This window comes from Anomaloglossus baeobatrachus, chromosome 11 (assembly GCF_048569485.1).
Source record: "Anomaloglossus baeobatrachus isolate aAnoBae1 chromosome 11, aAnoBae1.hap1, whole genome shotgun sequence".
NCBI classification, from domain to species: Eukaryota; Metazoa; Chordata; class Amphibia; order Anura; family Aromobatidae; genus Anomaloglossus; species Anomaloglossus baeobatrachus.
Window position 1 is genome coordinate 37,177,893 of NC_134363.1, and position 128,437 is coordinate 37,306,329.

At 46.4% G+C, this 128,437-nt stretch overlaps 1 protein-coding gene across 3 annotated transcripts; it reads right to left on the reverse strand.

Moving 5' to 3' along the window:
- Positions 1-50,306: 50,306 nt before the first annotated feature.
- LOC142257132 (cell adhesion molecule CEACAM16-like) lies at positions 50,307-114,686 on the reverse strand. 3 transcript variants are annotated; one of them, XM_075329231.1, is made up of 5 exons: positions 114,584-114,686; positions 69,176-69,246; positions 66,087-66,425; positions 63,029-63,122; positions 50,307-51,825 (listed from the first exon to the last, which is right to left on the reverse strand). In XM_075329231.1, exons 2-4 carry the CDS (start codon positions 69,219-69,221, stop codon positions 63,046-63,048), a joined length of 462 nt encoding a protein of 153 aa, XP_075185346.1. In that variant the 5' UTR covers positions 69,222-69,246; positions 114,584-114,686; the 3' UTR covers positions 50,307-51,825; positions 63,029-63,045. The 3 variants fall into 3 exon arrangements, with proteins under 3 accessions (XP_075185346.1, XP_075185345.1, XP_075185347.1); XM_075329230.1 differs by having other exon boundaries at positions 114,570-114,589; XM_075329232.1 differs by lacking the exon at positions 114,584-114,686 and adding an exon at positions 85,960-86,063.
- Between the last annotated feature and the right edge of the window lie 13,751 nt (positions 114,687-128,437).

Consider the following 128,437-nt stretch of genomic DNA (forward strand, 5'->3'; position numbering starts at 1 on the left):
GGGGGGAAAGGGGGAGAGAGGGGGGGGAAAGGGGGGAGAGAGGGGGGAAAGGGGGAGAGAGGGGGGGAAAGGGGGAGAGAGGGGGGGAAAGGGGGAGAGAGGGGGGAGAGAGGGGGGAGGGGAGAGAGGGGGGGAGGGGGGAAAGGGGGAGGGAGGAGGAGGAGGAGGGGGGAGAGGAGGGAGAGGGGGAAAGGGGGAGGGAGGAGGGAGAGGGGGAAAGAGGAGGGAGGAGGAGGAGGGGGAGGAGGAGGGGGAGGAGGAGGGGGAGGAGGAGGGGGAGAGAGGGGAGAGGGGGGAGGGGAGAGGGGGGGAGGTGGAGGGAGAGGGGGAAAGGGGGAGGGAGGAGGGAGAGGGGGAGAGGAGGAGGGAGAGGGGGAGAGGGGGAGGGAGGAGGGAGAGGGGGAGAGGGGGAAAGAGGAGGGGGAAAGAGGAGGGGGGAAGAGGAGGGGGGGGGGAAGAGGAGGGGGGGAGAGGAGGAGAAGGAGGGGGAGGAGGAGGGGGAGGAGGGGAGAAGGGGTGACTATTTTGGATAAGTGTACTGCAGCTGCCAAGCAAACAAAAAAAATGTATTCAGTGGACTCAAAAAATATGCTATTCGGAAGGAAGGATTCCTAAAGTCGAAAACTAGCCAGCTAACCTGTACCTGGGACATGTTGTTCTTATCATCATGTTTTTAATGAACAAATGAAGAATAAGGCTATGTGCACATGTAGCAGATTTTTTTCTGCACCAAAAAAGTATGTTTTGGCAGGAAAAAAGCTGCTGAACAAAAGGTGCAGTTTTATGATTCTTTTTATCTATTTAGTTAGGGAAAACACCGGAAAATAGCAGAAACAATTGACATGCTGCTTCTTTTTTCAGCAACAAAATCTGCAAGGAAAAAAGAAGCAGCGTGTGCACAGCAAGTCTCGATTCTCATAGACTTTGATAGAATGCTTTTTTTTTGCAGTAATGATTAAAATCTGCATGAGAAAAAAGCAACGTGTGCACATAGACTAAGACTTTGTACACACGTTGCTTTTTTCATGCTTTCTTTCTTGCAGATTTTAATTAATACTGCAAGGAAAAAAAAAAAGCATGTCCGCAAAGTCTGAGAATTCTGAAGTCCTGTGCACACGTTGCTTCTTTTCGACTTGAAGATTTTATTGCAGAAAAAAGAAGCAGCATATTAATGCTTTCTGGGGTTTTTTTCTGCGTGTTCCCTATCTCACTAGATAAAAAACCATGAAGAGAAGCATGAATAAAAGGATTAAAACGTGCTTTTTCTCAGCAGCTTTTTTTCCTGCCAAAACATGCTCTTTTTTTATGCAGAAAAAAAATCTGCTAAGTGTACACATAGCCTAAGGCTCGAACCCCTGCAATTGGCATGAAAAAAAAGCATGTGAAAAAACATGAAATAAGCATGAAAAAACATTTTTTAGTAGTTTTTTTTTCCTGCTAAAAAATGCTTTTTTTTAAATACAAAATCTGCTACATTTGCACATAGCCTAAGGCCTTAACCCACGCGATTATCATGACAAAAAAGGACAAAAAAATGCTAGATAAAAGCATATGGAAAAGCATGCAAGAAAAAAGCACATCTTTTCAGCAGCTTTTTTCCTGCAAAAACAGGCTTTTTTGTGCAGAAAAAAAATCTGTTACGTATGCAAATAGCCTTACAGTTGAATTTTAGGCTGTGTGCGCACAGTGCATTTTTAATGCTTTTTGATGCAGATTTTAGCACAAATCTACATGACTATCCATATGCTGAGAATTCTGTACACACGTTGCTTATTTTTTTCTTTACAGATATGGGACACCCTGGACCCCAGGGGTCACAGGTAATTACATCTACCACATTACCCCCCCCCCCTATCCCCTGTGAGGTCCCACACATGTCACCTGAAAGGGAGACCTGATGCCTCCCTCAGGGCCAGTAGAGCACACCAGGTGGGCGGAGTCAGGCAGAAAGACACGCCCACTGAGGAGACTACTGTCCTGGGGGCAGGAAGTTCAAACAGACAAGTTTGGAGTTGACAGTGAGTGGTAGTGGCGCAGCCGTCAGGGACCCGGGTAGGAGCCTGGGCCCCTTGTAAACGTCAGACAGGCAGACGGTGGTGGCCGCCATCTGCAGGAGTACCGGTACAGCCTGGGTTGGAGCCCGCCGGTCCCGAACTGCGGAGTCAACCGTGTACCGGAGCACCAGAAACCGGGTAGTTAGACCCCGTCCTAGCTTTAGAAGCCACTGAGTATAAGCGAATTGACTGATTGCAGTCTGGACCTCACGGGTTCATCCACACCCAAAGTCCCGAAAGAAGGCAAAAGCCCACTGAAACCGGGTAAGCGCCACCGCCAAGGGCCAAACACTCGACGGGCCAGCGCCTGCGGGCAACCGAGGGCTCCTCCGGCAGCGCAACGCCGGGGAGCAGGCTACCACTGCCCAGGCAGGGGAGCCAAAACACAACTACCAGAGGTGCACGGGAAAGGGGCCACCATCAACCCCACAGGGGACATCAGCCGGCCGCGGGAACCGACCATACCCGAACTTTGATTTACCAGTGACTGAGTGTGAATCAATTGGGAGTACACCAGTGCCATCCGAGTACGACCCTACACCGCGGCACGGCACCCTGCACCCAGACAAAAACATCAGCGCTTCTGCCCCCCACCCAACCGGGGCCCCGGGACACGCTGCCCGTACCCACGGAGGGGCTAACATCTAGTCTGCGGCCGCAACACCGATCCCGGACGAGCCCGCCTTCACTCCAGCCGCAGCGGTGGTGCATCTCGTCACCATGACCCGTGGGTGGCGTCACGACCCGTAGGACGGCGCCGCGGCCCTCCCCGGCTGCGTGCCTCGTCCCGCACCACCACCCCGCTACCTCTCCCCTCTAACAGAGCGACGTGGCCCCCGGTCCGGAGGCACTCGTGCCACCAACAACCCAAGCCCGGACCTCGAGCGGCTCGGCCCGAGCAAGCGGCCGGGCCTCTCTCAGGGCGGTCCAGATATGGTGCACAAAATAATCTGAAGCATGTCAATTGTTGGTGTGTTTTTTTTTTTTATCCCTTCCACCCATTAACTTCAGTTTATGCATGGCACAAAAAAAAGGAACCAAAAACCACATGTATTTTTTGGGCATTTTTCTGCCAGAAAGTGCAGATTTAGTGCAGAAAATAATCTGCAGCATGTCAATTGTTGGTGCATTTTTATCCCTTCCACCCATTGACTTAATCAGGAAAAACGTATGCATTTTGATGCTTTTTTTTCTGCCAAATCTGCAATGTGCGCACTCCGCCTTATACTATTCTCTGCACGTGCTGCTGGATTTTTTGATTTATTTTTTTTTTTCATTTTTTCTTATACATTCATCAAGATTTGCTACATACCTCCAAATCTTCACCTGCCATGTCTGCCATGCGATCGTGAGCTCACCAGATGGAAGACTTGTCATGCACAACCATATACAGTAATATCACAAAAGTGAGTACACCCATCACATTTTTTGTAAATAGTGAGGATCCATCTCCAGTATGAGAGTGTGCGCGCGAGATAACACCAAATGTAACATCCCTGCTCCCCCCCCCCCCTTCACACCTGATACCTTGTAACACTAATGAGTCAAATGACACCTAGGCTAAATGGGCGAAAATTGGCCAGTTTCACTCAAGGGGTGTACTCACTTTTGCTAACATTAGGGCACCATATTGACACTGTTATACAAGCTGCACACTGACACTGTACATTGTATCACAGGGTCAGATCTGCAGTGTTGTCCCATGAAAACGTATAATGAACAAAAATGTGAGGGGTGTACTCACTTTTGTGATACTACTGTATGTGAATGTGAACTATCTCTGAATAAAAAGAGTGAAACTTCCTTATTTTCTATGGGAACATTGTATAAATGGTTTCACATCACATTCACCCTCCATAAATGAGATCAAATGATAAAGTGTCGATACAAAGGTCAATGTATCTTTCTATTTTGTCAATATTTATGTAAACAACACCACATTCTAATATCAGAACCTTATCATACAGAGATAAGGGGTGGCGTGTGGACACTGCTCAACCCTCCTTAAAGCAGCTGAGGTGTATTATGATATTCTGCAGCAGCTGAGGTGTACTATGATATTCTGCAGCAGCTGAGGTGTACTATGATGTTCTGCAGCAGCTGAAGTGTACTATGATATTCTGCAGCAGCTGAGGTGTACTATGAGATTCTGCAGCAGCTGAGGTGTATTATGATATTCTGCAGCAGCTGAGGTGTACTATATTCTGCAGCAGCTGAGGTGTACTATGATGTTCTGCAGCAGCTGAGGTGTATTATGATATTCTGCAGCAGCTGAGGTGTACTATGATATTCTGCAGCAGCTGAGGTGTACTATGATATTCTGCAGCAGCTGAGGTGTACTATGATATTCTGCAGCAGCTGAGGTGTACTATGATATTCTGCAGCAGCTGAGGTGTACTATGATGTTCTGCAGCAGCTGAGGTGTACTATGATGTTCTGCAGCAGCTGAGGTGTACTATGATGTTCTGCAGCAGCTGAGGTGTACTATGATGTTCTGCAGCAGCTGAGGTGTACTATGATATTCTGCAGCAGCTGAGGTGTACTATATTCTGCAGCAGCTGAGGTGTATTATGATATTCTGCAGCAGCTGAGGTGTATTATGATATTCTGCAGCAGCTGAGGTGTACTATGATGTTCTGCAGCAGCTGAGGTGTATTATGATGTTCTGCAGCAGCTGAGGTGTATTATGATATTCTGCAGCAGCTGAGGTGTATTATGATGTTCTGCAGCAGCTGAGGTGTATTATGATATTCTGCAGCAGCTGAGGTGTACTATGATATTCTGCAGCAGCTGAGGTGTACTATGATATTCTGCAGCAGCTGAGGTGTATTATGATATTCTGCAGCAGCTGAGGTGTACTATGATATTCTGCAGCAGCTGAGGTGTACTATGATATTCTGCAGCAGCTGAGGTATATTATGATATTCTGCAGCAGCTGAGGTGTACTATGATATTCTGCAGAAGCTGAGGTGTACTATGATATTCTGCAGCAGCTGAGGTGTACTATGATATTCTGCAGAAGCTGAGGTGTATTATGATATTCTGCAGCAGCTGAGGTGTATTATGATATTCTGCAGCAGCTGAGGTGTACTATGATATTCTGCAGCAGCTGAGGTGTACTATGATATTCTGCAGAAGCTGAGGTGTATTATGATATTCTGCAGCAGCTGAGGTGTATTATGATATTCTGCAGCAGCTGAGGTGTATTATGATATTCTGCAGCAGCTGAGGTGTATTATGATATTCTGCAGCAGCTGAGGTGTATTATGATATTCTGCAGCAGCTGAGGTGTATTATGATATTCTGCAGCAGCTGAGGTGTATTATAATATTCTGCAGCAGCTGAGGTGTATTATGATATTCTGCAGCAGCTGAGGTGTACTATGAGATTCTGCAGCAGCTGAGGTGTACTATAATGTTCTGCAGCAGCTGAGGTGTACTATGATATTCTGCAGCAGCTGAGGTGTACTATGATATTCTGCAGCAGCTGAGGTGTACTATGATATTCTGCAGCAGCTGAGGTGTACTATGATATTTTTCAGCAGCTGAGGTGTATTATAATATTCTGTAGAAGCTGAGGTGTATTATATTTTGCAGCAGCTGAGGTGTATTATATTATTCTGCAGAAGCTGAGGTGTATTTTGATATTTTGGAGTAGCTGAGGTGTATTATGATATTCTGCAGCAGCTGAGGTGTATTATATTATTCTGCAGAAGCTGAGGTGTATTATGATATTCTGCAGCAGCTGAGGTGTATTATGATATTCTTCAGCAGCTGAAGTGTATTATGATATTCTGCAGCAGCTGAGGTGTATTATAATATTCTTCAGCAGCTGAGGTGTATTATGATATTCTGCAGCAGCTGAGGTGTATTATAATATTCTTCAGCAGCTGAAGTGTATTATGATATTCTGCAGAAGCTGAGGTGTATTATGATATTCTTCAGCAGCTGAGGTGTATTATGATATTTTGCAGCAGCTGAGGTGTATTATAATATTCTGCAGCAGCTGAGGTGTGTTATAATATTCTGCAGCAGCTGAGGTGTATTATGATGTTCTGCAGCAGCTGAGGTGTATTATGATATTCTGCAGCAGCTGAGGTGTATTATGATATTCTGCAGCAGCTGAGGTGTATTATATTATTCTGCAGAAGCTGAGGTGTATTATGATATTCTGCAGCAGCTGAGGTGTATTATGATATTCTGCAGCAGCTGAGGTGTATTATGATATTCTGCAGCAGCTGAGGTGTATTATGATATTTTGCAGCAGCTGAGGTGTATTATAATATTCTGCAGCAGCTGAGGTGTGTTATAATATTCTGCAGCAGCTGAGGTGTACTATGATATTCTGCAGCAGCTGAGGTGTATTATAATATTCTGCAGCAGCTGAGGTGTATTATGATGTTCTGCAGCAGCTGAGGTGTATTATGATATTCTGCAGCAGCTGAGGTGTATTATGATATTCTGCAGCAGCTGAGGTGTATTATATTATTCTGCAGAAGCTGAGGTGTATTATGATATTCTGCAGCAGCTGAGGTGTATTATGATATTCTGCAGCAGCTGAAGTGTATTATGATATTCTGCAGCAGCTGAGGTGTATTATGATATTTTGCAGCAGCTGAGGTGTATTATAATATTCTGCAGCAGCTGAGGTGTGTTATAATATTCTGCAGCAGCTGAGGTGTATTATGATATTCTGCAGCAGCTGAGGTGTGTTATAATATTCTGCAGCAGCTGAGGTGTGTTATAATATTCTGCAGCAGCTGAGGTGTGTTATAATATTCTGCAGCAGCTGAGGTGTATTATAATATTCTGCAGCAGCTGAAGTGTATTATGATATTCTGCAGCAGCTGAGGTGTATTATGATATTTTGCAGCAGCTGAGGTGTATTATAATATTCTGCAGCAGCTGAGGTGTGTTATAATATTCTGCAGCAGCTGAGGTGTATTATGATATTCTGCAGCAGCTGAGGTGTGTTATAATATTCTGCAGCAGCTGAGGTGTATTATAATATTCTGCAGCAGCTGAGGTGTGTTATAATATTCTGCAGCAGCTGAGGTGTATTATGATATTCTGCAGCAGCTGAGGTGTACTATGATATTCTGCAGCAGCTGAGGTGTATTATAATATTCTGCAGCAGCTGAGGTGTATTATGATGTTCTGCAGCAGCTGAGGTGTACTATGATATTCTGCAGCAGCTGAGGTGTATTATGATATTCTGCAGCAGCTGAGGTGTACTATGAGATTCTGCAGCAGCTGAGGTGTATTATGATGTTCTGCAGCAGCTGAGGTGTGTTATAATATTCTGCAGCAGCTGAGGTGTACTATGATATTCTGCAGCAGCTGAGGTGTATTATGAGATTCTGCAGCAGCTGAAGTGTATTATGATGTTCTGCAGCAGCTGAGGTGTATTATAATATTCTGCAGCAGCTGAGGTGTACTATGATATTCTGCAGGAGCTGAAGTGTATTATGATATTCTGCAGAAGCTGAGGTGTATTATGATATTCTGCAGCAGCTGAGGTGTATTATAATATTCTGCAGCAGCTGAGGTGTACTATGATATTCTGCAGCAGCTGAGGTGTATTATGATGTTCTGCAGCAGCTGAGGTGTATTATGATATTCTGCAGCAGCTGAGGTGTACTATGATGTTCTGCAGCAGCTGAGGTGTACTATGATATTCTGCAGCAGCTGAGGTGTATTATGATATTCTGCAGCAGCTGAGGTGTATTATGATGTTCTGCAGCAGCTGAGGTGTACTATGATATTCTGCAGAAGCTGAGGTGTATTATGAGATTCTGCAGCAGCTGAGGTGTATTATAATATTCTGCAGCAACCGAGGTGTATTATGATATTCTGCAGCAGCTGAGGTGTATTATGATATTCTGCAGCAACCGAGGTGTATTATGATATTTTGCAGCAGCTGAGGTGTATTATAATATTCTGTAGAAGCTGAGGTGTATTATAATATTCTGTAGAAGCTGAGGTGTATTATAATATTCTGTAGAAGCTGAGGTGTATTATATTTTGCAGCAGCTGAGGTGTATTATAATATTCTGCAGAAGCTGAGGTGTATTATGATATTCTGCAGCAGCTGAGGTGTACTATAATATTCTGCAGCAGCTGAGGTGTATTATGAGGTTCTGCAGCAGCTGAGGTGTATTATAATATTCTGCAGCAGCTGAGGTGTATTATAATATTCTGCAGCAGCTGAGGTGTATTATGAGATTCTGCAGCAGCTGAGGTGTATTATAATATTCTGCAGCAGCTCAGGTGTATTATAATATTCGGTAGCAGCTGAGGTGTATTATAATATTCTGCAGCAGCTGAGGTGTATTATGATAGTAGCAGCAGCTGAGGTGTGTGATATGAGATTGTGCAGCAGCTGAGTTCTGTTATGAGGTTCTGCAGCAGCTGAGGTGTGTGAAATGAGGTTCTATAACAGCTGAGGTGTGTATTATGCAGTAGCATTCACACATTACTGTATAATATATACTGCTGCATATGCTGCATAATACACACCTAAGCTGTTACAGAACCTCATTTTACACACCTCAGCTGCTGCACAACATCATAACAGACCTCAGCTGCTACATAAGCTCATTGTCACGATTCTTCTGTGCAGAGCATCTTGCACTAGGAGATGCTCTGCTGTTTTCTCCTGAGCTATTGAGCTGTCAGGTTGATTGACAGCGCAGGATTCCATGCAGGTTCTGGGAGGTGCCGATTACTCAGGTGTTCCATCTTCCTGTTGCTCTGCTTCATTACTAAGCATGCCCTCTCAGAACCCCGCCAGTCGTACATTCTGGTTCTGTAGTTGTGCTGTTGGTCTGTCTTTCTGCAAGTATTCTGATCTTTGTTTTCTGACCCTGGTCTGTTGTTTGACTCCTCTCTGCCCTCTCCTTGCTCCTGTTGTGACCTCCTGGCTTTTACCTCAGATCGTTACCTGACCACGTCTCAGTTTACTCCCTGAATCTATTACGTGTTTTCCTGGAATTCTGACCCTCGGATTGTGACCTGACTACGCTTCTGTGTACTCCATGTATCTATACATGTCCTCCTGTTATCAGACCCCGGCTTTCCTGACTACTCTTCCATCTGTACTACCCATAAGAAGTGACTGCATTACACTCATATTAAACATGTCAGCTTCTGCAGATTATCAAACTAGACCTCAGCTGCTGCAGAACCTCATACTACACCTCAGCTGCTCCAGAACATCAAAACAGACCTCAGCTGCTGCAGAACCTCATACTACACCTCAGCTGCTCCAGAACATCAAAACAGACCTCAGCTGCTGCAGAACCTCATACTACACCTCAGCTGCTCCAGAACATCAAAACAGACCTCAGCTGGTGCAGAACCTCATACTACACACTTCAGCTGCTACATATCATCATAATAAACATGTCAGCTGCTTCAGAACATCATAACACACCTCAGGTGCTGCAGAACATCATAATACACAACTCAGCTGCTCCAGAACATTATAGCACACCTCAGCTCCTGCAAAATATTATCACAGACCTCAGTTGCTGCAGAATACCATATTACACACCTCAGCTGCTGCAGAACCTCAGAATACACATCAGCTGCTGCAGAACATCATGATATATTCCTTAGCTGCTGGAGGTCCTCATAATACACATCAGCTTCTCCAGATCATCATAATAGACATGAACTGCTCCAGAGCCTCATAATACCTCAGCTGCTGCAGAACATCATAACACACTTAAGTTGCTTTAGGGAATCATAACATATTTCAGGTGCTGAAGAACCTCACAGTGCACACCTCAGCTGCTGCAGAACCTCACAGTGCACACCTCAGCTGCTGCAGAACCTCACAGTGCACACCTCAGCTGCTGCAGAACCTCACAATGCACACCTCAGCTGCTGCAGAACCTCACAGTGCAAACTTCAGCTGCTGCAGAACCTCACAGTGCACACCTCAGCTGCTGCAGAACATCATAATACACATCTCAGCTGCTGCAGAACATCATAACGCACATAAGCTGCTATAGGACATCGTAACATATTTCAGCTGCTGCAGAACCTCACATTGCACACTTCAGCTGCTGCAAAACCTCACAGTACACACCTCAGCTGCTGCAGAACCTCACAGTGCACACCTCAGCTGCTGCAGAACCTCACAGTGCACACCTCAGCTGCTGCAGAACCTCACAGTGCACACCTCAGCTGCTGCAGAACCTCACAGTGCACACCTCAGCTGCTGCAGAACCTCATAGTGCACACCTCAGCTGCTGCAGAACCTCACAGTGCGCACCTCAGCTGCTGCAGAACCTCATAGTGCACACCTCAGCTGCTGCAGAACCTCACAGTGCACACCTTAGCTGCTGCAGAACCTCACAGTGCACACCTCAGCTGCTGCAGAACCTCACAGTGCACACCTCAGCTGCTGCAGAACTTCGCAGTGCGCACCTCAGCTGCTTCTGAACCTCACAGTGCGCACCTCAGCTGCTGCAGAACCTCACAGTGCACACCTCAGCTGCTGCAGAACCTCACAGTGCGCACCTCAGCTGCTTCTGAACCTCACAGTGCGCACCTCAGCTGCTGCAGAACCTCACAGTGCACACTTCAGCTGCTGCAGAACCTCACAGTGCGCACTTCAGCAGCACAGACCTCCTTTCTAAAAGTATTGGAGGAGTTTTAAAGCAATCATTAGGGCCAATATGTGCATCATCTTAAGAAAACCAAAGTTTCCTTCATTCGGTGTGAAAAAAGGAAGAATTTAATGTATCGAGATGCTTGCGCATGAAGAAGAGAACATTAGACGACTTGATTTTTTCTCTAATTTCCTAAGCGGTAATTGAGTAATATAGTGACATTATCGGGAAACCTGACTTTATAAGCAGAAGTAACGCAACAATGACCAGCTGCGCTGTTGTAAGTTTCTAAAAACCTGCCCATCGTCTGGTGAAACTATCACCATGAGACGGGCTATATATTCAATGGTCTTTATTTTATGCACTGCGCATTGGAGACAGGAGGATAGGGCACAAGTCTGCTAATTGCTCGTCAAGGGTTCTGCCCTCTAATCTTCCCAAAATCCCTTTATACCCTGTATTATGTCAATCAAGACGCTCAATTCTAGCTCAGTCTATTAAAATAAAACAATTTTGAAATCATGAGCTCTGGAAATACAACAACGGGTTAACATTTACTGCATCTTACTGTTCAGCTTTGCTGCGTAGATTGGGTCATGTTCAGCAGGGTGTCACGGTGAGTGGGGAGAAAGCAGGGGACTAGCTCTCAGGCTAGATGGACTCTCGATATCCCTGATCTCAGAGTTACCTCTGAAGGTGAGGATGTCTGAGCCACTTTCCTGGCACTGCTCCTGACCGGCTCTGATCTTATACCCCCTCCCCAAAACAGTCCTAATACATTTCAGCTTTGCTGTATAGATTGGGTAAAGTTCAGCAGAGTGTCCCAGTGAGTGGGGATAAAGCAGGGGACTGGCCCTCAGGCTAGGGAGACCTTAGCTGTCCTTGATTTCAGAGTTACTTCTCAAGGTGAGGATGTCTGAGCCGCCTTCCTGGCCCTGTTCCTGACCAGCCTTGATCTGATACCCCCTCCTCAAAACCCTATGTGTGCTCTGTGAGATAGAGTTTTGGTTTCCCCTGTTTGTCTATTTCTGTTGGCTTTATCTCTCCTTCCTTCTCCAGAATGAGTTTTGGGGAGGGTATATAAGATCAGGGCTGGTCAGGAGCAGGGCCATGAAGGTGACTCAGACATCTTCACCTTCAGAGGTAACTGTGAGATTAGGGATAGCGAGGGTCCGTCTAGCCTGAGAGCTTGTCCCCTGCTTTATCCCCACTCACTGGGACACTCTGCTGAACTTGACCCAATATATACAGCAAAGTTGAAATATATTAGGACTGTTTTGGGGAGGGGGTATAAGATCAGGGCTCGTCAGGAGCAGGGCCACGAAGGCAATTCAGACATCTTCACCTTCAGAGGTAACTCTGAGATCAGGGATAGCGAGGGTCCATCTAGCCTGAGAGCTAGTCCCTTGCTTTATCCCCACTCACTGGGACACTCTGCTGAACTTGACCCGATCTATACAGCAAAGCTGAAACCTATTAGGACTGTTTTAGGGAGGGGGGTATAAGATCAGGGCTAGTTAGGAGTAAGGCCAGGAAGGCGGCTCCGACATCCTCGCCATCAGAGGTAATTTTGAGATCACAGATAGCTAGGGTCCATCTAGCCTGATGGCTAGTCCCCTGACTCAAGACATGATAGTTGCTCCCCTCCACTCTAGCATATGTCTGTCTTCAGTAGTTTCCTTCTTATAAAGGTAATCAATTATGTCCATTTCTTGAACTGTAGTATTCCTCAAGGATTTAAACTCCCAACCTATACCATGGCAACCTAAAAATCTAAATAGCATTCTTCTTTACAGGCATATTGCACTGGTAAATAAAGATGTGTTTCTATATGCCAGTACATCTGCACTGCTAGGTATAGGAGAATGTTCTCTGCCTAAAAATCTAAATAGCTGTCACGGTACGCCTCCCCGTCCACATGGCTAGGGGACGGAGCCTTCTCCCGAGCCTCACTTCCGGAGCTTGGATGCTTTAAAAACTGACATCACCAGTGAACCAGCGCCGGCTATAAGCTTAGCGCTGCTTTGCCTGTGATGCTGGTCCTGTAAGTGTTATCCTGATCCGTCTGCGCCTGTGCCCCCGTGCCCTCTCTGTGTTCCGTCCCCTAGTTGACCCTCCATTCCTCTGTCCCCTCTCCTACCTCCCCACTCGGTTGCTTCCTCTGGTTCTGACCTCGGCCTGACCTCGACTCCACTTCTGCTCATTCCCCCGGTCCTCCTTCTGCCTGTACTGTGTTTGACACAGCCTGCCTGACCATTCGTCGCACGCCCCGCAGCTCTGCTCCTCAGCTGTGCTGTGAGGCAGTGTACAAGCACACGCTGTGTATCTACTTCCTGGTTCTTGTTGCTCTGTATAGTGTCTTCTGCTGCAGAGCTCCAGCTCCCCCTGGTGGCAGCTTGACAACAGCATTCTTCATAGGAGAATGTTTTCTGCCTAAAAAGCTAAATAGCATTCTTCTTTACAGGCATATTGTAGTGGTAAATACTGATAATTCTATATGCCAGTAGATCTGCACTGCTAAGTATAGGAGAATGTTTTCTGCCTAACAATATTAATAGCATTCTTCTTTACAGGTATATTGTACTGGTAAATAGAGATGTGTTTCTATATATCCCAGTACATCTCATATACCTATATATTAGAGCTTAAATAAATGTCAGGATTTGTTTTTCCCTATGAAATTACTAAGACAATTAGAATATTAACATTTTTAAAACACTTTTTTCAAAATAAATGTCATATAGTATACAGGTCAGACCAAAAGTTTGGACACATCTTCTCATCTCTAGAACAACTGTTAAGAGGAGACTTTGTGCAGCAGGCCTTCATGGTAAAATAACTGCTAGGAAACCACTGCTAAGGACAAGCAACAAGCAGAAGAGACTTGTTTGGGCTAAAGAACACAAGGAATGGACATTAGACCAGTGGAAATCTGTGCTTTGGTCTGATGAGTCCAAATTTGAGATCTTTGGATCCAACCACCGTGTCTTTGTAGAAAAGGTGAACGGATGGACTCTACATGGCTGGTTCCCACCGTGAAGCATGGAGGAGGAGGTGTGATGGTGTGGGGGTGCTTTTCTGGTGACACTGTTGGGGATTTATTCAAAATTGGAGGCATACAGAACCAGCATGGCTACCACAGCATCTTGCAGCAGCGTGCTATTCCATCCGGTTTGCGTTTAGTAGGACCATCATTTATTTTTCAACAGGACAATGACCCCAAACACACCTCCAGGTTGTGTAAGGGCTATTTGACTAAGAAGGAGAGTGATGGGGAGCTACTCCAGATGACCTGGTCTCCACAGTCACCAGACCTGAACCCAATCGAGATGGTTTGGGGTGAGCAGGACCGCAGAGTGAAGGCAAAAGGGCCAACAAGTGCTAAGCATCTCTGGGAACTCCTTCAAGACTGTTGGAAAACCATTTCCGGTGACTTCCTCTTGAAGCTCATCAAGAGAATGCCAAGAGTGTGCAAAGTAGTAATCAAAGGAAAAGGCGGCTACTTTGAAGAACCTAGAATATAAGACATATTATCAGTTGTTTCACACTTTAAGTATTTCATTCCACATGTTTTAATTCATAGTTTTGATGCCTTCAATGTGACTCTACAATTTTCAGAGTCCTGAAAATAAAGAAAACTCTTTGAATGAGAAGGTGTGTCCACACTTTTGGTCTGTACTGTATATACATATAGAATTAGGCACTCGGTAGTTAAATTGAGGTGATATTTATTTGTGATCCAATATATGTTTCCGTCAATAATTTAGACCTTCTTCAGATACACAGACAAGAGAGTTGTGTATGATGGGGAAGTGCTAGTGATAAGGTGGTGTGACCGCAGTGGGGAGGTGACTCTGGTTAGGACCCTACTAGTTTACCACTGACTCGGAGTGCTATGATCGACACCCAAATTAGTTTATAACATACATATATTCACTGTCCACCCCTGCTGAGATGTATCTGCACAATCTAATACACTGTCCCTAAAAAGATCATAAAAAGAGGAACTTCGAGCTGCACCGCAACTTCTCTCTTTGTTGAAACGTATGTACTCTGAACACAGAAACCATTTTTGCCTCTATTGAATGTATAATTTCATTTTTTTTTTTGCCTAGAAAGAAAACAAAAGAAGTTTTGTGATGTGGTTACATGAAGACCAGTCACTACAATCACAAGTTAGGTGACAGTGAATTTTTATTAGTGGTTAAGAGCTGACTAATATAAGAGATGGTTATAAATAGGCTCGGACTGGCCCACAGGAGGACCGGAGAATCCTCTGGTGGGCCCCTTTTTCATGTCATTAATCCTCCAAACATGATGAGTAGTTGTCACAATACACTTATTTCCCTATGTACTGTAACGCCTGCCTGGATCCACAGACTCAGATGGGCTGTAAAGGGGAGGTTAGAGGGAAGCCACTCACCAAGCAGGACCCCCAGAACCCTGAAACCCTTTAACCCCTATACAGGGATTTGGAATTACACAGGGCCCTGGAGATCACTACCTGTGGAAGGCTGCAGTCCGATGAGAGTAGTCGGCAGGCAGGGTCAAACCAGGAATTGCGGAACAGGGACAGAATCGGCAGACAAGGACGTAATCAGAAAATGAAGCAGAGGTCAAATCCGGATCGGGCAGCGAGGTACAAAAACAGTAGGCAGGAGGGTAGTCAAAAAACACGCAGAAGTCAGCACACAGGAATCACCAAACAGAATAGGACGTAGCAGGAGCCAGGAAAATCAGAACTATATCTGGCAGTGGTCATGTGACAGGAGGGGGAATAAGAAGGGTGTGGTGTCTTCCCATTGGCTGTAGCTGAACGCTGGCAACTTCAGCTGGAAGACACATGCCACCCACAGTCAGCCAGCGGTACTGCAGATCCCAAGCTAACCCAGCCCAGTGGATGATCGGAGCCTGCGCCCACCGCTGGCATCGACTCCTCTCCCATCACCAGCACCATCCACGGCAGGAACACGGCGTCGCCTGGCGATCGGAGCAGAAGTCGCTGGAGCAGACTCCGGTGGGGACGTAACATGTACAGACAAAGGAAGCATCTCATCATTCATTTTACAAATTACCCTATAATTCTATAAGAAGCATAGGTAAATTGTGACTATAATATTTGAATGTAGTTGATCAGTGGCTCCCCAAAGTCAACGTTACTGGTGGATCCCTGCTGTCCCAGTCAACCACTAGCTATAAAGATTAGCGGGGACATCATCAACAATCCCTCCTAATCCAAGTATGTAAACCCGTATAAGAATGAAGGCCTATATAGAAAATCCTTGGTCCATGGTGATTTTTCCTATAGTAGACCAGTAAGGTATGAATCAATGTCCTGTGGACACTAGTCCTAAACCGAATGGTCTACTACACGATAAACCACAGTGGACCAAGAATTGCCAACGTTCTACATTCTTATTATAATGCCTGATGAAGGGTCTATACCTGAAACGTTGCCATGTGCTACGTGTGCTCCTTGTGTATGGAGTGCTGTCCCCCAGTGAGACTCTACTGTCAATCTAGTTCATGGACCCAGGTTGAGCTGCTACGGAAAAACCCCAAAGTTCCAATAAATAGCAAAAACACATAATTACGTAGTGTTTCAACTCTTCAAGGAAGGAAAATGTTCAATGCTAATGGAGCCAGATTCTGAAAATTCCTCTTCCAAATTCATCCAGAAGGGTGATGTCACACAATCCAAGTGTTAGTATCCTGCGCCATCGTACTATGTATGGTTGATAAGGTACATCAGATGAAAACAATGGACAATATACATAGTGTAACGCCAATGCCAGAGTCCCCAACGTGGACGTTGGTTCTCTCACCTGCCCGGCCGTTCTGCGGTGGCTGCCCCATCCCCGTTCCATGCTGCTATCTCCCTGAGCCTGTGTACACCTCACAGGCTGCCTGATTCTTCCCGAAGAGAGTGCATGCAGCCACGCCCCTTTTCTTCAAGGGCCAGCATACCTTGACCCGGAAGTGCCTCTTAGGCTGGTTTCACATCTCCAGTATTTTGCTGGAAGCCGGATCTGGCACAAATGCAGTACAGTTACATTAATTTATAATGGAAACGCAACACCATGCGGACACATGCGGTTGTATATGAAGCATGTGTTCGCATGGTGTCGCGCTTCCATTGTAAATGAATGTAACTGTACTGCATTTGTGCCGGATCCGGCTTCCGGTAAAATACCGAAGATGTGAAACCAGCCTTAGGTCAGCTGAGAGGTTGCAGGTATTTAAGGCACTTTTCCCTTAAGGGAGGTGCCTGGAAAATGAGCTAGATACATTGCGAGTTCTCAGGTCCCATTGTGCTGAGTATTGGTGCTGATTTGTGACTCTGTTTCAGTGCACTCCTCTTCTGCTGCTGCAGCTATTACCTACGTCAGCTGTCTGCTGCAATACCTGGTATGGTCGCTGCTGCCATAACCATCTATTCAGGGGCGTAACCACCGCGGTCGCAGAGGTCGCGAATGCGACCGGGCCCGGCAGCTAGGGGCCCGCTTTGAAGATCAGCAAGCAGCTCCTTTCTGTGAGAGGAGCTGCGCTGATCTGGCACAGACCACGCGGCCGCTATATGACCCCTCCCGCGTCATCACGCACAGTAACAATAAAGAAGCGTGGAGCGGCTTGTGCAGCTCCACGCTCTATCATTCTCCCTCTGTGCCTGCGCGGTGACGTCACTCCTGTGCGTCCGCTGTGCTCAGACTCAGAGAACAGAGTGCAGGGCGGGAGAACGCCGACCGCAGCTGCAGGGGAACGGAGGAGAGCTGAGGACGGAGCAGCGGGGGAACAAGCACACGTGAGGACAGCAGCGTGGGAATGAGGAGAGAGGTAAAAACTTGTTTTTGTTTTTTTTTTTAAATCAGTGCATACCCGGGGGCCGGGGGCTGGGGGGGGAAGCATGGGGGGCTGCCAGCAGTATACATGGAGCATGGTGCGGGCTGCCAGCAGTATACATGGAGCATGGGGGGGCTGCCAGCAGTATACATGGAGCAAGGGGTGCTTCCAGCAGTATACATGGAGCATGGGGGGCTGCCAGCAGTATACATGGAGCATGGGGGGGCTGCCAGCATTATACATGGAGCATGAGGGGGCTGCCAGCATTATACATGGAGCATGGGGGGGCTGCCAGCAGTATACATGGAGCAACATGGAGCATGGGGGGCTGCCAGCAGTATACATGTAGCACGGGGGGGGGCTGCCAGCAGTATACATGGAGCATGGGGGGGCTGCCAGCACTCTACATGGAGCATGGTGGGGGCTGCCAGCAGTATACATGGCGCATAGGGGGCTGCCAGCAGTATACATGGAGCATGGGGGGCTGCCAGCAGTTTACATGGAGCATGGGGGGGCTGCCAGCATTATACATGGAGCATGGGGGGGCTGCCAGCATTATACATGGAGCATGGGCGACTTGCTGCATTATACATGGAACATGGGGGGCTGGCTGCATTATACATGAAGGCCTGAGGGGCTGGCTGCATTATACATGGGGGGCTGGCTGCATCATACATGGAGGCCTGGGGTGAATTATAATATATGGAGGACAATGGGGTGCAGTATAATACATGGAGAACTATGGGAAATGCATTATAATACATGGAGGACTATGTAGCTGCCTTCTAATATATGAAGGTTTATGTGAGACCCTTTATACTATATGGAAGGCTATGTGAGGGCCATTATAGTATTTGGAGAACTATATACGAGGGGGGACAAAGATACAAGCAGGGGATGGTAACGTTTTGTGCTGAGGGAAAAGGGTTCTTGTCCTCAGCACCCAGCTTTCCCATGCTCTGCTGTACATCTCTCAGCACCCAGCTTTCCCATGCTCTGCTGTACATCTCTCAGCACCCAGCTTTCCCATGCTCTGCTATACATCTTCTCTCAGCACCCAGCTTTCCCATGCTCTGCTATACATCTCTCAGCACCCAGCTTTCCCATGCTCTGCTATACATCTTCTCTCAGCACCTAGCTTTCCCATGCTCTGCTATACATCTCTCAGCACCCAGCTTTCCCATGCTCTGCTATACATCTTCTCTCAGCACCTAGCTTTCCCATGCTCTGCTATACATCTCTCAGCACCCAGCTTTCCCATGCTCTGCTGTACATCTCTCAGCACCCAGCTTTCCCATGCTCTGCTATACATCTTCTCTCAGCACCTAGCTTTCCCATGCTCTGCTATACATCTTCTCTCAGCACCCAGCTTTCCCATGCTCTGCTATACATCTCTCAGCACCTAGCTTTCCCATGCTCTGCTATACATCATTTCTCAGCACCCAGCTTTTCCATGCTCTGATATGGGAAAGCTGGGTGCTGAGGGAAAGATGTATAGCAGAGCATGGCGAAGCTGGGAGCCGAGGACAAGATGGATATCAGAACATAGGGAAGCTGGGTGCTGAGGGAAAGAGCCAAGCATCAGCGTCATTATCCCATACCCCAAGTGTCGGTGTACGTAGAGGGGAGGCCAAGGTCCGAACTTTGCACCGGGGCCCATCAAACTCTAGTTACGCCACTGCATCTATTCATCCCGGATGGATCCTCGACTCTGTCTGTTTCTGCCATCACTGTTGCCAGAGACTGTACTGTGTCTGTGGCTGTTGGGTCACTGCAGATCCCCTGGGGCTGCTCTCTGCTGGCTGCTTACTAGCGTGTGTACCTGCGGCCACCTCCAGATTTGGCGGCTGATCCAGTTCATTACCCCAGGCAAGTGAATGGTACCTTCGGTCCAGTGGACTCACTGCTTGCCCCAAGAGTATAACACATAGCTAATCGCCTCATTGCAATGCATGACACAGGGTTTTGCCTATTCCCCAGAAGAAGCCAATATTGTGGGCGAAACCCTGTTTTATATATTTCTACTGTCAATTCAAAAGATGATGGACGTTACCCCCTGAGAATGTGTCTTGGGGAAACACTACAGCAAATTCCAGATCCCTGGGGTCCATTAGCCTCTATTTCTCAGTTTAGCTCCAGACGAACACTTTGGGTGGCAACAGATTTACATTTCCCAAGTAGGCCTCAAATTAGCAGCTATCTTACAACCAAACTGACATCGGAGGGGGGGGGGGGGAATGGGGATACGCCGCTGCATGTTGCCAAGGCAACTGTCTGGTATCCAGCAGACGCCCTATAATCAGCAGCAGCGTCTCTCCACGCCTGACCTGATGTTAGATCCGGCGGAAGAGAAAAAAAATCAACCAGGCCTTTGCTTTTTCATGATGTATACAATGAATATGATATATAATAGTGGAACAACCCTTTAAGGAAAACATTGTTTTGTTTTATTCATTTTATTGTGCTATATTTTACATTAAAAATAAAAAAGGCCTAATTCTTGACAGAAAAAGACCAAAATGAAAGGGGGGGAAGGGGGGGGGATTTTGACGATTAATTGTGAGGACAACAGAACAACAAGTTATTCCCTGGCAGCGAAAGGGACAACGGGCTCCGTGCCTGGCAACAACTGCTCCGACAAAAGATGTCAGCTCTGCCCATAGCAACCAATCAGATCGCTGCTCTGTGAAAATGAAAGCCGGAATGGGATTGGTTGCCATGGGCAACACTGACATTTCTCAGAACATTTGTTATGAGGCCGAATATGCCCTGTGGTATAGAATGTGATCGCTCCATAATGCAGACATCACCGAGGCCACAACTGCCCCTGCCAAAGCCACAGCGCGCCTCTTCTGTCATCATATCTGAGTCTACGGGGGTCTTATCACTTATAATGCGGCCATGATTCTAATAAAAAAGACAAGATCTGGAGAAAAACACAGAAACCGAACAATTACAGAGAGATAAGGCCATAAACATCAGCAGCGGGGTGATACGAGGCTATGTAGCAAACGTGTATATACAGTATATATACAGTGTGTATATATATATTTTATATATATATATAGACAGCTAGAAAGATATAGACATATAAACACACATAATTTTATATATATATATATATATATATATGTATATATATTTTTATGTACAGAATGTGTATATATATATATATATATGTACAATATATATATATATAATTATGTGTGTTTATATGTTTATATCTTTCTAGCTGTCATATATATATATATATGTATATATATATATATATAATTTATTTATGTGTATATCCAGATAAACATATGTGTATATTCATATTCAAACATTGCACACATACTGTATATACATACACAAACGCACACGTAATTATATATATATTCATTATATATATATATATATATATATATATATATACACACACACCACACACCACACACACACACACACACACCACACACACACCACACACACCACAAACACACACACACACACCACACACACACACACACACCACACACACCACACACACCACACACACCACAAACACACACACACACACACACACACACACCACACACACCACACACCACACACACCACACACACCACACACACCACACACACCACACACACACACACACACACACACATACTTTAACCCTAGAACGCGCAAGCAATTCAATCTACCATAGAAAACAAATGACCTAGCAGGCCTGCGAGGCCCCAGGTATGCGTTCTAGGGTTAAGCAAACAAAACATAAAAAGTATATGTATAAACACACGCACCTATACTGTGTATATATATACAGTACAGAACAAAAGTTTGGACGCACCTTCTCATCTCTAGAACAACTGTTAAGAGGAGACTTTGTGCAGCAGCCTTCATGGTAAAATAGCTGCTAGGAAACCACTGAAAAGGACGGGCAACAAGCGGAAGAGACTTGTTTGGGCTAAAGAACACAAGGAATGGACATTAGACCAGTGGAAATCTGTGCTTTGGTCTGATGACTCCAAATTTGAGATCTTTGGATCCAACCACCGTGTCTTTGTAGAAAAGGTGAACGGATGGACTCTACATGCCTGGTTCCCACCGTGAAGCATGGAGGAGGAGGTGTGATGGTGTGGGGGGGGCTTTGCTGGTGACACTGTTGGGGATTTATTCAAAATTGAAGGCATACTGAACCAGCATGGCTACCACAGCATCTTGCAGCGGCGTGCTATTCCATCCGGTTTGCGTTTACTTAGACCATCATTTATTTTTCAACAGGACAATGACCCCAAACACACCTCCAGGCTGTGTAAGGGCTATTTGACTAAGAAGGAGAGTGATGGGTGCTACGCCAGATGAAATGGCCTCCACAGTCACCAGACCTGAACCCAATCGAGATGGTTTGGGGTGAGCTGGACCGCAGAGTGAAGGCAAAAGGGCCAACAAGTGCTAAGCATCTCTGCGAACTCCTTCAAGACTGTTGGAAAACCATTTCCGGTGACTACCTCTTGAAGCTCATCAAGAGAATGCCAAGAGTGTGCAAAGCAGTAATCAAAGCAAAAGGTGGCTACTTTGAAGAACCTAGAACATAAGACATATTTTCAGATGTTTCACACTTTTTTAAGTATTTCATTCCACATGTGTTAATTCATAGTTTTGATGCCTTCAATGTGAATCTAGAATTTTCAGAGTCATGAAAATAAAGAAAACTCTTTGAAGAGAAGCTTTTGGTCTGTACTGTGTATGTATATGTCGCGGGCGGAGGAGGGGACGCCGCGCTCTCCCACTGCTCTGGTCCGGCCGCTGCGGCCTGCCGCTGCCGCTGCTCGGTGGCTCGAGCGATGGGCCGGATCCCGGGGACTCAAGCGGCGCTCCTCGCCCGTGAGTGAAAGGGGGTTTTTGGGTGTGGGGATTGTTTATTGTCCGTGACGCCACCCACGGTTGTGGTGATTTGTTGACACCACCGCTGCTCTGTATGGGGATCCCGGGAGGGATGGTATGGAGCAGCCAGTTGTTGTGTTGCCCCTCCGTGGGTAGGGGTTGGTGATCCCGGGGCCCAGTGATGAGGTGGGAGATGTAGGGCCTGGTGGGCGCAGGGACGCGGGGGCAGCGCTGTGCCTTGCGGCACTGTGGTACTCACTCAGCCTGAGACGATGACACAGTTCTCGGTAAAACACACGGCTGGAAAGACGGTTCCCACGGACGGCTGCACTTGCTTTCCCCAGTAGGTGACGGTGACGGTCCCTCTGTCCTGCACCTAAGTTGATAATGGTTGCGATGGGTTCCCACCGGTAACCCGCTCCCCGGCTTGGATATGGGTCGGAGGAGCCCTACTTTGCCCGCAGGCGCTGGCCCTGAGAAACTGGTGCCCTGGCGGTGGCGGTGTATCTCTGTTACGGTTGGACTGTTGCCTTTAATCGGGACTTGGTTGTTAGGAGACAGACGTCCCCTTCACTGACGGATTTGGCAAATTATGGCGACTCCTAGCCTTGCCGGGATCCGAAAGGCCCCTGCCCTCGTGCTGACTGTTCTTCGTATACTGCTCCAGACCGCCGGGTCACCACCCGTCCGCGGTCCTTCCAGCAACCTCCGAGCAGTCCCCCTGCAGACTATCACCACCGTCTGCTGACCTTGCTGTCACTGTCCGGGGCACACACCCGGACTAACTTCAGGCTTTACTACTCTCACTTTTTCTGTCTCTACTCTTACTATTTACTCCTTCACTTCCCTAGCTGTTCTGCCTAGTTCTTCCCGCCTCCAGGGCTGTGAACTCTTCGGTGGGCGGAGCCAACCGCCTGGCCCACCCCCTGGTGTGAACATCAGCCCCTGGAGGAAGGCAACAAGGATTTTGGTAGCCTTGGTGTTCCTAACTGGGGTGTAGGGTGTGGTGGTGTGATGACCTGTGACCCCTGGCTTGCCCAGGGCGTCATATATATATATATATATATATATGAATAATATATATATATATATATATAAAAACATACATGAGCACGTGTATATACAGTGGGTGAAATAAGTATTGAACATGTCACCAATTTTCTAAGTAAATATAGTTATAAAGGTGCCATTAACATGAATTTCTTTTCAGATGCTGGTAACAACCCATCCAGTATTCAGTGATGTATACTATATATATATATATATATATATATATATATATATATATATATATATATATATATATTGTATATCACAGAAAGAGTACGCCCCTCACACTTTTGTAGCTATTTTATTATATCTTTTCCTGGGACAACACTGCATATCTGACCTTGTGATACGATGTGCAGTGTCAGTGTGTGTGACGCCCTGGACTAGCCAGGTCGTCACAGACATACCAACACACCCACCTCCACCCTAGGCAGTTACAGCAGCCAAACACAAAACCCTTGTTGCCTCCCTCCAGGGTCTGATGTCCACACCGGGTGGGGCGAAGCCAGGCGGTTGGCCACACCCACCAAGGAGTTCACAGGCCTGGAGGCGGGAAAAGTGTCAGATGAGTTTTGGAGGTGAAAGTGAGAGGAGTGAACACATGGGTGTCTGGGTAGGAGCCCAGACACTGACAGCAAGGTTGGCAGACGGTGGTGGCCATCTTCAGGAGTTGGTGGAACTCCGCAGAGCCATAAGGACCGGGGTTGGGCGTCGGCCTGCCGGTACCGGACCGGGGAACGGAGTGAAGCTAAGCACACAGGCAGGGCCATCGGACCCCGACCAGGCTTCGAGCCGCCGTCAATACTCAAATCCGAATGTGACAGGAACCTCAGGGGTTTCCCAACTACCACGTCCCGATTGAAGGCAACCGTCCACCCAGAGAGGATATACAGCCACCGCCACAGGCTAGAGATCCAAGGGCCAGCGCCTGCGGGCAAAACAGGCTCCTACGGCACCTATACGCCGGGGAGCGGACTACTGGTGGGCAACCACAGGAGTCAAGAACTTTCTACAAGGTGCAGGGAAAGACAGCCACCATCAGCCATCCGGGGAGAGCACAACAACAACACTGCAGCCGGCTGCGGGACCCGTCCATCCGGCCGTTTTGGTTTACCTACGACTCTGTCAGTGATTGTCTGAGTGAGTACACCAGTGCCGTCCGGCACAGCGCTGCGCAGTCCCTGCAACCCTGCACCCCAGCCATCCAGCCTCCCCGTCACACCACCGGGCCCCGGGATCACCAACCCCCCTACCCACGGAGGGGACAACATCTCAGCTGCACCCTGCCATCTTTCCCGGGATCCCCCGTTACCAACAGCGGTGGTGCCATCATCACCACGTCCCGTGGGTGGCGTCACGAACAATCTCCCTAAACAAACTACCCCTTTTTCACTCACGGGTGAGGAGCGCTGCTAGAGTCCCCGGGTCCGGTCCACCGCTCGAGCCACCGAGCAGCAGCAGCAGAAGCCCCGGACCCGAGCATGGCGAGCGCGTCCCCTCCGCCCGCGACAACTTGGCGTCTGCGAACAGGATAGAACCAATCTACTCACCAGTAGAAGTGTGCCTTGCAGTCTCCGCTGGCGGCGTCCGGCCGAAAAATTGAAAGCGCCGCCATCTTTGGAGCGAAAATCTCCCGCTCGAGCGTCTTCCCCGAGCAGGGAAGGCGTGAAAGCGAAGCCCCGCCCCTAACAAGCGTAAGTGCTAGAAAGAACCAAGGTGGGGGCGGGTGAAAGCCTGCCTAATGTAGCCGAGGGCATAAAAAGCGGGGACGCCAGGACTCTGCAACATATCCGGTTCCTGGAAGTCTGCCAGCAAGCATGTTCGTCCCGTCCGGTGATGCCGAGATTCCCGAGCCCACGCCAGGAACGGCGGCATGGGTGGAAGCCCGGACCGCACAAATGTGCTGCCGCCTTCAAACCAGGTCCGGTTCTTGATGGAGCGCTGGGTGGCCGAGATGGAGGAAGTGGCGGCGGCCGTGTAGAGACGTGATGTGGAGGCAGTGTTGGAGGAGCGGGTAAGCGATCCACACCCCTGTGTCCGAGATGGACCGCCTGCTGCGACTGAGGGACCCGGCCTGCGCCCGCTCACCCTCCTGCCTCCCCCGCCATGCGTACCGGTTGCTGTTGCCCCTCCGCTCGGACCGCTACCCCCAACACCGGTAGTGGAATAAAACCCATCCGCCCTAGAGGACCGACCTGGGGGCGTTGTCTGTGAACGGCCCGCATCCCTCCTGCTGCCGTGGAAGATCCCGCGGGAGGTGCCTGTCCGCGACAAGAAGCAGTCGGCCCCGGAAGTGGTCGCACCCGAGACCGTCCCGGCTCCGGCAGTCCGCCCGGCCGTTGAAGAACCGGCCGCTGCGGGCCCGAAGGCCCCACCGGTGAGGCCAGCTGTCCCTGAGTCCCACGCCTCGGCTGAGGCTGCGCCGGGCCGCCAATGCAAAGCAGCAGTTCAGGCCAAGTCACCGCAGGACCCCCACAAGAGAGTACCGGTCGTGGCCGGTGTGGGTGCGGTCCAGCGGGGCCCGACCCGAGCGCAGGGGTCTGCCAACGCCCCTTATTGGGACAGGGAACCAAGCCAGTTGGACCGACAGATTGCCGCCAGGGAGCAGCAGAGGGCCGAAGTGATGGCGCGAGTGATTAAGGAGAAGGATGCACTCCGCCATGCCACCTTCCGGGTGCGGGGCCCGGTGTATGAGGGCCAAGTCCGGCAGTTTGACACGCAAAGGGGGTTCGGTTTCATCTACGAGCCGGGTCTGGAGGCCGAAGTGTTCGTGGCCCGCCGCGATGTAAACTCACACCTCCCCACGGGCCACCCAGGTCGCGATCTGTTGCCAGGCGACCTGGTAACCTACACCCGACACTGCGGGGAGAGGGGCTGGTTCGCCCTAGATGTTAAACAAAGGGAGAGCCGCGGTGTGCAGATGCGGCCCCAGCCCCCTCCTCCACTGAGCCGTCCGGATATCGAGCTGGAAGAGGTCCTGGATGAGTGCGACCTCAAATAGTGGCAGCGGCCCTCTGTTGCAACCAAGTTGTCCCCGTTGGGACCCTCAGCAGTTTGAATGAATGAAAAATAATCCAACCAAAGCTTCATCTGATTATCTACGTGATTATTCCGACCATTGCCGGCAAGTTGTCCCCGGAGGGACCCTATGTGTTTACTGTATGAATGAGAGACTGCTCATGGACATGGCCGAGAACTGGCAGCCACCCACGAACTTGTGGGCCTGTAAATAGTTTTGTGGGCTGGTTTCCGTCCGTGCCGCCTCCGGAGAGGCAGATTGGAGGAAGGGCCTTCAGCAGAGCAGGCTGGGGCCCGGCCACCACCAGGACCGGTGGCCATCCTCCGGGGGTCAGGGGTCCCCCCTGGACGTGGGGTCCCCTGAAGTGACAGCCGGGTGCGAGACACCGTACCCGTTCCCGCTCGGGCAGCCTGAACCTGGACTGGGGTAAAGGGGTGCTGCCCACTTCTTAGGGTCAGCATCAGGGCTAGGTTGCTTGGGTGGGAGAGCGGAAGACACCCGTCTGTCCGTTTAATAAAGATGTTTTGAAACGTTAAAGTAATGCACCTCCCGTAAGGGAAGACTTGAAAAATATGCATATGTTGAAAGTTTTAATATGTTATTTATCTTTTACAGTTTGAAAAATAAAACCGGTGATGGACAGGCAGCCCGCGGACGGTCTGCGTTTTACCAAGGGGGAGTGTGACGCCCTGGACTAGCCAGGTAGTCACATATATACCAACACACCCACCCCCACCCTAGGCAGTTACAGCAGCCAAACACAAAACCCTTGTTGCCTCCCTCCAGGGTCTGATGTCCATACCGGGTGGGGCGGAGCCAGGCGGTTGGCCCCACCCACCGAGGAGTTCACAGGCCTGGAGTCGGGAAAAGTGTCAGATCAGTCTTGGAGGTGAACGTGAGAGGAGTGAACAATTGAGGTGTCTGGGTTGGAGCCCAGACACTGACAGCAAGGTTGGCAGATGGTGGTGGCCGTCTGCAGGAGTTGGTGGAACTCCGCAGAGCCGTAAGGACCGGGGTCGGGCGTCGGGCCGCCGGTACCGTACCGGGGAACGGAGTGAAGCTAAGCACACAGGCAGGGCCATCGGACCCTGACCAGGCTCGCAGCCGCCGTCAATGGTCAAATCCGAATGTGACAGGAACCCCAGGGGTTTCCCAACTACCAAGTCCCGATTGAAGGCAACCGTCCACCCAGAGAGGATATACAGCCACCGCCACAGGCTAGAGATCCAAGGGCCAGCGCCTGCGGGCAAAACGGACTCCTACGGCACCTATACGCCAGGGAGCGGACTACCGGTGGGCAACCACAGGAGTCAAGAACTTTCTACAAGGTGCAGGGAAAGACAGCCACCATCAGCCGTCCAGGAAGAGCACGACAACAACACTGCAGCCGGCTGCGGGACCCGTCCATTCGGCCATTTTGGTTTACCTACGACTCTGTCAGTGATTGTCTGAGTGAGTACACCAGTGCCGTCTGGCACCGCGCCGCGCAGTCCCTACAACCCTGCACCCCAGCCATCCAGCCTCCCCGTCACACCACCGGGCCCCGGGATCACCAACCACCCTACCCACGGAGGGGACAACATCTCAGCTGCACCCTCCCATCTCTCCCGGGATTCCCCGTTACCAGCAGCGGTGGTGCCATCATCACCACGTCCCGTGGGTGGCGTCACGAACAATCTCCCTAAACAAACTACCCCTTTTTCACTCACGGGTGAGGAGCGCTGCTCGAGTCCCCGGGTCCGGTCCACCGCTCGAGCCACCGAGCAGCAGCAGAAGCCCCGGACCCGAGCATGGCGAGCGCGTCCCCTCCGCCCGCGACATGTGCAGCTTGTATAACAGTGTAAATTTGGTGCCCGCTAAATAACTCAACACATAGCCATTAATGTCAACAAAAGTGAGTACACCCCTAAGTGAAAATGGGCAAATCGTGCCCAATTAACCATTATTCCTCCCCGGTGTCATGGTGTCATGTGACTCATTAGTGTTTGGTCTCATGTGTGAATGGGGGGGGGTGTTACATTTGGTGTTATCTCTCACACACTCTCTCATACTGGTCATGGAAGTTCAGCATGGCTCCTCATGGCAAAGAATTCTCTGAGGAGCTGAAAAAAAGAATTGTTGCTCTACATAAAGATGGCCGAGGCTATAAGAAGATAAGATCACCCTAAGCGTGAGCTGCAGCACGGTGGTCAAGACCATACAGCAAGGCAGAAATCACTCAGAACAGGCCTCACCATGGCCGACCAAAGAAGCTAAGTGCAAGTGCTCAGCATCATATCCAGAGGTCGTCTTTTCAGAATGGACGTATGAGTACTGCCAGCATTGCTGCAGAGGTTACAGAGGTGGGGGGGGTCCGCCGGTCAATGCTCAGACCACATGCCACATACTGCATCACATTGCTCTGCATGGCTGTCATCTCTGAAGGACGCCTGTTCTAAACATGATACAGAAGAAAGCCCAAAACAGTTTACTGAAGACAAGCAGACTATGGACATGGATCACAGGAACTGTCCTGTGGTCTGATGAGACCAAGATAAACCTATTGGTTCAGATGGTGTCAAATGTGTGTGCTGGCAACCAGATGAGGAGGACAAAGACAAGTGTGTCATGCCTACAGTCAGGCATGGTGGTGGGAGTGTCATGGTTTGGGGTTGCATGATTGCTGCCGGCTGTGGGGAGCTACAGTTCATTCAGGGATCCATGAATGCCAACATGTTCTGTGACATACTGAAGCAGAGCATGATCATGATAATGACCCCAAACACCTTCAAGATCACCAATGCCTTGATAAAGAACCGGAGCATAAAGGTGCTGGACCCGCCAAGAACTAAACCCTATGGAGCATCTGTGGGGGATCCTCAAACGGAAGGTGGAGGAGCGCTAGGTCTCTTAAATCCACCAACTCCGTGATGTCGTCATGGAGGATGGAAGAGGATCCAGCGGCTCCTGTGAAGCTCTAGTAACCCCCATGCCCCAAAAATATTGGTGGGCCACACAAAATATTTAAACTTTGGACACAATTTGTCCATTTTCACTTAGGGGTGTACTCACTTTTCTTGACATTAATGGCTGTGTGCTGAGTTATTTAGAGGACCCCAAATTTACCCTGTTATACAAGCTGCACACTGACACTGCACATGGTATCACAGGGTCAGATCTTCAGTGTGGTCCCGTGAAAAGATGTAAAGAAATATTTCCAAAAATTGAGGGGTGTACTTACTTTTCTGATAGACTCTATATACTCTTATCTTAAAACATAAAAAAACCCTGAGCCATTTAGATATTTTTCGGCACCTCTCGCTCCCCGTCAGACTCAGAAATGATTTAATTTCATTACCAAATCCTCTTAGGAGTGATTTCCCTCCCTCCCCTTCGTTCCATGATGTTATGGACTTGCTGTCAGCCCTGCACCAGATCCGCTCTCATCCTATCTGCCTTATTTGATTTATTGAACCCGACATTATTTCCCTCTCAGCTACAATTAAGGATTCCGTGAGCATTAATGATGAATCAGCCTTATGTACAGTAAAGCTCATCTATAGTCCTGATTCGCCTATATGTAGGCCAGACGCATATAAAATAGCCAGACTACTTTCTACTACTGTAATATGCCTTCCCCTGTCACAGTTTACATGAATGAACCTGGAGATTTCCCATCTATGAATTAAAACAAATAGAAAATAATAAAAATAGGTGAAAGGAAACAATATACATACCTAGAAACTAACATATCGATTCACAAGAAATCAAAGTCATTGTTAATTTCCGCGGAATTCGGACTGTAACGAGTTTGAATATTCTTTGTTTCAAATTGCTTGGAAAATATCAACAAAAAAAGACAGCTGCACTCTGAAATGCTAAAACATGCAAACAATGAATGCAAGAATATAGACATGCAAATTGAGATATTTAGCATACAAAAATGGCCATTTTTATATTGGCCCAGTAACCACGTCAAGGCATATCTGTCACGCTCCCTGGGTCCCGTCGCCGCATGTCACTCACTCTGGGTCCCATCGCCGCGTGTCACTCACCGCTCCGGTCCCCTGTTCTCCTGCCCGCGCTGGTCTCTCTCACTCCCCCTCCTGTGCGTCTCCTGTGCCGTCCGTTCGCCGGTCTCCGCGTCATCCTGCGCCTCCGGATCCTCTGCCTGGCTCCCCTGCACCTCCTGCATCTTCTCCGCCGCTTCCTGCCTTGACCTCCAGCACTCGGGCCTCGCTCATGCGCATTAGGGCGCGCGCGCTCGCTCACTTCCTCTCAAAGGGCCAGCGTCCCAGGAACAGGATATGGCTGATACAGGTACAGGGTATATAAGACTTCCCCTTCCAGGTGCGCATTGCCTGTTCAACTTGTTCCAATAGCTAGGTGTTCAGGTCCCTTTGTGCTTTGTCTCCCTTTTAACACTGTCTCGTCTGCAGAGTCCGTTTGCTGGTCCTGACTATTGGTTCTTCAGGAGGTGTCCCAGTGACCATCTGCTGAGGATCCCGCCATCTTCCGTCAGCCTGTACCCTTCACCGATCCCCGAGTTTACCTGGTACATCAGCCTGCACGTCTTGCTGGACCCGGGCCCCCATCTGCTGTTCCTACCCGGTACCTGAACCCGGTCCCAGTCATCCGTCCTGCCTACGGTGCTCTTGGACTCAGAGACATTCCCTGCAGATCTCTGGAAGGACTCGTATCCCTAGTGTTCCAGCTACCGTGCATCAAGGCCCTCTGGCGGCGTGTCCGGACAGTCCCTGTATAGGGTTTAGCTCCGGGTTGCCTCTCTGGGGGAGTCCGGTGCACGGCCCAGTGAATCCACATCCAGGACGTTACAATATCTCGTATACTGGGAACCTACAATGGGCAAGTATGAACATGCTACTAGAGAATAAAATCACCTGTGGCTACTATATGCATTACTGCTAAGCGAATCTAGGAAAAATGGAGATATTTGGAATATAAAAATGGCCATTTCTATATCGGCCTAGTAGCCACGTCAAGGCATATCTCATATACTGGGAACCTACAATGGGCAAGTAGGAACATGCTACTAGAGAATAAAATCACCTGTGGCTACTATATGCATTACTGCTAAGCGAAGCTAGGAAAAATTGAGATATTTAGCATAGAAAAATGGCCATTTCTATATCGGCCCAGTAGCCACGCCAAGGCATATCTCATATACTGGGAAGCTACAATGGGCAAGTAGGAACATGCTACTAGAGAATAAAATCACTTGTGCCTATTGGGAAAGGGTGAACAGTCAGAGTGCATGACTCTATTATCTAGACAAAGTAACGGACAGCACTCTCAAAATGCAGTCTGAAGAGATGCAAAACTGAACATGACAAATAATAACAAAAAAAGACAGCTGCACTCTGAAATGCTAAAACATGCAATCAATGAATGCAAGTATATAGATATGTATTACTGCTTAAGGAAATCTAGGAAAAACTGAGATATTTACCATAGAAAAATGGCCATTTCTATATCTGCCCAGTAGCCACGTCAAGGCATATTTTGTATACTGGGAACCTACAGTGAACTGAAGTATCTCTCTGGGTTACAACCCTCCACGTGTATGCCCGAGTAAGAACCTTCTAGAGAATAAAATCACCTGTGGCTAATGGGGGAGGGATGCACAATCAAAGGGCATGATCTAGACAAACAAAATTGATGGCACTTTCAAAATTATAGAGTCATGCCATCTGACTGTTAACCCCTTCCCTCCCCATTAGCCCCAGGTGATTTTATTCTCTAGTAGCAGGTTCCTACTTGCCCACACACATGGAGGTTTGCAACCCAGAGAGAGGCTTAAGTTCAGTGTAGGTTCCCAGTATATAAGATATGCCTTGACGTGGCTACTGGGCAGATAAAGAAATGGCCATTTTTGTATGCTAAATATCTCAATTTTTCCTCGATAAATTATGAAAACACAAAAAGGTATATGTTTCTGTATTGTCTGAACAATCATGCTACGGGGTCATTTTTGCTACAAACAAAATCCCCTAAAAATGTTTTTTTAAAGAAACATCAGAGCACTTGGAATTTTTTTTCCTTACACAACATGGTGAAATGAATGACGTCATCCAAAATAACAATTTGCTTCATGCAAAACATGAAAGGGAATGTTGACGGAAATATTAAAACGTTACGGTTCTTGGAAGAAGGGGATGAATAAGAATCGAAAGGGCAAAAATGAAAAATTACTTGGCCCTTGGGGGGTTATAGACTTTGTCTATGATAAGAGAGTCAATTTATGTCGCACACATGACGGCGTCGGGTCACTGCTGTAGTTGTACACATGTTCTGTGTTTTTTTGCATGAAATTCTAAACAGATTTTTGTCATTCTGTGCCGCAAACTTTCATGCTATAGTTCCTAATTTGAGATGATGGAATCAGAATCTATTCTACCATGTTTAATATATCAGAAGACCTGGTTTGTATCCTCTTTTCCCATTGCAGAATGTCCCAGATGTCTCCGATGTACAAACTCCTTTTTCATGTAATACATATTTCATCAAGGCATTCAGCCATTCTTCCACTCTTGGGAGGTCTTCTCTTTCCCATTTACGAAGCGTCTGTTTTCTGGAAATGTACATGGTCCTCAAAACAGCAAATTTCAATTTACACCCCAGGATATATTTTAGTTTTGACCTTTCTGTCTTCAGAAATTCCGTGTCTCCTTTAAAAAACAAATCATTCTTTACGCACCCTTCAGGGAGTATAGCACTGTCTCCTCCGCTGCTCCCGGTGACTGTTATTGTCTGCAGTGCTTAAGTTCCGTTGACAATGCTGCAGCTAATCAGCAGCTCATGCCATCAATACTGAGCTCACTGATTGGCTGCAGCGCTGACTAGGTGACATCAACACCGCAGACGCCTAGTCAGCATTGCAGCCAATCAGTGAGCTCAGTATTGATGGCACGAGCTTCTGAGCTCAGTGATTTTGGATTCAACGCTGTCAATGGAAGCACTGCAGATGGGAGCAGTGGAGGAGACAATGCTATACCCCCTGAAGGCTGAAGGGTGCGTAAAGCACTGCAGACTATAACAGAGATTGCAAGTAACGCGCCCACAGGGTCTGAGGTGGACACTCGTTACCGGGCCGTGTCAATTCGGATTGTCACAGCGGCCTGGCTCGGTTCCGTGACCCCATCGGTGTCAATAAAGATGGGGATGGGGATGATGGGAGTAGTTATTAGTGACGCCACCTGAGGTATGCAGCCAGTTATTAGCCGCCGCTGCAGGAAGACTCTTTTCTGGGGCAGATGGTGACGCAGCTTGGGTGTTGCAGCTCTCCAAAGGTACAGCTAGGCCCCAGGGAGGATGGCTGGAGTTGTAGTTTCCTATGGGACAAAGGCGTGATGACAGGAGCGCCGGCAATGATGGGACAACACAGAGGGTGCAGTTCAAGTTCTTTACTCACTGAAATCACACCACCTTTGGAGTGCCATGTCCTGCTGTGATGGGCTCCAGTCGATCCCGGATAGTTCAGAGGTCAAGGCTTGTGTTTCCCTCTGTGTGTCCTTTCCAGTTGTCTTCCCTCCACCCCAGCTCCTGGGCCATGGAATTGGTCACGGGTGCCTGCTGCACTCCCCGTGAGCCCTGGGATCCCTCTTCTTCCTAAGAACAAGGGTCGAGCCTCCAGCTCCGGACCATGGGCCCCTTTCTGTTTAGTGTCTTGCAACGTCTCTTCCTGAGTCTGACCTGGCGCTTGCTGTGCCTGGAGCTAACTGAATGTGTGAGATGGCTCCTCACTTTCCCTGCAGGTGCCCCACCTCCCAGGTTGCTGAACTAGTGGGCAAGACGTCCCATACCTCATAATGGCTACCTCTGGCACTTACCCTAACCCAGTCCCAGTGGAAGAGCTCCCGTGTTATGTGTTGAATGTGTTGTGGTGGTTGTTTACTGACGATCACCTCCTCCATATCCGAGATGAATACTGCACCTCGAGTGAGGCACAGTACCCTGTGACACCTGAAGCCACAGGAGCACCACACGAGCGTCGGAGGAGACTCAACGATGGACCAGGGACAGGGGAGTAAAGTACAGTTTGTTTTCTTAAAGAGGGATTTTCAGAAACCAGAAAACAAATTAGGGCTGCATTCACATTGTGGGTTCAGTGTGGTTCTTTTTTTTCTGACAGTAAGGCTTTATTTTCTGAAACCAGAAAACAAAGTAAGGGTATGTGCCCATGTTGCAGATTTGTATGCAGATTGTCTGCACCTAAAACTGCATATCTTGGCAGGAACAACGATGTACAAAAAATGCTCGTTTTTTATTGCATTCTCATGTTTTTTTCATGTTTTTATAATGCATTGGATAGGAAAAATGCTGGTAAAAAAAACACAAAGAATTCTGATTTTTTCCTGCACAGACAAAATCTGCAATGTTGGCACAGCAATTCAGGATTCTCATATACTTTGCTGGGATGGGGTTTCCATTAAGATTAATTAAAATAATCTGCAAGAAAAAAAAGCGATAAAAATTGCAGCATGTGCACACAGCCTAAAGGCTGCATTCATGTTCTGCACTTGGTGTTTTTTTCTTCTTCTGACAGTAAAGCTGCGTGCAAACAGTGCGTTTCTTATCGCATTTTTTTAGTGCAGTTTTGTCACAAATCTGCAAGCAAATCCTTATGCCAGCAAAGTCAATGAGAATCCTGAAGTTTTGGGCACATGTTGAGTTTTTTTTCCTTGCAGATTTGGTGCAGAAAATAATCTGCAACATGTCAATTGCTTCAGTGTTTTTGCCTTCGTTTTTCAACATTGAAAGCAATTAAAAACACATGCAAAAAAAATGCATAAAAAAAGCATAAAAATGTGACAAACGCATAAAAAAAGATTAAAAAAAGCATAAAAAATACAGCAAAAATGCACCAAAAAAGCATAAAAAATACGGCGAAAATGCATCAAAAAAGGATACAAAATGTGCCAAACTTATAAAAAAGCATGAAAAATAAGGGGAAAAAAAAGCATAAAAAATGCACCCCACATACCCTAAAGAGTAAAATTCTATAGTTTTCGCCCTGATTCTTGAAAACAGATGCAAAACGTCACAAGAAAGTGTGAACAAAGCTTTACCGAAGATATTTCTAGGATTTTTAGATCCTTTTTCACTTTTTTTTACATGAATATCTGATATTCATAACCCCATTCTCTTCATTTTCTGGGCGAATAGCAAGCTCAACAGATAAAGTTGTGAAATGCTCTGGGAAATAAACGTTGACTTTACAATATCTTTCCCATTATCTCAGGTTAAATGTGATTTAGTCATAGCGCCACCTTGTGTTCACTGTAATACTGCAGGCTTTTAGCACCATCTAGTGTAACTTACTGATATTGTCCTGAACTTAAAATATACCAACATTGGTAATAAGGATGTCATAGATTCTCAGGTCAATTTAATGGGGGGGGGGGGGGGGTTACGGGGAACAAGCAAAAGTAAGGCTGGGTCAACACTTGTCCATCAGAATTTTTTTCACCATTAATAAAGTGGTTACCAGCCATCATCAGACTGTGGACCATACAGGGACCATAGTACCGATGAGACACAGGCAATATCACAAGTAATCATTTACATCCAGGTAGTTTGTAGAGGACATCTTCTCTGATTATTGTTGTTCCCATCCCTTTTGCCTCCATGTAGTACAAACACCATGATGAGCTCGTCTTCAGCAGCATTCCCGACATGGTGCCCTTAAAATAACAATGTCATTATAATACCCCATAAATAAAAAAAACATTTCCCATGCTGTGCCCTTGAATAAATAATTGCCCCTTACTTGCTTCCTGTTCAAAATATCACCACACACTGCCCATCTCCATAATATTCCCCCCACACTATCCCTCTCCATAATATTCCCCCCACACTATCCCTCTCCATAATATTCCCCCCACACTATCCCTCTCCATAATATTCCCCCCACATTGCCCTTCTCCATTATATTCCCCCCACATTGTCCTTTTTCATCATATTCCGCCAAACTGCCCTTCTCCATAATATCCTCCCATGCTGCCCCTATGTATTTTTCCCCCACATTGCCCCTCTTCAAAAATATCCCCCACACTACCCCTCTCCATAATATCCCTCGCACTGCCCCTCTGTATAATATCCCCTGACTAAATAATTGCCCCTTACTTGCTTCCTGCGCAAAATATCCCGCCACACACTGCCCATCTCCATAATATTCCCGCGACACAACCCTCTCTGTAAAATTAACCCCTCACTGCCCTTTTCCATAATATTTCCCCCACACTGCCCCTCTCCATAAAATCCCACACACTGCCTTTCTGTATAATATCCACTCACATTGCCCTTCTCCATTATATGCCCCCACAGTTCACTCCTCCATTATATTCCCCCACACTGCCATTCTCCATAATATACCCCAACAGTACCATTCTCTATATTATTCCATTAAACTGCCCCTCTCCAAAATATCCCCCACACTGCCCCTCTCCATAATATCCCCCACACTGTCCCTCTGTATAATATCTGCCCACATTGCCCTTCTCCATTATATTCCCACCACACTGCCCTCCTCCATTTTATTCCCCACACACTGCCCTTCCCTATAATATTCCCCCACAGTACCACTCTCTATTTTATTCTTTTAAACTGTCCCACTCCATAATATCCCCCACACTGCTCCTGTCCAAAATATCCCCTCACACTGCCCCGTGGCATAAAGTCCCTCCCCTCAAACTGCCACTCTCCATAAAATCCCGCACACAGCTCCTCTACATATGTCCTCACACCGCTCTTCTGCATAATATTCTCCCCGCACACTACCCCTTGCCATAAAATCCTTCCACACTGCCCATATTCATAATATTCCCACCACACTGCCTTTCTCCATTATATTCCACCCACACTGCCCTTTTCCATTATAATCCCCCCACACGTCCCCTGTGTATAAAATACACTCATGCTGTCCTTCTGCATAAAATACTTTCCCTCACATTGCCCCTCTCTATAACATCCTCCTATGGCGCCTCTTTGCTTTAAGTCCCCTTCCCCACTGCGCCTCATTATACTGTGACTCCATTCACAATTTTCCCCCATTGCCCAATAATCTGCCCTCACAGTAACACCTTACTCCTTTGCCCCTCTCCCATCTAAAATAATTGGACATGTAATCTTCGGCTCCTCCATAATGCGCTTGCTATTCCTTGCCATCTCCACTGCCTCTGCGAGACTTTTGGTGAGAGCAGCAGTGTGATGAAGTCACTTATGTCATCACACCACTGCACTTTGGGCCGTGGGCTGAACTCTTCACTGCCCCATCCTGGCATTCACATGTTCACTTTTCAAATGTAGAAAGAAGGGAGCCTGCTTCTTTTGGTTCTCTGTGGGCCACAAAAAAATCCATTGGTCCGTATGGTGTGCAGGCCTGCTATAAAGGAAAAGAAAATTGTAACTTTGAATGATAGACATGTTAATTCTAAGAAGCAATGAAGCATGGAAACAAAATGTTCCAAGCATCTACATTTTTCAATATGGAGTATGAGCATCAGTTATTGCCTCAGCTGTTATCAATGAGGTTATTAATGGTCGTCTGGGGAATCCTGTACCGCACTGAGTGCACAAATCATCAAGATCCTCTGCTGGCAGCTTCTGTGTAATCATCGACCAATGACATCCCAGATGTGCTTCACTGGAGACAAGTCCAGAGATGCTGCAGGCCATGGGAGACAAGTCCAGAGATGCTGCAGGCCATGGGAGACAAGTCCAGAGATGCTGCAGGCCATGGGAGACAAGTCCAGAGATGCTGCAGGCCATGGGAGACAAGTCCAGAGATGCTGCAGGCCATGGGAGAGAAGTCCAGAGATGCTGCAGGCCATGGGAGACAAGTCCAGAGATGCTGCAGGCCATGGGAGACAAGTCCAGAGATGCTGCAGGCCATGGGAGACAAGTCCAGAGATGCTGCAGGCCATGGGAGACAAGTCCAGAGATGCTGCAGGCCATGGGAGACAAGTCCAGAGATGCTGCAGGCCATGGGAGACAAGTCCAGAGATGCTGCAGGCCATGGGAGACAAGTCCAGAGATGCTGCAGGCCATGGGAGACAAGTCCAGAGATGCTGCAGGCCATGGGAGACAAGTCCAGAGGTGCTGCAGGCCATGGGAGACAAGTCCAGAGATGCTGCAGGCCATGGGAGACAAGTCCAGAGATGCTGCAGGCAGTGGTTACACCTTCAGGCTGCTCAAATTAGAAATGAGACATCACATCCTGAGCCTAAAACATCAGAATCTACGTAAACCATTATATGCCACTGTGGGGGCATATAATGGAGTTTGCACGACACTGGGCTACGAGCCAGACATCAAGTTATAGGCGTCCACTGATGTTAAAGTCACCTTTCTCAAAGCTTATAATGGAGCAGAGGAAGACAACAAGGAGGCTGGAGTGGAGTTTTATCCTCTTCAGCTATGAGTCCTGCTTTTGTCTTGGAAGGAATGAATGATAGCCGGACAATAGTGTTGAGACCATCTGGGCAACACCATGAAGAGGCCTCCACAAGTGAACATTGCTGGTCCTACTCCTGGGATTATGGTGGGAGGTGACATAATGTACGGTAGCCGGACCTCTCTAGTGTGAATTTCAGGTGACCTTACTGCTCAACATTACATTGATTTGGTCATGGAGCCAGTGGTACAGTTCTCCAAAGTGGCCCGTAAGCCATTCTTTAACATAACAACATCAAGCCACATTTTGCTCACATTGCTTTGAGTATCCTGGATGATCTAAACGTGCTACCATGGCTTCAACCTCTCCAGACTTGTCTCTCATCGAGCACATCTGAGAAGTCATCAGTTGGTGATTATACAAGAGTCTTGGCTGCTTTCACTGAGGTTGCAAATGCTCATCTGAGGAAGGGTCTATCACGCTGAATGTAAATGGGCAAATCATCAAGCTCCAGTGCTAGCAGCTCCTGTATAATCACTGACCGATGATGTCCCAGATGTACTCATCACTGAAGATGATTAAACTCCACTCCAGCCTCCCTTGTCATCATCCTCTGCCCCATTATAGGCTTTAAGGTTAATGTACAATACCTGTACTGTCCAGTGGTAACATTTCTCAAAATTGTCATGCCTTAGACTTGATCTGGCAGCCTTCTGTGCTGTGGTCTATCTCCCTCTTTGCTGATCCACAGTCTGGTTCGGCTACTGTCCTGGTTCTGAACTCTTTGTCTCTGTGAGGACACTTTGTGTGTTCATTGCCTTTCTGCCAAAATGTGTTTCCTATGCTGTAATTTAGCCTTCCCTATCACCCGGTGGGTGTAACTATACGAAGCCTCCCCGGGCTTCCATTTCCCATTGGTGATATTTCTGAAGTGGACCCTGCTTGAGATTACAGCCAGTTTTTCTCCTAGCAGATTATTACTTTGGTTTACCATATTATATTCTGCACCTTCTCCTGGATTCTTAAGGCGATATGTTGAACCCTTGATGGCGAAGGTCTGAATGGTCATCTGAGTCATCCAGTTAGGGTTCTTTCAGTCTGCGCAGGGACCTTTAGGAACTGCGCAGTTGGGACCTCCTAGTCCAGTGATGGCGAACCTATGGCACGCGTGCCAGACAGGGCACACAGAGCCCTTTGTGCTGACACGCGCGCTGTCGCCACTTTGAACTGTCAGTGTGATCGTGCCGGCAGTTCAAAGTGGTGTTTAGCAGAGGAGACTTTTTTTTTATTTTTAAGCTGTGTGCGGCTGTGCCAAGGTGTGGGGGGACAGAGCCAGCACGGGGCATACAAACAGAGCACGGGGCATACAAACAGAGCACGGGGCCTACAAACACAGCACGGGGCATACAAACAGAGCACGGGGCATACGTGAAAAGAGGGAGAGAAACATGACTGCAAGGATGGGGGGAAACATGCCAGGATGGGGTACATTTACCAGTATGGGGGATACATTTACCAGAATGGGGGGAAACATGAAAGGAAGGGGGAAACATGAAAGGAAGGGGGAAACATGAAAGGAAGGGGGAAACATGCCTGGTTGGGGGTACATGAATATGCCAGGATGAGGAAAAATGCCAGGATGGGATACGTTTACCAGGAAAGGGGACATTTACCAGGATAAGGGAACATGCCTGGATGAGGTACATTTACCAGGATGGGGTCATTTAATTTAACAGCATGGGGGAACATGCCAGGATGGGATACATTTACAATGATGGGGTACATTTACCAGGATGGGATACATTTACCAGGATGGGGAATATGCTGGAATGGGGTACATTTACCAGGATGGGGCCATGGTGGGGACAAATATACCAGAATGTAGGAAATATATATCAGGATGGGGGACATATTTACCAGGAAGTGGCCAGGAAGGGGGACATAGCTACACAATGAAAGGGGAGGGGAGCAACTCGTACGTCTTTATGGGATTTCAAGATGTTCAGACTTTGAAATGTAGATGTGGATTATAGGGTGACATCTGATTGCATTCCAAGCTAAAATCTCTGTCTAATATGCTGCAATTTTTTCCAGAAAGATCAATCCAACTGCTGTGTCTGGAAAGGGCAGGGGCTCAGCTTCAATGTGTGGTAATCATGCATGAGCGTGATGCCCCCTGCTGAAGAGAAGACGGCAAAGGTAAGGTTAAAATCAATTATTTACATAATAGGATTGGTTGGCACTTCGGAAAAAAAAGATGGGTTTAGGGCTACAGTTCGGGCACTCGGCCTGTAAAAGGTTCGCCATGACTGTCCTAGTCTGTACAAGAACCGACCACATCAGGTGTAGTCGTTGTAAGTAAGACCTTGTTTTACGTTATTTACCATGTGTGTACTTTAGTGCGCAATACAAAAATCTGGTAAGACCCTCAAGATATAGAACCAAGTTGCGGTCAAAGTGTGGAAAAACAATGAAGCCAAATTTGCGGTTGGGAGTTTTACTTATCGTTTCCTCAATCCTACGATAAGCTCTTACTAATTGTAATTGGCCAGAAAAAACCTGAATTTTATTATCATTTTTATTACGTTTTACTACTAATTGTCAAATTAATTGTCTATTAATTCACTAGATGGTGCTAAAACCTTGCAGTACAACCAATGAACACTAGATGGAGCTATAATAAAATCGCTGGGTGGAATCAGTACTTACATAACAGATCCTGGTATTTTAAGATCTTGTCACACATTCACCTAATCTTGCTTCTGCAATGACTGCCTCCTCGGCCAGACGGCACCCCTCTGATTTGGAGCCGGCGTCATTGCTGGGCAGCACGCTCAGTGCATAGAAAGTGTGTTCTTCTCTTAGGGTCGTGTACACACTGCCCGGTCAAATCTCTATTTGCTCTTCTGGCTGCCCAGCTATCAAGCCTTGCAGACTGGTCAATGGTTGGGGCTGGTCAGTAGGTTGAGTTTGGCAATCTATGACAGGGCACAGCTAACAATTTAAGTTCTCCATCAACATTGTGTTTTTTGCTGCGCTCGATGCACTAATATCTGTCCTAATATTGTGCCTGTCAGGTCACTGTTGTACAGATTAGTGACAGGTGCTGGGCCAGAGTCTCTTTTGTTTTGGCTAGGAGAGGGTTAATATCTGCATTCCTTTCCTCAAGCATGTCATCACCTCCTCTGGTATTTCCATTTTGGGACCACTCCCAGTCCCTATATACGCCCTATGCTCCCAGCAGAGGGTGATGGTTATTCTCGATCAGTTGGAATCTTGGCCTGGAGGTGGAAGGAGCTGGTGGAGCCCTTTCTGGGACTTGCTGTGCTGGCTGCAGCATTGGTGCTAACTGTAGCCATCCATGGTGTGCGGATTGTACGGTTTGGAAGTTTCCCAGTTGTCCATTTACTCCCCCACTTTTTATGTTGTCTACCCCTGTGTCTATTTAGTCACTCCTTTGTGTGTGATTGCCGTGTGTACAAGTTGTTGTTTTCTGCTGTCCATGTTTAGTTGTGGGGTTTGTATTTATGGTCCTGGCTCTTACCTCGGGTGGAGGTAGGGGATGGGAGTTACATAAGCACTTGGTCAGGAGTTAGGGTCATGCTGGTGACTCAGACCTCACTACCATCTAACGTACCTCTGAGCTGAGGAACAGCGCAAGGTTCCCCAGTCTGAGGGTCAGTCTATGTGCCCCAGTCCTGTCATCCGGGCCCCGTGACAGTACCTGACCAAACTCATTAACTACCATGCTGGTGGTTTACCTTTGCATTGAGGACCTCACCCTGCACGTATAACCCTTCCATTGATTTGCCTATTGGTACATTTCTCTGGTTTTGATGTGGCTTGTCCACCAATAGCATTGCCAAATCTCTCAATGAGGGCAGCAGATACTCCTTGAACTCAATCCAAGGACACTTGCTGTGAACCCAAGATCCCTGTGGAGTAAGCTAGAAGTAATGGAGTAGCTAGTGCTAATAGTCTATGGCAGAATTTACCAGAACCAGAATCCCTTTGGCTTCCTTCCATGCTTTAACATGGAGAAAAGTGGACAATCATCTTTAACTGGAGTAAGATTCTTGTCAAAGCGCATTATAGGGGTTGTCCAGGCTTAGGACTCAAGTCTGTAGTAAATCTATGTGACTGATGACTTTTGGATCCACAAAGGGCTCACAGTGCTCATTCTCATGATTCTCCAGTGCAAGGCACATGGCCGCCATCTTGGCATGACAACCATGACTGGCGTATGGGGTCTGGTGAAGAGGGGGTCCGGCCAGGACCCAGGGTAATTACTCAGCTTTGTTAAGCCCCGGGCCCAGGACAGTTCCCCTCTTCACCGGGCCCGAGTCATAGCCACAGCAGAGGGGCCCGGCCATATAGCATCGGCTACTACACACGGCTAGTTTGCATGTAAAGTGCTTCAAGGGCATTGCATGCAAATTAGCCTTGTGATGGAGGAAAGGTCAGTAGAGCAGTCAGCCGGCGCCTCATCTCAGTGTACAGCAGCATGATGAGGTCATGTTTATCACACTGCTGCAAACAACACAGAGCCGCCTAGGTGGCGAGAACGTGGCAGCCAGTGGAGAAAGGTAAGCACTGTAGACAGAAGCGGGAGATTACCAGAAGTGGTGGGGGGGACTCGCTGACCCCAGCTCTTGCCTTTCTTCAGCTGGATGTGCATCGGAGGGCTAAGAGAGTACGCAGTGTGACGTGGGAGCTGGGCAGGGTGAGTAAAATGTTTTTGGTTTTTTTTTTATTTTGCGACTGACAAATATACCATGAGGGGCCCAGAAGGAGGACATATATACCAGGAAGGTCACATAAAACTAGGATAGATGTGTAAAGGTATTGCTGGACGTGTCTTTCAAAGCGCTACATAAGAGCTGCTAAATCCCATAGACTAAAAGAGCTAATTGGGAATTTAGACTGTGAGCCCCAATGGGGACAGCGATAACATCTGAAAAGTGGTGCAGAATATCATGGAACTATGTAAGTGAGGAAATAATAAACTAAAAAGAGGTAAATCAGACCCAATGTATGTGGACTTCTCTGGTGTACCAGTGCTGTGTATCAGCAGAGCTGTAGATGATCGGCAAAACCTACTTGGTTGTAAACAAAGTGGCCATGATTCATCAAAACTGATGCTTTTTTTCTGGTTGAGTCGCAGAGTGCGGCTGTATATTAGGAGTATATTTCATATTCAGTTTGCTCCTGTTCACATTTGTCTGTTAGGAAGTGGTGTCTGTTTTCTCATTTATATTATAGGGTCATGCCTTCTGACTCCTTCCCACCAGCTTAAGGCGATTTTTCATTTTTTTAAAAAAAATTGTAGGCTTTTTAGCCTGGGAAGAAGCATTTACACAAGAACCCTGCATACGAGATACACCTTGACTCTGACTGCTGGGCTCACATAAAACTGGCCTTTCTTATGCGCTAAGTGTTTCAATTTATTTCCTTAGCAGTGATGAATGTCCAAATTCCTGAATTCAATGTTTGCATACCGTAGCGTCTCAGAGTGCAGCAGTATATTTGTTAGAGTATGCACATACTACCCAGTGACAGCTGTCGTACAGCCCTACGGACCAGGTACAGCTCTTATATAGTCACTAGAAGGTGGCACGATTCTACGCATCGGGTATTCTAGAATTTACGTATTGTGTAGTTCATGTATGATTTTTGTTATATATATATATATATATATATATATATATATATAGATGTTGTTGTGTGTAGTTACCAAGTGTTTGTGTAGGGTGCTGTACATGTTCTGGGTGTTGTCTGGGTGTGACGGGGGGTGAGAGCGGTGTTGTATGTGTGTTGCGTGTGTTGCGTTGTTTGTGGAGCGCTGTGTGTCTGTAGCGTTGTGTGTGTGTTGCACGGTTTGTGTGTGTGGTGTGTTTTGGGGGGAGGTATGTTTTGTGCAATGTGTGTGTTGTGCGGTATGTGCGTATATTTGTGTGTGCCGCGGTGTTTGTGTGTTGGGTGTTGTGTGTGTGCAGCGTTGTCTGTGTGTGTGGGTGTCTGTGTAGGGCAGTTGTTTGTGGTTCCCAGTGTGTGTGTGTGTGTGTGTGGTGTGTTGTGCAGTGCGCGCGCGTGTGTGTGTGTGTGTGTGTGTGTGTGCATCAGCCTCTCTTCTCTCAGCCTACCTCTCCCAGCCTCCCTCCTCCCAGCCTCCCTCAGCATCAGCTTCCCTCTCCCAGCCTCCCTAAGCATCAGCCTCCACCAGCATCAGCCTCTCTCCTTCCAGCCTCCCCCAGCATCAGCCTCCGCCAGCATCAGCCTCTCTCCTTCTAGCCTCCTCCAGCATCAGCCTCCCTCTCCCAGCCTTCCCCAGGATCAGCGTCTCTCCTCCCAGCCTCCATCCTCCCAGCCTTCCCCAGCATCAGCTTTCCCCTCCCAGCCTCCCTAAGCATCAGCCTCCACCAGCATCAGCCTCTCTCCTTCCAGCCTCCACCAGCATCAGCCTCCGCCAGCATCAGCCTCTCTCCTTCTAGCCTCCTCCAGCATCAGCCTCCCTCTCCCAGCCTTCCCCAGGATCAGCGTCTCTCCTCCCAGCCTCCATCCTCCCAGCCTTCCCCAGCATCAGCTTTCCCCTCCCAGCCTCCCTCAGCATCAGCCTTCCCCAGCATCAGCCTCTCTCCTTCCAGCCTCTCCCAGCATCAGCCTCTCTCCTTCCAGCCTCCCTCAGCATCAGCCTCCTCTTCCCAGCCTTCCTCAGGATCAGCCTCTCTCCTCCCAGCCTCCTTCTTCCCAGCCTCATCCTCAGCCTTCCGCTCCCAGTCTCCCCCAGCATCAGCCTCCCCAAGCATCAGCCTCCACCAGCATCAGCCTCTCTCCTTCCAGCCTCCCCCAGCATCAGCCTCTCTCCTTCCAGCCTCCCTCAGCATCAGCCTCCCGTTCCCAGCCTTCCCCAGGATCAGCCTCTCTCCTCCCAGCCTCCTTCCTCCCAGCCTCCCTCAGCATCAGCCTTCCCCTCCCAGTCTCCCCCAGCATCAGCCTCCCCAAGCATCAGCCTCCACCAGCATTAGCCTCTCTCCTTCCAGCCTCCTTCTTCCCAGCCTCATCCTCCCAGCCTCCCTCAGCATCAGCCTTCCGCTCCCAGTCTCCCCCAGCATCAGCCTCCCCAAGCATCAGCCTCCACCAGCATCAGCCTCTCTCCTTCCAGCCTCCCCCAGCATCAGCCTCTCTCCTTCCAGCCTCCCTCAGCATCAGCCTCCCGTTCCCAGCCTTCCCCAGGATCAGCCTCTCTCCTCCCAGCCTCCTTCCTTCCAGCCTCCCTCAGCATCAGCCTTCCCCTCCCAGTCTCCCCCCAGCATCAGCCTCCCCAAGCATCAGCCTCCACCAGCATTAGCCTCTCTCCTTCCAGCCTCCCCCAGCATCAGCCTCCCCAAGCATCAGCCTCCACCAGCATCAGCCTCCCTCGTCCCAGCCTCCCCCTCCCCCTCCCAGCCTCCCCCAGCATCAGCCTCTCTCCTCCCAGCCTTCCCCATGATCAGCCTCTCTGCTCCCAGCCTCCTCCAGCACGCCGTGCTCCTCTGCCGACACTCACACACCCGATCGCATCCACTCACACACACCCGATCGCATCCACTCACACACACCCGATCGCATCCACTCACACACACCCGATCGCATCCACTCACACACACCCGATCGCATACACTCACACACACCCGATCGCATACACTCACACACAAAGACACACACACTGACGATATTGCACATACGCGCTGATACTCACAACATCCGGGGATATCACATGCTTCTGGCCATGTGATCCCCCGGCAGGTCCTGGAAGCTCACAACAGCACAGTATCGCCGCCGAGAAGCAAGCGATATCCCAGGATGTTGTGAGTATGTGGATGCGATGTGATGTGTGAGGTGTGTGTGAGTGTGATCTGATTTGTGTGTGTGTGTGTGTGTGTGTGTGTGCTGTTATGTGTGTGTATGTTCCGCAGCTGCAGGACCTTGATGTGTGGATGCGATGTGATGTGTGTGTGAGGTGTGTGTGAGAGTGAGTGTGAGCCGGTGTACACTGGTAACTATGATACACATCGGGTAACTAAGGGACCTTAGTTACCCGATGTGTATAATGGTTACCAGCTTTCACGGCCTCCGTCAAGATCCCAGCATCGCAAGGTTATGTCTGGCGCTGCCGGGATCCTGACGGAGCCGGTGTAGAAGCAAGCGATATCCCAGCATGTTGTGATGTGTGAGGTGTGTGTGAGAGTGAGTGTGAGAGTGAGTGTGATCTGATGTGTGTGTGTACTCACCTGGGAATCGGAGCTCCGTGTCAGTTGGGCCAGAGCGAGCGTGCATTGCGTGAGGGGGGCGGGGCCTGCAGAGAGCCGGGGCGAGAGGCCAATCCGTGTGGGGGGGCGGGGCCATGGCGAGCCCAGCGGCCAATCAGCTTTGTGTCACCGTAAGGACATGTCACGGTGACACAATTTTGGAGCATGACAGACAGACAGACAGAATAAGGCAATTATATATATAGATATTAGGCTGCTTTCACACTACGTTTTCTTAACATGCGTCATGAAGGTTTTTTTGCTGTAAAAGTGGATCCTGTTTTTACAAAGGAAAACGCACGCAAACAAATGTGTTATTTTGCAGGATCCGGCCACTTGAAGTTCATGAGTGGGCATTGAAGTCATGTGAGGGGAACTGAACGTGATAGACTGGGAGCCAGCATCTGACAGCTGAAGACGCTGGTAACCAAGGTAAACATCAGGTAACTAAGCGAAGTGCTTTGCTTGGATACCCGATATTTACCTTGGTTACGAGCGTCTGTAGCTGCTAGGAACCGGGCTGCCTGCTCCCTGCACACGTAACCAAGGTAAACATCGGGTAACTAAGCGAAGCGCTATGCTTGGTTACCTGATATTTACCGGAGAGAGAGGAGAAAGGGAGGGGGAGAGAGGGAGGGGGAGAGAGAGACTGATCATGCCAGGCTGGTTTCTGGGCATGCTCAATAGAGCAAGTAGAATCCTGTCTATCAGCATGCCAGCGTTCACATGCGTTTGTGTGCAGTATAGTCAGGATCCAGTGAAAAACAGTATTTGGACGCAGCTCAAAAACGCTACAAGTAGCGTTTTTGAAAAAAGTTAAAAAATTGCAAGTCGCTGGACTATAACGCACACAAACGCAGGTGAACGCATGTTGACGCGAGTCCATTGCAAATGCATTGAAATGAAAACGCATTTGCACTGGATCTGTTTTTGCGTTAAAAAACCGTTCATGACGCATGTTAAAAAAACGTAGTGTGAATGCAGCCTTACCCAGGGACACCTGTCGTACAGCCCTACTACCCAGGGACAGCTCTTGTACAGCCCTGCTACCCAGAGACAGCTGTCGTATAGCCCCACTACTCAGGGACAACTGTCCTATACCCCTACTACCCAGGGACAGCTGTTGTATAGCCCTACTACCCAGGGACAGTTGTCGTATAGCCCTACTACCCAGAGACAGCTGATGAACAGCCCTACTACCCAGGAACAGCTTTCGTATACCCCCACTACCCAGGAACAGCTTTCGTATACCCCCACTACCCAGGAACAAATCTCGTACAGTTCTTCAACCCAGGGACAGTTCTGGTACAGCCCTTCTACCGAGTGACAACTCTCATACAGCCTTTCTACCCAGGGACAGGTCTCGTACAGCCCTTCTACCAAGGGACAGCTCTCGTATAGCCCTTCTACCAATGGACAGCTCTCGTACAACCCTTCTACCCAGGGACAGCTCTCGTACAACCATTCTACCCAGGGACAGCTCTCAAAGACCTACTACCCAGGGTCAGCTCTTTTATACCCCTACTACCCAGTGTCAGCTCTCATAAAGACCTACTACCCAGGGGTGGCTCTTATATACCCCTACTACCCATAAACAGCTCTTGTATAGCTCTTGGACCCAGGGACAGTTCTCGTAAACCTCTTCTACCCAGGGACAGGGCTTGTATACCCCTACTAACCAGGTAGAGCTCTTGTATGCCTCTACCACCCAGGACAGCTGTCGTATACCTCTACTATACAGGGACAGCCCTCGTATAGCCCTACTACCCGGGTACAGCTCACGTACAGCCCTAGGACCCAGGGACAGCTCTAGTATAGCCCTACTACCCAGGTACAGCTTTCGTACAGCCCTACTAGCCAGGACAGCTCCTGTATAGCCCTGCTACCCAGGGACAGCTCTCATATAGCCCTGCTACCCAGGGACAGCTATCGTATAGCCCTACTACCCAAGGACAGCCCTCGTACAACCCTACTACCCAGGGATAGCTCTCGTATAGCCCTACTACTCAGGGACAGTTCTCATACAGCCCTACTACCCAGTGACAGCGCTCGTGTAGCCCTACTACCCAGGGACAGATCTCATTTACCCCTACTACCCAGGGACAGCTCTCGTACAGCCCTTCTACCCAGGGACAGCTCTGATACAGCCCTTCTAACCAAGGAACAGGGCTTGTATACCCCTACTACCCAGGGAGAGCTCTTGTATACATCTACTACCCTGGACAGCTGTCGTATACCCCTACTACACAAGGACAGCCCTTGTATACCCCTACTACCCAGGTGCAGCTCATGTATAGCCCTAGGACCCAGGGACAGCTCTCGTATAGGCCTACTACCCAGGGACAGCTCTTGTATAGCCCTACTACCCAGGGACAGCTCTCGTATTGCCCTACTACCCAGGGACAGCTCTTGTATAGCCCTACTACCCAGGGACAGCTATCGTACAGCCCTACTACCCAGGGACAGCTATCGTAGAGCCCTACTACCCAGGGACAGCTATCGTACAGCCCTACTACCCAGGGACAGCTATCGTACAGCCCTACTACCCAAGGGAGAGCTCTTGTATAGCCCTACTACGCAGGGACAGCTCTTGTATAGTCCTACTACCCAGACAGCTCTCGTACAGCCCTTCTACCCAGGGACAGCTGTTGTATACCCCTACTACCTAGGGACAGCTCTCGTACAGCCCTAATACCCAAGGACAGCTCTCGTATAGCTCTACTAGCCAGGACAGCTCTTGTATAGCCCTTCTACCCAGGGACAGCTCTCATATAGCCCTACTACCCAGGGACAGCTATCGTATAGCCCTACTACCCAGGGATAGCCCTCGTACAACCCTACTACCCAGGGACAGCTCTCGTATAGCCATACTACTCAGGGATAGTTTTCGTATAGCCCTACTACACAGGGACAGCGCTCATGTAGCTCTACTACCCAGGCACAGCTCTCGTTTACCCCTACTACCCAGGGACAGCCCTCCTATAGCCCTACTACTACCCAGGGACAGCGCTCGTGTAGCCCTACTACCCAGGGACAGATCTCATTTACCCCTACTACCCAGGAACAGATCTCGTATACCTTACTACCCAGGACAGCTGTCGTATAGCCCCTGACCAGTTTGATGATAGTTAGGAAAGTTCCTCTCCTTTAGCCTTTGACTTAGGAACACATCTTTCCTTGTTTCATTTTTTTTTATTTTCAAATATATAATTCATTCTTTTTCAGCAGTGTACAATAATGAACAAATTATTAAATTATGCATAAAACGCAGCAAACACAAAAAAACAATAATGGCGGTTAAGGCGAAAGTATGGAATAAATAAGAACCAATGTCAGTAGATACACTGCACAGTAAGATGATGTTTAGTGAAATTTTTATACAGTACTGATGGGATATGGGGGGGTGTCAATGAAAAAAAATCAAACATTGCAACTAGATAACAGCAGTAGATAAGAGGGAGGTTCACAATACAGGTATTTACAAGCTGCTGCATGGTGTGAATACTTCATCTTGTGGTTCCACCTCGGGGATGTAATACGTGTCCATAGCGGTTCCATTAGATCCCAATCAAGACAATTCAGGAAATGGTCAGTTTGTGATTACCAAAGTCTTTACTTTTTTCCTTCATTCATTGACTCCTTGAATAGTCACCGAAAAATCAGACCTCAAGAGTTGGCTCCGATATGGGTTTAGGTATAGGACTCCATAGCAAAATCTGGAGTGGGGCTCCATTAGATCCCAATCAAGACAATTTAAGAAATGGTCAGATTGTGATCATCAAAGTCTTTACTTCTTTCCTTCATTCATTATTGACTACTTGAGTAGCCACCGAAAAATCAGACCTTGAGAGTTTGTTCCGATATGGGTTTAGGTCTAAGTATAGGACTTCATAGCAAAATCTGGAGATGGGCTCCATTAGATCCCAATCAAGACAATCCAGGAAATGGTCAGATTGTGATCATCAAAGTCTTTACTTCTTTCCTTTATTCATTGACTCCTTGAGTAGTCACTGAAAAATCAGACCTCGAGAATTGGCTCCGATATGGGTCAAGGTAGAGGTCCATCCCATAGTATTTTAATAGTGTTGCTATTAGAATTGACAAGATTAGAGCGAACAGTTTTTACTAAAGGTGCTACGACGTTGACCCGCGGCTTTTTGGGGCATGCTTGAGTTGCGGTATTTCGATCGTTGGAGAGCCGCGGGTTGCAGAACATTGTGCTACGATAACAAACAGGTTCACGAAGGTCAATGGAGAAAAACCAAAAAAGTACCGAAGATAGGTAATCATGTTCCTCTGGATACAATGTATTAATGATGATCATATCGTCAATCGTGCAGTACCTTTTAATAGTCGTCACGTCAGTATTAAATAAATTAATCTAGAAAATGTCAGAGAGTAGCAGCCTAGATGCATCAAGTATGAGAAAATGCGAAGATCGTGGAGGTTAATGGAATGGTTCGGTAAATAATATATCTTGAGATATGTAACCAATTGGAATTTTGTGCTCTTCTTCCTTCCTTTCCTTGGAGATGACTATATTCTTCTTTTATTTTCCACTTGATAGATTCCAGTGGCGGCTTAATATTGTAAATCACAGGCTATCTCTGCACATCTGTCACTTTGCCTTTTTTTTGATCTATTCATGGGCATATGATCTTGGGAACTTAAGAAGAAAATCTCTTAAACATCTGTTGAAAATAAAAAAAAAAAAACATTTTGTATTACTTCGAATCACACACAAAGGCAGTTTTGGGCTTTTAGAACGATCTGGATGAAAAAGTAGAACGTTTCGAAATGTTATTAGGATTTCTGAATGGAAATAATTCTAGGAAGTCACCGATTCTATGTGATGAAGGAATCTACGACCTTCCGAGGAGGTAAACTAAAAGGATTACTATGGAGACTACGGTGAGAGGGAAACCTGCCGCTGACCTATTTCTGAAAATATATAGTAGAGCTAAATGCATACAGTTTAGACAGTTTTTAAAGGGACCCTGTCAGCAGATTTGGGGCCTATAAGCTGCGGCCACCACCAGTAGTCTCTTATATAAAGCATTCTAACATGCTGTATATAAGAGCCCAGGCCGCTGTGTAGAACGTAAAAATCACCTCATAATACTTACCTAAACAGTCACTGCGGTGGAGTTGGGTCATATGGGCGTCTCCGTTCTCCCGTGCCGTCGCCTCCTGTTTCGGCCATCTTTGTCATCCTTCTTCTGAAGCCGGTGTGCATGACACATCCCATGTCATCCACACTCGCCAGCATTGAGGTCCTGCGCAGGCGAACTTTGATCTAGCTTGAGCAGGGCAGATCAAAGTATTGTAGTGCGCCTGCGCGGGACCGTCGAGTGTGTATGACGTAGGATGCGTCATACACACAGGCTTCAGAAGGAGGACGAAGATGGCCGAAAGAGGAGGCGCCGGCATCGGAGAACGGAGATGTCGCGGGCGGAGGAGGGGACGCTGCGCTCACCCACTGCTCGGGTCTGGTTGCTGCTGCTCGGTGGTGGCTCGAGCGGTGGGCCGGATCCCGGGGACTCGAGCGGCGTTCCTCGCTCGTGAGTGAAAGGGGGGTTGGTGTGTGGTTTGGGGGGGATATTGTCCGTGACGCCACCCACGGTTGTGGTGAAGTTGTGACACCACCGCTGCTCTGGACAGGGATCCCGGGAGCGATGACAGGGAGCAGCTTGGATGTTGGTTCTCCCCTCCGTGGGTAGGGGGGTTGGTTGTCCCGGGGCCCCAGTGAGGGTTTAGGAATGACAGGCGGTTTACGGGGCCTGGTGAGGTGCAGGGTCGCGGGGGCAGCGCTGTGCCGCACGGCACGGTGGTACTCACTCAGCCAGTAATTCACACAGAGTCTCTGGTCAAACAAACGGCTGGATGGACGGGTCCCACAAGCGGCTGCGGTTGTTCTCCTCCTGGTAGGTTGATGGTGACTGCCTTTCCCTGCACCTGTGTTGTGTTTACGGTTCCAATGGCTTCCCACCGGTAACCCGCTCCCCAGCTTAGATGGATGCTGAGGGAGCCCCTTTTGCCCGCAGGCTCTGGCCCTGGGAACTGTAGCCTTGGCGGTGACTGTGTTTCCCTCTACGGTGTGAGCTGTTGCCTTCAATCGGGTCTTGGCTGCTGGGAAACCCCGGAGGTTCCCTTCGCTAACGGATTTGACCGGTTTTACGGCGACTCCTAGCCTGGTCGCGGTCCGTAGGCCCTGCCGAATGGTGCTGCCTTCTCTTCCCTCCCCGCCCGTCCCCGGTCCTTACGGTTCACTTCAATCAGCCTCTCCTGCAGACGGTCACCACCGTCTGCCAACCTTGCTGAGTGCCCGGGCCACACACCCGGACACGGTCAGTCTCCTCTATTGCTCCTTTCCTCTCCAAAACTGGACTCCAAACTCTTCCCGCCTCCAGGACTGTGAACTCCTCGGTGGGCGGGACCAACCGCCTGGCCCACCCCCTGGTGTGGACATCAGCCCCTGGAGGAAGGCAACAAGGATTTGTGTTTGACTTAGGTGTGCCTATCCAGGGTGTGGGGTGTGTTGGTGTAGTACCTGTGACGACCTGGCTTGTCCAGGGCGCCACATTCTCCCTTAGTAAAATGCAGACCGTCCGCGGGCTGCCCGTCCATCACCGGTTTTATTTTCACAACTGAAAAAGAGTAAAAACGGTAAAACATGTAAAAACATCATAAACAGTTTCAACGGTACGGCTTCCGCTCTTCTCCCTCCCAAACAACCTGGCCCTGATGCTGCCCCTAAGAAGTGGGCAGCACCCCTTGACCCCAGTCCAGCACCAAGTTGCCCGAGCGGGTTCTGTCTCTTTCAGGGGACCCACGTCCAAGGTGACCCCTGAACCCCCGGAGGATTGCCACCGGCTACGGTAGTGGCGGGCCTGGGCCATCTCTTTCCTCCAGGCCCATCCTCCCAAATCAGCCTCTCCGGAGGCGGTAACTGTGTCAAGCCAGAAACATTTTTATTTCCATTCCACTAAGTTTGTGGTTGCCCTGCAAGTTCTCGGGCTTGTCCGTAAGCAGTTCCTTACGCAACGGTTTGCAGACAGTCCCTACAGGGACAACAGTTGCCGGCAACGGCCGGTTCAATCACGGTACAATCAGGTAAACTTCTTCGGTTGATCATCTTTACTTATCATTCAAAACTTAACTTGTACAGGTGGTCCCAACGGGGACAACTTGCAGCGGAGCTCCACTGCCATCACTCTGACTCTTCCCCTGAGGTGGCCCCATCCTCTGCCACCAACATTTCGAACATACAGTGGCAGGCCTGCTGGGAGAGGGGCGCCCGGTATCCATTCCCACCGGTGCGCGGACTATAGAAAACCACCGGCTCTCCTTCATAGCGGAGGCGCTCACTCGCCTCCTCAAACTCAGAGGTGGGCCCGGCGCCGAGGCCGGAGTCATCATCAACTGTCCCGGCACCTGGCGGGTGGCCGCCATCAGCCGCAGTCTCCAGGTTTCCGGCATTCAGCACGTCAGGCTCTACTGTGGTAGCACGGGGAAGCAGGTCAGGTTGGTCAATGCTGAGGCGTCCCATAGGTAATGGCAGGGACGATACGAGGGCCGAGACTGGACCGGGCCCCCCAGCCGCAGTGGCCGGTCCTGGTAGGACATGGGGGCGTGGGTCACCCGTCGGCTCCATCACATCTGCTCCCATCGCATACATCGGGGCAGTCGCAACTAGCATTTCTACCTCATTGGTCCACTGCTCCATCATGAGGTATATCTGATTCTGCTGGCGTTGGTTGAATTCAATTACTCTGGCCTTCATCCACGCCACGGTCCCGGGCTCGGGCACAGTGCCTGGTGTTATCCTTGCCGGGGCCTCTGATATACCTTCGTTAAGGGACCGCAGTCTCGGCGGCTCCCACAGGGACGGTTCAGGGCGGCCCCGAGAGTCTGCAGCCGGTCGGTCCGCTCGGGCGGACGGGCAGGGTACCGCTACCGGTTGGGCAGGTAGCGGGCCTAGTGGCGGGGCGGCAGTGACTAACGCGGGTAGCGGGGGAGGCGAAAGGGTGAGCGGGTACAGGCCGGGCCCCTCAGCCGCAGTGGCCGATCCCTCGGGAATACAGGGGCATGGGTCTCTTACCCGCTCCTTCAGATCTTCCTCCACCTCGCGTTTCCGCATAGCAGCCACCACGTCCGCCATGTCGGCCTCCCACTCCTCCAGGAGGAGCTGCATGCGGTCCTGCAGACGGTTACTCAGCGGGGCGGTCCGGTCTTTCACCCATGCCGCGGTGCCTGGCGCGGGGACTATGGGGTTGTTGGTCGGACTGTGCATCTCGGCCATAGTGCCTTCCAGGAACCCAGTATCGCTGCAGAGTGCTGGCGTCCCTGCTTTTATAGCCACGGGCTACATGCGGCCAGACGCCATCCGTCCCCCTTAGTCTTTTTTCGGCTCCTCCTCTATAGGGGCGGGGTTTCAGCTTTCGCGCCTCCACTACTCGGGAAGACGCTAGAGCGGGGACTTTTCGCGCCTAAAATGGCGGCTTCTCAAGATTTTCGGCCGGACACCTCCGGCGGTCACAAGGCGCACCTCTCCCAGACGGCAGAGTGGTAAGATCCTGTTCGTGACGCCATGTTGTCGCAGGCAGAGGAGGGGACGCTGCGCTCACCCACTGCTCGGGTCCGGCTGCTGCTGCTGCTCGGTGGTGGCTCAAGCGGTGGGCTGAATCCCGAGGACTCGAGCGGCGTTCCTCGCCCGTGAGTGAAAGGGGGGTTGGTGTGTGGTTTGGGGGGATATTGTTCGTGATGCCACCCACGGTTGTGGTGAAGTTGTGACACCACCGCTGCTCTGGACGGGGATCCCGGGAGCGATGACAGGGAGCAGCTTGGATGTTGGTTCTCCACTCCGTGGGTAGGGGGGTTGGTTGTCCCGGGGCCCCGGTGAGGGTTTGGGAATGACAGGCGGGTTACGGGGCCTGGTGAGGTGCAGGGTCACGGGGGCAGCGCTGTGCCACACGGCACGGTGGTACTCACTCAGCCAGTAATTCACACAGAGTCTCTGGTCAAACAAATGGCTGGATGGACGGGTCCCACAGGCGGCTGCGGTTGTTCTCCTCCTGGTAGGTTGATGGTGACTGCCTTTCCCTGCACCTGTGTTGTGTTTACGGTTCCAATGGCTTCCCACCGGTAACCCACTCCCCAGCTTAGATGGATGCTGAGGGAGCCCCTTTTGCCCGCAGGCTCTGGCCCTGGGAACTGTAGCCTTGGCGGCGACTGTGTTTCCCTCTACGGTGTGAGCTGTTGCCTTCAATCGGGTCTTGGCTGCTGGGAACCCCCGGAGGTTCCCTTCGCTAATGGATTTGACCGGTTTTACGGCGACTCCTAGACTGGTCGGGGTCCGTAGGCCCTGCCGAATGGTGCTGCCTTCTCTTCACTCCCCGATCCGGTACCGGCGGGCCACCGCCCGTCCCCGGTCCTTACGGTTCACTTCAATCAGCCTCTCCTGCAGACGGTCACCACCATCTGCCAACCTTGCTGAGTGCCCGGGCCACACACCCGGACACGGTCAGTCTCCTCTACTGCTCCTTTCCTCTCCAAAACTGAACTCCAAACTCTTCCCGCCTCCAGGACTGTGAACTCCTCGGTGGGCGGGAACAACTGCCTGGCCCACCCCCTGGTGTGGATATCAGCCCCTGGAGGAAGGCAACAAGGATTTGTGTTTGACTTAGGTGTGCCTATCCGGGGTGTGGGGTGTGGGGTGTGTTGGTGTAGTACCTGTGACGACCTGGCTTGTCCAGGGCGCCACAGAGACACCCATATGACCCAACTCCACAGCAGCGACTGTTTAGGTAAGTGATGTAAAGTCATTTTTACATTCTACACAGCGGCCTGGGCTGTTATATACAGTGTGTTAGAATGTGTATATAAGAGCCCACTGGTGGTGGCCAAAGGTTATAGGCCCCAAATCTGCTGACAGGTTTCCTTTAACTCGGAACCTGTCACTAGATTCGTGGTGTCCAAAATATTTTTCACTTTTTAATTTTTTTTATTTAACAGCCTTTTGTTTGGTCCCAAGCCATATCAACTTGATAGATGAACAATCTGTAGGAAGATCGATGTTGTGCAGCCTAGAAAGGTTCACCAGGGTCTTCTCCACCCAGATAAGTCCACCAGGTCTTCTCCATCTAGATAGATCTACCAGGGTCTTCTCCATCTAGATAGGTCCAGCAGAGCCTTCTCCACCTATATGGGTCCACAAGGGCCTTCTTCTCCTAGATGGGTCCATCAGGGCTTTCTCCACCTAGATAGGTCCACCAGTTCCATCTTCACCTAGATGGGTCCACCAGGGTCTTCTCCACCTAGATAGGTCCACCAGAGTCTTCTCTGCCTAGATAGGTCCACCAGGGTCTTCTCCACCTGGATAAGTCCACCAGGATGTTCTCCACCTACATAGGTCCACTAGGGTTTTCTCTATCTAGATAAGTCTACAAGGGTCTTCTTCAGCTAGATAGGTCCACCAGGGTCTTCTCCACCTAGATAGGTCCACCAGGGTCTTCTTCACCTAGTGATCGGGTTGTTGGTCTTCGTCTTTTCCTTGTTCCTTCCTTTTTTCCTACCATGTTGTCCTTCTCCAGTGATTGCTCATTTTATTTGATAAAATATGGGCAACATAAATTAGAGTTTGACTTTGCGAATGCAACCAGGTATGTTTTTTTATTGAAAAGCCATGGGGTATCAGAAAAAACATAGTTTGAAAAGTCAGCTGACCCGACTGCCGGCCTCTCCCCACCCAGCCCCAGTTGATTGATAGGTCCCTCCCATGTGTGCACATAGGGAGAGACCTGTCAATCAACTGGGGAAATCGAGGGAGGAGCCAGTTGGGCACCAAACTGGTCAAGACACTTTTCTCCCCATGAATTCCCAGTCGGCTTTTCAAACCCTTTTGGCACTTCAGAACAAAATGTACCTGGCTACAATCGCGGAGCTCTGATTAATGTTACCTGTAGTTTCGGACAGCATAAATCTAGTGGCAGATTCCCTTTCCATTAGATCTGTCACCGGATTTCCCAATACAGACTGCATTCATTAACAAATAGATCTATTAGACCTGACAAGGCTGGTGTATTTACTTTGAAATGCCATGTCAGATTGGCTTTAAAATTCTAAAAATGAACATTTTAGGAGTCCTACTGGAGCAGGACTCCTAAAATATTAGGAATTATTATACAGCTATACTTACCTGGTTTTCAAAGTAACTAAACCGGCCTCATCAGGTCTTAGAGATCTATGTAATATGTGTGCAGTGTGTATTGTGATATCTGGTGTCAGGACAGCTTTGAATAGATAATTTGTAGCTGTAAAAGGCCTGTTATTTTGATGTTTCTTCTTATATTGCAGCTTACAAGGAGCATTTCAGTATTCTTCAAGATGTTGTCTGCCTCTATTTTGTATGGCTCCCTAAATGGTTTCTTGAAGAGCTTCTCATGAACCACTCCCCTCACACTTAGGGCTCGGCAGACAATGGTATTTTTGGTCTGAGCGCGATCCGACAAAACATGGGATCACATTCAGACCAATGTTATTCTATGGGGCGTACACAAGTCAAATTTATTTTCATCTGACCCAGTTTGGCAAAGGAAAAAAAATTGTTCAGCTGCCTCGGCAATACAAGTCAATGGGTGCATGGAAAAAAATCAGACCGCACTCGGATCACATCTGAGTACAGTCCAATTTTCATGGGCAGACAAAATGGAGAAGATGGACACTTTTTTTTTTATCTTCTCCTCATCTGAGAAAATTGGATCACACTCTGCTCACACACTGATCAGAGAGTGATCAGAGTGGGATCAGAGAGTGATCGGAGAGTGATCGCTCTCCAATCATGCTTCAATCACTCTCCGATCACACTGATTACTCTCTGATCAATCTCCGATCACGCTCCGATCACACACTGATCATGCTCCGATCACACTGATCACACTCTAATCACACTCTAATCACACTCTGGTCGCACTGCGATCACGCTCCGATCTCACACTGATCACACTCCTATCACGCTCTGATCACACACTGATCATGCTCCGATCACACTTCGATCACACTCCGATCACACTGATTACTCTCTGATCACACTCTAATCCCACTCTGATCGCACTGCGATCCTGCTCCGATCACGCTCCGATCACGCTCCGATCACGCTCCGATCACGCTCCTATCATGCTCCGATCACGCTCCTATCACGCTCCTATCATGCTCTGATCACACTCGGATCACACACTGATTGGAGAGTGATCATAGTGGGATCGGAGAGTGATCAGAGCGTGATCGCTCTCCAATCATGCTTCGATCACTCTCCGATCACACTGATTACTCTCTGATCAATCTCCGATCACACTCAGATCATGCTCCGATCACGTTCCAATCACACACTGATCACGCTCCGATCACTCTTCGATCACACTCCGATCACACACTGATCATGCTCCGATCACATTGATTACTCTCTGATCACACTCTAATCACACTCTGGTCGCACTGCGATCACGCTCCGATCACACACTGATCACGCTCCGATCATGCTCCGATCACGCTCAGATCACACTGATTACTCTCTGATTATGTTCCTATCATGCTCCGATCACTCTCCAATCACGCTCTGATCACACTGATCATGCTCCGATCACGCTCCAATCAGAGTGTGATTAGCAAAATTGGCCCGATTTTCTCAAAAAAAAACCCAAAAAACCGTGGTCTGCACCTAGCCTAAGCATTATATATAACAAAGAGTTGTTGACACTTTTCCCTATATCTAACCACATGCACCAAGTCCAAAATGTCCCATGTAAACCAGCCTAAACATGTATGCTACATTCAAACCTGGCAAAAAGATATATTTTGCTTCTGTACAAAATATTTTCTTTTGTTCTTTTCTCTGGTTTTGCATATGTGTAGCACAGCTGCTATGCGTTGGTGGCAAGTCATCAATATTCTCCTCCACTGCTAGTGCAGATGGTAAGGTGTCAATTGCAGTTGCACAGAAATAGGGTTGATCCAGTGTTGTCACCCTCTTCACGCAGATTTTGAGACTTGGCAACTGTTAGCTAAGTAGGGGGATCAGATTATTTAGCTCAGAAAGGCTTAAAACCAGGTAATCAACTCCAAAATCTGCTGTCTGCTCGCCCCCAACCTGCCATCATACATGATCCCAGAAGGTCTTCATTCAAGGAAGATGATAATTGCTAGCACATGCATTTGCATTTTGGGCAGGCTCGGGAGCAAGTGAAGGTGATAATGCCTTGTTAATGGCAATCTATATTATACGGATAGATTGTGCAACCCAGGGGTGGACATACCAATGGGGCAACAAGTGCAGCCGCACAGGGGCCCAAGAGGTAAGGGGGCCCATTTCTACCTCCAAAGCAGGCGGAATTGTGCATTTTTGTGAGTTCTTGGGCTGCAAATGGCCCCTATGTTGGTGTTGCACAGGGGCTCTCCTCTGTCTGTGTCCGGCAGTGGTGCAACCTATATGTCGTTGTGCCGGCCTGACCTCTCTAACCGGCTTATGGAGCTCAGCTCAATATTTGAGAACTTGGTCTCCTTCTCCTTCTGTCTATGCCCTAATGATTCCATCTTATAACATGTGTGCCCACATCTTCATACATCTGCCGGTAATCCGGTGATTGTCAACGTACCTGCAAGATGGCACCTTCCCTGAACCCCTTTAGAAGTCACTGTCTTTGCTGGTCTGGTATCTGATTAATTTTAGGGGTCTGGTCTAGGGTCCGAATTTGAGTTTAGGAGTCTACTCTGGGATTTGGTTAAGTTTATTGGTTTGGGGTGAGGAATAATTTTGGACCTAGCATAAATTAATCCAGTGGGTTCATCTGTGGTCTGAATTAATTTTTGGGAGGTGGATACATAAAACTATATATATTTGTACCATGTTACACAGCAGATAGAGATTACTGCTGCAGTCACTGTCCCCACCCTGAAATGAAGCGTCATCAGTAACGTTCTTTTAATGGGCTGGGCTAGTCCTTACTCTACTGAGCATGCGACGATTGTCAATTCCAATGTGTGTTCAATCGGATCTTGTCACTGTGCAATATTCTTCTGAGTGCACAGTGACAGTGCACTTCCTCACAGGCTCTTATTAGAAGTGATGAGCCAGCAAGAGAGTGAAGTGTCAGTGAGCATTGTAAGAAGGGAGAGAAAGGAGCAACCCTGCCCCGAAAGTGATTTCACTTTCTCCTTACAATGCATAATGACAGTGCATTCTGTTGCCGACTCTCACTTCTAATTAGAGCTGGCGAGGGAGTGCACTGTCACTGTGTACCAAGAAGAATATTGCACAGTGACAAAATCCTAAAGGCCAAGTCACACACAACGACTTACCAGCGATCCCGAAAACGATGCTAGGGATCGCTGGTAAGTCTGATAGGGAGGTCGCTGGTGAGATGTCACACAGTCAGACCTTACCACGAAGCAGGAACGATACAGGTCGCAGTAGCGACCTGTATAATGATTTCAGCAGTCACTGTGACCCTGTCACAGTGTCAAACACAGAGATGTGTCCTACCCAGCACGACATCGCCATTGAAGAAAATGGCCTGGACCATTCTGCAACGACTAGCGACCTCACAGCAGGGGCCTGATCGCTGGTAGGTGTCACACATAACAAGATCGCTAACGGGATCACTACTACAGAAACCGTGACTCAGCAGCGATCTCGCTAGCGATCTTGTTATGTGTGACGGTACCTTAAGAGCATATGTTGGGACTGACAACTGACACATATTCAATTGAGCAGGGACCAGCCCAGCTCCTGAAACAGGTTTCACTTATGACGCTTCATTTTGGGGTGGGGACAAAACAAAAATACCACAACTATTTTCTAATGTCATAGAACTAAAATAATAAAACATCATTGTTCAAATAATGTTGTCCTGATTAAAGGAGTTGGCCGGTGAAATCAAGTTATTAGTTACCTTCAAAATAGGTGATGACTTGATTGGTTTAGATGTGACTGCTGGGAGCCACAGAATGGGGCACTTTTATCCCCATTAGCATAGAGAAGCACTGCGTTCCATTCATTCCCTAAATGAATGGAGTGGCGTTGGGACATCCAACATGGCAATCCAGTTTTTGGCCGGGATAAAAATTCCATGTCCCGCTCTTTGGTTTGGACCCTCACCGAACAGTAAAGGCCCCGTTACACGCTACGATTTATCTGACGATCTCTTAAACGATGTGACACGCCCAGATCGTAGTTACGATTTGCCGAGATCGCACATAGGTCCTTTAGTAGCGGTCACACATACACATCTCACAAACGACTCTACATCGTTCAACGATATATCGTTTGCCGAAGGCAGTCGTGTGGATGTTGTTCATCGTTGGCAGGGTGTCAAACGTAGCAATATGTCTGCTGTGTTCCAAACGACAAACAATATTTTGAAACTGAACAACGTGTCAACCATCAACGATTTTCATCCTATTTTCGATCGTTCAGAGTTGCTCGTAGGTGTCACACGCAACGACGTCGTTAACGATGCCGGAAGTGCGTCACGGAAACAGTGACCCCGTCGACATATCGTCAGATAAATCGTAGCGTGTAACGGGGCCTTTAGTTATCACCTATCCTTGATTTCTTGGGACAACCCCTTTTAAGATACGAAGATCAAGACACCCAATAAAATTATACAACACAATTATACACCTTTTTATGGCTTGATAAGGGCCCTGTGTTGGCCGAACCATTGCGGTTTTCATCCCCTAACGTCAATTGGGACCAATAAAGATTTTTCTAATTGATGAAGGAGTCTTCGATGTCTTGAACATTACAAAATTGGATAAACTATTCTAACCTTTGCCTAAAAAAAGTTTTTTTATAAAAAAAAAAATGTACACTTTGACTCAGAAAATAGAATTGCTTACCTTTACATAACTTGGTATCATAGATAGCTGACAGAAGAGAATAATAGTAACCCTAATAGAATAGTCAAAGGGGAGAGCACCACGGTGGCGACACCTAAAAAAAGAAACAAAGGTCATTAGTCAATTACTTCATATGTTCCAAATCCGGAGCATTTTCTTGTTTCCTAAGTATAACCAAATAATGTGTATTCTACATGCCGTCATGCAGTGCCTAAATAATACCAATCCACTAAGGTTGAGTAACAGTCGAAATTATACAGGAAACACTTCGTTGAGGAAGCCACGTGTGCGAAACCATGAGAGGCGTTAGCTTCAGTAGTAATGGTCTTCGGTAGAGTTTGCGTAAATTGTTTCGTTGGCCCATTGGCTATGTTACTGGATGAAAGCGCTGGGGCTGGCCTTTTTCTTGAAGACATCCTTGGCTCCTCTTTGAATTAGTTGGCCGGCGTCATCGCTCCAGTGTGATATCAAGCCAGAATGGCTAATCTAAAGAAGAGCCGAGGATGACAACAGGTAAGAGGCGGTTTTCATGGCTCCTGTCCAGTAGATTCGGATTTCCGCCATAGTGGATGGACCGGGTCCTGTGGATCGATTTGCACAAGCTCAAGTTTTGGGGTCACTAATCAACAAAAAGGAGGCAGTACTAAGATATGTGTATCAATGATTATGGGAATATAGGCATGCATTACTGCTATGAAAAACATGTAAAAATTGAGATACTTAGCACACAAAAATGGCCAGTTTTATGTGAGCCCAACAGCCAATGGCAAGGTGACCTCTTTATATAGGGTCCCTATCAAACTAATACCTCTTTTTGGGTTAAAAAATCTCCAATTTATGGGTGGACAGGAACCTGCAAATGGAGAATTAAAATAGCCTGAGGCTGAAGAGCAGGAGTGCTCAATAAGAAGGCATAGCCCTGTAATCTAAGAAAAAAGACTACCTATTTTAATCTCGACATTCCCTCGAGTATTCAGTTTTTTATTTTTTTCAAATCCACCACACGGGTCCAAAGATATGGGTCTTTTTAGTTGGTAAAAAAAAGACTGATGGCACTTCCTACCTTTCTAATGTGAACAGGTGCAAACTGAACATGAAACATAGTAACAAAAAGGAGACACTCCTGCTCTTCAGCCTTATGCGATTTTAATTCTTCATTTGCAGTCCCTCTCATAAATTAGAGGGGTTTTTTTAACCCAAAGAGAAGCATTAGAGAAGGCAGGGATCCAACAAAAAGAGGTCACCTTGCCATTGGCTGTTGGGCTCATATAAAACTGGCCATTTTTATGTGCTAAGTATCTCAATTTTTCCATGTTTTTCATAGCAGTAATTCATGTCTATATTCCCACATTCATTGTTACACATATCTTAGCACTACAGAGTGCAGCTGTCTCCTTTTTGTTAATATGTTTCTTGTTCAGTTTGCACCTGTTCACATTAGAAAGGAAGGAGGTGCCATCAGTCTTTTTCTTAGATTACAGCATTATGCCTTCTGATTGAGCACTCCTGCTCTTAGCCTCAGGCGATTTTAATTCTTCATCTGCAGGTTCCTGTCTGCCCATAAATTGGAGGCTTTTTTAACCCAAAGAGAGGCATTAGAGAAGGCAGGAACCAAACAAAAAGAGGTCACCTTGCCATTAGCTGTTGGGCTCACATAAAACTGGCCATTTTTGTGTGCTAAGTATCTCAATTTTCACATGTTTTTCATAGCAGCAATGCATGTTTACATTCCCATATTCATTGTTACACATATCTTAGCACTACAGAGTGCAGCTGTCTCCTTTTTGTTACTATTTTTCATGTTCAGTTTGTACCTGTTCACATTAGAAAGGTAGGACGTGCCATCAGTCTTTTTCTTAGATTACAGGGTCTTGCCTTTTGATTGAGCACTCCTGCTCGTCAGCCTTAGGTGATATTAATTCTTCATTTGCAGGTTCCTGTCCGCCCATAAATTGGAAGAGTTTCTTTAACCTATACAGAATCATTAGAGTAGGCAGTGATCCAACAAAAAGAGGTCGCCTTGTCATTGGTTGTTGGGCTCACATAAAACTGGCCATTTTTATGTGCTAAGTATCTCAATTATTGCATGTTTTTCATAGCAGTAATGCAGGTCTATATTCCCATATTCATTGTTACACATATTTTAGCACTGTTTGTTGCTTCTTTCATGTTCAGTTTGCACTTGTTCACATTAGAAAGGTAGGATGCGCCATCAGTCTTTATCATTCTTTTCTTTTCTGGGGTCACCAATCAGCATGGGCCTAATGGAAAAATAAGGCTATTCCCTTTACCAAGACTTTACAACTAGTTATGGGCGAGCGTGCACTGTTCGGTACTCAATCAAGCAACAGGGTGCTCGGGTATTCGCGGTGCTCGGCCGAGTATTGCGGGTGTTCACATGTGTTGTTCGTGAATCATTGAACAGAAAGCATGGGAGCCGTCACCCCAGTGAGAGCCACTTGCAGTCTCTAAATAGCTTGTTTTCAGATGTAAAGTGTCAAAACCCCCCCCCAAAAAACGCCACCCTCCTCACCCAGAAATGCTTTCTTTATGGCTGGTTGTATGTGGGTTGGAGAGCAAAACTGCCCAATCAGCCACAAAAAACAACTCAAAAATTCCCCTAATCAACGTAGGGTTAAATTAACAATACGCACGATTTGCCCAAAGGTAATTAGAGGTACCCTAACCCAAAGGTCAATAAAATATCACTTTTATTTACCAAGTTAAATGACTATCATTAAAATGACAGAAAGGGATAGGATATAAGAGTATCACTTCCTCATGTAGTGCAGGGTATCAGCTGGTCACGGACCAACTGTTTATTATATTCCTATATCTTCCATATAATATCCCTTCCCATCCCTCTACCTGCTAGTTAAAATTCTCAGCTATTAGCCTGCCCGACATGTTTCGCCATAACTGGCTTCATCAGGGGCTTAAGACCCTGACGAAGCCAGTTATGGCGAAACATGTCGAACTGACATTATATGGAAGTGACATTGTACTGCTCACCCATCACTATTTATAACCTGAACCGGATATTTATTTTTTTACTCACCATTTACCGTCACTTGTCCATCTTGTAGATTTAAGTTTGTCTGTATCTGAACTGTGTATTCACCATTAAATGAAGTCTGAAAATTCTGGATCACCAATGAGCCGTTTGGGCTACAACTGGCATCTGAAAAGTATTTTTCTCCTTTTATGTCTTTGCCATTGACGTGCGTCAATATCTGATCCGTTGCGCTGGTGCTCAGTCCTCTATACCAAGATGTAAAAAGAATTGTCCCCTCGACTCCAATCACATTGAGAGTAACGGTGCTTCCGGCTTTTGGATTCGAAGGAATAACATCAATTTTGAGTTTAGTACTTGCACCTAAACAGGTATGGAGGAAAACTGGAGGAGAAGCAGAAGAAAATACAACAAAATATCAATATATACAGAACTGAATGTTGGACTGCAAAGGAATATATGTCGGAGAACAATTTTTAGGGACATATTGCGAAAAGACCATGACTTGAAGACCGTTCCTGATCTAGATCAGCTTTAATCATGGTGGATTTTCAATTCCTTAATAACCTAAGATTATTGGCCTCTCCTTTGGGAGGACCACTCCTCTACAGGAGCAAAGGGAAGGTTTGCATCCATAGGTTTGCACTTTTCGTAGTTTAGTTAAGACTGTATACATTAAGACATTACGTGTGACATTAGTATCGGTGCCTACCCTTCTGGTCTCTGCTTCTGTCGCCGGATGCCGCCGCACTCTCATTGCAGGTGACAACACTATTTCTGTTGACCTATTTAGGTGGAGAAGACCCTGGTGGACCTACCTAGGTAGACAAGACCCTGGTGGACGTATCTAGGTGGAGAAGACCCTGGTGGACTTATCAAGGCGTTGAAGAACCTGGTTCACCTATCGAGTCGGAGAAGACCCTGGTGAACCTATCTAGTTGGAGAAGACCCTGGTAGACTTATCAAGATGGAGAAGAACCTGGTGAACCTATCAAGTCGGAGAAGACCCTGGTGAACATATCTAGGTGGAGGAGAAGACCCTGGTGGACTTATCAAGGCGTTGAAGAACCTGGTGCACCTATCTAGTTGGAGAAGACCCTGGTAGACTTATCAAGATGGAGAAGAACCTGGTGAACCTATCAAGTCGGAGAAGACCCTGGTGAACATATCTAGGTGGAGGAGAAGACCCTGGTGGACTTATCAAGGCGGAGAAGAACCTGGTGCACCTATCGAGCCGGAGAAGACCCTGGTGGACCTATCTAGGTGGAGAAGACCCTGGGGGACCTATCTTAGCTTCATTAGGACTGTATACATTAAGACATTACATGTGACATTCGTGTTGGTGCCTATCGTTCCAGTCTGCTTCTGTCGTTGGACGACGACATACTCTCATTGGAGGTGACAACTCTATTTCTTTGTCCTCTAGGACTTGTAGCTCCATCCGGGCTTGGAGATAAAGAGCTAACTCCAGTCAGTGTTTGCTTCTTGCTAGGTGGCCGAATGGGGCTGCAATCTATTTAAGCTCCTAAAATCCTGCTGTCCACTGCCAGTAATAACTTGACCAGCTTCAGTAACCTTCTGTGTATCTTGTGGACACTGCTGATTGTAACCTCGGCTCGTTTTTTTACCTACTCTTTGGCTTATATTTTTTCCCTGATTCTGAACCACTACCAGACCATTCTTTCTGCCAAATTGCACCACTGGCCAGCAGCTTACTCTGTGGCCCCAACTCAGGGTCCCCTGTATAACTCCAGATTCCTATACAGATGGTTAAAGTGAGAAGACCAAAGAAATCCATGGGATTTGGTAACCATAGTGGCTGGCACCAAGGCTGATCGTTGTAGCCATTTCAGTGCTGCCAGGTGACCACTTACAGACCCACTTTACAACACATTGATTGATGGCCATGTTTTATTGGGAAATCTGAATAGACACATTGTATCTCTGATATTTCTTATCTCTAGGTATAAAAAAAATAAGAAAATGGCCTAATAAATCCAACATGGACATATATAGTCCTTCTTCTAATAGACACCACCCATGAACGGTAAGATCTAAAAGCCAGTCTTTCATACTGATTTTGGGTGACCTTATGCCACTCCTGGAACAGAAATGTAAGCAGTTCTTCTTTGTTTGATGGCTTGTGACTATCCATCTTACTCTTGGTTACATTCCAGAGGTTTTCAATGGGGTTCAGGTCTGGAGATTGGGCTGAACTTGGCAGGATTTTAATGTGGTGGTCCTCCATCCACACATTAATTGACCTAGCTGTGTGGCATGGTGCATTGTCCTTCTGGAAAAAACAGTCCTAACACTTGGGGAACATTGCCTGAGCAGAAGGAAGCAACTGTTTTTCCAGGATAACTTTCTGTGCGGCTTGATTCATACGTCCTTCGCAAAGATTAACCTGCCCAATTCTAGCCTTACTGAAGCATCCCCAGATCATCACCGATCCTCTGCCAAATTTCCCAGTGGGTGCAAAACACTGTGGCTTGTACGCCTCTCCAGGTCTCCGTCTAACCATCAGACGACCAGGTGTTGGGCAAAGCTGAAAATTAGGTAAAGAAAGTTCAACAAACATCTTTGCGAAGCACGTATGAATCAAGCCCCTACAAGGTTATCCTGGAAAAACAGTGGCTTCCTTTTGCTCAGGCAATGTTCCCCAACTCTGAGGACTGGTTTGTCCAGCAGGACAATGTGCCATGCCACACAGCTAGGTCAATCAATGTGTGGATGAAGGACTACCACATCAAAACCCTGTCATGGCCAGCCCAATCTCCAGACCTGAACCCCATTGAAAACCTCTGGAATGTAATCAAGAGGAAAATGGATAGTCACAAGCCATCAAACAAAGATGAACTGCTTACATTTTTGCACCAGGAGTGGCATCAGGTCACCCAAAAGCAGTGTGACAGACTGGTGGAAAAAGAACCTGGGAAGAATCCTGGGTCCTTCAAGGTTCTCCCCCATAAGCAGAAATGTAGTATTACATGGTTACATTATTTCCCTCCTCATTTATACTGCAATATATGTATTTTTTTCTAATATGAAATATTTAAATTATGCTTTACATCCATTTTTTCAGTTCGTTCTTACTGATTTGATATTACATAGGGGATTCGTATTTTTATTACCTGACAGAACAAATCCTCCAAGAATTGTAGAATGACTTCCAGACATGTCTAAGACCTCTTTAATTGAAAACCTAAGGAAGAAAAGAGAAAAAGCATCGGTCATAATTATGTTTGTGACGTGATTCTCAAGCTAACATTTTTGTTTCACAATATTACATTTTGTTTTATTTAACCCCTTCAGCCCCAGGGCGTTTTCCGTTTTTGCGTTGTTTTTATTTTTTGCTCCCCTTCTTCCGAGAGCCGTAACTTTTTTATTTTTCCATCAATCTTGCCATATGAGGGCTTGTTTTTTTGCGTGACGAGTTGTACTTTTAAATGAAACCATAAGTTTTACCATGTAGAGTACTGGAAAACAGCAAAAAAATTCCAAGTGTGGAAAAACTGCAAAAAATATTGTGTGCGCACAATAGTTTTTGGGATATTTTATTCACCCTGTTCACTATATGGTAAAAGTTATGTGTGGGTATGATGCCTGAGGTCGGTGCGAGTTTGCAGACACCAAAAATGTATAGGTTTACTTGTATCTAAGGAGGTTAAAAAAATTCCCAAGTTTGTCCAATAAAAGTGGCGCACGTTTTGCGCCATTTTCCGAAACCCGTAGCGGTCTCATTTTTTGGATATATGGCTCAGTGATGGCTTATTTTTTGCTTCTCGAGCTGACATTTCTAATGGTACCGTTTTTGCACATATGATATGTTTTGATCGCCTGTTATTGCATTTTGCGCAAACCTTGCGGCAACCAAAAAACAAAATTTTGGCGGTTGGAATTTTTTTGCCACCAAGCCGTTTACTGATCAGATTAATTGATTTTACCGTTTGATAGATCGGGCATTTCTGAACGCGGCAATACCAAATATGTGTATATTTTTTATTTTTTTAACCCTTTAATTTTAAATGGGGCGAAAGGGGGGTGATTTGAACTTTTATTTTTTTTATTTTTTAAAACTTTGTTTTTACTTTTTTATTTTACTAGTCCCCCCTAGGGGGCTATAGCGATCAGCAATCCGGTCGCTCTGCCCTATCTGCTGATCACAGCTATACAGCTGTAAACCGCAGATATGCTCACTTTCTGCTTCACTTGGCTCCGGGCCGAGTGAAACAGAAAGTGACTCATGTTACCTACAGGCATCATCACATGACCCTGTGCTACCATGGCAACCACCGAAAGTCACGTGATCACGCACGTAACTTCCGGTGGGGGCGGAAATTAATGGCCGCGTGCATATACATCTCGCTGCAAGACGTTGGCAGCGAGATGTAAGGGGTTAATGTTATGGGTGGAATGCGATTCCACTCGTAACATGCAGGCACACATGTCAGCTGTTGAAAACAGCTGATATGTGCACAGATCGCCGCGACCTGCCCTCGGCAGGGGGCAGGGATTAACCTCACACAATCCATGACGGATAGATCCGTCCTTGGTCGTGAAGGGGTTAAATACTTATTTTTGACAAGAAATATCTGAATACTGATACAGGAAAATGTTTCGCAATTTTCCAGGCTTGGAAGGAGCACAATAGTCCAATTCAGGCTAGCAAGAGTTAACTTCTGCTAGCCTGCTGGTTACCTCTGAGATCATATGTTCTTGGAACCCTATCACAGTTATTCTCCGCCTTTTTAAGATGGTGGAATCTGTCTTCCCATGCAGACTATAGTTTATTGCTGTGTTGGTCTGTGTGCTGTTGTAGCCCAGTCTTGGTGCTTATTATATTGTGTGGTGCTTGGAGTTGTTGTGGAGTTTTCCCGTTGTCTTGTTGTTTCCTCCCTGCTCTTATTTTGCTCCTTACCTCTTATTGTCTTATACCTTTGTGTGAGCGTGCTGTGAGATAGAGTTGTGGTTTCCCCTGCTTGTCTATCTCTGTTGGTTTTATCACACTCCTGTCCTGACCCTCACCTGGGATATAAGATCAGAGCTGGTCAGTAGCAGGGCCAGGAAGGCGGCTCAAACATCCTCACCTTCAGAGGTATCTCTGAGCTAGGGTTCCCCTAGTCTGAGGGCCAGTCTAGGAGCCCTTATCCCCTGCTCCCCGAATTATTGTGAAAAATACTTTGTGAAAGCTCACAGAACATAATTCTGCTGTTGGGCTTTCTTCACTGCTATGTGAGATAATCTTTCAGATCATATCAAATCTGTTTGACGCCAGAAACGTCTACTATCTCTAGAGATTGATTTCCAGAATTGAATCCCAGAATCCCCTGTTTGTCTATCTCTGTTGGTTTTATCACACTCCTGTCCAGGCCCTTTCATGGGGTAGAGTGTATAAGATCAGGAGCAGGGTTATAAAGGCGGCTCAGACTTCCTCACCTTCAAAGGTATCTCTGAGAAAAAGAATAGCTATGGTCCCCCTAGTCAGAGAGCCAGTCCAGGAGCAGGGTCAGGAAGGCGGCTCAGACATTCTCACCTTCAAAGGTATCTCTGAGATAAGGGATGGCCAGAGCCCCCCTAGTCTGAGAGCCAGTCCAGGAGCAGGGTCAAGAAGGCAGCTCAGACATCCTCACCTTCAAAGGTATCTCTGAGATAAGGGATGGCCAGGGCCCCCCCTAGTCTGAGAGCCAGTCCAGGAGAAGGGTCAAGAAGGCAGCTCAGACATCCTCACCTTCAAAAGTATCTCTGAGATAAGGGATAGCTAGGGTCCTCCTAGTCCGAGGGTCAGTCAAGGAGCTTCTATCCCCTTCTCTCCTCGATCATCATGACAAATACTTTTTAAAACTCAAAAAATCATTCTGCTGTTGGGCTTTCTTCACTGCTATGTGAGATATATCATAAGAGATAAATCTTTCAGATCATATAAAATCTGTGAGACTCCAGAAACTTTTACTATCTCTAGAGATTGATTCCCGGGCCTGTCATATTAATATGCAGACGTTATTGCCCCAGTTTCCTGAAATCAATGATCATTTTCTTTCTCTTTTCCACTGACAAAACCAGATTATTCTCTTAGGACCGTCTCTCCAGACTCTGAATCCCAGACCGATAAGCTATCTCGTCCCCCTCTGCAATCAAACCGATCAGCGTCATGTCATCTACATTCTCGTATCCTCATGATATGTAAAAGCGGTCTTGTCGCACCCCTGGGTTATTCTCCGTCAGAGAAGATATCAAATCTCCTGATCTTACCACTTGACATCTGTCAGGAATTTCAGCAACCATCTACATAATTTCCACGACAGATCACAATTCCCGAGCTTGAGTGAAATTTCGAAGCATCATATGTTGAAAATATTGGTCTGCTAGGGGGTCAATTTTTTAAGAAACTGTTCTGGTTGGTCTTCAGAGTGTGTATTTGATTGAGCAGCAAGCTCCCAATAGATGCTGATTGCGTTTTTGATAGAGCCCCTTATTTAGAGCTTTAAAGGTGTTGTCCATTTTTGGTGCCAATTTCTTTTTGTAAACTTAAATGCACGTATTTGGGGCTAAAAGTAATTTTGATTGAAAATGTTGGACTGTTTGGCTTTTACAGGGTCTTTGTTTCCGAACGCTTTCATCTTTGATGTGGTCATGAAGTGGTGCGGGATGGTAATTATGGGTGAAGAATTGTGTATAGATTTTTCGACACACTACATGAAATACCTGGTCTTGGCCAAGTGTGTGGACCTTCGCTGCACAAGCTGGAAACCCATGTAGGCCACATACTCCCACTAACGTCGGGTAGCCAGGACCAAATGACGAATTACATGCACAAGGAGACCAACTGTTCACTTTGAATCACAACGCTTTAATGTACGGTGTATTCTCGTTCACAACTTTACGTTGCTGTAGCAGCACATATCCTCCAGCATGTTACAGTTTTACTCATCATTATCTATCCAGTTCATCTTCCCTCTGGGTTGCATCCAACCTAACTGGGTCGGTGAGCCCCAGTGCTACCTAGTTCAGCACCAGAGTACACCATGATGGTCACCTTCCCTTCCTGCAGTCTCACAATCAGTCTCCTTGAGGTCCCATTTGACCGGAGTAAAGCTCTGCACATCCGGATGGCTAGTGGGACACTGATTGGTTTTCTGACTATGTATACAGGCCAGTTGAGTTTAACCCGATACCTTGAAGGTTAAGGGGCTTAGCCACTGAAGTCTTGCACCAGTAGAAGTCACACGGTACCTTGAAGGTTAAGGGGCATGGCGACTAGAGTCCTGCACCAGTAGAAGTCAACCCGTACATTGAAGGTTAAGGGGTTTGGCCACTACAGTCTGGCACCAGTAAAAGTCATCCGGCTCCTTTGAATGTTAAGGGGCCTGGCCACTAAAGTCTTGCACCAGTAGAAGTCACCCGGCTCCTTTGAAGGTTAAGGGCCTGGCCACTACAGTCTTACACCAGTAGAAGTCAGCCAGTACCTTGACATTTAAGGGGTCTGGCTGCTAGGATTCAGTCCTATTATCTGGGGTCACTCCATTTGAGGACCGCTCTAGTTACAATGATGTTCACACCCTGTGTCTAAGGCTACACTCGAGTTCCACACTATCTTTCCTGCTATCTCCTTTACTCCATTGCCACAAACCACACACTCCATGTGACCTTCAAGACCGACCGGCTATATGTCTGTCATGTTTGCTCACTAGACCTTCAATAACTCCTTCTAGAGTGAACCGTCACTTTCCCTGCCAGCTGAACCCTCCCAGTGTGGGCTAGTCCCAACACTTAAGTGTTTCTGTTCCTGCGGTCTGTTGTTGGGCAAACTAAACCTTTCACACAGTCCTAATGCAAACATTGTATAATTACCAGCACTTAAAGCCTGCTTTACACGCTGCAATGTATCTTACATTGTGTCGGTGGGGTCACGTCGTAAGTGACGCACATCCGGCATCGTAAGGTACATTGTAGTGTGTGACAGGTACGTGCGATTGAACGGTAAAACGTTCATCGCATACACATCGTACCTTTCTCTAGAATTACACGTCAGATTGTTCATCGTACCCGGGGTAGCACACATTGCAGTGTGTGACACCCCGGGAACGATGAACAGATCTTACCTGCGTCCTGCGGCTCCCGGCCCACAATGCGGAAGCAAGGAGGTGGGCAGGATGTTTACATCCTGCTCATCTCCGCCCCTCCGCTTCTATTGACCGGCGGCTGTTTGACGTCGATGTGACGCCGAACGTCCCTCCCACTCCAGGAAGTGGACGTTCGCCGCCCACATCGAGGTCGTATGGAAGGTAAGTACGTGTGACGAGGGTTAATCGTTTGTGCAGCACGTTCAACAAATTGAACGTGCCACACATACGATGGGGGCGTTGCAAATCGCATACGATATCGTATGCGAAATTGCAACGTGTAAAGCAGGCTTAACCCAATCTTATCCTACAATCTGGCAACTTCCCGAATAAGTGCCATATAACACATTACAATTCACATAACACAAGATTTACAAATGATGCAAGACATAATTCACATTACACTACAACACAATACAATGACGCGATGGGTGTCTTCAGGGGTAAGAACACGATAGCCGCAGTCCACCACTCTTACAGTCATAAGTCGGCATAGGTCAAAAAAGACAATCAAAAAAGCTACAAACTCTACAATGACGCAGATTCTTAGAATTCATTCGGTAGCCATCAATACATAGTACGATGGAGACTTAGCCTGTTTCTTTTCATAAGGGGCTAAGCAAGTAGTTGCTATCTAGACCTTCTTATTCTGCCCGTCGTTGACCTCTGCCGGAAATTCTCCTTCTTCCGGTGACATCACGTCGACAGGGCAGCTTCTTCTCTTCCTTTCTACTCAGTCGTTGGGGCATCACTGCCGATGTCATGCTGATTATCAGCCTGCTCCCCCTGCCGGCTGTCAACCAGCATGACGCCCCATTAATAGAGAAGAATGGAAGTGAAAGAGCTGCTTTGATCACGTGATATCAAAGAAAGCAGTAGAGCCGCCGCCTGAGCCTGGCGAGATCATCGTAGAAGAAAAGAAAGGTATAAAATGTCTGCGAAAACAATTTAGTCAATTGTTAGTGCTTTCCTGCTCCGGTACCGGGATAAAACATCCAATTTAATTAAAGTGCATAAAATCGAAGGCGCACAAAGACAGAAGAGGTGGGCCAGATATCGCTCCGCTCGTAATCATAGCAATTAGCCTAGCACAGGTGGGGGGTGAAATACAATGATGTTAAAGGATCACATTTGCATGACATATTATTTAAAAAAAATCTAAAAAGCTGCTTAAGGTGCTAGTATTAGTTTAGAAGACCAAAATCTGGTGACAGGTTCCCTTAATGAATATGTTCGGATCGGGGATTCCTGGAGAGTATTACTGAACCGTGAGACGTTCGTGGATTTCGGTCGATCTCGGACCATAATGCACAGACTGGCCGCGGTTCTCCAGACCTGAATGTAGAAACTTCATAGAAATATAGAAAACTATCGTATTGAGGTCAAGAGAGGTGCAGCCAGTCCATGCTTTACCGGGCCGTGCTCGGCATCGGGATGAGCCCTGAGCCCTTCTGGATGTTCCATTTAAAAACTATTGTACTATTGTGCTTGAATTTAAAAAAAGGAAATTTTATATTACTATTAAGCAATCATTTTTTCAGTTTAATGCCATCTGGTTATACATTTATTATTATGAGTTTTGGGCGGCATTGATTAGGTAATTTCATCTTGAGTGTATTTTAACCTTAGCAAATTACTATGATTGAGATTGGAGTTAAGGCCGCTTTACACGCAACGTATCGCTAACGAGATGTCGTTGAGGTCACAGAATTCGTGACGCACATCTGGCCTCGTTAGCGGCATCGTTGCGTGTGAAATGCACGAATGACCATTAACGATCAAAATTACTCACCAAATCGTTGATCGTTGACGCGTCGTTCTAATCCCAAATGTCGTTGCTGTTGCAGGACGCAGGTTGTTTGTCGTTCCTGCGGCAGCACACATCGCTACGTGTGACACCGCAGGAACGAGGAAAATCTCCGTCCCTGCGGCCGCCCCCGCAATGAGGAAGGAAGAAGGTGGGCGGGATGTTCGGCCCGCTCATCTCCGCCCCTCTATTGGACGCCTGCCGTGTGACGCCGCTCGAACCGCCCCCTTATAAAGGAGGCGGTTCGCCGGCCACAGCGAGGCACACATCGCTAGGCAGGTAAGTCCATGAGACTGGTCCTAGCGATGTTGTGCGCCACGGGCAGCGATTTGCCGGTGACGCACAACCGACGGGGGCGGGTGCTTTATGTATGTATGTATGTTCAGGTGGTTGGTACTCGTAATTAGTGATGAGCGGGCTCTACCATGGTCGGGTGCTCAGTACTCGTAACTAGTGATGAGTGAGCACTACCATGCTCAGGTGCTCAGTACTCGTAACTAGTGATGAGCTGGCACTACCATGCTCAGGTGCTCTGTACTTGTAACTAGTGATGAGCGGGCACTACCATGCTCGGGTGCTCAGTACTGGTAACTAGTGATGAGTGAGCACTACCATGCTCGGGTGCTCAGTACTCGTAACTAGTGATGAGCGGGCACTACCATGCTCGGGTGCTCTGTACTGGTAACTAGTGATGAGCGGGCACTACCATGCTCAGGTGCTCAGTACTCGTAACTAGTGATGAGCGGGCACTACCATGCTCAGGTGCTCTGTACTCGTAACTAGTGATGAGCGGGCACTACCATGCTCGGGTGCTCAGTACTCGTAACTAGTGATGAGCGGGCACTACAATGCTCAGGTGCTCTGTACTCGTAACTAGTGATGAGCGGGCACTACCATGCTCGGGTGCTCAGTACTGGTAACTAGTGATGAGTGAGCACTACCATGCTCGGGTGCTCAGTACTCGTAACTAGTGATGAGCGGGCACTACCATGCTCGGGTGCTCAGTACTGGTAACTAGTGATGAGTGAGCACTACCATGCTCGGGTGCTCAGTACTCGTAACTAGTGATGAGCGGGCACTACCATGCTCGGGTGCTCTGTACTGGTAACTAGTGATGAGTGGGCACTACCATGCTCGGGTGCTCTGTACTCGTAACTAGTGATGAGCGGGCATTACCATGCTCGGGTGCTCAGTACTCGTAACTAGTGATGAGCGGGCACTACCATGCTCAGGTGCTCAGAACTCGTAACTAGTGATGAGCGGGCACTACCATGCTCGGGTGCTCAGTACTGGTAACTAGTGATGAGCGGGCACTACCATGCTCGGGTGCTCAGTACTGGTAACTAGTGATGAGCGGGCACTACCATGCTCGGGTGCTCGGTACTCGTAACTAGTGATGAGCGGGCACTACCATGCTCGGGTGCTCAGTACTCGTTAGGAGCAATTGGATGCTTAGATGGGCATGACTCAAAGCACCCAAGTATAATGGAATTCAATGGGAGACACAAGCATTTTTCCAGCAGAAAAATGTTCATCCCCCATTGACCTTAATTATATTCGGGTATTCGACTAATGCTCATCCGAGCAGCCAACTGCTCTTAACGAGGACCGAGCACCCGAGCATGGTAGTGCCCGCTCATCACTAGTTATGAGTATCAAGCACCTAAACATGGTAGTGCCCGCTCATCACTAGTTATGAGTACCAAGCACCTAAACATGGTAGTGCCCGCTCATCACTAGTTACGAGTACCGTGCACCCGAGCATGGTAGTGCCCGCTCATCACTAATTAGTACCAAATGATTATAGTCTATGGTTGGACTATTATGGTGGTCTGATCCACCTGTAGGCACAAGACATGGTCAAAAAGCAGAGCAACTGTGACTGAGGTATCACAATTTTATAGGAGGAAGATACTTAATTGAAACATTTTAAGTAGTTTAGTGCCAAATGGTCTGAATGAGACACTAGAGGATTTCACTTAGATTGCAGCTTATGAGGTTTATTTTTGGTTCGGACAGTAATAGGAAATCTAGAAAATCTCCTTGACATGTAGGTTCTGTAAATTTGCATAATGTTTTCACGAGAGAGGATGTGAGATTGAGGTCATTGCTGAATCACGGGATGAGAATGTAGAGGGATCTCGGTGGGATACGTCACTCCTCGTTAGCTCAGGTGTGGCATGGAGCCTGACGGAAATGTCTACTTTGGTGTGCATTGTCAGCTTGATAAAGAAACATGATGAAGGTCGATGTATATATATTTAATAAGTATATATGTATTGCAATATTTAATAAATCTACATTTTGCACAAAGTGGATTATGCTTGCAATCTGGGTTCGGATCTAAGGGTAATGTCTCTCATTGTGGAAAGTGACATGATGATGTGAGGGGACTTGTAGGCCGTGGGGAGACTTGTAGGCCCGGGAGGAGACTTGTAGGCCCGGGAGGAGACTTGTAGGCCGGGAGGAGACTTGTAGGCCCGGGAGGAGACTTGTAGGCCCGGGAGGAGACTTGTAGGCCCGGGAGGAGACTTGTAGGCCCGGGAGGAGACTTGTAGGCCCGGGAGGAGACTTGTAGGCCCGGGAGGAGACTTGTAGGCCCGGGAGGAGACTTGTAGGCCCGGGAGGAGACTTGTAGGCCCGGGAGGAGACTTGTAGGCCCGGGAGGAGACTTGTAGGCCCGGGAGGAGACTTGTAGGCCCGGGAGGAGACTTGTAGGCCCGGGAGGAGACTTGTAGGCCCGGGAGAAGACTTATAGGACGTGAGGAGACTTATAGGACGGGAGGAGACTTGTAGGCCCGGGAGGAGACTTGTAGGCCCGGGAGGAGACTTGTAGGCCCGGGAGGAGACTTGTAGGCCCGGGAGGAGACTTGTAGGCCCGGGAGGAGACTTGTAGGCCCGGGAGGAGACTTGTAGGCCCGGGAGAAGACTTATAGGACGTGAGGAGACTTATTGGACGTGAGGAGACTTATAGGACGTGAGGAATCTTATAGGCCGTGAGGAATCTTATAGGCCGTGAGGAATCTTATAGGCCGTGAGGAGACTTATAGGCCATGAGGAGACTTATAGGCCATGAGGAGACTTATAGGCCGTGTGGAGACTTATAGGCCATGCAAAGCTGCTCTGGGAAATTAAAGATTCAAATTGCCTCTTCAGAGAGGGAGAGTACTTGAACCCTAGTGCCTCCTATTGGATTTAGCAATCCTAAATTAAAATATTGACTCTTTAATGAGTTTTGCCAAAAATTAGGGTAAGGCCTCATGCACACATTCGAGTTGTCCATACGATGCTCTCTGAATATTTCATGGATAACACATGTACCTGTGATCTATGGGGTCAGTCACATGTCCATGATTTTTTGCAAACCAAAAGGGCCACAGAAAATGGTGGAGACACGTCTGATTTTGATCTGAGAGGTTGGATCAAATTCGGCAGTGGTCGATAAAAAAAAAAATCAGTCCCCTATATCGGTCATGTTTTTTATGTCTGTGGCATCCAGCCAGGGCCGGCTCTAGGTTTTCATGGACCTTGTGCACACACAGTTCCGCGCATACACAGAAAACAGATACATACACATACAGGCATACATACATATACATATTTGAAGACAAATTCACAAGATTACATATAAACAGACATAAATGTATACACAGTCATATACACTGACATTCATAGATAAAAATCATACACACAGACACATTAGAGGTATTATTATTATGGGGAAGCCGGCAGCAGCCTCACTCACCTCCCCCACTTGTCTCCCGTCCAGCTCCTCCAGGGCATGTGGTTGTGCCATGCTGCATGATCATCATCACTTTAACAGACATGGCTGCACACAATGCACACTGAGACTGCTGTATATACTCCACAGGAGACACAGAGGATACAGTATATACATCACTGGAGGGACTGGGGGGTATAGACATCTCTGGGTGTGTAGACACTCCTGGAGGCATAGACACTTCTGGGGGCATAGACATTCCTGGGGCATAGACTTCACTGAGGGGCATAGACAGCACTGGGGGGTACAGAGATCACTGGGGGCATAGACAGCACTGGTGATACTGCGGGCTTAAACATTCATGGAGGCATAGACATTTCTTGATGCATAGACAGCACTGGAGGGCATAGACAGCACTGGAGGGCATAGACAGCACTGCGGGGCATAGACAACACTAGGGCGCACAGACAGCACTAGGGGTTATAGACATCACTGGGAGCCCGGGGGGCATAAACAACACCACTGGCTGAAACTGCGGGCATAAACATTACTAGGTCATAGACATCACTGGGGGCCTAGGCATTCCTGGATTCATAGACAGCATTGGAGGGCATAGACAGCACTGGGGGTCATAGACAGCACCGGGGGGTATAGACAGCACTGGGGGTATACACAGTACTATTGGAGCATATACATTACTGGGAGGGCATAAACCATGAGTGGGGCAGCATACACATGAGTGGGGGGCATACACATTAGTAGGAGGGGCTTACAGCACTAGGGGGCATACACGTTACTGGGGGAATACAGCAATGGGGCACCTACACTTTACTGGGGTGGGGGTATACAACACTTGGGGGTTACACACATTGCTGGGGGCATAGAGCATTGATTGGGGTGCATATGTTACTGGGGGGAATACGGCACTGGGGGCATACACTTTACTGGGGTGGGGGGCATACAACACTAGCGGATATACAGCAATGGGGGATGCTGGCACTGCTGCTCCTCTTCATCTGTGGCACAGGAGTGCACCGCACGCTAACCCCACTCAGACATGAACTTCAATGCATGTGCGCGCAGCATTCAGTGGTGAATGCTGAGTGCGCGTGCTTGCACTGTAAGTGCAGGTTTAAAGGGCAGGCAGCCAGCAAACTGCAGCTGCTGGCCTGAACACTGCGGTCCTCAGACCACAAAAAAGAAAACCACTCCTGCCGATGGCGAGTGGGCCCTTTGTTAGTCCAGGGCCCTGACACTTGCCTGGGTGCGCCGGTTCTGCATCCAGCAACCGGCTAAAGTGAAAAGTTTAGAATCACCCTTCTTTTGCCCAGTTAAAAAAATAAAGAAATATATAAAAATAAATACATATATGACATCACCACATTCGTAATAGTCCCACCTATCAAAATATGAAATGAATTAACCTTATGAGTAAATACTGTAAAGAGGAAAATAGTTTTGGGTGGAAAAAAATGAAAATGCAAAAATGAGAATTGACTAAATACCGTATTTAAAAAGGTTAAAAGTGTTTATAAAAATGTTAAAAAAACATGGATGACTTCTCCAAGGAGCGGCGCCCCTCTTATCCAAGGGCTGTGTCTGATATTGCAACCTAACCCCAGCAAAATAAGATGCAGTACCAGACACGGACCATACAAAGAGTGGCGCTGTTCCTCAAAGTATCCATACGTTTTGGTGATTTTCTTATCTACTACAAATACTTTAAATATTTTCAAGTGAATAACTTCTCTCCAAAAAAAGCAGAACTAAGCACTTATCGGAGATTTTTCCTCGAAGAACACTCAATTCCTTTGTATGGGTTTCGAATAGACCGTCTCATACCGCCATGAGTCAAGTGCTGTGCTGAAATCCACATTCACATAACAGAGGGGCACTTTTTTTTTGTTAAAGAGGGCACTTGAAAATTTTGCAATCTTCAATTTAGCAAAATTCCTCCTTGCATATCTGTACGAGAAGAGATTGTGCCCGGTTAGATAAAGCAGAATGTAGCACTCTCGGATTCTGCATTACTGAGCCCGGCCAAGAGATTAGTAAATGTTTTATCATGCTGTCATTTCAGCACATATTATGCTGAACAGATTCATTAAATGTGTCGGGAATGGAGGATGTCAGCGCCCAGGGCAATGTCTATTAACTAGAGATGGACGGAATCGATTTGCAGGACCCTGGTCAGTATTTTGTGGCTGTCAGATCGGGACCAGACTATGGTCTACTAGCTCTGAACATCCGCGGATCTTCTTTTGATTAGCTGGCCTTGCTTGGTGTCACATGTACACTGTAGTGTCAGGCCGGCTAATCGATAAAAGAGCGGTAGGAGATGATCTCTGAGCTCCTGTCCAGCGAGGTTTTGCCAGTTCTACTGTTAATTACATGAGGACTAGAGATGAGCGAACCCATCAAAATTCCATTTGGTGGGTTCAGCCGGACATTAGATAATGTTCAGTTCTGGACCCGATCTTGACCTCAACGCCATTGGAAGTCACTGATTGGGCAATGAGAGGAAACAACTGTTTTTCTGTAGGGTGGGCGCCGGGCCCCCAACCCTGCCGGGCCTGGTCACGGTTACGACTTGTGCAACCATAGGCGTTACGCCCCTGGCTATATCCCATAATACTGTTGTTACCCTCAGTGTGGCCCATTCAAACACTGCAAGCACCAAGCGTACCCGAGCACAATGATACTCAATTAAGTGGTCAGCATACGTAAAGCACCCAAACTTCGATTATAAACACTGATTTCTTTGTGGTAAAGTCCATGTTCAGTGCGAACACCAAACTTTATTGTTCGGGTTCGATCATCTCTAGTGGGGACAAGAGTATGTATAATTTCCCCCATAGTCTTCTCTGTCCCCATAGTCTTCCTCTCCCCTCAAAGCTTACCAAAGTTTAGAGTATGTCATGTTTCTTTAAGGGTGATTTTAGGGCTGTGTGCCATTGCCTCCTCAAACACCTGATCAAGGATGTGATTGGGTCAATTTTGTGACCCAGGGAAAACCCCTGTATGAGTCTTTTGCTGAGTTTTTGGAGCAGAAAATTAGACAAATTTCCAAGTTTTTGAGAAGTTTTGAGTTTTTCTTCCAAGGGTTTGGGCAGTTTCTGCTCCAAAAACTCTTAAAAAGCTCAGTGTGGACATACTGTGAGACCAGTGGTGGACACAGACCAAGAAGAGCCCATTGGGACCCTTGCAGTCCAATAGTTCTGTCTTTGACAAAGGCAGTTTGCGGATTTGGAGGTGGTAGTGAGCACATACTATGAGACCAGTGGCAGACACGGATAGAAAAGGGTCCCTTGGGCCCTTGCAGTCTAATAGTTCTGTCTTTGACAGAAACAGCTTGCAAATTAGGAGGTGGTAGTGGGCACATACTAGGAGACCAGCGGCGGAAAAAGTCAGAGTAGGGACCCTTGCAGTCCAATAGTTCTATCTTTGACAGAAGCAACCTGCAAATTTGGAGGTGATAGTGAACTCCCTTACCTCTTGGGCCTCTGTGTGGCTTCACAGGTTGCCCCAATGATATTACCACCCCTGTATCAGACACACTATCCTATCGTTTTGCGTCCCCAACTCCTATGCAGACCTATGCTATGCTATGGTTTCAGGCTACAAAGCAAACCCTATGTATGATCCTGCAGTCATGTTTTACTTTCTTCTACCTAGCATTAAGAGACATGTGCAAATGAAGAATAAAGAAAGAAACAAACAATATATAACCTGTGCAAATGAACAATAAAGAAACAATATATGACTTGTGCAAACGAAGACTAAAGAAAGAAACAATATTGACATGTGCAAACGAAGACTAAAGAAAGAAACAATATACAGTCATATGAAAAAGTTTGGGCACCCCTATTAATGTTAACCTTTTTTCTTTATAACAATTTGGGTTTTTGCTATTTCAGTTTCCTATATCTAATAACTGATGGACTGAGTAATATTTCTGGATTGAAATGAGGTTTATTGTACGAACAGAAAATGTGCAATCTGCATTTAAACAAAATTTGACCGGTGCAAAAGTATGGGCACCTCAACATAAAAGTGACATTAATATTTTGTAGATCCTCCTTTTGCAAAAATCACAGCCTCTAGTCGCTTCCTGTAGTTTTTAATGAGTTCCTGGATCCTGGATGAAGGTATTTTTGACCATTCATGTTTACAAAACAATTCCAGTTCAGTTAAGTTTGATGGTCGCCGAGCATGGACAGCACCCTTCAAATCATCCCACAGATTTTCAATGATATTCAGGTCTGGGGACTGGGATGGCCATTCCAGAACATTGTAATTGTTCCTCTGCATGAATGCCTGAGTAGATTTGGAGCAGTGTTTTGGATCATTGTCTTGCTGAAATATCCATCCCCTGTGTAACTTCAACTTCGTCACTGATTCTTGCACATTATTGTCAAGAATCTGCTGATACTGAGTTGAATCCATGCGACCCTCAACTTTAACAAGATTCCCGGTGCCGGCATTGGCCACACAGCCCAAAAGCATGATGGAACCTCCACCAAATTTTACTGTGGGTAGATAGTGCTTTTCTTGGAATGCCGTGTTTATTTGGCTCCATGCATTACGCCTTTTTGTATGACCAAACAACTCAATCTTTGTTTCATCAGTCCACAGGACCTTCGTCCAAAATGTAACTGGCTTGTCTAAATGTGCTTTTGCATACCTCAGGCGACTCTGTTTGTGGCGTGTTTGCAGAAACGGCTTCTTTCGCATCACTCACCCATACAGCTTCTCCTTGTGCAACGTGCGCTGTATTGTTGACCGATGCACAGTGACACCATCTGCAGCAAGATGATGCTGCAGGTCTTTGGAGGTGGTCTGTGGATTGTCCTTGAGTGTTCTCACCATTCTTCTTCTCTGCCTTTCTGATATTTTTCTTGGCCTGCCACTTCTGGGCTTAACAAGAACTGTACCTGTGTTCTTCCATTTCCTTACTATGTTCCTCACAGTGGAAACTGACAGTTTAAATCTCTGAGACAACTTTTTGTACCTTCCCCTGAACAACTATGTTGAATAATCTTTGTTTTCAGATCATTTGAGAGTTGTTTTGAGGAGCCCATGATGCCACTCTTCATAGGAGATTCAAATAGGAGAACAACTTGCAAGTGGCCACCTTAAATACCTTTTCTCATGATTGGATACACCTGCCTATGAAGTTCAAAGCTCAATGAGGTTACAAAACCAATTTAGTGCTTCAGTAAGTCAGTAAAAAGTAGTTAGAAGGGTTCAAATCAAGAAATTAATAAGGGTGCCCATACTTATGCACCTGTCAAATTTAGTTTAATGCAGATTGCACATTTTCTGTTAGTACAATAAACCTCGATTTCAATCCAGAAATATTACTCAGTCCATCAGTTATTAGATATATGAAACTTAAATAGCTGCTGCAAAAACCCAAATTGTTATAAAGAAAAAAGGTTAACATTAATAGGGGTGCCCAAACTTTTTCATATGACTGTATGACCTGTGCAAACGAAGAATAAAGAAAAAATATATGACATGTGCAAATGAATAATAAAGAAACAATATATGATATGTGCAAACAAGGAATAAATAAACAATATATTATGTGTGCAAACGAAGAATAAAGAAATAATATATGACATGTGCAAACGAAGAATAAAGAAACAATATATGATATGTGCAAACAAGGAATAAATAAACAATATATAATATGTGCAAACGAAGAATTAAGAAATAATATATGACATGTGCAAACGAAGAATAAAGAAACAATATATGATATGTGCAAACAAGGAATAAATAAACAATATATAATATGTGCAAACGAAGAATAAAGAAATAATATATGACATGTGCAAACGAAGAATAAAGAAACACTATATGATATGTGCAAACAAGGAATAAATAAACAATATATAATATGTGCAAACGAAGAATAAAGAAAAAACAATATATGACCTGGGCAAATGAAGAATAAAGAAACAATATATGACCTGTGCTAATGGAGAATAAAGAAAGAAACAATAGATGACCTGTGCAAACAAAGAATAAAGAAAGAAACACTATATGACCTGTGCAAACGAAGAATAAAGAAACAATACATGGTGTGCAAACGAAGAATAAAGAAACTATATGACCTGTGCAAACGAAGAAGAAAGAAAGAAACAATATACAGAAAAGAAACAATATATGACCTGTGCAAACGAATAATAAAATGACTTAACTGCATCAATATCATGAACATTTTGAGTAAATAGTATTAGAATCCCTATTAAATCCTACCTCTTATGTCCACGCAGATCACTGAGAGTCCTGATCCTCGGAAACAATAATCCGAAATGATTGATATACTAATAATCTGCATAGGAGCTGAGCTCCTGAAATATCCTGTACATTAAACCGGAGCACGGCGTAGTACAGCTATCCCGTCCCCTAGTCATTCACTCCTTCTATTCATTCCACCCTGTTTCCATAGAAACCTGGGGAGAGGATAGAATTTTCTGTGCTGACTGGCTGCATTGCAACAAAAACACATGTTGCAAAAACACGCTGCAAAAAAAAAGAAAAGAACATCCAAAATCCACTACGTTTGCAAACCCTGCTTTAATCTGCCCTTATGCAAAATAAAAAAAAAACTTATATATAGAGAAAAATTATAATTAATGATAATTGCCTATTATCTGGTATGTAGCTAAAGGGGGTGCCGAGGTGCCAGATACGGCGGCTGTGGAGTCTGAGGGGGGGACAAAGGCTCCTCTTCCAACAGTATTGGGAGAAATTGGCGCCCAAGAATTTCTAATGCAGTCTCCGTCTGTCTTTAAAACCCTTCATCGTACTTTGGATAATTGTAAATCTGGGTATTGAGGTCCTCTAATTGCTAAACTGCACCATGCCCCCCATTTCTGCTCAACTCTGATCTACAGACTTTCTACGAATCCAATTATGACTCTCCGAGAAGAGCCGAAAAGAAGCAAAGTGGTGCCGTACTGGGCTGTGCTCCTAACCCATCGATTAAGAAAATGGTTAAAGTCTAAGAAATTGGAATCTTTTAACATTATAGCATACGGTATGTCACCAATGTCTCTCTCATGATTCATGCATGGCCCTGCCGTCCCTGAGCCGGTGCATGTATCCTGCCTCCAGGGTTTAGGTCTCTTGGGAGGGGCCTGATCGTTCTGGCCATGTTCTGAGGGTCACACCGCTATATCTTGGTGCTGTTACCTCCGGGACGCTGCCAGTAATATTTCCAAACCTGTTGCGTGCACTGTTCCTGTGAGAAGTTATCTGTTTCTTGTCCTGCTACCCATTACTGTTCGTCTTGACCTCCATCCCTCTTGCCCGACCTAACCTCCATCTCTCTTGTCCGACCTAACCTTCATGTCTCCTGTCCGACTTGACCTGACCTTGTTCCCACGACCTGAGCTGACCTCTGTTTCCATGACTTGTCTTGACCTCCATACCTCCTTCCCGACCTGTCCTCCATACCTCCTGGTCCTCCGCACTCCAATCCTGCTCCGTGTCCTCCCCTTCCTCCCCTTTGTTTACTTGCTGTCTTGGTATACAACCTCAGCTCTGATCTTTGATATTGGCTTGTTTTCCCCTCGGTACAGACGCAACATCCAGGCATTGACCCTGACTGATCACTATCCCTGCTCTTGTGTTAGCAACCTCTAGTGGGCTTCTGTCTAACTGCACTCAGGAACTCTTTTCCTACCTGATTCGCTGCAACCCCTAGTGGTAGCTTGACATTCTCATACTCGAAAGCATAGAGGGGTTAATAATGTGGTGCCCATTTACTGCCATAGGTCCTTTGTCCATTCTCTCCAAGTAGATTTGCATTGTATCCAGCACTGTGATAATCTTCTAAAAAGACTTCTTTACGAATGATCATAAAATTACGCAGTATCCCCCTGACCCCCGGATCCGATCGCGATTACGACCCCTGCGACCGCGAACATTCTGGCTAAACCTTTAGTCATTGCATATCATCTCACTGCGATTTAGGATTAGGCCTAGGGTGTAGAAATCTGTAAATCCCTCTATGCATGTAGGAGTTTCATCTAAATCCTCCCCACAAAAAGAGCTGTGATCGAAGACTCGATGAAGTCATAGACTGCAGTTCTAATGGACTCGCTTTGAGCTTTTGTCCAGTGGGGTCTGTATTTTCAGACAAGCACAGAAACATTGAAGACTACTATGCTTTTGTGCCTGGCTAAAAGTACGGACATGTTCGGGGGGGGAAAGACACAAATGAGAACATTTGAACTCCTACGAGTGATTGTATGGATCCCCCAGGATCCCTTTTTTAGGGGATACAAACGGAACTGTAGTGCCGGTATCCCTGTACAGATGCTGAGTTATTCACCGATCCGGCTGGGTTGCTTCTTCCCACTCATTCCCCCGGCCATCCACATGTGCTGCTGCCTCCTTCCCCTCCTGGGGCCTGTGAACACAGCCAAGGTCTACCGGGAGTGTGCATAGGGTGTGCGCATACACACCGGCCCTCCTCTTAAAAGGTCGGAGCGCCATTTCCCGGAAATGCCTCTCAGCCATAGGCTGTGTATTTAAGACACCCTCCCATTAGAGGAGGTGCCTGCGCAATGCCATTAGTTAGTCAGTGAGTCTTCAGTCTGCTACCTTTCTAGTTGTCAGGTCCTGAGCCCCTGTTCTGTTTTTCCCTGTGTCCCATACCTGGCTGACCGTACCGTGTCCACCACTCCTGTCCGTACCTGCCTGTCCAGCTTGCCTCAGGTCATTCTGCCTGTAACTGTCTATTCCTGAGTCCATCATCTTCCCTGGGGGTCTGTTGTCACAGTCTCGGCCACTGCCTGGGAGTGGTACCTGGCGTCCACCTCACGGTAGGTGCTTAGTTAAGCCCCCCACACTAAAGGGTAACACAGGTCTCCCCTGAGGTCAGTGGGTCCACTAACCCTACACTGGCCGCCATCATTACAGGAACTCTTGGACCCACTTTATAAAGATAGCGTGAAATGGGCCTAATTGTGCCTCCATCCCGGCAGCTGAACCTCAAGATCTCAGCTCAAGGACCACAGGATCTTACAAAGCTTCGGCTCTAACCAAAATTTCCTGAAGAACCCTATTGTAGATTGTAATATTCAAATGTGCAAGACGAATTCAAGATAATAGAAGAAATACCCGGAGGAATGTTCAGCTGGAACAATAGGAATGTCTGAACTAGGGGCCAAGTAGAGAGCAGCTGTTTTTTCGAGCACAATGATCCTATGGTTTCTGCATGCCATTGCAAATGAGTAAAGGATAGTAAGAGGAACACAGCAGGAGATGACCCGGCAGAGGCGAGCGCAGGCTCCGTGTGTGTTATGTAACATGATTCTACATACGGTTTGCATTGTGAAACAGGCAGCCTGAAATTAATTGGTGGTTGAGGGATTGTCCCAGAGGTGCAAGTAACTGGAAACAGATTGCCGCAGCTAAGATGGTGTTGAACACGTGATTGCAGCTGCAGAGGGAAGACAGACAGTGAGTGATAGGAATATCTACACTTATTGATTGCGTCGTAGAAAGGTTTTTTATTATTTACACCTAACGCGTTGTAGACACATCGGAGCATATCGGGTCAATGGCAGACAATCATATCTGGTGCTCATCAGACATTACAGGTCCCAGTGGCGTAACTAGACTTCGATGGGCCCTGGTGCAAAATTTGGACCTGCCCCCCCCCATTCCTGCATGTTGGACAGATGTATTTATATGTATGTATGCATTTAGTGTTCTAAATTCTATAAAGACATAAGAGTTGCCCTCCCATGTAGTAATGTTGCCCATCGTGTTCTATTGTACCCCATCCTGGCCTCCTTCCCGGTAAATGTCCCCTATCCTGGGCTACTTTCTGACAAATATGTCCCCCATCCAGGTAAATGTCCTCCATCCTGTTCTAATGTACCCCATCCTGGCTTACTTCCTGGTAAATATGCCACCCATCCTGATATATATGATCCCCATCCTGGTATATATGCCCCACATTCTGGCATGTCCACCATCCTACTAAATATGTCCCCATTCAGTATATTCTGCTCCTCTCCTGGTATATAATGTCCCCTCATGGTAAATATGTTCCTCTCCTAGGCCCCTCCTGGTATATTCTGTCCCTCTCCTGGTATATACATTATCTCGATCCTAGTAAATATGTTCCTGTCCTGAGCCCCTCCTGGTATATACTGTCCTTCTCCTGGTATATTCTGTCCCTCTCCTGATATATACTGTCCCCCTCCTGGTAAATATGTTCCTCTCCTGGGCCCCTGCTGGTATATACTGTCCCCCTCATGGAATATTCTGTCACCTCTCCTGGTATATACTGCCACCCTCCTAATAAATATGTTCCTCTCCTGGGCCCCTCCTGGTATATAGTGTCCCCCTCCTGGTATATACTGTGCTCACCCTCCCCAGCTCCTACTTCGCACAACGTTCTCCTCTATAGGTGGCAAGCAGTGGCCGGCAGCTTTCATCGGCATCTGAGCTATTGCAACGCATGATGTCAGTACCATGCTCTGCCCTCAGTCACGGGGGCGCCGCTGAAAGCTGGAAACTTTAGTTTGGCCGGCAGCGTATAATGAAGTGCAGGAACCCAACGGGTCTGTGCACTGCAATGAATTTCACCTGGATGTGCATCCAAGACCGCACACTCAGCTAAAGCAGGGGCTGGGGTCGGCAGGACCCCTGCACCTCCGGGTCCGGTCACGATCCCTGCAACCACAATCTTTCCACTCCTGCCAGGACCCTAATCATAGGAACATGTTTTGCAGAAAAAATTTAAGGTGTAATACAAAAAATGAACTTTAAGCCCCCAGATATTATACTGTAGGTTGTTGGCCCTTTACTAAGCACTATAACGCTCAGGATTAACACTGCAACGCCACAAAGGAAAAAGGAAAAGTAGTGGAATGATTGAAATCGCACCATAAATAGACATGTAACTGATCTGCAAATCTCGATTTATTCAGGGGCAAGAGCACAAGTGCAGAAATTCTCGCACCAGCCTTGACTGCTATAGATTATTATGCATCGTCTGAGGAATGTTCTGCCATGCTGAAATTATTTGGGCAAAGCATCAAGATCCACTGCTGGCAGCTCCTGTGTAGTCACCGAACAATGATGTCCCAGATGTGCTCTATGGAATACAAGTCCAGAGACAATGCAGCAATGGGAGCACATTTAGGCGATGCTGGCTGCATACAGTACTATGACCCACCAATGGTCTGGAAATTATGAGTTGAAAAATGGCTCCTGGCACACTTTGGTGAAATGTCAATGCTACTTGTTCCACGACTAAATTACTAGTGCCATCGAGCTGTGCATCTCGCTACCATACATAATGCCACCCCACTCTATAAACCCTGGAGTAGGATTGTTGTAATATTAGTTTACCATAAAGTCTCCAAACCAATATCTGGCTATTATTGTGTCCTACACAAAAGTGAGACTCAGCTCAAAAGGGTAGACCTCCATTCCAGCCTTTGCTGCCATCCTGCTGTTCACCATGAAGGTGGCATGAGGTCAATGAAGAGTTAAGGGGGAACATCCTACTGGTCCTCCTCACAGTATTATAGTGTTGAGGTATGCATATGTATACTGTAGACCAGGGGTCCCAAACCTGTGGCTGGAAAGCCACATGTAGCTGTCTGCCAGCTAGATGCAAGGTCTTAGAAACAGCTATGAGGAGCAGGTCTCCAGATGGAGACATCTGTGAGTAGCGCCACACAGGAGAGCAGATCTGAATGGACGCAAAAACTCCTGGATATTTATATTCTACTTTGGTGTGGTGATTTCTGTAGAACAGCTTTGGCTGTCATGATATTGGTAATGGGAGCTCTGGGTATCACTACTGTGAGGGGCAGGAGCTGAATGTGGATCGTGACTTTCTCTCAGAGCTGAATGTTGCTCCTGGCCCTCTCTCAGAGCTGAATGTAGCTCACGACCCTCTCTCAGAGCTGAATAGGCCTCACGACTCTCTCTCAGAGCTGAATGTGGCTTACGACCCTCTCTCAGAGCTGAATGAGGCTCGTGACCTTTTCTCAGAGCTAAATGTAGCTTGTAACCCTCTCTCAGAGCTGGATGTGGCTTGTGACCTTCTCTCAGAGCTGATTGTGGCTCCTGACCCTCTCTCAGAGCTGATTGTAGCTCGTAACCCTCTCTCAAAGCTGAATGTGGTTCGCGACCCTCTCTCAGAGCTGATTGTGGCTTGCGACCCTCTCTCAGAGCTGAATGTGGTTCGTGACCTTTTCTCAGAGCTGAATTTGGCTCGCAACCTTCTCTTAGAGCTGAATATAGCTTGTGATCTTCTCTCAGAGCTGGATGTGGCTCGCGACCCTCTCTCAGAATTCAATGTGGCTTGTGACCCTCTCTCAGAGCTGAATGTGGCTCGTGAGCCTCTCTCTGAGCTGAATGTGGCTCGCGACACTCTCTCAGAGCTGGATCTAGCTCGTGACCCTTTCTCAGAGTTCAATGTGACTTGTGACTCTCTCGCAGAGCTGAATGTGGCTCGTGACCCTCTCTCCGAGCTGAATGTGGCTCGTGACCCTCTCTCCGAACTGAATGTGGCTCGCGACCCTCTCTCAAAGCTGAATTTGGCTAACGACCTTCTCTCAGAGCCCAATGTGGCTCGCAACCCTCTCTCAGAGCTGAATGTGGCTCTCAAAGTCAGTAAGGTTGGGGACTACTGTGGCGACACATGGGTTGATAATATTTGGTATAGGTATAAAACACAAGGTGTGCCAATTGCTTGCTCACCTGTGTTGATTGTGCAACTGTAGGCACAAGTCTTTTAACAGCATAATTACAGAGAATTGACTGCCTTTTGATGGGAGGCACCCAACAGGACGCATTTGTAGGACACAGTGGAACAGAAGTACATACTGGGCTCTGGATGCGGTACCAAAATGCAGAATTAGGTTACAGTCCAAAAATTAACTCTGGTCCTGGGGTTGGTGGATTAGAAGCCCTAAAAGCGGTTGCAATCTTCAAGTGGCTCCTTAGGTATATTTTGCCATGAAAGAATTTTTAGAATTCAGCCCAATGCGTCTATATCCTAGGTCCATAGGCAAACTATACCCAATGGGTCTACATCCTTAGGTCCATAGTCAACTATACCCAATGGGTCTATATCCTTAGGTTCATAGGCAAACTATACCCAATGGGTCTACATCCTTAGGTCCATAGGCAAACTATACCCAATGGGTCTATATCCTTAAGTCAACAGATAAACTATAGATTACCATTTCTTTTTATTCAGGAGGCTTGATGTTCACAGGCAGGTAATGTGACTCCCTTTCGGTGGCCCAACTCTGGGTTTCTCTCTTGGAAACATGAAGAAAACGATAAAAATGTGTTTGTAAAGTGACAACATTCCTATTGAATGATATATACAGGCATGCGGCATTACAATATGCCATATCCGGAGATAAAGAACAGTAAAAACCTTGAAACTAACTTAGTATCAGCCATCGTACTCCAGAAGACAAAACCTGCGGAATCAAGCTATGTAAGCACTCTCGTAAACATGAATCAGATATTGACCGAAGATATGGATAATAAAATTATGCCTCAGTTCTGAGCTTCTATGGAGGGACTCGTGGATCTTCCATGTTCTGCATGGTAATTATTGAGGGCTGGGCTGGTCAACAAAAGTACCAAGGGATTCTTTGTTGGGTATGTGCTCTAACACAACGAGGGTGCAGAAAGCCTAATTGGAGCCATTGAAGTGTACTTTTTATTTTAGGTTTTTACACTAAGCATTTCCAGATCTTAATGACATTTCTTGGAGGATTAAAAAGTGTACATGCACATGCTGTCACAGGTGTGTCACGGAAGACAGACAGTCATGTGGTTTCTGGTTGTAGAAGGTCACAGTGTTTGGCTGAGCAGAATGCTCCTTGACTTTCCATTGTTCCGGCTGTCAGTATTCATTAGTATAGATCGCTTTCCTGCTGGATTTATCTCTCCTCTTTTGGACCCAGCAGGAGATCGCCTTCCACCCAACTGCTGATCATCAGAATTATCTTGTTGGCTTAAATACCCCTTCCTTTCTTGGACTTGTGCTGGTGATATTTTCAGTTCTGATATATTGAGTATTTATGTGGTTCCAGTTCCTGTTTAAACACAAAAATTCCCTGTGTGTTTTTCTATATATGCCCTTTGTTTGGTGCATGGAACTGTTCATTTATAATTAGCCTACTACAATTATATTGCAGTAGTGCAGATCCATATTCCTTGGTTTTTCTAAGATTTTCAGTTCATTCAAGCCTTGGCTGCAAGCAGGTGGCTTGTACTCCTTTGTGGTATCATTGCTGAAAACCTTGCTGAGCCTCTATCTGAGTCATTTGTAAATAAGTAGTTCAGGCACTTTTCCCCTGTGTGTCCTCCTTGTGTCTTCTATAGTTGTTTAGTGGAAGACGAAGAGCTCATCCCATCCATTCACTATTTAGGGCCCAGCATTAGGAATACTTAGGGTCAGGTATCCTGTTTGGCGCTGAGCCAATCTAGGGTGGTGAGGGACGCCAGGGACCAACAGTAGGTTCAATCAGGGGTCACCATCTTCCCAGCAGATAGCTTTCCTGCTGGATTCATCTCTCCCCTTTTGGACCCAGCAAGAGCTCTCCTTCCACCCAGCTGCTGACCATCAGCATTATTTTGGTGCTTAAATACCCTTTCCTTCCTTGGACTGGTGCTGGTGATATTTTCAGTTCATTCAAGCCTTGGTTAAAAGCAGGTGGCTTGTACTCTATGGTATTGTTGCGGAACATTTTGCTGAACTTCTACTAGAGTCATCTGTAGATAATTACTTCATGCACTTTGCCCCGTGTGTCCTCCTTGTGTCTTCTAGAGTGTTTAGTTGGGTTGATGAAGAGTTCATCCCATCCTTTCTCGATTTAGGCCCAGCACTAGGAATACCTAGGGTCAGGTATCCGGCTTGGCGAAGTAACTATCTAGGGTGGTGAGTGACCCCACGGACAAGTGGTAGGTTTAGTCAGGGATCATCATCTTCCCTTTCCCTAGACACAGGGTTTCCTTCCCTTTCGCCGGCGTTGGGTACTTCCCCATACCTAGCGTGGCACATGCTCTGTACGCACGGAGAAAGGGCCTTCATAATCATAATTCTGATGGGCCCAAGGGGCTCACGTCCAACGTAGCTGATCATCAATAGCTGCGGGTGGAGTAGAAAGCAACTACTGTCTACAAGGAATGGAAGGAAGGTCTATGACGATGACGTACCCTTGGACACTGCTCGATTGTCCTATCTGTGGCCTAGTTTATCTCCAAGTCTTATCACACCCTTTGAATATTTTCAGCTGAGTGTTAACACTTGTGTAGAGAGAGTGGTATGAAAATGAAAAAGCAAACATGCTTTAATCTAAGGTCACTTCATCATAACTCTTGTTATTCAATTTACCAGGTCCAAAAAGAGATATTTATTGCTCATTAAATTTCCACCGCCCTAAAAAAGTTAATATTAAACTGTAACGACCTAATTTCCTAAGGTGTTTTTGCCAGTAATCTGCATAAAACATCTTAAAATGTCATAAAATTTTTACGCAACCCAAACTTTAGAAAATCGGGTGGATTAAGCACGCCTGACCAGTTCATCGTGATTTTTTTTGTCCTATTTTGCCTTAAGAAAATGTCATTGCTAATCAGGTCATCACTTTTTTTGAGGGCAACGTTAAAATATAAAAATGGGGAATATTTTTGAGACATTTTTATTCATAGCTAATGACCAGAAATTGATGGTTGAGTTTACGGGACATAGGGAAGACCAAACTGGTTACGGGTGTGTCATGTGTTGCAGACAGTCATGTGGTTTTGGGCCATAGAAGGTCACAGCGTTTAGCTGAGCAGAATGATCTATGACTTCCATTGTGCCTGCTGTCAGTATTCATTGGTTTAGGTAGGTTTCCTACTGGATTTATCTCTACCCTTTGGACCCAGCAGGAGCTCACCTTCTATCAAGCTGTTGATTATCAGTATTCCCTTGGTGTTTAAATACCCCTTCCTTCCTTGCTATGGACTGGTGCTGGTGATATTTTCAGTTCATTCAAGCCGAAGTGGCAAGCAGGTGTTTTGTACTTCTCTGTGGTATCATTGCTTAAAGTTCTGCTGAACTCCTTCTTGATTAATCTAATGATAAGTAGTTCATTCTTTTACCTGTGTGTCCCCTTGATATTTTCTATAATTGTTTAGTTGGGTTGATGAAGATCTCATCCTGTCCAATCCCTATTTGGAGCCCAGCACTAGGGATACCTAGGGTATCCAACTTGGCGCATAGGTGCAGAACCTTGCTATGGTGGTGAGGGACCCCAGGGCCAAGCACTAGGGCTACCTAGAGTCAGGTATCCGGCTCGGCACATAGGTGCGGAACCTAGCTATGGTGGTGAGGGACCCCAGGGCCAAGCACTAGGGATACCTAGAGTTGGGTGTCCGGCTCGGCGCATAGGTGCGGATCCTATATAGGGTGGTGAGGGACCTCAGGGACCAGCAGTATTTTTGGTCAGGAGTCACCATCTTCCCTATCCCTAGATACAGCGTTTCCCTTCTCTTCCATTTCACCGAGCGCTTGGTACTTTCCCGTACTAGCATGATAGAACCTTTGTTTTGTCATTCCTGGAACGTACGTTAGTCCAAGTACAGGCTCCATATAGTTTTTAAGTCTTCTTATCTTATTATTGAAAAACATATCCAGATGAGTGTTAATACTTGTGTAAATAGGCCAATATGAAGAAAGAAATAGGCAAATAATTATTTGCAATCTGAAGTCACGTTGAAACATTTCGTAACTCTCAATATTCCACTTGATGGTCAAAAGTCACACTTAGGAAATTACAAAACAGTATATGTAATAATACGGTTACGACTGAGCTCTTCCACTCACTAGGGTATGAATAACCCAGGGAAGATGTTAACCACAGGTTCCTATAAAGATTAGGGGTTCCCTAAACTTGGCCCTGTTTTATTCCTACCTGACTGCGGAGTTTGGCACCCTAAAGCTTCACAATGGCACTAACAATCAACGTCGGGTGACCATGAGTGCCCTTAACTGCGCCCTAAACTATAAACCAAAACACCAACATAAAAAAGTGCTCACAGGCAGAGGGTGAGACACAGGGCTAAAGACGTGTTCACACTGTTGTTCCAGGAAGATGGAGGAAGTGGAAAGAAACCCACCAAGACCTACGGAATAAGTTGAACCCTCCAAATCATAAATCAAACAGAATGTGAGAATGCTTGAAAGAGAAACACACGAACCACAAGGAAAAGCAAAAGTGATTACTCAATATTATCCTAAACTGATAAGCTGGGACTCCAAACATCCATCAACCTTGGAATATAGCCAGCATTGAAGGCATATGTATGGTGAGAATAAATAGCCCTTCCCAAGATGTGATAGGGAAAACAAAATGAGAAACTGCTAAAAAGGGAAATATGCAAGCAAACCACAAGGAAAAAAAATTGATAACTCAGTATTATCCTAAACTGAGGAGTTGGGACTCCAAACATCCATCAACCTCAGAATATCCATTGAAGGCATGTGCATGGTGAGAATAAAAAACCCCTTCAAAGATGTGATAGGAAAAACAAAATTAGAGAATGCTGGAAAGGGAAATAAACAAACCACAAGAAAAAAGCAAAAAGTGATAACTGAATATTATCCTCAGAAGCTGGGACTCCAAACATCTATCAACATCGGAATATCCATTGAAGGCATGTGCATGGTGAGAATAAATAGCCCCTCCCAAGATGTGATAGAGTAAACAAAATGAGAGAGAATGCTGGAAAGGGATATACACAAGCAAACCACAGGGAAAAGCAAAAGTGATAACTCAATATTATACTAAACTGAGGAGCTGAGACTACAAACATCCATCAACCTTGGAATATAGCCAGCATTGAAGGTATGTGCATAGCCGGTATAAATAGCTTCTCCCAAGATGTGATAGGGCAAACAAAAGGAGGAAGTTAATACACATGAATAGAAAAAAAAAAAGCAAGGCAAAGGAAAGACAATAGAACTAGCAGCAGTTGTATCAAGACAAAAAAGGCTGTGATCCAACAGAGAGGGAAACTTATCACACAACCAGAGGTCATGGGATCGAGTCCCACAGCTATAAGCTAGGAAAACCGTATTGGCAGAACTTCATAATTTCAAATGTTGATGGATAGCTTAGGGTTAACTATGGTGTCAGATCACTGAGACTCTCAACCATAGCAAGGTTGGGGTTCTGGAACCCTGAAAATGAGTCTGTGCATCTCCATCTTCAATGAAGCAGAGGTGGTCTTGCGTCTCATCCTCTCTCCATTTGTTATCTATGGGATTGATGGAGAAACCCAAGTGCTGCACTCGGCTATTTTCTGTAAGTCCATTGATAGTGAAGGGAACATATATGAAGCCAAGCATGCGCACCCCTGCTTCATGTATATACTCGTTCTCGGAGTTCTAGAGTCCCGATGTCTAGGAGCTGATTGGTCAAACCCTAAGCAATCAGCAAGTTATAGAAGAACTTATGATTGGAGAGTTCACACTTTAAGAACACAAATTTATGAAATCCTAAATAAAGTCATGTCCGGAACCAAAAAGTGAAAAGAATTTGGTCAAAATCAAACACAGTTTCCTATGACTTTGAATTGTGATGTTCTTTTTGTCTTCTGTCCTGATTCAATCTTCGAGTCACTTTAGTTCATGTTTTATTTTGGATAAAGCCTGATTAAGTTTCTGGATTTTCGCTTGACTCTTCTATCTTCAGTGTTAGAATCACAGTTATATTTTTTGACTGCAGCCTCACTGTCTATCAGTTTGGGCCAAACACCTCTCGTTACTTTGTCAATGGTCCTTCTGGTTTTTAAGAATGCTATCCACCTTTATCACGTATAGACGAATTTGGAGATCAAGACATGAGGATACAAAGTAGAAAGTCTTTGGAGATCATCATACGTTGTCGGAAAATGTAAGGTCTTAAAAAGAAGACCAAGCCATGGGTGGTCCCTTGGCCTACTGGGTTTAGAGAACTTGTGTAGTTCCTTCTCTGGGGACTTCAAACATCCAAGATATTCAATATTCTTTAGAAAAAAAAAATAAAATCACAATTATTGACTTTCCTATTTAAGTTCCAAAGAAATGGAAAATTAGGGCAGTGCATGCATGAATATTGAAATGGAATCATGATGGGAAGCTCCTTTACCTTTTGGGGTAGGTCGAGCAAATATAGGATGTTATAGAGGTCAATGTCTGGAATTGTCTATTAAGATGATTGTAATAATAGACCAAGGCTATGATGTAGAAATGCCATGTTGTTGCCCTACCAATGTCAACACTGCCCTTATCAGACCTTCCTCATAAAAAGAATGATAGTAAAGGAAAACAGGAAGCTTTAATTTCCCTATGAAGTGCTGCACATACCTTGACATTTTACCTTAATTTCTCTATAGTATGGTTTCAAAATCCCATTATAATATGCTCTATAGGGCATTTTTTAAAGGGTTACTCCCTAAAAATTAAGTTATCCCCTAAGCATAGGATAAGAAATAAATTGCTGATCACTGGAGATCCAACCACTGGGACCTCCAGTGATCCCAAGATCAGGGCTCTGGAACCCCGAGAACAGTAGTAGGGCAGAAATAAACCAGTGCTGTACTCATCAGTCCCATAGACATAGAATAGAGCAGAGGCCATGCATGTGTACCTCTACTCCATTCATGATGGACTTGCACAACCCTGTTTTTGAGGTTGCAAAGTCACTATCTTCGGATTGCTCGAGGACCTACCATTGAGGCTCGAAGAGATCAGCAAATTACTCCCTGTTGTAAGGAGAGTGGATAACTGTATTTATTAAGTAACCACTTACCATTCCTGGAAGACCAATGTATGAAAGTCCAGTGATGTCATTTGGCATCATGTATGGTCTCATTTTCTGTGATTGACTGCTGTGAGTGGGAGTTTTAGTTCCTCCCAGTCTGTCTATTTGTGTGGGGATTTATCACTCCAGTCTTGGCCACCTCCCGGAGTGGGAGTGAAGGGGTATAAAATCAGGACTTCTCAGGAGTTAGGGTTATGCTGGGGGAGCAGACCTCGCCACCATCAGGCATACCTCTGGGATGAGCGACAGTTAGAGGTTCCGCTAGCCTGAGGGTCAGCTTAGAAGTCCCGATTCCCAGTCATTCCATTATTATTGTGACAACCACTTGCTGTGCTCAGATACATTGGGTGCTCAACCTAGTGTGAGCCATTTGCAATGTTTGATCAGCTCACACTGGAGGTAACAACAGCGTGATCGGATGTAGTATGCACCAAAAAAATTGAAAACCACCGTAGACTTGCTCCCGGAAACGATCTGTTTATGGCTGGCTGCATGTGGATGGAGACCTGAATTGCCCAATTAGTGACTACCAATGGGGTTTAGGTCAAGTCCGGCTCCCACACTAAACTTTCCAAAATTCTGGTTGCACCTGCCGAACCGAATTTCCACTGGTCCGTTCAACACTAGTAACAACTAATATTTCCGTAAGACCCTTCAAACCAAAAATATTTTTGCATCTTCAACAACCACATGAAGTGGAACCTACCTTTAAAATCAAGAGATCGAGTATAGCGTAGACTAAAATATATAGTCCACAGTAATTCAAATTTTTTTTATAAGTTACTAATTAGGTTGATGTCACAGGAGACTTTCACTAGGTACAGTTGGTTGGAAGATAAGACTTGGCAATGACAAAGGATATGCTAAGGGCTAATTGATCTGTTTTGTCAATGTAGCAGAATTAATTTGCAGACTAATCAAATAGATCAGTACAGGTGCAAATTAACTCGTAGAATGAGGTTATCTATAATCGTTCACTGCTTTGCACGGCTGCGGCAGAATTCCAGGGTATATGAGGTTTTAAGGAACCTAGACACAATAGCTGTTGGTCGAAAGAGCATTCGGACGATTGTTTGGTTCCTCAACTTCCTTCGATACACCATGGGTGCGCGCTCTTCTGAGCAATATTCTGTACTCAATGTAAAGGAAGTGTAATGCGGATTATGTCCATACCTTTAGGTCTACAAAAAATAAATCCCACCAAAATGGACATTTTTACTCCCAAAATGTTCCTCCTTTTTACATACGTCTCTATGGGTTTACCACTATGTCCTGCACCTTACACAGGAGGAGCATTCACAAGGACATCAGGCATTTTTTCTTTACAAAGCATAAGCTACCTATTCCGTTCTCTTCCAAGAGCTCTATGCCAGGGTACAGAAGATGCTGCAATATGTCTGGACACATGCTGCGCTGATTATGCATAACTCCTGGAAGGTGACATTCTGTCCTGCAATGGCATTACTTACAGTACATAGCCAAGCTGAGCCTGGCAGGAAATGTAGTCGTCTACGTATTGGCCGCTTTATCCCCTGCCGGCACTGGGTTGATCGGAAGAGCAAATCTAAAAATAGCTGATAAAATCAGGTAAGTTGACATGTCTGAAAATCCTATCTGTCTCCTTTCTATAATTCCAGGTAGCCTATGTCACTCCGACGCCTAATATTCAGCTACCATCACTGAATCACATAGGAATAACCATCCAAGAACTACATTTTCATAAAATGATTCTGTTATGGTAGGTACGGGGAAGTACCAAGTGAACATTAAAAGGAAAGGGAAGGGAAACCCTGTGTCTAGGAAGAAGGAAGCTGGTGACCCCTGACCAAACCTACTGCTGGTCCCTGGGATCCCTCACCACCCTAGATAGGTTGCGCACCTATGCACCGAGCCGGATACCTGACCCTAAGTATCCCTAGTGCAGGGCCCTGGGGTCCCTCACCACCCTAGATAGGTTGCACACCTATGCACCGAGCTCGGTACCCGACCCTAGGTATTCCTACTGCTGGTCCCCGAGGTCCCTCACCACCCTAGATAGGTTCCGCACCTATGCACCAGGCCGGATACCTGACCCTAGGTATTCCTAAACCTGGGCCATCAACAGGGAATGGATTGAATGAGCTCTTTATCAACCCCACTAAACAACTATAGAAGACACAAGGGGGACACACAGGGCGAAAAGTATGAACTACTTATCATTAGATGACTCAGGTAGAAGTTCAGCAAAGTTTTCAGCAACGATACCACAAGCCACCTGCTTGTAACCTAGTCTTGAGGGAGCTGAAAATATCACCAGCACCAGTCAAAGGGAAGGAAAAGGTATTTAAGCACCAAGGGAATACTGATGATCAGCAGCTGGGTGGAAGGCGAGCTCCTGCTGGGTCCAAAAGGGAGAGAGATGAATCCAGAAGGAAAGCTACCTATACCAATGAATACTGACAGGAGGAACAGTGGAAAGTCAGGGAGCATTCTGCGCAGCTAAAGGCTGTGACTTTCTATGGCCAGAAACCACATGACTGTCTGTTACCCATGACACACCTGTGACAGATTCCTTCTAATATTTCTTTTTGCTTCATTTTCCCCAATCGCTGTGCCATTCATCCCTCTTTTCTAATGAGTTGGGCATGACACATTTATTATCCGCGTGTGCAAAAAATTTCCTCCAACACCAAAGGATTTAGAATATTTTGCCACGAAGAGTATTAAAGCAACTACAGAAACTGAAGATACTATACTAAAAAAAAAAATGCTCTTCTTCAATTCACATTCCTCAGCATTGTATCCATCTGGATTTCCTCCGGGCCTCCTGAGAGGGACCACCACTGGACAAGAAACAGAAAGGGAGGTCTACTGCTCGAGAGGAGTCATGTGTTACTCCAAGAATCCTGGGCTCTCATAGTCTACACATTGCAACACTGAGTTAAGGAAAATAGTGACGCATTTGTACAAACCATTTCTAGCTATTTTCTACCGTCTCAAAAATGGCAACAACCATACAGGACAGATTTTGGTGCAAAAGTCTTAGGCAGGTGTAGAATTACTGCTGTAAAGTACGAACACTTTCAAAAATAGAAGTGTTAAAAGTTTATTTTTATCAATGAACAAAATGCACAGTAAATCATCAGAAGAGGAAGAGAAATCTAAATCCTATCAATATTTGGTGACGCACTTCGCCTTCTAAATAACATCAATTTTGCTACGTATACTTGCACAAATTCAGGGTTTTTGAGAGATTTTGGCCAGGTGACTAAGTAAGCAATTATACCTGGCAGGTGATAATGATTATTATTTTCATAATTAATAGAAAACACGGTCATTGACTGAAACAGAAACAGTGTAAGAGGTTTAGAGCTGGGTGAGGAACAGACAAACTCTACTACAAAAGGTGAGGTTTTGGAAGAAAGTTTTGCATCACAAGTCACATATATCATCGCAAGACTGAGCAAGGCAACAAGAGACCAGGTAGTTATACTGCATCAGCAAGGTCTCTCCCAAGTAAGGATTTCAAAACAGACTGGGGTCTCCAAATGTGTTGTTCAAGAAGCACCAAGAAGTCTAGCCAAAAAGCCATAACTCCGACATAAAAACAAGGCTAAGGGAATCAAATTTGCATGAAAATGTAGCAATTAGGGTTCATACAAATTACATCAGGTGCTCTGGACTGATGGAATAGAAGACAGATTGTTTGACGAAGGGCTGGAGAATGGTACAATAAAGAATACCTGCAACAACAGTGAAGCATGGTGGAAGGTCCTGCAAGGTTGGGGTTGCATTTCAGCAAATAGAGTTAGGAATTTGGAAAGGATTAGAGGGAATCTGTCATGTTCCCAAATTCTATTATCTATCAGATATAGAGTTAATTTGTAGGTTACTAGCATTGCAGTGCTGTCCACCTGCTTTAAAGGGGTTGTCCACTACTAGGACAAGCCCTTCAGATTCCACATTTCCCCCAGGTAAAATAATGAAGCCTACACTCACGTCTGGTACTGGCGGCATTCCAGGGCTGTTGCGGTTCGCGAACCCAGGGCTCACGATATTGTGACGTCATGCGAGCCCCAAGTCCAATCAGCGGCGGCTTCTGACTCCCCGCCTTCTGACCAAACAAGCAATCAACAGGAAGTGAGCACTCACTTCCTATTGATTGCTCATTTGGTCTGAAGGCGGGGAGACAGAAGCTGGTGCTGATTGGATGCGGGGCTCACGTCACAACACAAACAGCGGCACCATGTCACACTCCCAGTCCGACCGCGCCACCCACCACCCGTCGCTCCTACCCCTGGGGTCCCCATTCTCCGCTGAGCCCGCTCTCCTGCTACCGCGTTTTCCCGTCGGTCCCGGCGCCGCGCTGCACATTCACTGCAGCCACCTGCGCTCCAGCATCCTGCCTCTCCTCCTGTGGTCTCAGCTCTGACTTCCGGGTTGCGGTCCTCACACATGCACACTAGAGGGGGCACGTGTACACTCACCTAGACTTAAAGGGCAAGCACAGCTGTCCGGGATATGACTACTAATTAACCTTGGGTATTTAAGACTTCCTATTCCCCATGGCCAGTGCTTGTTCAACGTGTCCCTGTAGCTTGTCTCTTGTACTAGTTGTTCAGGTCCTTCTATGCCTGTGCTTGGTGTAACTCTGTCTCTGCTTGCAGATCCTGAGTACCATTCTGAGCACACACTCCAGCCTGATTCCAGTAACCTGCACCAGTCTTCGGTTCTGGCCTTCAGCTTAATCCCTGTGACCTGCACCAGTCTTCGGTTCTGGACTTCAGCCTAATCCCTATGACCTGCACTAGTCTTCGGTTCTGGACTTCAGCTTAATCCCTGTGACCTGCACCAGTCTTCGGTTCTGGACTTCAGCCTAATCCCTGTGACCTGCACCAGTCTTCGGTCCTGGACTTCAGCCTAATCCCTGTGACCTGCACCAGTCTTCGGTTCTGGACTTCAGCTTAATCCCTGTGACCTGCACCAGTCTTCGGTTCTGGACTTCAGCCTAATCCCTGTGACCTGCACCAGTCTTCGGTTCTGGACTTCAGCCTAATCCCTGTGACCTGCACCAGTCTTCGGCTCTGGACTTCAGCCTGATCCTATTAACCTGTATCTCATTCAGATCAGATCCTGTATCCATAAGACTCTATCCGGTGACTCTTGCTAATCCCGGCTTCCGTTCGCTCGAGGCGTCCTCACAGGGGAGTCCGGTGCACGGTTCAGTAGGTCCACTCCCAGGACTATCGTTACACACCACTGGAAGGTCATCAGTAGGGGAGGTGAGTAGAGGCTCCATTATTTTACCTGGAGGAAAAGTGGAATCAGAAGGGGTTGGTTGTCCTAGTACTGGACAACCCCTTTTATGAAAGTTTGGCTACTGGGAAAAAGTTAATTTTATTCTTCCCAGGAGCTGACGACTTTCAGTTATAGAGGCTTACCCAAATCTGATACAGTCTTCACTTAAAAGCATTGTAAGTGATGAATATAAGCCCGTACACTTTAACATTTCACTCTGTACAAATGTGGTGGGAAGCAAGCTGTCAATCAAAGTCCAGGGCGCTTACAGCCATGGCTCGCAGTATAATGAGCAGCGCTGTGAGCGGTGACTGTAGCCATTCTGTGCACACCTCTATCAATGAAAACTAGTGGCTCCCGGGATGAATAAATTTAATTTTCTCCTGATAGTCAGACTTTCAGTAAGGTAGCCGGGCAGCATTTTAATTCTATATGCAGGTTAATAACGTTTGGGGTCCCCTTTAATGGTGCCCTTAGTGCAGAGTAATACAGGTAGATACTTATCCATTATGCAATTCCATTAGGGTAGATCTGATTGGCTCCAAATTTACTCTCCAGTTGGAAAACGACCCCAAACATCCAGCCAATGTCATTTTGGATCTTCAGTGTAAAGGGGAATAAGGAGCCCTAGAAGTGATATCAGGCCCCCACAGAGACCTGGAGGTAAAGATCTGGCCCCTACAGAGCCCTGGAGGTGATTATCCGGCCTCCATAAGGTCTTGGAGGTGATGATCCAGCCCCCACAGAACCTTGGAGGTGATGATCCAGCCCCCACAGAACCTTGGAGGTGATGATCCGGCCCCCACAGAACCTTGGAGGTGATGATTCAGCCCCCACAGAACCTTGGAGGTGATGATTCAGCCCCCACAGAACCTTGGAGGTGATGATTCAGCCCCCACAGAACCTTGGAGGTGATGATCCAGCCCCCACAGAACCTTGGAGGTGATAATTCAGCCCCCACAGAACCTTGGAGGTGACGATTCAGCCCCCACAGAACCTTGGAGGTGACGATCCAGCCCCCACAGAGCCCTGGAAGTGATGATTTGGCCACTACAGAGCCCTCGAAGTGATGATCCGGCCCACACACAACCCTGGAAGTGATGATCCAGTCCCCTTCAGAGCCCTGGAAATGATGATACGCCCCCCAGAGACCTGGAAGTTATGATTCAGCCCCCATAGAGTCTTATCCTGGAAGTAATAATTCAGACCCTATGAAGCCCTGGGGGTGATGATCGTACCCCCCCAGAGCCCTGGAAGTTATGATTCAGCCCCCATAGAGTCTTATCCTGGAAGTAATGATTCGGACCCTATGAAGCCCTGGGGGTGATGATCGTACCCCCCCAGAGCCCTGGAAGTGATGATTTGGCCACCACACAGCCCAGGAAGTGATAATTCAGTCCCCACAGAGTCTTATCCTGGAAGTGATGATTTGGGCCCCACGAAGCCCTGAAGGTGATGATCCAACCCCCACAGGGCCCTGGAGATGATGATCTGGCCCCCACAGAGCCCTGGAAGTGATGATTCGACACACACAGAGCCTTGGAAGTAATTATCCGGCCCCCACAGACCCCTCTAAGTGATGAACCGGCCCCCACAGAGCCCTGGAGCTGATGATCCAGCCCCCACAGAACCTGGATCTCAAATCATCCAGTCTATCTGGGAAAACATGAAGGATCTGCCCAAACCTCATACACAGAAGATCTGTGGTTAGTCCTCTAAGATGTTTGAAATAACCTCCTTAAGAGTTCTTTTAAAAACTGTGTGCAAGTGTATTTTGAAGAGTAGATGTTCTGAAGGCAAAAGACGGTCACACCAAATATTGATATGGTTTAGATTTCTTTTGCATTGAATTTTGATACTGGAACGTCCAAACCAAATAGAACAGTAAAATGACAATTATACAGCTCCACACTTGTGATATGGCATATTTATGTATAGATATTACGTCCTTCCTGATCTTCAGTGTGAATAGGAGCCTACGGAAATTTACGTTCTCAACATGATAATGATACAAATAAGACTGCAGTGACTTAGAAAAAGAAAACTGCGGCAGAGATGTCAGCACGACAAAAGACTGAATACTGTACGGAGATATAAAGGAGCCTTTCATAGACGGAATCAGATGACTGTACAGCACCCAGGCACTGCCACATGATTTCATATTACATTAATGAGTGCAAGGTATCAGAATCAATGGCGTATTTACAGAGAGATATGACATGCAGATGTATGATAGATTAGATAGACAATGTGGAGAAAAATATTGGGCTATACTCATCCCCAGTATATAACATCTGGCCCCTCACCCCCCAGTGTATAACATCCAGCCCCTCACCCCCAGTGTATAACATCCGGCCCCTCACCCCCAGTGTATAACATCCAGCCCCTCACCCCCCCAGTGTATAACATCCAGCCCCTCACCCCCAGTGTATAACATCCAGCCCCTCACCCCCAGTATATAACATCCGGCCCCTCACCCCCCAGTGTATAACATCCAGCCCCTCACCCCCAGTATATAACATCCGGCCCCTCACCCCCAGTGTATAACATCCAGCCCCTCACCCCCAGTGTATAACATCCGGCCCCTCACCCCCCAGTGTATAACATCCGGCCCCTCACCCCCAGTGTATAACATCCGGCCCCTCACCCCCAGTGTATAACATCCAGCCCCTCACCCCCGGTGTATAACATCCGGCCCCTCACCCCCGGTGTATAACATCCAGCTCCTCACCCCCAGTGTATAACATCCAGCCCCTCACCCCCAGTGTATAACATCCAGCCCCTCACCCCCCAGTGTATAACATCCGGCTCCTCACCCCCAGTGTATAACATCCAGCCCCTCACCCCCCAGTGTATAACATCCGGCCCCTCACCCCCAGTGTATAACATCCGACCCCTCACCCCCCGGTCTATAACATCCGGCCCCTCACCCCCAGTGTATAACATCCGGCCCCTCACCCCCCAGTGTATAACATCCTGCCCCTCACCCCCAGTGTATAACATCCGGCCCCTCACCCCCCAGTGTATAACATCCGGCCCCTCACCCCCCAGTGTATAACATCCGGCCCCTCACCCCCAGTGTATAACATCCGGCCCCTCACCCCCAGTGTATAACATCCAGCCCCTCACCCCCAGTGTATAACATCCAGCTCCTCACCCCCCAGTGTATAACATCCAGCCCCTCACCCCCCAGTGTATAACATCCAGCCCCTCACCCCCCAGTGTATAACATCCGGCCCCTCACCCCCCAGTGTATAACATCCGGCCCCTCACCCCCCAGTGTATAACATCCGGCCCCTCACCCCCAGTATATAACATCTGGCCCCTCACCCCCCAGTGTATAACATCCAGCCCCTCACCCCCCAGTGTATAACATCCGGCCCCTCACCCCCCAGTGTATAACATCCGGCCCCTCACCCCCCAGTGTATAACATCCAGCCCCTCACCCCCAGTGTATAACATCCAGCCCCTCACCCCCAGTGTATAAGATCCGGCCTCTCACCCCCCAGTGTATAACATCCAGCCCCTCACCCCCAGTGTATAACATCCGGCCCCTCACCCCCCAGTGTATAACATCCGGCCCCTCACCCCCAGTGTATAACATCCGGCCCCTCACCCCCAGTGTATAACATCCGGCCCCTCACCCCCAGTGTATAACATCCGGCCCCTCACCCCCAGTGTATAACATCCAGCCCCTCACCCCCAGTGTATAACATCCGGCCCCTCACCCCCAGTGTATAACATCCGGCCCCTCACCTCCAGTGTATAACATCCGGCCCCTCACCCCCAGTGTATAACATCCAGCCCCTCACCCCCAGTGTATAACATCCGGCCCCTCACCCCCAGTGTATAACATCCAGCCCCTCACCTCCCAGTGTATAACATCCGGCCCCTCACCTCCAGTGTATAACATCCGGCCCCTCACCCCCAGTGTATAACATCCGGCCCCTCACCTCCAGTGTATAACATCCGGCCCCTCACCCCCAGTGTATAACATCCGGCCCCTCACCCCCAGTGTATAACATCCGGCCCCTCACCCCCAGTGTATAACATCCAGCCCCTCACCCCCAGTGTATAACATCCAGCCCCTCACCCCCAGTGTATAAGATCCGGCCTCTCACCCCCCAGTGTATAACATCCGGCCCCTCACCCCCAGTGTATAACATCCAGCCCCTCACCCCCAGTGTATAAAATCCAACCCCTCACCCCCAGTGTATAACATCCGGCCCCTCACCCCCAGTGTATAACATCCAGCCCCTCACCCCCAGTGTATAACATCCAACCCCTCACCCCCAGTGTATAAGATCCGGCCTCTCACCCCCCAGTGTATAACATCCGGCCCCTCACCCCCAGTGTATAACATCCAGCCCCTCACCCCCAGTGTATAAAATCCAACCCCTCACCCCCAGTGTATAACATCCGGCCCCTCACCCCCAGTGTATAACATCCAGCCCCTCACCCCCAGTGTATAACATCCAACCCCTCACCCCCAGTGTATAACATCTGGCCCCTCACCCCCCCCCGGTCTATAACATCCGGCCCCTCACCCCTCGGTCTATTTCATCCGGCCCCTCACCTTCCGGTCTATAACATCCGGCCCCTCACCCCCAGGTCTATTTCATCCGGCCCCTCACCTTCCGGTCTATAACATCCTGCCCCTCACCCCCCGGTCTATAACATCCTGCCCCTCACCCCCCGGTCTATAACATCTGGCCCCTCACCCCCCGGTCTATAACATCTGGCCCCTCACCCCCCGGAGTATAGCCTCTTTCCTCATCCATGCTATCTGCCTTTACTAACATGTGACAGACTATCTGGTGGCCCAGAATGCACTGATACCCCGGTGACTCCTATTACAGAATGCTCTGTCAACAAGTCCATTCATGACATTTCTTCCTCCTAAATATTCCCCCATCACCTGTGAGTGATATTATTGAGAAGTGGAAGGAATCGCAGCCATGAAGTGGAGATCCCGGAAAGTTACAGAGCAGGGGGCCGAGTGCTGAGGAGCAGAGGACAGAAAAGTCTCCACAGCTCCAACCCCATACCTGCAGAGTCCAGACCTTCTCTGGTAACATCAGCACAAACACTGCACCCGCCGGGGGCTTCATGGCCGAGCAGCTGCAGCCATATATCACCAAGCACAATGCTGAGCCGTACATCACCAAGCACAATGCCGAGCCGTACATCACCAAGCACAATGCTGAGCCGTACATCACCAAGCACAATGCCGAGCCATACATCACCAAGCACAATGCTGAGCCATACATCACCAACACAATGCCGAGCCGTACATCACCAAGCACAATGCCGAGCCATATATCACCAAGCACAATGCCGAGCCGTACATCACCAAGCACAATGCTGAGCCATACATCACCAAGCACAATGCAGAGCCGTACATCACCAAGCACAATGCCGAGCCCTACATCACCAAGCACAATACCGAGCCGTACATCACCAAGCACAATGCCGAACCGTACATCACCAAGCACAATGCCGAGCCATACATCACCAAGCACAATGCCGAACCGTACATCACCAAGCACAATGCTGAGCTGTACATCACCAAGCACAATGCTGAGCCATACATCACCAAGCACAATGCTGAGCCGTACATCACCAAGCACAATGCCGAGCCATACATCACCAAGCACAATGCCGAGCCGTACATCACCAAGCACAATGCCGAGTGTTGGATGGAGCAGTGTAAAGACGCCACCATTGGACTCTGGAGGAGACGTGTTCTGTGCAGTGACGATTCACACTGCTCTGTGTCTGATGGAGGAGTTTGGGTTTGGTGAATGGAGAACATCACCCCCTGACTGCATTGTGCCCGCTGTACAGGTTGGTAGAGGAGAATAATGCTCTGGGCTGTTATCAGGGGCCAACCGCGACTCTTAGTTCCCGTGATGGGATATCTTAATGCTTCAGCACAAAACATTGTGTTTCCAGCTTTGGGGGAACAAAATCCATATTGACATAGTTGGGGGGAGTTTGGTGGAAGAATATGTATAGATAGGGATGGATGGATAGATAGATAGATAGATAGATAGAGGGATAGAGGGATAGATAGATAGATAGATAGAGGGATAGATAGATAGAGGGATAGATAGATAGATAGATAGATAGATAGATAGATAGATAGAGGGATAGAGGGATAGATAGATAGATAGATAGAGGGATAGATAGATAGAGGGATAGATAGAGGGATAGATAGATAGATAGATAGATAGAGGGATATATAGATAGAGGGATGGATAGATAGATAGATAGAGGGATAGATAGATAGATAGATAGATAGATAGATAGAGGGATAGATAGAGGGATAGATAGATAGAGGGATAGATAGATAGAGGGATGGATAGATAGATAGAGGGATAGATAGATAGATAGATAGAGGGATAGATAGATAGAGGGATAGATAGATAGAGGGATGGATAGATAGATAGATAGAGGGATAGATAGATAGAGGGATAGATAGATAGAGGGATAGATAGATAGATAGAGGGATAGATAGATAGATAGATAGATAGAGGGATAGATAGATAGAGGGATAGATAGATAGAGGGATAGATAGATAGATAGACGGATGGATAGATAGATAGAGGGATAGATAGATAGAGGGATAGATAGATAGATAGATAGATAGAGGGATAGATAGATAGAGGGATAGATAGATAGAGGGATAGATAGAGGGATAGATAGATAGAGGGATAGATAGATAGAGGGATAGATAGATAGATAGATAGATAGATAGAGGGATAGAGGGATAGAGGGATAGATAGATAGATAGATAGAGGGATAGATAGATAGAGGGATAGATAGAGGGATAGATAGAGGGATAGATAGATAGATAGATAGATAGAGGGATAGAGGGATAGATAGATAGATAGATAGATAGATAGATAGAGGGATAGATAGATAGAGGGATAGATAGAGGGATAGATAGATAGATAAATAGATAGATAGATAGATAGAGGGATATATAGATAGAGGGATGGATAGATAGATAGATAGAGGGATAGATAGATAGATAGATAGATAGATAGAGGGATAGATAGAGGGATAGATAGATAGAGGGATAGATAGATAGATAGAGGGATAGATAGATAGAGGGATAGATAGATAGAGGGATGGATAGATAGATAGAGGGATAGATAGATAGATAGATAGAGGGATAGATAGATAGAGGGATAGATAGATAGAGGGATGGATAGATAGATAGAGGGATAGATAGATAGAGGGATAGATAGATAGAGGGATAGATAGATAGATAGATAGAGGGATAGATAGATAGATAGATAGAGGGATAGATAGATAGAGGGATAGATAGATAGAGGGATAGATAGATAGATAGACGGATGGATAGATAGATAGAGGGATAGATAGATAGATAGAGGGATAGATAGATAGAGGGATAGATAGATAGATAGATAGATAGATAGATAGAGGGATAGATAGATAGAGGGATAGATAGATAGAGGGATAGATAGAGGGATAGATAGATAGAGGGATAGATAGATAGAGGGATAGATAGATAGATAGAGGGATGGATAGATAGATAGAGAGGGATAGATAGATAGATAGAGGGATAGATAGAGGGATAGATAGATAGATAGATAGAGGGATAGATAGAGGGATAGATAGAGGGATAGATAGATAGATAGATAGATAGATAGATAGATAGATAGATAGATAGATAGATAGATAGAGGGATATGTAGATAGAGGGATAGAGGGATAGATAGATAGATAGATAGATAGATAGATAGAGGGATAGATAGAGGGATAGATAGAGGGATAGATAGAGGGATAGATAGAGGGATAGATAGAGGGATAGATAGAGGGATAGATAGAGGGATAGATAGAGGGATAGATAGAGGGATAGATAGAGGGATAGATAGATAGATAGATAGATAGATAGATAGATAGATAGAGGGATAGATAGATAGATAGATAGATAGATAGAGGGATAGAGGGATAGAGGGATAGAGGGATAGATAGAGGGATAGATAGAGGGATAGATAGAGGGATAGATAGAGGGATAGATAGAGGGATAGATAGAGGGATAGATAGAGGGATAGATAGAGGGATAGATAGATAGATAGATAGAGGGATAGGTAGATAGAGGGATAGATAGAGGGATAGATAGATAGATAGATAGAGGGATAGAGGGATAGATAGAGGGATAGATAGATAGATAGATAGATAGAGGGATAGATAGATAGATAGATAGATAGATAGAGGGATAGATAGATAGATAGATAGATAGATAGATAGATAGATAGATAGATAGATAGATAGATAGATAGATAGATAGATAGAGGGATAGATAGAGGGATAGATAGAGGGATAGATAGATAGATAGATAGATAGATAGAGGGATAGGTAGATAGAGGGATAGATAGAGGGATAGATAGATAGATAGATAGAGGGATAGAGGGATAGATAGATAGATAGATAGATAAAGGGATAGATAGATAGATAGAGGGATAGATAGATAGATAGATAGATAGAGGGATAGATAGATAGAGGTATAGATAGAGGGATAGATAGATAGATAGATAGATAGAGGGATAGATAGATAGATAGAGGGATAGATAGAGGGATAGATAGATAGATAGATAGAGGGATAGATAGATAGATAGAGGGATAGATAGAGGGATAGATAGATAGATAGATAGATAGATAGATAGATAGATAGATAGATAGATAGATAGATAGAGGGATAGATAGATAGATAGATAGATAGATAGGTAGATAGATAGATAGATGATTCACCTTTGCTTCCTCTATAGTCACTTTTCTGGTATGCAGGAACACAGCTAGGTTTTGTAGACTTCTCCAGTCTTACGACACAACTGTCTTAACACCCCTTTAGTCACAATAAACAGGGACGCGCACACCTTCACCTTCCCGTATGTAGTCATTACCGGTATTAAATGTTGGCTTTGGATCAATTTACGTGTGTCTGGCATGGAAACGCGTTGTGTACGGGGTTATAATGAGGCTTTATGTCTTTGTATAACCTGCCGTCTTCATTTCATTGCTCAATACGGTGGACTCTACGGTGATGTGAAATGCGTCGCACAACGAGTATTTTCAGATGCCTCCTACGTCGCTATTTTCGATCTCAACAATAGGATTATTAGCGAAAACCTAAGATACTCATTCCAATCGTCTGTTCAGACCGTGACATCCAAGGTTATCGATTGTCCCCCGATATGAATCAGATTGCACCATTTTCACCAAGAGGAAAAGAAAAAGAGGGGAGGGGGGGGGCGGCAGCTTACTGCACGCAAGAGACAAATCCTCGCAGCTCAGTCCCTGCATGGCACCGTCGTTTCTATTAATATAACACGTCTCAGCTATAAACCCACTGCAGCACAGGTCATATACACAACCCCAATCCGAACGCATTTTTTCATTTTTCCCTGGAAAATATTACCAACCCAATCTCCCCAGATCTGCGTAAAAGTCCAGATGCAGCGCAGCTAAATTTTGTCATCTGCACTCAAGCTCCAAATGTTATCAAAACGATTTCTCTCTGCTTTTACATAGGACTGCAATATCTTAGGATAACAAAGAATACAGCCTAAAAGAGTAAGATGCCAACGGATCACCTCAACCCCAAACCTTATATTTTCGAAGCGTTCTCCATAAATCTCCGGTAATGGGGTGACAGGGGTACATCACATATAACAGCAGGATGCAGATACCCTCCCATACTCACTGCATGCACAGTACCTGTCTATTCCTTGCAGCTGTGCTTCCAAGAGCCTGGCACCAGCAGCCGTAGCAGGGACAGAAATACATCAGAACGAGAGGGAGGGACGGAGTATGGAGAATGGGGAGGAGACCAAGAAAACTAAGGGATCAGCAGGAGCTACTAAGTAGGGATTAAAATGCTTCAAAGGAGATTTTCAGGAAAGCTTTCGTAAGAGCAGGTGTCATAGAAGCAAGAAAAGGCAAAACGTAACATTGTAAATAAGACAAGAGCAAGGAGAGGATAAACCTTACTCGTCAACTCTTCCGGAATGCCAAGGAGGAAAATAAGACTCACCGGAGGAGTGACCTGACAAAACATTCAGCTCTTCTCATTTCTCCTGTCCTCTTCACTCCTGTGAGAAATAGTCTTTCAAGGCATCAGAAAAGTGAAGAAGACTGGTGACTGTGTTCATTTTGGGGTCATTGTGATCCAACACCTTTAAGGCCTGATTTCAGGGTCCAGTCACACGTCCATTTTTTTTTTTCTGTTGGCAGAAAATTGTGGAGACCTGTGCCATTCTGATCTGCGGGTTGGGTCAAACTCGTCAATGATTCTCGATAACCTCCGAGTGCGGTCTTAATTTCATGGATAGTCAGAACTATCCATTGCGAGTCATTGGGTCTCGATAACATCCAAGTGTGATCTTAAGAACTATCCATCACAAGTCATTGGGTCTCGATAACATCCAAATGCAATCCTAAGAACTATCCATTGCAAGTCATTGGGTCACAATAATATCCGAGTGTGATCCTAATTTGATGGCGAGTCAGAACAATCTATCGCGAGTCAAGGGGTCTTGATAACATCCGAGTATGGTCCTAAGAACTATCCAATGCAAGTCATTGGGTCACAATAATATCCGAGTGTGATCCTAATTTGATGGAGAGTCAGAACAATCTATCGCGAGTCAATGGGTCTTGATAACATCCGAGTACGGTCCTAAGAACTATCCAATGCAAGTCATTGGGTCTCGATAACATCCGAATGCGGTCCTAATTTCATGGACATTCAGAACTATCCTTTGCAAGTTATTTGGTCTCGATAACATCCGAGTGCGTTCTTGAGAACTATCCACTGCAAGTCAATGATTCTCGATAACATCCAAGCACGGTCCTAATTTCATGGACAGTCAGAACTATCCATCTCAAATCATTGGGTCTCGATAACATCTGAGTGCAGTCCTAATTTCATGGACAATCAGAACTATCCCTTGCAACTCAATGGGTCTTGATAACATCCGAGTGCGGTCCTGAGAACTATCCACTGCAAGTCAATGATTCTTGATAACATCCGAGCACGGTCCTAATTTCATGGACAGTCAGAACTATCCCTTGCAACTCAATGGGTCTTGATAACATCCAAGTGCGGTCCTGAGAACTATCCACTGCAAGTCAATGATTCTCGATAACATCCGAGCACGGTCCTAATTTCATGGACAGTCAGAACTATCCATCTCAAATCATTGGGTCTCGATAACATCTGAGTGCGGTCCTAATTTCATGGACAATCAGAACTATCCCTTGCAACTCAATGGGTCTTGATAACATCCGAGTGCGGTCCTGAGAACTATCCATTGCGAGTCATTGGGTTTTAATAACATCTGAGTCGGTCCTAATTTCATGGAGTCAGAACTATCCATTGCAAGTCATTGGTTCTCGATAACATCCGAGTGCGGTCCTAATTTCATGGACAGTCAGAACTATCCATTGTAAGTCAATGGGTCCGATATCATCCGAGTGCGGTCCTAATTTCATGGACAGTCAGAACTAGCCATTGGAAGTCATTGGGACTCTATAACATCCAAGTGCAATCCTAAGAACTATCCATTGCAAGTCATTGGGTCACAATAACATCCGAGTGCGGTCCTAAGAAATATCCATCGCAAGTCATTTGGATAACATCCGAGTGCGGTCCTAATTTCATGGACAGTCAGAACTATTCATTGCAAGTCAATGGGTCGCGATAACATCCAAGTGCAGTCCTAAGAATTATCCATTGCAAGCCATTGGATAACATCCGAGTGAGATGTAATTTCATGGACAGTCAGAACTATCCATTGTGAGTCAATGGGTCACGATAACATCCGAGTGCGGTCATGAGAACTATCCACTGCAAGTCAATTATTCTCAATAACATCTGAGTGTGGTCCTAATTTCATGGACAGTCAGAACTATCCATTGCAAGTCAATGGGTCTTGATTAGATATGAGCCCTGTCCTGAGAACTATCCACTGCAAGTCAATGATTCTCGATAAATAGAAACCTGATGGGGCAAAAAAGCACAAAAGGGTCTTATCCAGCTTACATGCAAAAGTGATAAGGGAATGTGCTCACCTTAGGGGTTGTGTGTCACACAATCTGATTCAAAGCATGTAACCAGCTGCTGCAGAGTCCACGCGCTTATCATGCCGAAACAAAGGAGATGTGGAGCTATCACTGCACTGCCGAAGATATGACATAAATCCAAAGAAGATCAAATGAAGGTGGTTTTATTCTATGCGTTTCGAAGTGTCTCCCCACTTCTTCATCAGGAAATCCACCAATATCAAGTGCAGTCCTAATTTCATGGACAGTCAGAAGTATCTACTGCAAATCAATGGGTCTCGATAACATCCGAGTGCAATCCTTTATAAATTAGTGAGGCATATGTCCAAAAATTTTTACTTGCTACTTTTCACTCCACAGAAGAACCCTGATATCCCTTTCTCAAAAGTTAGCTAAAAGCACTGTTCTATTGAAACCTAACAAATAGGAAAAATATCGATAAAATTGATCAATTCAATTGGTACCAAAAATTCCTTTTTTGGGAGAGTGCCGCAACACTGCAATTAGAGGCAATTAAAACATCATATCTAATCCAAAATAGTGTCAATAAAATGGTAAGCTGAGGGCAAAAGAAACAAGCCCTCACACAGCTCCAAATCCCTAAAATTGAAAATGTTACGGCTCTCAGAAAATGACGACACAAGCAACATTTTTTGCGTTTTTTCGCAGTTTTGCCACACTTGGAATTGGATAAAGCCAAAGCGATGGTGTCCAGCAATGATTGTGTTAAAAAGCTGAGATCAGAGTTTCCTCCAGTCCAGGAAGTTATTGCCGTCAATCACATCCACACACCTACTTTCATGGAGACTTCCCGCACTAAGCCGTGCCATAAATGTACATCAATTTTAGTAGCTGCATCTCAGCAATGACTGATTAACTTGTTTCACCTCTTTCGCCTTACTCCAAAAATAAACCTTAATTATAGTTCATAAAAAAGTCAAATTAAATCATGTTCAGACAACTAGACAAGTAAAAAAGTTAAATCAATTGGCAATAGAATTTTCAAAACTTTTTGAGGGTTCTATCCGGTGACCACTTCGTCCGTGGTCGGTTCTCTCGTCTGCTGGGCTATAGTCTTTTTCCTTCTTGTTCTTATGCTGAGGGTTTCTTTTGCCTTTCTTTTTTCTTTCAAGGTTTGCTCCTCTTCAGGTTTTCGCATTGTCTGGGTTTGGTTTGCCCGACCACAGAGTGGTTTGGGATATATATTCTCCCTTCACCTCTTTTCCTTGCTGGCTAAACTTTTAGGTGGATTAGTGTTACGGAGTTCCAGCCCTTCAGCGAAGGGATTTTTCCTGCTAGGCTCACAGCTGTTTGTCTGCCTTCCCAACTCCTTTCCTTTATTTTCAGTTAGGTGGGGGAGAGATTCTTGTTTCATTTATCATTCTTCTTTTTTCGCTCTTTAAGTTTCCTCACCTTGGGTTCCCGTTTACATCTGTACATTAGTTAGTTGTTCTGTAGTGGCTTTCCCTTTTGTTCCTCAGGAAGCATGAGAAACTCCTCGAAAACCTTTTAGGGTGCCAAGTCCAAGGTCATTTTAGTGTTGTGGCTAAGGGTTTGTTTAGTCTGTACAGGGACCAGTATGGTGTGGGTGTGACTTCTCCATGTTGTAGGCTCTATTATTTCCATTACCTGTGTATGAGTGACTTACGTGAATAACAAGAATTCAGCAAGACAGATAGACCCTTCACCAATGAAAGCAGACAGCACCCCCCAAAAGAAAAAACAAAATCACAATCGAGACACCAAGAGTTACTTATGTGCATAACAAGAATGTAGAAAGACAGATAGACTCTTCACCAAAGAAAGTAGATACCACCCCCCCAAAAAAAAAAAAAAAAATCACACTGAAGACCCCAAAAGTGATGTACGTGCATAACAAGAATTCAGCAAGACAGATAGACCCTTCACCAAGGAAAACAGACAGCACCCTCCAAAAAATATCAATCATACTCAAAACCCCAAGAGGGATTTACGTAAATAAGAATTCAGCAAGACAGACAGACCCTTCATCAAGTAAGGAAGACAGCACCCCTCAAAAAAATATCAATCATCCTCAAGACCTCAAGAGTGATTTATGTGAATAACAAAAAGGCAGCATGACAGATAGACCCTTCACCAAGGAACGTAGACACCCCTCCAAAAAAAAACAACAAAAAACACACTGAAGACCCCAAGAGTGATGTACGTGCATAACGGAAAGCAGACAGCGCCTCCCCCCCCTAAAAAAAAAAATTACAATTGAGACCCCAAGAGTGATGTACATGCATAACAAGAATGCAGCAGGACAGATAGACCCTTCACCAAGGAAAGTAGATACCCCCAGAAAAACAAAAATCATACTCAAGATCTCAAGAGACCCCAAAAAAAAAAGGGTTGGCAAGTACCAAGCTCTCACACATAGATAGGGAAGTCCCACTAGCATCACGCCACTCCTGAGTTCATTATATTAGAGAGTTGAGGCTGCTTTAATTTTCCAGGGGAATCCAACCGCTACATTTGGCTGCAGTGGAACGTGGAAGAGAGCAGCTGGAACGCCAAGGGACCTGGTGGCACGAAATGTGTCGGTGACAGGAGTGACACGAACGTTGCTACCTGATCTGTGTGAGAGCACAGTACTTGCCTACCCTTATTGTTTTGGGTCTTTTTGTGTATTATAGGTGCAATTTTTTTGGGGTTGCCTGCTTCTCTTGGTGAATGGTCTATCCACCAATTACTACGGTACAGTACGGTATGCAAACAGATGACCAAGAAATATACCGTACTAGTATTTTGACCTCCAGACAACATGAGTGCAAAAAGGACTAGTTATTCCATCGAGTACAAGAAAGGAATCGTGGAGGACTCTTGGAACAAAACATCTTTGGGCTTTCTGCAAAGAGAAGATGTTGGATATCCAAATGGTTCAAAAAATGGCAAGCAAGGTATGGAAACCTCTGTCAACAGGTTAAGCCCCCTTGAAACGTCCATGATTCTGGTACGTGTGACGTCTGTTTTCATACATACCGGAGACATGGACTTACGCAGACCCATTAAAATCAATGGGTCTGTGCACACATCCGTGTTTTCTCATGGACGTGTGTCCATGTGGCGCACACTCATGTCCGTGTGTTCTACACGGAGACAACTCCGTTCTTCTCCAGCAGCACTGATGTCATGCGGACCACACGTTGATGTGATCCGCGTGACACGTCCCGGAGAAAACACGTGTCTTTGAAAGAAAATAATTTTCTATACTCGTCAGTCTCCAGCGCTGCTGTCTCTAGCACTGCTGTTGTTACTTGCTTCCAGGCCCACTCATTAAGCTCATGCATATTCACTGCACCACAGATCCGGAAGCAGCAGCGCAGGAGATATCAGCACTGGGGACAGCATCGTCAGGAACAGGTGAGTAAGAAGTTTCTGCTGTCCGTGTGTCATCATCGATAGCACACGGTGAACACTAGTGTGCCAAAGTTATGGCACGGAGATGGCCTTACACACATTCAACACAGTCCGGGCAAAATGTCAGTGTTTTGCACAGACATGTGAAGGGGGCCTTACAAAGGAAATGCTAAGAAGTGCAAGTGTGGATCAGGTCGGCAACCATTTTTCCTGAGCTGGAAGATATGATCTGTGAATGGGCTGCTGACAGAAGAGCAAAGGCTTTGGTCATGACTATATTTTTTGTTGAAGAATAAATGTAGCTTGTTCTTGGAAAAATAAAACATCGACTGCAAATAAGCCCTAACGCATCATTGGGAGCAAAAATTAATATAAGACCCTGTCTTATTTTCAGGGTAATATGGTATCACCTTGCAAGAAAGATAATTCACGGACTCTTGACTGATTTATCTATCGTAGCCATTGCAACGGTATTTAGCAAAAAAAAATTGCGGCAAAGCTGGCGGGATTGGAAGAGCGGTCAAGGAGCTACCACCTCTAGTTGACTGGATTTTCGTAAAGGACAGAAGGGGTATAGTTCACAAATTATTTCAAATACTGGATTAAGATAATGTATTTAAATTTATTTTTGGACGGAGCCCACTGAATTTCAATGATACATTATCTTGCTTGGAGCACCGCCATTTCTAATTGTTCTTCTCTAGGCAAGCAGTTAATAAACCAACAAGAAAAAAAAGCCACCGTCGTGAACTGACCTGATTTGATTTAATTGAGAAACTAAGAAATAGACCGCTCTTTCATGAGGAGGGCGGTGGTGTATAATGGAGAAACCTTGTTCTTTAAAAATGTGAGAGATGCTGTAACTTCGTAACCTCTTGAACAGTAGGAATGATGTGGTGGCAATTTCTCTTTTTTATCGTCCGTAAAATTCTATAGGACGCTTGGAAATAATGCCCAAACTAGAAATCTCTGGAAATGAAATTTTTACTTCTCCAGGATAGATAATTGTTGATTGCTGAGGGTCCTACTGCTTGAACGCCCAAAACTAAACTCAAGAATGGGGCAGCGGAGTGCTCTGATTAAAGGAAGCGATGGGCGTGGAGGTGTGCCACCGAAGCACCCTTTGATAGAGATGAGCAAACCCAAGGTTCAGTGTTCAGTGGTCGTACCAAACACAGACTTTCCAAAACTAAACCCCCAGATTTTGGGTTTAACATTCGGGAGCTTTACGTATGCAAACCACTCTCGCGAACATCCCTGTGCTTGGATACGCTTGGTGCTCAGCCCAGTGTGAGCCACTTGCAATGTTTGATTGGCTCACACTGTTATCGGATGTAGTGTGCACCAAACAAAAAAAAAAATGGAAAAACCCGTCCATCCGCCCCTGGAAGGGATCTGTTTATGGCTGGCTGCATGTCCACGAAAACCCAAACTGCCCAATTAGTGACTTCCATTGGGGTTCAGGTCAAGTTCAGCTCTCAAACCGAACTTTATCTAAAGACCGGCTGAACCTACCGAACTGAACTTCCACAGATTTGCTCATCCCTACCCATTGGTTTTACCTTGTGATTAGAGAACGTTACGAGAGTATAATGGAAGTCAAAGGGGAATTCGAGCATTTTTCCACAAAATCTCCCGGAAAAATGTTTGAGTTCCCCATGACTTCCAGTATACTCTGTAAATTAGTACAAAGATCCCGAGCATCAAAATGTGCTTTAAGCTTACCGAGCACCAAGGAGTTTGCTCATAACTAGTTACAAGTCAAGTCATACACCAAGATCAATCAGAATATGCCAGGAGATTATATAATAATTACTATTATACACCTACGTAGGGCACTTCAAATCAGAGGATGAGAATGCAGAGGGTCATGCACATTAGATGGCTGTTGGCCAAACATGCTTTGGCCGATCCTTTGGTTGACAGTCGTGTCAGCCGATTGTCCCATACAGAGGAATGCTCATTTGGCCGAATGTTCCTGTGTACTCTATTGGAAAGCCCCTGGCTCACACGTCAGCAGACAGCTTATCTCTGGGAGAACAATGTGTTCGATAGTTCAAACTCTAGCATGCAGGATGGACATCTCTCTCAACCATTCGTTGGTTGGCGCCCTCATAGACATTAGGTCGTCAGCTAAGCCCGTCAATATCGGTAAATTTGACCAACATACGGTCATGGATGAAAGTGTTGACACACTTGAAATTGTTCAAGAGAGTGAATTATTTCTCTCAGAAAATTATTGCAATTACACATGTTCTATAATACACATTTATTACAGAGGAAAAATAAGGAAAATTAGACAATTTCACAGAAAACCCTCAACATTTTCCAGACAAAACTGTTGGCACCTTTCCAAAATTATGAGGAAAAAAAAATTGATTCAAGCCGATTATGCTCGTTCAAACTCAACTGGGGAGAGTAACAGGTGTGGGCAATATGAAAATCACACCTGAAATCAGGTAAAAAGGGAGAAGTTGACTCAATCTTAGCATTGTGTGTCTGTGTGTGCCACACTAAACATGGAGAACAGAAATCAGAGAAGAGAACTGTCTGACGACTTGAGAACAACATTTGTTGAAAAATATCAACAACCTCAAGGGTAAAAGTCCATCTCCAGGGATCTTGAAGTTCCTTTGTCCAAAGAAGTTTACCACCCATGGCACTGTAGCTAATCTCCCTGGATGTGGATGGCAGAGAAAAAATGATGAAAGGATGTAACACAGAATAGTCCTGATGGTGGATATCCCGCTCCAATCAACTTGCAAAGAAATTCAAGCTGTCATGAAGGCTCAGGGGGCATCAGTATCAGCGCAAACCATCCATCCACATTTGAATGAAAAGAAACACTCTCGAGGAGACCCAGGAGGACCCCACTGCTGACACAGACATCAAAAAGCTAGACTCCAGTTTGCCAAAATATACATGGATAAGCCAAAATCCTTCTGGGAAAGTGTCTTGTGGACAGATGAAACCAAGATAGAGCTTTTTGGTAAAGCAGATCATTGTACTGTTTACCGAAAATGGAATTAGGCCTACAAAGAAAAGAACACAGGACCTACAGTCAAATATGTTGGAGGTCAGAGATGTTTTGCGGTTGTTTTCTGCCTGTGGCATTGGGGGCCTTGACTGTGTGCAAGACATCATGAAATCTGAAGATTAGCAATGTAGTGCTTAGTTTTAGAAAGTTGGGTTTGCGTCCTAGGTCACGGGTCTCCCAGAAGGACAATGACCCCAAACACTTCAAGAAGGCCCCAGAAATGGATGGAAACAAAGCGCTGGAGAGTTCTAAAGTGGCAGCAATGAGTCTGGATCTAAATCCCATTGACACCTATAGAGAGATCTTAAAATTGCTGTTGGGAGAAGAGAAGATGCCTTCAGATATGAGAGACCTGGAGCAGTTTATAAAGAAGAGTCCAAAATTCCAGGTGAGAGGAGTAAGAAGCTTGTGGATGATTATAGGAAGAGATTGATTGCACCTATTTGTGTAACTGCAATAATTTTCTGGGAGAAATACTTCATTTTCTGGAATAATTTCAAGGGGGCCAACACTGTCCGCCATAACTGTAAGTCTAAAGTGTATGGGGGGGGTCTTAAAGCTGTACTCTCTAAAGCCAGCTTTACATCTTACAATTAGGTGTGTGATTTCGTATGCGATGTGACACGCCCAGGTCGCATATGCGATCTAATGAGATTGCACGTAGGTCGTTCATTTGCTGTCACACGAGCGTTAGTAGTCTATGTTAAATTGATCAATTTTGTGTGCGATCCTTTAGATCATGTGTTCTGTGACGTATGCATTGGGCACCTTTTTTTTTTTTTATTTATTGACTTGCCAAGCGTGTGTAATGTGTAGGGATGCGTTTTTACTATGTCATCTGCTATTTAGCTCTGCTACATGGCCGCTGACAGCAGACACAGACAGCCATGTAGCAGAGCTGAATGGCAGATGACAGCAGACACAGACAGCCATGTAGCAGAGCTGAATGGCAGATGACAGCAGACACAGACAGAGCCGCTCTGTCAGAATGAACTCGGGTGAACTTCACCCGACTTCATGGTCATGCTGCGGCTCTGTGTGTCGCATCCTGATTAGCGGTCACCAGTGAAGGACTCACCGGTGAAAGCTAATCCCCCGAGTAACTGAATTGAGCAGCCCTCTCTCATACTCACCGATCCCCGATGCGGCACTGCATTCACACTGCTCCGGCGGCTTTTACTGTTTTGAAAAAGCCGGCCGCTCAATAAACAATCTCGTATTCCCTGCTTTCCCCGCCCACGGGCGCCTATGATTGGTTACAGTGAGACACGCCCCCACGCTGAGTGACAGGTGTCACACTGCACCCAATCACAGCAGCCGGTGGGCGTGTCTATACTGTGAAGTGAAATAAATAATTAAATAATTAAAAAAAACGGCGTGCGGTCCCCCCCCAATTTTAAAACCAGCCAGATAAAGCCATACGGCTGAAGGCTGGTATTCTCAGGATGGGGAGCTCCACGTTATGGGGAGCCCCCAGCCTAACAATATCAGCCAACAGCCGCCCAGAATTGCCGCATACTTTAGATGCGGCAGTTCTGGGGCTGTACCCGGCTCTTCCAGATTTGCCCTGGTGCGTTGGCAAATCGGGGTAATAAGGAGTTATTGGCAGCCCATAGCTGCCAATAAGTCCTAGATTAATCATGTCAGGCATCTATGAGACACCCTCCATGATTAATCTGTAAGTGACAGTAAATAAACACACACACCCGAAAAATCATTTATTAGAAATTAAAAACACTAACAAATTCCCTGCTTAACCACTTTAATCAGCCCAAAAAAGCCCTCCATGTCCGGCGTAATCCAGGATGCTCCAGCGTCGCTTCCAGCTCTGCTGCATGGAGGTGACCGGAGCAGCAGAAGACACCGCCGCTCCTGTCACCTCCACACAGCAACTGAAGACAGCCGCGCGATCGGCTGAGCTGTCACTGAGGTTACCCGCGGCCACCGCTGGATCCAGTGACAGCGGGAAACCTCAGTGACCACCGGCTGCTGTGATTGGGTGCAGTGTGACACCTGTCACTCAGCGCTCTGAAGCGGACCTTTTTTAAGCTGCGGTGCAGAGCGCACACCTGCGCACATAGCATCAGACACCAAAATCGTATGAGGGATGTCACACGTTACAATTGACTAGGTTCATGCAACAAAACGTCCAATGTATGAGGAATAAACGACGTGTATGCGATCACCGTGTATTCGCTCAATCTTGATTGCACGTAGGTGTCACACGCAAATACCTCACAAACGATGCCGGATGTGCGTCCCTTACAACTTGACCCCACCGATGGATTGAAAGATTTATTGAAGAGTGTAAAGCAGGCATTAAGATGCCTCTTCATCATTGATTGCATGAATTGTAGTTTCTTGCTCGTTGTCTCCTAAGCTTTTTGCAATAATGGTTGAACCCCTGGCTCGGCTAATTAGGATGACAGGATAAAGGGATTTTGAGGCACTTATGCCACGTAGCAATAAATATATATATATTATATTATATTATATACATACATACACACACACACAGAGCATATATTATATATATATATATATATAATACTTACATATATATATGCACACATACATACATACGGTGTGTGTGTGTGTGTGTGTGTGTGTGTGTGTGTGTGTGTATGTATGTATATTATATATATATATATATAATACATATATATATATGCACACATACATACATACGGTGTGTGTGTGTGTGTGTGTGTGTGTATGTATATTATATATATATATATATAATACATATATATATATATATATATATATTCCCACATACATACATACGGTGTGTGTGTGTGTGTGTGTGTGTGTGTGTGTGTGTGTGTGTGTGTGTGTATGTATGTATATTATATATATATATATATATATATATATATATATATATATATATATATATATATATATATATATAATACATACATACGGTGTGTGTGTGTGTGTGTGTGTGTATGTATATATATATATATATATATATATATATATATATATAATATACATACACACACCGTATGTATGTATGTGTGCATATATATATACATATATATATATATATATATATATATATATATATATATATATATATATATATATATATATATATATATATATATATATATATGCTACATACATATACATATATATATATATATGCACACATACATACATACATACGGTGTGTGTGTGTGTGTATGTATATTATATATATATTTTATATATATATATATATATATATATATATATATATATATATATATATATATATATATATATATATATATATATATATATATAATATTTTTCTTATTATTTTTTCCGTGTCTTTGCTGAAGAAATTTCTTGAGAAAATGGTTATAACCTTTCTGCAGACATTCCCCAGCAAAACCTATGGAAAATAAAAAATAGCTGTGCGCACACTGCGTTTTTTTTCTCAAGAAAATTCTCTCTGCAGAATTTCTTGAGAAAAAGAATGAGCAGGTCACTCCTTTTCTGCAGGTACCTGCGTTTTTTTCCATAAAGAATGGTAAAATAACGCAGGGAGCAACCTGCGGAAAAAACGCATCAAAAACAAACCAAGAATGCGTCAAAAAAGCATAAAAAAACGCATGCATTTTTTTAACTCAAGTACGCTAATCTTTCAGTCTCAAGAAATTTCTTGAGAAAAATCCTTTTTCTAGTGCGCACAGGGCCTTACATTTTCTTTCTTTAAGTCTGAGTTTTACCATCCAAGAAAAAACGGACTGATTTTTTTTCTCAGGTGGCATGTTAGTCACTTCTATATTTTTCCTTGTCCTTTCTTTTTTTTCACCATCCAAACTTTTTTTTTTTTATCCTCTGACTCTTAACAATGGATCCGTTAAAAGCGAAGTTCACACTAGTCTATAAAATATTGTCCCATTGTCATCCAAAACCCCCCCTAAAGATATGCATTGCCTTTGTGGTGAATGTTTTTGCATAAATAAAGATTTTTACAAACTTTTTCGACTGTCATGGCAGTGTTGGGATCTGTTCAGACTACTGATTCTGACTCTCCACCTGATAACTTCTCTGGCGTCTGAGATCAACGAAAGCAGACTTGGACATCGACCTGCAGAGTGGTAGTTCAGAGTTAATATCTGCTAGTCTGCTTGTTAGTCTCCTTTGATCACATATTGTGGGGGAGCCAATCACATCTGCTCTCCTCCTATATATGCTTGCTAGATCCTTCCACCTATGCCAGCTATAGTTTATCGTAGGTGGTTTGGTGAGGTGTTGTGATCCAGACTATCTGGTGGTTGTTATACTTGTTGTCTAGAACAGTTGTGGAGTTAATCATGGTTTCCTTTTGTTGTTGTTGCCTTCCTGCTCTGGCTTTTCTCCTGAGTCTCTCATTGTCTATTCTTGTGTGTGTGCAGTCTGTCAGAATTGTGGTTTTCCCTTGACTATCTGTTTTCCATCACACTAATGTCCCATCCTTCCCTGGTACGAAGAGGTATCAGAGTATTACTGGACCATAGCCAGGAATGGGACTCAGGCATCTACACTATTAGTAATCCTGAGGATAGAGATAGCCTAGGGTCCCCTGGTGTGACAGTGTAGGAATCCATGTCTCCTGCTATCTCGTGACATTTTGTGTGCATGGTGCTCCTTACTGCTTCTCACTTCTGCCTCTTTGTTCCCTGATGGAAGGTGGGAATTAGATTAGTTCTAATCAGGAGAATAGCCAGGCATGAGACTCTGGCATCTCCACCATCAGGAGTAACCCTAATATTAGAAATAGCCTAGGGTCTCCAAGCGTGAGGGAGAGCATGATAGTCCCAGTCCTTCATTATCCTACAGTCACATTGTGACATAATGGCAAACTAGCCAATAAAAATCAGATGCTATATAGATGAACCATAAGGGGTCCAATTTTTGGGATACAACCTTCAACTCGAATAGGCAAGTCTCATCCATAATACAGAAGAAATTAGTGCAAACTGTTTTTTTTTCATGCGGGCTTTTGCTATGTATAAAAAAACATGGTCATCTAAACAGTTCTACAACGTTGGGCCGAGTATTGTCGTTATTTTTTCAAAAACCGTGTGAAGGTGGCCAAAAACCTAAAATTC

What these genes read in the sequence shown, in the direction of transcription:
- LOC142257132 (XM_075329230.1), bottom strand. An exon ending in TGGAGGATTTGTTCTGTCAG is followed by an intron (nt 66,426 to 69,175) that starts GTAATAAAAATA and finishes CTTCTCCTCCAG; the next exon opens with TTTTCCTCCATACCTGTTTA. An exon ending in TGGACAAGTGACGGTAAATG is followed by an intron (nt 63,123 to 66,086) that starts GTGAGTAAAAAA and finishes TTCTTTTTTTAG; the next exon opens with GTGTCGCCACCGTGGTGCTC.